This window comes from Anabrus simplex, chromosome 8 (assembly GCF_040414725.1).
Source record: "Anabrus simplex isolate iqAnaSimp1 chromosome 8, ASM4041472v1, whole genome shotgun sequence".
Taxonomy (NCBI): domain Eukaryota; kingdom Metazoa; phylum Arthropoda; class Insecta; order Orthoptera; family Tettigoniidae; genus Anabrus; species Anabrus simplex.
Genome location: NC_090272.1, coordinates 44,049,888 through 44,171,430, shown reverse-complemented (window position 1 = coordinate 44,171,430; position 121,543 = coordinate 44,049,888). Strand labels below are relative to the sequence as shown.

At 41.2% G+C, this 121,543-nt stretch overlaps 2 protein-coding genes across 4 annotated transcripts; one reads left to right on the top strand and one right to left on the bottom strand.

Moving 5' to 3' along the window:
- Positions 1-47,552: 47,552 nt before the first annotated feature.
- Positions 47,553-69,177, bottom strand: LOC137501897 (snRNA-activating protein complex subunit 4-like). The gene is made up of 3 exons (XM_068229048.1): positions 67,845-69,177; positions 66,630-66,670; positions 47,553-48,401 (listed from the first exon to the last, which is right to left on the bottom strand). The coding sequence occupies exons 1-3, from the start codon at positions 69,175-69,177 to the stop codon at positions 47,553-47,555; spliced, it is 2,223 nt and encodes a 740-aa protein (XP_068085149.1).
- A 675-nt stretch (positions 69,178-69,852) lies between these two features.
- On the top strand, positions 69,853-115,679 carry LOC136879111 (nucleoside diphosphate kinase homolog 5). 3 transcript variants are annotated; one of them, XM_067152857.2, is made up of 4 exons: positions 69,853-70,057; positions 76,377-76,610; positions 101,337-101,649; positions 115,383-115,679. In XM_067152857.2, exons 2-4 carry the CDS (start codon positions 76,383-76,385, stop codon positions 115,580-115,582), a joined length of 741 nt encoding a protein of 246 aa, XP_067008958.1. In that variant the 5' UTR covers positions 69,853-70,057; positions 76,377-76,382; the 3' UTR covers positions 115,583-115,679. The 3 variants fall into 3 exon arrangements, with proteins under 3 accessions (XP_067008958.1, XP_067008957.1, XP_067008956.1); XM_067152856.2 differs by lacking the exon at positions 69,853-70,057 and adding an exon at positions 70,094-70,242; XM_067152855.2 differs by lacking the exon at positions 69,853-70,057 and adding an exon at positions 70,292-70,534.
- Positions 115,680-121,543: the final 5,864 nt, after the last annotated feature.

Here is a 121,543-nt window from a genome sequence, read left to right as displayed (position 1 = left end):
ACGGATTCTTCTCCCCACACCAGCAGACATCGACCGGGTACTGGCCAGCGGAGTCTCGATTCACCGTCACAACCATAAGGTTGAACCTTCATGTGCACCGCCTCCTCAATCCATCAGGTGTGAGAGGTGCCTCACCTACAACCATTATCTCACCACGCACTGCACTGCCCAACGCCCATCATGTGGACACTGCAACCAACAACACGCTACGTTCCGCTGTCCCCAGTGTCATACCTGTGGAGGCACTCACCCCGTATACTCCCGCCGTTGTAGAAGCCGCCCTTCCCCTCGCCATAATCGCCCAGACCTGGTGGCCCCTATTAGAACCATAGACCCGCCCACATCGCCCAGTCACTCTCTATTCTCCCCACCCCCCGTAGAAGATCTCATCCGTTTTGTCACTCTCTCCCTACTCAACATTCACCCCTACAATCGCTTCTTAGTCCTCCATCACCTACAGGCCGCAGCCAACCAAACCTTAAACCTCCACTTCTCCACCACGCATTCCGGCTTAAATTCTCATTTCAGTTTCACTCCTCTGGAAACAATGGTTTAACCTCCCGTACTCTCCCGTATATCTTCCAGGTCTCTAAGTGTTTTACAAGAACAATGTCCCATGTTTAAATATTTTCACCGTTCGCTGTCTGTCTTCATATCTGGTATCCCAGGCGTCGGATAATGGACAATCCCTGAAGATTTGTAAAAGCTCTAAATTATGTTATTACCAAAAAAAAAAAAAAAAAGCAAACTGTCTGAAACCCTTCCACTTTCTTATGCATATATTTTTTGCTTTTATGTATGTTCTAAAAAACTAAAAAAAGCAATAATAAATGAATAAATACAGTAGTAACATCCTTAGGCATAGGCAACATTCCTCCCTCATCTCCTCCTTCTTCACATCCTTTACCCACCTCCTTCTTCCATCACATCTCCCCAACCCGCCCACATCTCTTGGCCAGAGAGAGGGCGTAACCCTCTAGGTGACCCGCCCCACCCCTTCAGGGTGGGGAATGAAAACATTCTTAGATAGATAGATAGATAGATAGATAGATAGATAGATAGATAGATAGATAGATAGATAGATAGATAGATAGATAGATAGATAGATAGATATTCGCTCGTTCTTTCCTGCGGTTCCTCCTCTCAGCTTCTAATCTTCTCCTATCTTTTTCTAGATGTTCAACTCCATTGTATACAATGCTACGCCATTTGGGCCTATCCTCGGCTGTAGTTTCCCAGTTGATCGTATCAATATGACATATTTTAAGATTATATTTAGAACATCCTTATATCGTTTAAGCTGCCCTCCATGGTTACGCTGGCCATTCTTTAGTTGAGAGTAGAAGATTTTCTTTGGGAGGCGTGTATCTGGCATGCGGACGATATGACCAGCCCAGCGTAGCTGATGCCTCACTATCTTTGCCTCTATGCTTGTAGTGTTGGCTTCCTCGAGGATGCTAATGTTCGTTCGACGATCTTGCCATTTAACTTTCAGTATTCTCCGTAAGCATCGTTGATGGTATTTTTCCAGGCATTTTAGGTTTCTCCTGTAGGTTGTCCAGGTCTCGCAACCATAGATAAGAGTAGGAATTACAACAGCATTGTAAACGTACAGTTTGCTTCTCACACTGATATCATGATTGTCAAACACTCTCCTTAGGAGACGACCGAAAGCCGCACTAGCGCATCTTAAACGGTATTGGATTTCTGCATCAATGTTTGCACATGTCGAGAGATAGCTTCCAAGGTACGGAAAATGATTTATGTTTTGCAGAGACTGGCCATTGGTTGTAATAGTCGGAGTTCTCTTATTGGAATTAGGTAATTATTGGTAAAGGATCTTAGTCTTATCAATATTAATTTCCAGTCCGATACTTTCATATGCTTGATTAAAAGCATTGAGGATTGATTGCAGATCTTCCTCTGTGTTGGCTAAGATAACATTATCATCTGCGTACTGAAGCTCTATAACTGACACTGAGGACACCTTGGTCTTAGCTCGCAGTCTGTTAATATTAAACAGATTTCCATCAGTTCTATACAGAAGTTCTACTCCTGATGGCAGTTTATCATCCACAAGGTGTAGTATAGTTCCAACAAATAGTGAGAACAATGTTGGAGCAATTACACAACCTTGCTTGACTCCAGTAGAAATACGGAAAGGGTCTCCTGGTTTTGTATTAGAAAGAACAATAGCAGACATGCCGTCGTGTAGCAGTCTGAGTATCTGTATGTATTTGTTTGGACATCCGGTCAGAGCTAGAATTCTCCATAGAGCTTCTCGATTAACAGAAACAAACGCCTTGACAAGATCGATAAAAGCCATGTACAGGGGTTGGTTTTGCTCTCTAGACTTTTCCTGCACTTGCATTGCACTGCAAATCATATCAATTGTACTTCTGTTTGACCTGAAACCACACTGAGTTTCTGGAAGGCACATTTCAGTCAATGGCAGTAGACGATTAGACAATACTCCAGCAAGAATTTTTCCTGCAACAGAGAGTAATGATATTCCTCTATAATTGTTACACAGAGTCTTATCCCCTTTCTTGAATATAGTGATGATGGCAGCATCCCGTAGATCAGCAGGGATTGTTCCCATGTTCCATATTTTCACAATCAACATGTGTGTATGCTGAATTAGCAAAGGACCACCCTCCTTGAAGAGCTCGGCTGGATTTCCATCTTGTCCGGGTGCCTTTTTATTCTTCAGCTGATGAATGGCCTTCTCAATTTCTTGAATAGAAGGAACTTTACCTAAGTGATCTTGAATTGGCTGTTGTGGAATATCAGCAAAAACATCTTCCTCGACATGTGAGTTCCTGTTTAGGAGGTCTTGAAAATGTTCTTTCCAACGGAAAGCTATCGAATCAGGGTCTTTAAGAACTTCAGTACCGTCTTTGGACTTTAGACAATTAAGACCTTTGGTAGAGAGACCATAAATTGCTTTGGTAGCACTGAAGAAGGCACTAGTGTTGGTGGAGGCGATTAAATTCTCCATTTCCTTTGATTTAGCTAACCACCATTCATTCTTGATCATCCTGCATCTCTTCTGCACTTCCGTTTTGAGTTGTTGATATCTATGTTTCTTGAGAAATGAATTTGGATCCTTTTGCCACGCGTTGTAGGCTTTCCGCTTTTCATCAATTAGGTCACATATTTCTTTGTCGTTCTCGTCAAATCAACCCTGATGTTTCCTCTTATTAACACCAACTGCTGTTATAATAACTGATTTTAATAACGACCAGTGCTGTTCAATATCTTCTGGGTATTCATTTGGACGTTTATCAGCCAATAGTTCTTGATAGGCAGATTTGATACTGTTGTTCCTAAGTTATTCAGTATTTAGTTTGTGTTTTATCGCCTTCCCCTGAATCCACCGTTTTGGAGGAACCTGTATAGCCATCACAGGTCGAACTAAGCGGTGGTCGGTCCAGCAATCATCAGCACCGGTCATAACTTTGGTTATATGAACATCGCGCTTATCTCTGACGCGGGCAATAATGTAGTCGATTAAGTGCCAGTGCAACGTTCAAAGGCACTCTCCTTTCCGCCATTACAGAATACAGAGCTGAGGGTTAAAAATGTTCACCGCAAGATGTCGCGGTGATCGCAGCCGTCCACGCCTCTTCGTTTGTTCTTCCCTGTGTCAGCACTGAGTAGGGAACGAAGGCTTGTTCACTAGCGTTGTGTCGTTACCGTGTTTACTCGATTATAGAAAATTGCGATACTATATACTGTTTATCGAGTAAACTTACTATATATAATGGTGAAAAAATCTATTGCTATATATAAAAAGGAAGTACGGGGTTGAATTAAAGAAACAAATTATATTAATTTGCGATTTCGATATTGCTACTCACAACATTATGGCAAATACCACGACATAAATATTGACGTTTCCGATGAATACTCATTGTGGCTCGATATGTTTTAAATCGTTACGCAGATGTTTCTGTGTATTAATTTTTGGGAGTTCCATCAAAGGGAACTTTTTCGGTAAGTTTTTCGAAGGGTTAGGGCGAGGTAGAGGTTTGACGGTCCAGAAATAATGTGTCACTGCTCCAACTGCTCCAGTGTCTGACAAACCGGTACAAGCACAAATGGAGCTGAGGATCATAGCATAGTAGGCTTACGATACGTAGTCAGCGGATGCACGTTTTGCTCTCTTCTTCGATTGTGTCATAAGCACGCCTGTCTTATCTGATTCGATAATGGCACACTGGTGGTAGGTTGAAAGTGTCGAAAAATATGTTTTATCTTCAATGAATAAATACACACATAATAATGTTATTTGTTTTACGTCCCAACAAGTAAATTTACGGTTTTCGGAGACGCCGAGGTGCCGGAATTTTGTTCTGCAGGAGTTCTTTAACTTGCCAGTAAATCTACTAATAATGTTATTTGCTTTACGTCCCACTAACTACTATTACGATTTTCGGAGACACCGAGATGCCGAAATTTAGTCCCGCATGAGTTCCTTTACGTGCCTCTAAATCTACCGATACGAGGCTGAAGTATTTGAGCACCTTCAAATACCACCCGACTGAGCCAGGATCGAACCTGCCAAGTTGGGGTCAGAAGGCCAGCGCTGTACCGACCAAGCTACTCCGTCCGCCACAATTTTATTTCAAGAAGTAAATTACCAGGAGACTTTCTGGAAAAATTAACGATTACAAGTAATCCGATTACTTTTACCCAGTTACTTCCCAACTAGGAAAGTGATAATGTTTTGTGTGCAATTCTTCCCTAAGATTCTGACATGTGAATGACCTATACTGTTGTTTAGAAATTGCCGATGATCATTTTGAAATATCTGACGTTTTAAAAAGTATTCAGTGTTTTGAATTTAAAATGTTCATTGATCATATTCGCCAGATTAAATGATTAGTTATACTGTAGTATTAAAAGTGACGTTTAACTATATTTTAACTAAGTTATGTTAAGAAAAACAGTCATCAATAATAATCACAATTATTATTATTATTATTATTATTATTATTATTATTATTATTATTATTATTATTATTATTATTATTATTATTATTATTATTATTATTATTATTATTTGTAGAAACGTTTTATTGCTGAAGTAGATTACTGTGGATTTCTTTCGTTCACATGAAATATTTAACACCATACCGGTATGTCTCCGTCCTGTTCTTATCACAACCTCCCTAACTGTACGGGACGACAACGGCTGTGTCACTGGACCGTTTGCGAATAGCAGTAACAACACTTCCGGTACAGCAAACTGCGAGTCGCAGCGCAAGACCGTCACTCGTCACAGTTTGATCACAGCAACAGACAGCAGTGGAACGCTAGCAGCAAACTGCGAGTCGCATCACAACACTGTCACAGTAGCAGTGGACCGGTGGCAGCAAACTGCGAGTTGCAGCGCAAACTGTCACAGTAGCAGTGGACCGGTGGCAGCAAACTGCGAGTTGCAGCGCAAACTGTCACAGTAGCAGTGGACCGGTAGCAGCAAACTGCGAGTCGCATCACAACACTGTCACAGTAGCAGTGGACCGGTGGCAGCAAACTGCGAGTTGCAGCGCAAACTGTCACAGTAGCAGTGGACCGGTAGCAGCAAACTGCGAGTCGCATCACAACACTGTCACAGTAGCAGTGGACCGGTAGAGAAGAGGATCCTGGAGCAGGTTGTCACTGCTCCATTCGGAGAATAGGTGACGCGTACCGGTACGCCAGTACCGACACACCTCTAGGGCGAGGTGAGAGTAGTTCATCGGAAGAATTAGTATCAGCGCTATTCTATCCTCTTTGATCAGAACTGCTCAGTCCCGGAAGTAATAGTTCTTTGGGAGCAGTTCCTTCTCTTCTCCCTCGGTGTCGGTAACTACGCTCACAGGAGTCTCAGGTGGCTGGGCTGCCAATAATGGCCCGTGGATATGTTGAGGTTTTGAGCGCGAACATTATTTGTGATGTATGCACTGTTGTGGAGTGTTGGGTGTTTATTTTGGAGGTACCTCGACATATTACAAATATTTCCTCCTTTCACACTATTTTTTTCAACTTGTTTTACGTCGCACCGACACAGATAGGTCTTATGGCGACGATGGGACAGGAAAGAGCTAGGAGTGGGAAGGAAGCGGCCGTGGCCTTAATTAAGGTACAGCCCCAGCATTTACCTGGTGTGAAAATGGGAAACCACGGAAAACCATCTTCAGGGCTGCCGACAGTGGGGTTCGAACCTACTACTATCTCCCGATTACTGGATACTGGCCGCACTTAAGCGACTACAGCTCTCGAGCTCGGTTCACACTAATTTCCGCTTTGCAGTATCGACATATGCCTTTATTTTCTGTATAGTTGAAATGAAGCCACACAGCACTTATTTCATTGGACATCTTCATCTGTGACAAAGAAATAAAGGTCTAAGCTTTGGAACGTATGGAAAGGTTAGGCCCCTACTTACCCTATTTATTTTTCGCGATAAACAGCGAAAAAATTGGAAATCTATTTGTAGAGTCCACTCATTCTTAATGGCCTTTTTTTTTTCCCCTAAGTGGAGGTTTGGAAAGGGATTAGGAAGGAATCAGCCATGCCTTTTGAACAAGGTACTGTTCTAGCATGTTTCTGGAGGGAAAATGGAAAACACCTTAAAGAACTGCCGATGAAGAGATTCGAACCCACAGCGCCTCCCGAGTCTGGATTACAAGCAAGCAGTGATTAACGTCACGCTACACCGGTCGGTGATAAACTATGAGTTCGGGGACTAAAAGAACTGCAGCTCTGTAGCTAGTCTCCCAACACGAAAATGTAAAAGATTATGTCGACAAGTTTTATGGTTTCCCTACTGGTGTTTCGTATTGCAGTCAATCTACAAAAGTAAATTTACATTTCACTAGAAAGTTCTCCCCACGCAATCCTGTAGAAGAGTCCCGGGCCAACCTTCTAGTTAGTCTTACTCCTAGTCCCGTCACGTTTTATTTTTTGTTTTCATTCCCCTGATGGGGAGGAGCGGGCCACTTTGAAGGTTACGCCTTCACCCTGGCCAGGAGTTTCGACAGGTTGGGAAAGGAGCAAGGGCATTACGAAAATGGGAATTTGAAGTGAGAAAAAGGGAGGTGTGTGTGGGAGATTTTTTAAAATGTTATATTATTTTTCTTCTTTTTGGTTTTTCTCTTTTTTCTTGTAATTTTATAAATACAAGGGTATAATAACACAGTACTAGGTAACGCATACGTTTTTAAAAGTGCATTCACATAATTAGGTTAATTATAATAATGACAGCAATAATAATTTGATGTATAATACATGAACATGCTGAGTAATAGTTACACATAACTTTTTTCCTTAGTTTTCCTTTTCCTTTTTATTTTTTATTTTATAAATTATTGAACAAGTACAATATTACGTACCGGTCTAAAAAGCCAAGAATAACGGCCGAGAGGATTCGTCGTGCTGACCACACGACACCTCGTAATTTGCAGGCCTTCGGGCTGAGCAGCGGTCGCTTGGTAGGCCAAGGGCCTTCAAGGGCTGTAGTGCCATGGGGTTTGGTTTTTCAATAGTACGTAATAGTATAATAACCGAAAATAAACAAGAATAGGTTAGCAATATAATTGACCTGAATGAGTTGAAAGCAGAGAGTGATGGTATGGGAGGTGAACGGGTAGGAGGGCAACGGAGACCCCCACGCTTATCACAAGTGCCGAGTGCGACCTGAAGTGTTAGTGCTATGGGTAGGGGTAGGTGGGAAACGATTCTATGGTTCCCGTCATGGTCTTTGAGTAGTCACCTAACCTTAGGGTGGGGGGAGGGAACGAAACAGGTGATAGGGTGTCTGGGTGAAGTGTGGGGAGCGAGAGAGTGGGTCACGGAGGAGCTGGTTCAGGATGGGATGATCGCGGGCTAGGGCTCGTTGGAAATTGATAAGGATGTAGGTATCTAGTTTCGGGAAGGGGAAGATGTCGTAAAGATCTGAAGTGTTGTAGGTGAATGGAGGGCGGAGGTCACGACGGTACGACGTTCGATGGATAGGAGGGGGCGGAAAAAATTGGGGTGGGAATAGGCCTCGGCTCCAGGCGGTGAGGCCGTAGATGACAGGGGGTCGAACAAAGGTCTTGTAAGTGAGGAGGAGGAGGGAGGAATTCAGACCCCACCGGGTGCCAGCCAAGCGACGCACCAGGCGAGCACGGGTGGCAGTCTTCTTTCTGAGGTGAAGGAAATGGGGGCTGAAGGTGAAGTGCTGGTCGAAATGTATGCCAAGGTATTTAAGGACGGGTTGGGTTCGGATGGGGGTGTTGCGAATGAGGAGTTGGAGTTTGTTAGGGTTGCGGGTACTACTGGATATCCCACGACGGCGACGGAAGAGAATGACTTGGGTTTGAATATTATTAATCTTGAGGTGCCATCGGTCACACCAGGATAGGAAGGAATTTAGGTAGGGTTGGACTTCGCGGTTGATTGACTGAACGGAATAGAGAGGAGCAATAATGGCAGTGTCATCGGCGAATTGAAACAGTTGAAGCGGTTGAGGCGGTTGGGGAATGTCGGCGACGGACAGTATGAAGAGGAGGGGACAGAGTGGAGAACCTTGGGGAACACCCAGGGTGAGGGGAAAGGGCGCGGAGAGTTGGTTGCTGATGGAGATCTGAGTGGTTCGGTTGAAGGGGCAGGATGAATGAGCCGGATGTTGGAAATTGGGATGACAAAGAATCGGAGTTTGAACAGGAGTGCAGGGTGCCAGATGGAGTCAAAGGCAAGGTGGAAGTCAAAAGCGATGAGTGTAGGATGGGCACGGTGAAATTATTCGACGTGATCTGGACAAGGCGTAGGAGTTGGTCAGTTGTGGATAGTCCGGGACGGAACCCGAATCGGGAGGGGGGAGAGCAAATGGTTACTTTGGAGGTGAGGGTGGAGTCAACGGACTAAGATTTTGTCTAGGATTTTGGCAAGGACAGTGATAAGGTTGATGGGGCGATTGGAGTCAAGTGCGGAAAGTGGTTAATCTGGTTTCGGAAAGAGGAGCGTGGTGGTATGTTTCCAAGAGGTGGGGTAAAAACCGGTTCTGAGGATGAAGGTGTCAAGGGTAGCTAGTATGGTTAGAAGGTGTAAGGGGGCGTGACAGGTATGAAGGTAACGGGTTTTGTCAGGTCCTTGGGCGGTGTTCCCGTATTTAGAGAGGACAGATTTGATTTCGGAAGGTGTGATGGGCATATCTAGGGGGTGGTTCGAGAGTTTATGGGAAGCGGAGGGAGTGACTGGTGGGGAGGAGGCTAGGGTAAGGTAGAGTTGTGAGTCGGAGTAGTCGAAATCAGAATCTAAATGTGTGTTGAAGCGGTCGTGAAAGTGTTCGGCAAAGATCTCCAGATTTTCCTTGGTGTTGGCTGGAGCTATGCTTGATGGAGAATCAGGTATAGGGGTGTGGATTTGTAGCCTTGGAGACTTGAGTTTTCGCCTGTATTTAGAGGGATGGGTGAGGAGAGAATTGAGGGTGGTACAGGTTTGGGTCCAGGAACGACGGTAATGGGCAGCAAGGTAGTTGCGGATGGATCGGAATTTTTGGCGGTGAATACGGAGGAAATATGGGTCACGGGATGATGTGAATTCTCGGAGATAGGACTGGGAGAGCTTCTCTGTAGGCGGACAAAGTGCAGTAGGAGTCTGGGCTGTGAGGGGATCTGATAGTGGTTGGGATACTGGAAGCAGACGCAGAGGAGATAGCGGAAAGGATGAATGTGTTGAGGTTGTCGACGGATTGCTATTCGGAGAGAGGAAGAGGAGGGTAGTCTAGGGCTTGGGGTAGATGGGAACGATAGGATGATCAGTCGGCTTTAGAAAAGTTAATGATGGGGATTGGTGGTGGAGGGGAAGGGCGGTTGTAGTTGGAAGGTATCTGGAGGAGGACGGGAGGGTGATCACTGCCGATGCTGGGTAGGAGTTGGACTTGGAGGAGGTGAACGAAGGAGTTGTAGGCTATGATGGCATCCGGTGTGGTGTTGGAGGCGGGGACGAGGGAACAGTCTCTGTCACTAAGAAGGGATTGTAATTCATTGAGTTCACGGCGGGATCGGTAGGTGAGGTTGAGGTAAGCGAGGAACAGGAAGTGGGGGGAGGCGTCAGAGAGATAGGTGAGGTAGTGGAGAGGTAGGGGAATGTGTGACTGATGGTAGATGATATCGAGGTGAAGGATTCGGGATAGGAAGTAATCTGTTAAAGCGATGAATTCGGTGAAGGAAAGGGGATGAGGAGGGCATGGTTACGAATAGGAAGGGATGAGTGGGTGGCGATAGCTGAGCCCACATGGCCTACGTCATGGGGTGATCAGCGCGGTGAAATATAAAGCCGGGGATGTGGGCAAACTGATGGGGGCGCAGCATGGTTTCATTAAGGAGGAGGACGTGTGAGGGGTATTTGGTAGTGAGAGCTTGGAGTGGAAAGATTGGATGTTTAGAAATATAATGGAGACAGGTGTAGGGGACCGGTTTCTGGAAGGGACTAGGACCATGATCAAAGTAATGTTTCGAGGGGGGTGAAGTTGAAATTGGTGTTGAGGCCGGAGTGGGATGTCTGGAAGTGCATGTTGAGGGTTTGGTTAGCGGCGGCTTGAAGTTGTGCGAGGACTAAGGGGCGGTGGTAAGGATGGACGTTAAGGAGGGAGATGATAATGAATCGGATGATGTCCTCAAGGGCTGGTGGTGGGAAGAGGAAGCGGGTTGACTGGGTGGGCGTGTCGACGGTGCGGGGAGGTGCAAACAACTCAGGACGGTTCTCAGGTGATTCGGAGCGGGACTTACATCGGTGGGAATAAGTGGGATGGGATACCCCACAGGTGTTACATTTGGTGAGGCGTTGGGCATTAGGACAGCGGGATGTCGGATGTGCCTCCGAGCAGTGACCGCATACCGGATGGCCGGCTGTGCAGTGCGCGGTGGTATGTTGGTTATAGACCAGGCATCTTTCACATCTGATTGGTTGGGGAGCTGGGGCCGCGAGAGTTCCACTCTATGGTGGTGACGGAAGATGGAGACTCCAGTGTTCAGGACCGTATCGACATCCTCAGTTGTAGGGAGGAGGATCCGTACCATGGAGGTGGGCCCACTGGCGTTCTTAATGCGGAAGACTTTCCAAACTGGACGCCCTCCGCGTTGAGTTCCTAGAGAATAGCCTCCTACGGTGTATCAGGGCCCACACCGTGAATAACACAGCTAAAAAGACTGTGACGGGGGGAGGGGGCGGTGTTTTGATGGTGGGGAGGAAGGAGGTTTGAGGGGTGAAGAAGAATCTAACTGGGTATCTCCTATTGAGTGGGTGAGCCGGTGTGCTGCATCTTCCCCGTTCACCTTGATTATTACCCCATTACCAGTAGGGCGAATGTCAGCTATTTCATGTTTGTGTAAATTAAATCAGATGAGAGTATTGAATATGTTACTGGGGATGCGGAATTCCGGGGTGGGGTTTAGCAGAAGATAGCTATGGGTGCCGGTGGGAGGTTTTTGCAGGGTACGGGAGTTGGTGATTGGGCGACGGGCTTGGGAGATGGGTGGAAAGTCGATGGGGGAACTGGTGTTCGGATGCGGAAGGCTGGTGTCCATGGTGGCTGAGTCCCGGCCGTTGGTTTCAGCTGCGGCGGTGACATCAGCGAAACTTTTCCTGGTGATGTCAGCTTCGAAGGGGTTGGAGTTCAATCATTTTAGTGGAATCCTGGATAAAGATGTGCGCTGAGGTGCTGGAGATGGTAAGACGTGGCGTGGCTGTGATGGTATCTGAAATTCCGTGGTGGGGCAAGGATACCCTGAGTGTGAGCTGGAGTAGTAATCGTGGAGTTGGGTAGCGAATGAGATGCTTTAGTGGTGGTGGTGGTTGTTGTCGTGGTGCTGGCGGCGAATGACATATCGTGCGCCTTATAAAGCATAAACGGAGATTTTTTCCCTATCTTTTCATTTCCCTCCCTGAAGGGGAGGGGCGGGTCACCTTGAATGTTACGCCTTCACCCTGGCCAGGAGTTTCGGCGGATTGGGAAAGGAGCAAGGGCATTAGGAAGATGGGAATTTGAAGTGAGGAAAAGGGAGGTGTGTGTGTGTGGTAGTTTTTAAAAAATATTTTATTTTTTGTTTTTTCCTCTTTTTTGCTTTTTCTTCTCTTTTTTCCTTGTAATTTTATAAGTGCAATGGTATAATAATACAGTACCGCACCGCATAACAAGTCAAATAAAAATAAAAGTGTATTCACATAATTAGGCTAATAATAATAATGACAACAATAATAATTTGATTTATAATACATGAACATGCTGAGTAATAGATCAGGATTGATTGATTGATTGATTGATTGTTTGATTGATTGATTGATTGATTGATTGATTGATTGATTGATTGATTGATTGATTGATTGATTGATTGATTGATTGATTGATTGATTGATTGATTGATTGATTGATTGATTGATTGATTGATTGATTGATTGATTGAACTACTGGGCCTTCATGGGAAAACAAAACAGGTTAACTTACTGGCCCAAAACCAAAGTGTATGGAGGCGTACACTTTCACTCCTTGAAAACCAAGTTTTAACACCCTACTTGAGCATGTAGCCCTATAATGCAGAGGCTAATCTCACGCTACTTAGGTGACTAATTATTGAACAAGTACAATATTATGTATTAGTATAATAACCGAAAATAAACAAGAATAGGTTAGCAATATAATTAATCTGAATGAGTTGAAAATAGAGAGTGATGGTATGGCAGGTGGACAACCGAGACCCCCCTCCCCCCTCCCCCCCAACGCTTATCACAAGTGCCGGGTGCGACCTGAAGTGTTAGTGCTATGGGTAGCGGCAGGTGGGAAACGGTTCTAGGGTTCTCGTCATGGTCTTTGAGTAGTCATCACCTTAGGGTGAAGAGAGGGAACGAAGCAGGTGATAGGGGTCTGCGTGAAGTGTGGGGAGGGAACGGAGATAAGCAAGCAAGCAAAAAGTTATTTCGACTCCTAACCCGTGAAGGTTAGGCGGGCCATCAGCCAAACGTGCGGCTCTTAGGCCGTAGAGCGTAGAGGAAATTCAGAGAATTGTCGTGTGAGGGAGTATGCATTGTGTATACTTGAAAGGAGAGGAAGGTCTAGTGTGTAACTGGCGCAGAGTTCACCGCGAATCCCCAGAGCGCGACCGCATCCCACCCTCCATAGTTTCCCCCTGAAAACACCCCGTTTATTGACAAAAAGAATAATACATCAAGTACAGGATGTACATATAACAGTAACATAAAGGAAGACGAGTGCCTCTTTTGCGGCTATGGATGGATAGTCTTTGTGGTACGTACAGTATTAGCAAAAATATAAACGGCACACTTGAAGAAATTCTCTCGTGCTGGTACTTTGGCACGTAATATAACAACTAAAGACCTAAACAATTGAGACAATAAATATCCACAGCAAATAACAGTTACACTGCGTAGATACGTGCGAAAATAAAGTGTATAGAGTCCGTTTCTTGAGGCTCATTAAGTAATGGAACAATATGATAAGTAGTAAACACGGAGAACCAGTAATGAAAATACGTGAGCTGCAAGGCAGTGCAACTGTTACTAGGGGAGCAATAGCAGTTCTAAGCCACCTCGTCAGTATTTTCTCTGCTGAGTAAGCACCCGAGGTCATTGACCCGGCCAAGGTCATTGACCCCATGGCGTCATGACAACGTGACCGTGACGTCACATTGTTTGTAAATGTTACGGCGTTTCCGTGGTTCAGAGAGAGGTGAAAGAAGGTGTGGACTGGAATGGGTCTAACTACGATATCAAAAATTTAATTTAAAACTTTAAATAAAGGTTATATTTCTTTTTTTGTCTTTGCTAGTTGCTTTACGTCGCACCGACACAGATACTTCTTATGGCGACGATGGGACAGGGAAGGGCTAGGAGTGGGAAGGAAGCGGCCGTGGCCTTAATTAAGGTACAGCCCCAGCATTTGCCTGGTGTGAAAATGGGAAACCACGGAAAACCATTTTCAGGGCTGCCGACAGTGGGGTTCGAACCTAATATCTCCCGAATACTGGATACTGGCCGCACGTAAGCGACTGCAGCTATCGAGCTCGGTGTTATATTTCTTTTCAGTACCTCAAACATAACAAGGCTTTTCACTTGGTGAAATACAAAGTTGCAGGTACAATTATTATTTGATTACTGAACTGGAAAACTCATAGATAGGTCCTTTACAAGATTTGAGTTTCGAGCTCTAAAATTAAAAGTTTACAAACGTCTGAAATTTGGTATTTAGAGAGAAAAGCTAGAAATTTCCCAAGCCACAAACTATAAGGAGCACATTGCTCCAACCATTACACTTTCCGGCTTTCCCAATGAACCAACCACAGCCGTCAGAAATAGCTTACATACTCTAAAAATTATAAAGGCGTGCGGCTCCCAATTCCTTAAAGCCTACTCAAGGTAACTTTACATAAAACTTTACAAGCTCTGGCCTCTCTAGGCACCACATACAATTAAGAATTTGTACACAGGGGTATATATTACCCAAACTACTGGGCCTTCATGGGAAAACAAAACAGGTTAACTTACTGGCCCAAAACCAAAGTGTATGGAGGCGTACACTTTCACTCCTTGAATATCAAGTTTTAAAACCCTACTTGGGCTTGTAGCCCTATGATGCAGAGGCTAATACCACGCTACTGAGGTGACTAGATTGAAGGTTAATTTAACGCATTACAGAAAACAAAAGTTACAAAATCGTAGTCACCTCGAAATAAATTGAAGAGGAACTCGAGAGGGTAACGCACTCTTTATCCCCGATTTACAATTTAAGTCTTTATGAATTTTTACATTAGCCGAAAGAAGTTTTACATTTTAGAAAACCGGAGGTTACATAGTTAGAATTTAGAAACTTCCCCTCGTGTAAGTCTGTGGAGGTAGCTACAGATAAAGTAAGACTGGTTGTCATTACATTGGCTGTTGAACTGCCTGGTGAAGAATGGGGCGCCCCGCCTCCTGTCTTAACACGCACACTCAGAAAGACGACGATCAATAAGAGAAGGAAACTTGAAAAGCCGCAGCTTATACATAGTATACCCGAGGGGATTGTTCGAGAAGGCTCTGGACTAAATCCGGACGCACCCTCTCATTTTATTGGCAGAATCAAAAGTTACACCAAGAAACCAACAAGAAGCCTGTGATAGGCTGAAAAATAATTACAGAAATATTTTGATTGGCCAGACACCAAAGCTGGCGGAAATAGAAGGAAAAGTTGCAAACCTCGAAATATAAAAACATTAATGAAAGTGAATTTACTTGAGAAAATGTATAAACACAAAATGCTTTCAATAACAAATTAATCCACCTTGCACCGGAGTGCGTGACCTCAGTTTTTTTTCGCTAGGGGCTTTACGTCGCACCGACACAGATAGGTCTTATGGCGACGATGGGATAGGAAAGGCCTAGGAGTTGGAAGGAAGCGGCCGTGGCCTTAATTAAGGTACAGCCCCAGCATTTGCCTGGTGTGAAAATGGGAAACCACGGAAAACCATTTTCAGGGCTGCTGATAGTGGGATTCGAACCTACTATCTCCCGGATGCAAGCTCACAGCCGCGCGCCTCTACGCGCACGGCCAACTCGCCCGGTACCTCGGTTTTTGTAGAGACATATATGGAGAAAAAGTTCAAACTTCTTGATGTTCATCAAAACAAAACAAAATAAATAGAATCAGTTGTGGCAGTAGTGGCATCTTCTGATTAATGTCACAACTTCATTCAGTAGTTGTTTCACGTTTTGTTTGATAAAGTTCCTTAAGGTGCTTCTTTTAAATGTGCGGATTTGAGGTGTACCTCCCGGTACAGACCCCCCCCCCCCAAAGGTCCTTCCTTGGGGTGACACAGAAGAAATTAGAAACAAGAAAATTTTCACATAGAAATTTTGTAGATGAGAAATATCTTGATGAAAATTCAGTTTTTGAAATTTAAACTGGAGGACTAGTTGAAGTCTTCTTGCTATCTTAAAAGATTTGGATATGCCGATAAAGTTTGACGGCAAGACCAGCCGCCGCTGCCGATACCCAGGCGAGGTCCATCGGACCCCCCAAGTACTCTCAGGTACACCTCTCCCGCTACTATGAGAGGGGTAGTCGTGTTGATGGTCGCCGCAGATCATATTTAGATGTGCAGTCCCCAGGTGGGGTGGCGGTGGAATTACCGCACTTCAGCCTTTGCCGGAAAGATGGGGCTCCGGCGCGCTGTTCAAAAGGAGGCCTCACTAGAGTGGAGTGGGCCCATACCCCCACTACGGTATCGCTCGCCAGATGTTGAGACGGCCGCCGACGACTGAGGCGGTACTGAAACAATAATATCTGGGCGACAGAGATTGTTTTGCTGGAGCATGCGAGTACAACTTTTATTTATAGAAGGCAGAGGGGTGGGCGGCGTTGGTAGTGAGTGTGTGTCAGCAATGAGTGGATGCAGGAGACGGGGGCTTGGTAATGGCTAACAGGAAATTTCTCGTAGAGGAAGGTTTCACAACAATACACATAATGCTAGCCGCTACACGTGATTAAGAAACTCGACAGGCTGCGGAGAAGAGTGGCTGTTTGTTGTTATTTCATTTTCGGGCTTTGACAGCGTGGTCATGTAGCCCCGTTTGCTTGGGTGTGTGTATGTAGTACAAAGCGCAACTCGTTTTGTGCAGGGTTATTTCAGGTGAAGGAGCAGTGTTACCAATGCTGGATTATTTGGGTTGGGATAGGTTAGACCAGGGCCTCTCAAACGCTCAAAATCTCACGCGTGCAAATCGACGCGCAGAGACTCCGTGCACTGTGCATCGTTCCGACTCGCCTCAACTCGGCTAGACTCGGATGGTGTAGTGCGCTGAGAGTGACGAAGCGTTCGGTGATAGACAGCTTGTTTATCAGTGAAATAGATAAGCGCAAGACAACAACAACTTAATAATGGAGCAACCTGTTTCGAAGAAAGCAAAGACTTCCGAAAGTCCATTTCAATCGGACTGGGAACTTTCGTATTTCTTTGTCAGTCGTGACGATAAAGCCAAATGCTTAATCCGTGGGACAATATTTATGTGACAAGTTAATCAAAAAGATATATTTTCCCATATAAAGGCTTTGCTCAAATTCTACGAGAATTTGTCGAAGGAAAATTTTCCTAAGCTGCATCGAGAAGCAGCTAAGATTATTTCTATGTTTGGTTCCACATGCATATGTGAAAAGAATTTTTTCCTGCTTTGACTTGTGCGAAGACTAGATTGCGTGCGAGTCGGCCTATTTCTGATTGTAATTTAAAGAAGGCTCTCAAATTGCTGGCAGCCGGTCCCTTGTACCAGGCATAACTGGTATCATTGCAAAGATAAAGGAAAAGAAGAGCTAGAGAAGATAAATTGTCTGCTCAAAACAAATTGAAAGAAGAGTGTTTTAACACCGGTAACATTGTCCCATACAACAGTGTGTCTCCGCTCACCGCACATAAACATTTCGCAGTGAGGGAAGGATTAGCGGGGAAGGTGGAGAAGACGAAAACAGGCCGAACGGGTGAGACAGGTGTAGGGGAAGTGGAGTGGGGGTATGCACTCTGGTCAACCTAGTGAAGTCATCTCCTGCACCTTGCGCCCGTGCACTGCACGGCGCATGCACCCTGAGATGCCCTGGGTTAGACATTAGGAGACAAACAGCTCGACTTAATATGTGGGATGTTCAGAGATGATCGTGGTGAGATGACAACAGCACTATTATTTATTTACTTATTTATTCTACACGGATTAATCTCCGCGGAGCACAAGCGCGACTGTAGTAGCTTGCAATCGGGAGAGCGCAGGTTCGAGGCCTGCCTCACCCAACCTGAAAGTGATTTTCATGGTGTCGCATGTTCAACACCAGGCAAATGCCGGATAGGTACCTTTGGGATAGGCCATGGCCGACATCCTTTCCAAGTCCTTCCCATTCCCATCCGTGGGAAAAGACGCTAAACTGAACGCAACACATCAATGTCAAAACAAAACAAAGCAGAACAACTGTAATTTCCCTTTCCCATTGTGTGTTTGCCAGTCACACAATAACGTTGCACACCCGGGGTATGTTACGGTACATCACATTATGTTTACAGTACATGCCTGGTATCCGTCCTCACTCTCAGGAAACTACTTGCGCGTCAATATGTCCTTGCCCGACTTCACGCCGTCAGGTGCGGCCTGCAAAACCGCGCTTGATGTTCTTATTTATATCTCAAAAAGTAATTGTCCGATTTTGAAAATACATATTTTAACTCGTACACTGTTGATCTTTTAGGCCAGGTGTACGAATTTGTGCCATTCCATTAAGAAATATAGATTAGTATCAATATCTCGGGTATTAATCACCCCATGAGACTAAGTAGCACGTTATTATACGAGATCCTGGATACAATTTAAGAAAATGAAAACAGAATGCCGATATCTTTAATGGTTTAGAATTTATTTCCGTGTAACATATTAGGTGAATAACCCTGAATATTTGCTATTTTGCTTTACGTCGGACCGACATAGAAGGTCTTATGCCGACGATGGGACAGGAAAGGCCTAGGAATGGGAAGGAAGCGGCGTGGCCTTAATTAAGGTACAACCCCAGCATTTGCCGGGTGTGAAAATGGGAAACAACGGAAAACCATCTTCAGGGCTGCCGACAGTGGGGTTCCAACCCACTATCTCCCGGATGCGAGCTCACAGTTGCGTGCCCCTGACCGAACGGCCAACTCGCCTGGTAACAGGCTATAATGAACATGTATGTATGTATGTATTAATACGTAGGTCTAAAACTTGCCACTATGGATAAATAAACCGATAATAAATAAACACCGAATAAAAACTTGCCGGCTCCGTGGTGTAGGGGCAGCGTGCCTGCCTCTTACCTGGAGGTCCCGGGTTCGATTCCTGGCCAGGCCAGGGATTTTTACCTAGACCTGAGGGCTGGTTCAAGGTCCACTCAGCCTACGTGATTAGAATTGAGGAGCTATCTGACGGTGAGAAAGCGGCCCCGGTCTAGAAAGCCAAGAATAACAGCCGAGAGGATTCGTCGTGCTGACCACACGACACCTCGTAATCTGCAGCCCTACGGGCTGAGCAGCAGTCGCTCGGTAGGCCTAGGCCCTTCAAGAGCTGTAGTACCATGGGGGGAATAAAAACTTAAAATAACGGGCGAGTTGGCCGTGCGGTTAAGGGCGAGCAGCCTTGAGCTTGCATCCGGGAGATAGTGGATTCGAGGCCCACTCTCGGCAGCCCTGAAGACTGTTTCCCCATTTCCAGGCAAATGCTGGGGCTGTACCTTAATTAAGGCCACGACCACTTTCTTCAAAATTCCCCTATGGGTGGGGGCGGTAGAATAATACCCACGGAATTCCCTGCCTGTCGTAAGAGGCGATTGAAAGGGGCCCCTTGGGGCTCTGAACTTTGGAGCGTGGTTAGGCGACCAGGAGGCCCTTAGCTGAGTCTTGGCATTGTTTCCACTTTATTGTGCCATGCTCCTTACTTTCATCTGTCCTATCCGACCTTCATTGGTCAACTCTTGTTCTTTCCCGACCCCGACACTATTAGGTTTCCGAGGGCTACGGAGTCTTTCATTTTTAACGCCATTCGTGGCCCTTGCCTTTCGTTGGCCGATACCTTCATTTTCGAAGTGTCGGATCCCTTCTATTTTTTTCTCTCTGATTAGTGTTATATAGTGTAACGGTTCAAATCCCGTTACAAGGTAATATCTGTATTTTATCATTATTATTGCATCTGTGATATTATTATTATTATTATTATTATTATTATTATTATTATTATTATTATGTCCGTATTATTATTATTTTATCTGTGAGATTACTATTTTGTTATAATTATTATTCAATTCCATTATGCAATGCTTGTCGCTTGCGTATTTGTAATTGAGTGTATGCATATATACGTAAATGTAGATTAACATTAAATACCGTACCTGTACAGTGAGAGTTTCGATGTATCAGATGTGGATGTGACGTTGTTATATTGTGCAATACTGCTGACATTTCTGCCAAGTCATCGCTACGTCATGGCTACGTCATCGTATTTAGTTAGCACTGAGCTCACTTTCTTTGAGAAACCCAGCGAGCCGGCGGCGGTTTCACAACTGTATGTAATATTTGCCCCGCGGTAGGAGTACATCATACTTATTTCTGGAGATTACGTAGATGCGTCAACCAACGTCTATATAAGGTGGCTGCATATTGTAGCGTCAGTCATTATTTAAACGGAAGCTGAACAGCGAAGAAGTCAAATGGAGAAGTGGACAGTCATTATTACACTGGAAGGAGAGGCCACAGTTGGTCGTTAAGGGAACGAGATGGAGAAGACTCAGTGAAGCATTCGTCTTTGGTCATTGAGAGAGTGAGGCCAAAGTTGGTCGGTCACCTAGTTGAAGATACGGACGCAAAGGCTTACCATGGAGTCATAGAAGGATACCACTTGCAATGAAGTAATACCATCCAGACTTACAAAGAAGTCATATGATATGGAGAAGAAGCAGTCACATGGATACATCACCAAATTAGGCGTGACACATCTACAGTAAACACCAGATTTAAGGAACACGTCGTAATTACACTCAGTGTTGAAGGTACAGTCAAGTGAAACAGTGAGGGATATATTTTGTATAAATTGTTAAATGTCCGGTCAAGAAGAATTCAAATTCATGCCTAGTTTCTTTCAGTTGCAATGTCATAATTTCATATTCTCGTCTGTTTTATCGCAACAAGACACTACTTTTTATATATTATTCAAAGAATACATTTTGTTCTATCAAATGTGAATTTATAGTATTATTTCAATGACAGTAAAATATCTTAACCTTAAAATTAATGGGGAAACCGAACGCCAATCTCCTTTTCCCAGAACTTATATGGTATGTTGTCAAAAGTAAGCTTATTACCCCACACCCTAGAGATAGTCACCGGGCGAGTTGGCCGTGCGCGTAGAGGCGCGCGGCTGTGAGCTTGCATCCGGGAGATAGTAGGTTCGAATCCCACTATCGGCAGCCCTGAAGATGGTTTTCCGTGGTTTCCCATTTTCACACCAGGCAAATGCTGGGGCTGTACCTTAATTAAGGCCACGGCCGCTTCCTTCCAACTCCTAGGCCTTTCCTATCCCATCGTCGCCATAAGACCTATCTGTGTCGGTGCGACGTAAAGCCCCTAGCAAAAAAAAAAAGAGATAGTCAAGATTCTCATTCTATTATTGCTGCACTGAGTGGTAGCTGGCTCCCTTCAAATAACGTATGTGTAAGTAAGCAGGTAAGAAGTAAGTGTGAGTCCAGGGTTCGACGATTGTGTATTTTATTTAATGAATGTTAATTTTCATAATTTCCATTTTAAATGCAGATATTGCATTATTTTCAATATAAAAGCAGTTTTATATGTTTGTAAATTTAGTAAGAGAGTTAGGAAAGTCTCAATAGAGGGTTGTATTTCCTCTTAAAACAATAAACACCACCAACCGAGGCTCTGAACTTGGGAGCGTGGGTTGGTGACCACGGGGCCCTCAGCCGACTCCTGACATTTCTTCCACTTACTTGTGGCAGACACCTCACTTTTATCTATCCTATCCGACCTCTCTTGGTCAACTGTTGTTCTTTTCCGACCCCGAAGCTATTAGGTTTCGAGGGCTACGGAGTCTTTTATTTACACGCCCTTCGTGGCCCTTACCTTTCTTTGGCCGATACCTTTATTTTCCGAAGTGTCGAATCCCTTCCATTTTTCTCTCTGATTAGTGTTATATAGAGCATGGTTGCCCAGTTGTACTTCTTCTTGAAACAGTAATCACCACCACCAGTTAGCTGAGTCCTGGCATTGCTTCCACTTACTTGTGCCAGGCTCCTCACTTTCATCTATCGTATCTCACCTCACTTGGTTAACTCTTGTTCTTTTCCGACCCCGACGGTAATAGACCACTCGAGGGCTAGGGAGTCGTTTATTTTCCAGCCCTTCGTGACCCTTGTCTTCCATTGGCCGATGCCTTCACTTTCGGAAGTGTCTGATCCCTTCCATTTTTTCTCTCTTTTTAGTGTTATATAGAGGATGGTTGCCTAGTTGTACTTCCTCTTAAAAAATAATCACCACCACTCCGAGGAAAAGCCAACCCTGGAGGGAAAACGGCTTAAAAAGGAAGAAAGACTGCAATTTTCTAGGAGTAGGCTATGTCTCAACGCGAGACATTGCCGGGGCGAAGCTCAGCAAACAATAATATTTACCTTGGCGGAGATACACATAGGATTTAAAATGTCGTGAGAAAGACCATACCCAACAACTAGTCGGTGATCTTGGTTGGCATCGACAATTTGAGTTGCATCTCTTCGAGCCGCAAAGCTACACTGTTAGGGCGTTAGACTGTGGTAAGCCTGTTCTAGAGTAGCCTATAATAGAAGTGAGCAGACCGGTGCAGTATTTCACTTTCTTTGACAGGCCGCGGCATAGAATAAAACATTCTGCTGTTAGCCTTGTCAGTAGTTTTACACTGGAGCAGCCGATAGTATTGTAACAGCAGAGTGGCGCAGTGGAAGCGTGCTGGGCCCATAACTCTGAGGTCCGTGGATCGAAACCACGCTCTGCTATGGATTTTTAGTAGCCACATGTTGTATTCCTAATCTGCAAAGTAGTTTCTCATATAGATGACAATTTTAAAATTTGTCATTATCATCAGTTAACTGCTCCGAGCTATTTCTTCAAGAATTAATGGTAACATTACAATTAAACTTAGAATAGTCACCCAAGTTTAATTGAAAACTGTTTGGTTCCTTGTTAGAGCCGAGGTTACGGTTTGTAGAGGCATTTAACTTCCACTTCTCCAATGATCCTCATGGCCTGGCAAACGTCTCTTTTCTTTTTTCTTAATCTGCTTACCCTCCAGGGTTGGTTTTTCCCTCGGACTCAGCGAGGGATCCCACCTCTACAGCCTCAAGGGCAGTGTCCTGGAGCTTCAGACTCTGGGTCGGTATACAACTGGGGAGGATGACCAGTACCTCGCCTAGGGGGATGGGAAGATTGGAAGGCATAGACAAGAAAGAGGGAAGGAAGCGGCCGTGGCCTTAAGTTAGGTACCATCCCGGCATTTGCCTGGAGGAGAAGTGGGAAACCACGGAAAACCACTTTCAGGATGGCTGAGGTGGAAATCGAACCCACCTCTAGTCAGTTGACCTCCCGAGGCTGAGTGAACCCGGTTCCAGCCTTCGTGCCACTTTTCAAATTTCGTGGCAGAGCCGGGAATCGAACCCGGGCCTCAGGGGGAGGCAGCTAATCACACTAACCACTGCACCAGACAGGCGGTCATACGTTACAAGAACAAAACAAGAAAGTGTTATGACAACCAATGATGGTAGAAGTAAGGAAGATGTAACGCTAACACAAGCAAGTTAATTAAAGGACTCGGGGTTATTAATGATTTCGTGTAAAAGAAGCGCTTTGTATTCCTTCCAAGCTTCCCACCCCCCAAAAGGCCCCTGTTCAGCATAGCAGGTAAGGCCGCCATGGCGACATACTGGTCCTCCTTCCCAGTTGTATCTACAACCAAATGGCTTATGCTCCAGGTCAGTGCCCTTGAGGCGGTAGAGTTGAGTCCGCGGGAAAACCAACCCTGGACGGTAAACCGGCCAACAAAGAAAGAAAGAAAGAAAGAAAGAAAAAGGGTTTTAGAAAGTAATTCGCAGAGTTATTAATAAAAATGTCCTTGTTCCCTGAGGTATTTCCCTCTCTGTGTGGGGCCGTTGAATAACACCCACGGTATCCCCTGCCTGTCGTAAGAGGCGACTAAAAGGGGTGCCATGGGCTCTTAACTTGGGAGCGTCGGTTGGCGACCACGGGGTTCTCAGCTGAGTCCTGGCATTGTTTCAACTTACTTGTGTCAGGCTCCTCACTTTCATCTATCCTATCCTACCTTGGTCAATTCTTGTTCTTTTCTGACCCCGGCGGTATTAGAGAACTCGAAGCCTAGGGAGTCTTTTATTTCCACGCCATTCGTTGCCCTTGTCTTTCTTGGGCCGATATGGTAGGAGTGAACTCGATTAATGAAGCTGTACGCAAAAAAAAAAAAAAACCTGCTTCGGTGTTGGGGTCATTTGAAGCGAATGGATGAGGATGAGACTCGAACATGGAAGGTTACCGAGAAGTAGAAGGAGACCAAGACGAGAATGGTTAGACTCAGAGGTATGGAACTAAACGGGGCGAAGTTTAGTCAGTTGACAGAGACTTGCAGACTTAACGCATAACAGTATATACATACAGGGTTATTCACCTAACATGTTACACGGAAATAACTTCTAAACGATTAAAGATATCGGCATTCTGTTTTCATATTCGTTAATGGTACCCAGGGTCTTGTAAAATAACGTGCTACTTAGTCTCATGGGGTGATTAATAACTGAAATATTGACATTAACTCCATATTTTTAAACGGATCGGCAAAAATTCATACAGCTGGCCTAAAAGTTCAACTACGTACAAGTTCAAATATGCAAGTATTTTCAAAATTGGACAATTACTTTCTGAGATATAAATAAGAACAGCATGCGCGGTTTTGCATGCCGCATCTGACGGCGTGAAGACGGGCAAGGACATATTGACGCGCAAGCAGTTTCCTGGCAGTGAGTTCAGCCTCAGAATGGATACCAGGCATATAAGCACTTCGTACACATGTGATGAGTTTGCAAAGTGTGTATGACAGGCGAACTCATGACAGGACAGGTAGGGTTGATGTGTTTAAAAGGAATAAAGTAAGCACTTTGCCTTCAAAGGAACATAACGAAAGCTATCCCACTGTCGGCAGCCCTGAAGATGGTTTTCCGTGGTTTCCCATTTTCACGCCAGGCAAATGCTGGGGCTGCACCTTAATAAGCCCACGGCCGCTTCCTTCCAACTCCTAAGCCTTTCCTATTCCATCGTCGCCATAAGAGCTATCTGTGTCGGCGCGATGTAAAGCAACTAGCAAAAAAATTATATATATATAGTATCGATTGCATGACAACATCCACATTTTCAAACACTAAGTTTACTCCAGAACAGTAATGCTTATACGGTCGCACTTCCAGTAATGCATCTTATTATTCGGGTTCCTCTCCAGACGTGCAATACATGATTAAGACACTCGAAGGGGTACAGAGTATAGTTGTTGTTGTTGTTGTTGTTGTTGTTATTTCATTTCCGTGGCTTGGACATCGTGGTCGTGTAGCCCCATATGCTTGGGGGCGTGTGTGTGTACTGTATGTCTGTTAGAATGTGTCTGATAACCTGTGTAATTGTGGTGTCTGTAGTACTGTACTCTATTTGTAATTCCGGTGAGGAATTGGGACGGAGTCGGCCGTTGTTGTAAGTAAGCAACCATCCCGACATTTGCCTGGAGTAACGGTGGGAAACCACGGAAACACTTCCAGAATAGCTGAGATGGGTACCGAACCCACCTTTTCCCCGTCTTGCCTCACTAGGCTGAGTGTACCCCGTTCCAGCCCTCCAACCAGAATTAAATTGCTTATCAGAGCCGAGAATTGAACCCGGACCACCGCGGCGACAGCTACGAATGCTAGCCGCTACACGTGATTAAGAAACTCGACAGGCTGCGAAGAAGAGGGGCTGTTTGTTGTTTCATTTCCGGACTTTGACAGCGTGGTCATGTAGCCCCGTTTGCTTGGGTGTGTGTGTAGTACAAAGCGCACCTCGTTTTGTGCTGGGTTATTTCAGATGAAGGGGCAGTGTTACCAATGCTGGATTATTTGGGTTGGGATAGGTTAGACATTAGGAGACAAGCAGCTCGACTTATTACGTGGGATGTTCAGAGCTGATCGTGGTGAGATGACAGCAACACTATTATTTATTTACTTATTCTACACGCATTAATCTCCGCGGAGCTCAAGCGCGACTGTAGTAGCGTGCATTCGGGAGAGCGCAGGTTCGAGTCCTGCCCCGCCCAACCTGAAAGTGATTTTCATGGTGTCCCATGTTCAACACCAGGCAAATGTCGGATAGGTACCTTTGGGATAGGCCACGGCGAACGTCCTTTCCAAATCCTTCCCAATCCCATCCGTGGGAAAAGACGTTAAACTGAGCGCAACCGACACTGATTTAGCAAATGTCATGGGATAGTCACCTAATAGCGTGTGGGGCCTCCTCTGGCCCTGCGAACTGCAGTGAGACGCCGTGGAAGTGAGTCGACAAGTCCCTGGTAGTCCTCTGGACGCAGCTGACACCAAATCGTTTGCAGAGCGGTCGCCAATGCTGGTCTGTTCGTGGGTGCAGGATCCCAGGCACGGAGCCTGTGTTGCAGGACATCCCAGATCTGCTCGATAGGGTTCATATCGGGGCTCCTGCATGGCCATGGCAGTCGTTGGACCTCCGTTGGATGTTCCTGGAACCAGGGGCGTCTTCTCCTTGCATGCAAGGCATGCATTGCATGCGATACGATAACGCAAAGAACTGTCTGAAATATGATTTTAGGTTGTTTCAAGTCAAATATTAACGATTTCATCTCTCAGAAGTTCAAAAGTTCCACGCAACTGTACTAGTTCCGTTGCTTGACTACGTGTGGTGCTGGTGTAGTCTCGCCATCTATTCCACTCTTGAAAGAAAGAGACAGCAAATGGAGGAGTTAAGGATGTAAGACATTCAATCTTAAAATTGCATTCGGTGGCAGACATAGTTCTGAAACGCTCCGAATGATGTCGCTGCAATTGAAACTTGGTCATGCTTTGTCAACCCCATACACGTACTACCCTCTGCCATCTGTTAGCAATTTGGAGACAGGCGGCATGTCCAAGTTTACTGCGAACGCGACCCACGGATTACCCACTAGCGAGAACCCAACTTGATGAAACTGGCAAATGCCACTGGGGTGACACCTCCAGTGCTTGAGTTGTGGCTGAGTAGTGAGTTCATTCTATGTGTGTTGTCCCTATGCTATTCGTCGTTTTTGGTGTTTTTATATATTCTCTGCATGTGTGGTATTAACGATGAATGAGTCTAAAACGGATATAATTGTAAATCTCTTTGAAAAGCCATTTACTGGCCGTTCGTTTGATGAAAATATTCAAACAGTTAAAGCCGAGAGATCTGTCCCTTCCCTCGCAAATTTAAATAAAAAAATTAAAAACAGAAAACAAGAATTGTGTTCGCACGTTCAATCCAGAAACTTTCAGTAAAACTGTTTGGCTCTCTGGTTCTGAATCACTAAACAAATTATTCTATTGGCCTTGCTTATTGTTTGTTGCTGAAAATTCCCCTTGGAACAGCAAGAAACGATTGTCTTAACCACGCATGGATATCCTTAAGTACCGTTGGTAAAACTAGGATAGATTTGCAGGTGGATAAGCAGGAGCAGGAAAATGTTGTAAGGCACAACGAAGCCGTTAAGAAAAACAGGAACATTCTGAAACGGCTGATTGCGGTGACATTCTTTTTGTGGAAGCAAGAGTTACCATTCCGTGGGCACAATGAGGCTAGTGAATCAAACAACAAATGGAATTGCATAGAACTAATTAAATTGTTAGCCGAGTTTGATGAAAAATTAGAGTCAATTCACAAAAGCGAGTGCATTTACAGAACTGTTTGCACTCATTCAGAACGATTTGTCCGGCTCCATGGCTAAATGGTTAGCGTGCTGGACTTTGGCCACAGCGGTCCCGGGTTCGATTTCCGGCAGGGTCGGGAATTTTAACCATAATTGGTTAATTTCGCTGGCACGGGGGCTGGGTGTATTTCATCCTCATCACGACGCGCAGGTCACCTACGGGAGTCAATTCAAAAGACCTGCACCTGGCGAGCCGAACTTGTCCTCGAACACTCCCGGCACTAAAAGCCATAAGCCATTTCATTTCAGAACGATTTAATTCAAAGCATCTGCATCGTAATGACCGCTGAAATAAAGATTCAGGTTGGGGAAGATGAATTCGTAGGAATTATGATCGATGAGACTTCTGATGTTTCGAACTTTTCGCAGTTATCTATTGTCTTCAGATACTTTCATAATGGTGATGTTGTTGAAAGATTTGTTGGTTTCTATAATGTGAGTTCTGATTGGACAGCGAATGCATTGGTGAGACTTGCGATTGAGTGTCTGGATAACTTTGACTGTCGCGAAAAATGAGTTGCGCAGACTTCCGATGGAGCGGCGGTGTTTGCAGGTCAGCTGAATGGTATGCCAGCTAAATTAAAAGTAGTTCCTGAGGCTGTATTCACCTACTGCTACGCTAACAAGCTTAATTTAGTCTTCTCTTAAGCCGTTTCATGACCAAAGAATGTCGTATATTCTTCGCAACGATGAGTGGCCTTGCGACCCTTTTTAGTAATTCTTCTAAGTACAGACCATCGCGGAATATCGTGCTCCTCTCCGAGAACTTTTCGGAAGTATTTTGGAGGAACCTGGGAACTGGAATAACAATACAATTAATGAGGCAAGCGGGTTTCTCGCGAAGTTAATAGAATTTCAGTTCAGTTTTCTTCTGAACGTTTTTAATGAAATATTTTCATTGACTGATGTTACATATATAATCCTTTAGTCTAAGACCCTAGACATTGCATATTGCACCAGAGAAGTGAATTCTTTAGAAACTAAAGTATCTGTAATGCGAAACAGTGGATTTGATAACATCTGGGATAGAACAGAAGACACATTTGATCCACTAAGGATAAAATTCCATTTTTCGGTTAAAGATGAGTGTATGAGGGTTTGTCTGGAAATACATGATATTATTCTAGCACAGTTAAAATATCGCTTCTGTTCATTAGGAGATCTGTCCTTCATTGAAATGCTTGATTGTAAGAAATTTTTATTTTTTTCCTGGCGATTTTCCTGAAGAGCAATTCAGTAAACTGATTGAAGTTTATGGAAAATATTTTGATATAGTACGACTTAAATCCGAATTGAGGGCAATGCTCGCTTCTGAACACTTCAAAGATAAGACTGTGGCTCAAATCCAGAAATTCCTACTGACCAGTGGTCTCAACAGCTGTCTTCCCGAGCTTTATAAGTTGTGCACATTGATTACTACTATTCCCGCTACATCATCTGTAGAACGCTCTTTCTCGGCCCTAAAGCGAATAAAATCTTTCGTCCGCAATTCTCAAAATCAAAGTCGTCTCTCTGCATTAGGAATGATGTCTATAGAGAAAGATCTTCTTGTTAAGATGAAAACACGTGAGGACTTATACAGTGACGTCACCGAGGAATTTCGCAAAAAGAATCGCAGGGTCGAATTCACCTACATGTAATTAGGATGAGTTGTGTTCCTAGTTGCATGCCTCAGTGGAGATTCCAGGATACGCCACTGCCTGCAACCATTCTCGGGCGCGATGTGGCGGCGCGTTATCACCTTGAAACACCGCAGAACCGTCTGGGCGTTGGAAGGCCAAAAATGGGTGGAGATGGTCTCCGAGCAGCTCAACATACCGCGTACCATTCAAAGTCTCTTCCAGAACAACTAGGGGGCCCATTCCATACCAGGAAAATGCACCCAGACCATAACAGAGACACCAGCGCCCTGAACCACACCTTCGAGGCAGGCGGGATCCATCGCTTCATGTGGTCTGCGCCATACACGGTGCCTCCCATCGGCATGGTGCAGTTGAAATCGTGATTCGTCCGACCATATCGCGTTACGCCATTGTTCCAGTGTCCATCTCTGGTGACTGGCGACAAATGCGCGTCGTTGTGATCGATGTCGTTGGGTTAACAGTGGCACCCGTGTGCGGTGTCGGCTCCCATACCCCATAGAACCCATGTTCCTACGGATTGTCCACTGGGGGACGTGTCTAGCACGGCCTGTGTTGAATTGAGCCGTGATTTGTTGCACTTTTGCCCGTCTGTCACTATAGATAATCCGTCTGAGATGTCGCCGGTCACGGTCATCGAGAGTGGCTGGACGGCCGGTCGTTCGTCTGTTGTGGACGGTGACACCCGCATTCAACCATTGACGGTTGATCGTGTGAAGCCGAATTCTCGCACCACTTCCGAAATCGCACTTCCCATCCGTCGGGCACCGACCACCATATCCCGTTCGAACGGTATCAGCTGACGACGACGTTTCATGTTACACCTGTCACATGCACAGCCACTGCTCACAAGGTCTCCTATAGCCTATACAAATGCCGCTGGCACAGGGGGCGTGTTGTGCGCAGACAAAACACCTACGCATCAGTGCTCCGCCATCCCGTGACATTTGCTCAGTCAGTGTATTACACATGGATGTCAAAACAAGAAAAGACAAAACAAAGCAGAACAACTTTAATCTCCCTTTCTCATTGTGTGTTTGCCAGTCATACAATAACTTTGCACACCCAGGGTATGTTACGGTACATCACATTATGTTTATGCCTGGTATCCGTCCTCACTCTCAGGAAACTACTTGCGCGTCAATATGTCCTTGCCCGACTTCACGCCGTCAGATGCGGCCTGCAAAACCGCGCATGCTGTTCTTATTTATATCTCAAAAAGTAATTGTCCGGTTTTGAAGATACAGTACATATTTGAACTTGTACACAGTTGAACTTTTAGGCCAGGTGTATGAATTTGTGCTATTCCATTAAAAAATATGGATTAGTATCAATATCTCGGGTATTAATCACCCCATGAGACTAAGTAGCACGTTATTTTACGAGATCCTGGATACAATTTAAGAATATGAAAACAGAATGCCGATATGTTTAATGGTTCAGAATTTATTCCCGTGTAACATGTTAGGTGAATAACCATGTATATTTGCTATTTTGCTTTACGTCGGACCGACATAGATAGGTCTTATGGCGACGATGCGACAGGAAGTGACCTTGACCATAATTAAGGTACAACCCCAGCATTTGCCTGGTGTGAAAATGGGAAACCACGGAAAACCATCTTCAGGGCTGCCGACAGTGGGGTTCCAATCCACTATCTCCCGGATGCGAGCTCACAGTTGCGCGCCCCTGACCGCATGGCCAACTCGCCCGGTAACAGGCTATAATGAACATGTATGTATTAATACGTAGGTCTAAAACTTGCCACTATGAATAAATAAACCGATAATAAATAAACACCGAATAAAAACTTGCCGGCTCCGTGGTGTAGGGGCAGCGTGCCTGCCTCTTACCTGGAGGCCCCGGATTCGATTCCTGGCCAGGCCAGGGATTTTTACCTAGACCTGATGGCTGGTTCAATAATGAATTCGATCTCAGTCAGATTTGTGATTTTCCTACTAGAAATGATAATTTTCTAGACTTAATTTTAGTCTCAAACGAATTACTTCGGAGTAGAGAGTGCGTCAAGACTGAAAATGTAATTCACTCTGATCACCAGGCCATCGAAATCTTCCTATCTATGCTAAGGACATTTCGCTTCAAAGCGCAAAACAAAGTCATATTTGCATGGAAGAAAGCTGATTTTTCTTTAATGAGGGACCTTTTATCCCTGTGCCCCTGGGATATGATTAAAGAGTCCCACTCTGTGGATGAAGCTATGAGCACTTCTTATGACTTACTATATGCGGTCATAAAAGACAGTGTGCCATTTCGGAAGATTAACATCAGAAAATATCCTTCTTGGTACGACTCAGAACTAATCCAGAAACTGAAGGAAAAAGAAAGGGCGAGAAGGAAATACAAAAGATCAGGTCAAGAGTGCGACTATGTGCAGTTTTCCACATTACGAAGTGAATGTAAAAAACTGCAGCGTGCTAAGTACAGGGACTACGTTAAATAGGTAGATGACGTCATCACACGCCCTAAGCGCTTTTGGAATTTCATTAATAATAAAAGAAAATCTTCCCGTCTGCCTCCCACTATGCTAATAAACGGAACTGAAATCCACGTAAAAGATAAAATTCTAAACACATTTGCGCAAACTTTCGCGAAGTACCATTCTCCTTCCGAGCCCTGCAATGCAACGTTTTCTCCCCCATTTTCAATGGATCCTGTGTCTATTCAAACTTCTGTGGGAGAAGTGACACGGATCCTGTCATCAGTGGATATCAACAAATCATGTGGGCCTGACGAGATACCTGGCATCGTCCTCCGTGAATGTGCTTTCCAACTGGCAATTCCACTATGTGAAATTATAAATAAATCATTTAAGTGTGGGTGTTTTCCAGCTGAGTGGAAAAAGTGTTACGTAATCCCTATCTTTAAGAAAGGTGATAAGGTGTTGTCCGATAATTATAGACCAGTAGTGCTGCTCTCACTTTTATCGAAGGTGGCGGAGAAAGTCATATATAATCGCCTGTATGACTCTTTTAGTCAGTACATACACCCATCACAGCATGGATTTGTTAAAGGCAGGTCAACTGTTACAAATCTGGCAGTTTATTTATCTTCAATTTCAGATGCATTGGGCAAAGGTAAACAGGTTGATGTGATATACACTGATTTCTCTAAAGCCTTCGATTCTTTACAACACGAAGCCTTGTTGAGAAAGTTGTCAGCGTATGGAGTGTCCGGGAGTATTTTCGAGTGGCTAAAGAGCTACTTGACAAAACGAATATGCTTTGTCAAGTCCGAAGGTTTGATCTCTAACCCCTATCAACTTTCATCTGGCGTCCCGCAGGGATCATTGTTGGGGCCTCTTCTGTTTGTTTTGTTTCTAAATGATATTAGTACAGTCGTTCAGAACAGTGAATGTCTTTTGTACGCTAATGATTTGAAACTATACAAAGTCATAGAAGAAGACAGTGATTGCGAATGTCTACAAGAGGATCTGAAGCAAATATGCGAGTGGTGTGATAAGTGGTCCCTTAAAGTGAATAAATTCAAGTGTGGTGTCATGTCATTTACTCGGAAATTAACACCTGTATTTTACAGATATAAAATCAGTGGAGAAAGTTTAAATCGTGTGGAGGAGTTTAATGATCTAGGTGTAATTTTTAGTAACAGGAATGGCTTATCCTTTGAGAAACACATCGATTGTATTATAAAGAAATCTTTCAGACTCCTGAAGTTTGTTAAAAAAAATTGTAAAGATTTCAGTAATATTGCATGTGTCAAAACACTGTTTTGTTCTCTGGTGAGACCCTGTCTCGAGTATGATTGTGAGGTGTGGCTCCCGTATCAGAAAGGCCATACACCATCTCGAGAGTACAAATAAGGTTCATGAAGTGGATTAGTTTTGGATTCCTGGGCATGCCACTCTCTTCAAGCAGGTATGAAGAATTTGTAAACATTCCTGGAATGAATACGCTGGCAACGCGCCGAAAATGTGCGAACGCAATGCTAGTGATTAAATGCTTGAAGAGTAAAGTGGACTGTCCGGCTATACTGGGGTTGATCCCCCTTCATGTTCCAAGCAGACGAACAAGGCAGATATGTACATTCCACCTGCCCAAATGTAGGACGGTTGCACATGAAAATTCTTGGTTCATGCAAGTCCTTAGGACCATAAATCAGCTGGAAGTGTCGGATCCCTTCCATTTTTTCTCTCTTTTTAGTGCTATATAGAGGATGATTGCCTAGCTGTACTTCCTCTTAAAAAAGTACGGTAATTACCACCACCCCGAGGGAAAAACCAACCCTGGAAGGAAAACGGCTTAAGAAGGATAAAAAGGAAGAAAGCAATTTTCTAGGAGTAGGTAGGCTATGTCTCAACGCGAGACATTGCCGGGGCGAAGCTCAGCAAACAATATTATTTACCTTGGCGGAGATACACATAGGATTTAAAATGTCGTGAGAAAGACCATACCCAACAACTAGTCGGTGATCTTGGTTGGCATCGACAATTTGAGTTACATCTCTTCGAGCCGCAAAGCTACATTGTTAGGGCGTTAGACTGTGGTATGCCTGTTCTAGAGTAGCCTATAATAGAAGTGAGCAGACCGGTGCAGTATTTCACTTTCTTTGACAGGCCGCGGCATAGAATAAAACATTCTGCTGTTAGCCTTGTCAGTAGTGTTACACTGGAGCAGCTGACAGTACTGTAACAGCAGAGTGGCGCAGTGGAAGCGTGCTGGGCCCATAACCCAGAGGTCCGTGGATCGAAACCACGCTCTGCTATGAATTTTTAGTAGCCACATGTTGTATTCCTAACCTGCGAAGTAGTTTCTCATCTAGATGGCAATTTTAAAATTTGTCATTATCATCAGTTAACTGCTCCGAGCTATTTCTTCAAGAATTAATGGTAACATTACAATTAAACTCAGAATAGTCAGCCAAGTTTCATTGAAATCTGTTTGGTTCCTTGTTAAAGCCAAGGTTACGGTTTGCAGAGGCATTTAACTTCCATTTCTCCAATGATCCTCATGGCCTGGCAAACATTTCTTTTCTTTTTTTCTTAATCTGCTTACCCTCCAGGGTTGGTTTTTCCCTTGGACTCAGCGAGGGATCCCACCTCTACCGCCTCAAGGGCAGTGTCCTGGAGCTTCAGACTCTGGGTCGTTATACAACTGGGGAGGATGACCAGTACCTCGCCTAGGGGGATGGGAAGATTGGAAGGCATAGACAAGAAAGAGGGAAGGAAGCGGCCGTGGCCTTAAGTTAGGTACCATCCCGGCATTTGCCTGGAGGAGAAGTGGGAAACCACGGAAAACCACTTTCAGGATGGCTGAGGTGGAAATCGAACCCACCTCTAGTCAGTTGACCTCCCGAGGCTGAGTGAACCCGGTTCCAGCCTTCGTGCCACTTTTCAAATTTCGTGGCAGAGCCGGGAATCGAACCCGGGCCTCAGGGGGAGGCAGCTAATCACACTAACCACTGCACCAGACAGGCGGTCATACGTTACAAGAACAAAACAAGAAAGTGTTATGACAACCAATGATGGTGGGAGTAAGGAAGATGTAACGCTAGCCCAAGCAAGTTAATTGAAGGCCTCGGGGTTATTATTGATTTCGTGTAAAAGGAGCGCTTTGTATTCCTTCCAAGCTCCCCATCCTCCCACAAAGCCCCTGTTTAGCATAGCAGGTAAGGCCGCCATGGCGATGTACTGGTCCTCCTTACCAGTTGTACGGTATCCAAAACCAAATGTCTCATGCTCCAGGACAGTGCCCTTGAGGCGGTAGAGTTGAGTCCGAGGGAAAACCAACCCTGGAAGGTAAACGGGCTAACAAAGAAAGAATGAAAGAACGAGAGAAAGAGAGCTTTAGAAAGTAAATCACAGAGTTATTAATGAAAATGTCCTTGTTCCCAGAGATATTTCCCTCTCTGTGTGGGGCCATTGAACACCCACGTTATCCCCTGCCTGTCGTAAGAGGCGACTAAAAGGGGCTCTTTATCTTGGGAGCGTCTGTTAGCGACCACGGGATTCTCAGCTGAGTCCTAGCATTGTTTCCACTTACTTATGCCAGGCTTCTCACTTTCATTTATCCTATCCGACCTTTGTCAACTCTTGTTCTTTTGATCCCGGCGGTATTAGAGAACTCGAGGCCTAAGGAGTCTTTCATTTTCACGCCCTTCTTTGTCCTTGTCTTTCTTGGGCCGATATGGTAGAAATGAACTCGATTAATGAAGCTGTACGAAAAAAACCCTGCTTCGGTGGTGGGGTCATGTGAAGCGAATGGAGGAGGATGAGACTCGAACATTCAAGGTTACAGAAGTAGAGGGAGATCAAGACGAGAATGGTTAGACTCAGAGGTTTGGAACTAAACGAGGCGAAATTTAGTAAATTGACAGAGGCTTGCAGACTTAACGCATAAGTCTATAGATAGTCTATATTCGCTATTTTGCTTTACGTCGCACCGACACAGATAGGTCTTATGGCGACGATGGGACAGAAAAGGCCTAGGAATGGGAAGTGACTGCGGCCTTCATTAAGGTACAACCCCAGCATTTGCCTGGTGTGAAAATGGGAAACCTCCTTCAGGGCTGCCGACAGTGGGGTTCGAACCGATTATCTCCCGGATGCGAGCTCACAGCTGCGCGCCCCTGACCGCACGGCCAACTCTCCCGGTTACAGTCTGTAATGAACATGCATGTACGTTCTGTATGTATGTGTGCATTAATACGTAGGTCTAAAACTTGCCACTATGAATAAATAAACCGATAATAAATAAACACCAAATAAAAACTTGCCGGCCCCGTGGTGTAGGGGTAACGTGCCTGCCTCTTATCCGGAGGCCCCGGGTTCGATTCCCGGCCAGGCTAGGGATTTTTACCTAGACCAAAGGGCTGGTTCAATGTCCACTCAGCCTACGTGATTAGAATGGAGGAGCTATCTGACGGTGAGATAGCGGCCCCGGTCTAGAAAGCAAAGAATAACAGCCGAGAGAATTCGTCGTGCTGACCACACGACACCTCGTAATCTGCAGGCCTACGGGCTGAGCAGCGGTCGCTTGGTAGGCCTAGGCCCTTCAAGGGCTGTAGTGCCATGAGCGGGGGGGGGGATAAAAACTTAAAATAACGGGCGAGTCGGCCGTGCAGTTAAGGGCGCGCAGCCTTGAGCTTGCATCCGGGAGATAGTGGGTTCGAGCCCCACTCTCGGTAGCCCTGAAGACGGTTTTCCGTCGTGTCCCATTTTCAGGTGAATGCTATACCTTAATTAAGGCTACGACCACTTTCTTCAAAATTCCCCTGTGCGTGGGGGCGGTAGAATAACACCCACTGCAACCTCCGCCTGTCGTAAGAGTTGACACAAAGGGGTCCCGGGGCTCTGACCCCCTCCCGTGGGTGGGGGCGTTATAATAACACCCACGGAATCCCCTGCCTGTCGTAAGAGGCGACTGAAAGAGACCCCTTCGGGCCCTGAACTTTGGAGCGTAGGTAGGCGACCATGGGGCTCTTAGCTGAGTCTTGGCATTGTTTCCACTTACTTTCATCTATCCTATCCGACCTTCCTTGGTCAACTCTTGTTCTTTTCCGACCCCGACGCTATTAGGTTTCCGAGGGCTACGGAATCTTTCATTTTCACGCGCTTCGTGGCCCTTGCCTTTCGTTGGCTGATACCTTCATTTTCGAAATGTCAGATCCCTTCTATTTTTTCTCTTTGATTATTGTTATATAGAGGGTTGTACTTCCTCTTAAAAGAATAAACACCACCAACCGAGGCTCTGAACTTGGGAGCGTGGGTTGGTGACCACGGGGCCCTCAGCCGACTCCTGGCATTTCTTCCGCTTACTTGTGGCAGACTCCTCAGTTTCACCTATTCTATCCCACCTCTCTTGGTCAGCTCTTCTTCTCTTCCGACCCCGATGCTGTTAGGTTTGCGAGGGCTAGGGAGTCTTTCATTTTCACGTCCTCCGTGGCTCTTGCCTTTCTTTGGCCGATACCTTCATTTTTTGAAGTGTCGGATCCCTTTTATTTTTATCTCCGATTAGTGTTATATAGAGGATGGTTGCCTAGTTGTACTTCCTTTTAAAACAATAATCACCACCACAATCAACGGAATGAGCAGTATGAGGGTGTTGATTCTGAAAATTAAACTGGGGCCATCGGACCAAAAGCAAGCATTCTATCCGTTTATCCACAAAGCCGGACTTTAATTTGCTAAACCTTAGACTACCATCTCCACTGATCAGGGGATGAGCACTGGCATTGTCAGAAGCCAGGGCACATGCTTGGAGGCAGTCTTGACAACACAGCAGGCTACTCCATTGGTTACTGGCTGCAGCTCAAAACGCTGAAGGCTTGACGTTCACTAAACCAACCATCGAAAAGAGGTAACTTAAGTCAAGTGTTAGCCCATGTCTTGATCTCAGCATACGACACTGAAATACATAGTAGAGTAATAAGAGAATTAAGAGAGGGTTTGAGAGAATGAAAATACACATTTTGACTATAACTAATGAAATAATATTGAATTTGTATAAAATAGCTGCAATTTAAAATTTCTTAAATGTTCGTCACCGTACAAGGCTTGCCTTTATTAAAGCGCTTCCTGGACACTAATTGTTCTTGATGTTCACTTACATTTCAGTTACTCGAGTTACCGGTATGTAAAATTCAAGAACTTGCTTTCGAATGCAAGTTCTGATTCTTAAATGTTCTCGAATCCATAATAATCGATTCTGCCTATCACTAGATACCACCTCAAGGGCAGTGTCCTGGAGTGTGAGACTTTAGGTTGGGGGTATACAACTGGGAAAGAGGACCAGTACCTCCCCCAGACGACCTCACCTGCTATGCTGAACAGGGGTCATGTGGCGGGATGGGAAGATTGGAAGGGATAGACAAGGAAATAGGAAGGAAGCGGCCGTGGCCTTAAGTTGGGTACCATCCCAGCATTTGCCTGGAGGAGAAGTGGAAAACTATGGAAAACTACTTTGAGGATGGCTGAGGTGGGGATCGAACCCCCCTCTACTCAGTTGACCTCCCAAGGCTGAGTGGACCCCGTTCCACTTTCAAATTTCGTGGCAGAGCCAGGAATCGAACCCAGGCCTCCGAGAGTGACAGTTAATAATACTAACCACAACACCACAGAGGCAGTTTATTTTGTACTTCATTTCAAAATTGCTTCGTTGAAAACATAGTTTTTTTATTTAAAATTTCTTTTTCACATAACTTGTTCGGAATGGATGATTACCTAGTTGTACTTCCTCTTAAAACAAAAATAACCACCATCACTTTTACGTGCCAGCAAATCTACCGACACGAGGCTGATGTATTTGGGCACCTTCAAATACCACTGTTCAAACCTGCCAAGTTGAGGTCTGAAGGCCAGCACCTCAACCGTCTGAACCACTCAGCCTGGGCACTTAAGTAAGAAAACTTTGGACAGTAATAACTCAAATGTTGTTATTCTTCTGTGTGAATCGCCTAACTCATATGCTTGCAATGAGAGAAATTTCTCACAAGTGAACAATTTGTCAACCAAAGAGAAAACAGATTTGTAGTAAAGACTGTCAAGTGAGTTTTGTTGTTGAAAACCTTTTTTGAGTCTTACTTAAGTTAAGTTCTTTGAAATGATCTCCTCTGACACAAAATTCTTGAAGACTTCTTCATCAATAGTTTGTTAATTAACAATAATGATCATTACAAAATGTGTGTTAAATGAGATACTTTTTCAACAGGAATTTGTATTTAACAATAAATTGATCATAACCAAATGTGCCCAAAAAAATCAGAGACTTCATCAATAGTTTTTTAATAACAATAGTGATCATTACAAAATTTGTCAAAAAATCAGAGAGACTCTTCATCAATAGTTTGTTATAAAAATAACAATCATTAGAAAAAGTGTGTTAAATGAGACTTGTTCATCAATAATTTGTTATTAACAATAATTATCATTATAAAATGCATCAAATATCAGGAAGACGTCTTTATGAACAGTTTGTTATTTACAATAGTGATTACAAAATGTGTCACAGAAATTCAGATACACTTCTTAATCAATTGTTTGTTATTAACAATAATGATCATTATAAAATATGTCACAAAATGAAAGAGAAACTTCTTCATCACTAGCTGGTTAATTAAAAATTATAATCATTACAAATTTTGACTTCATCAATACTTTGTTATTAATAAGGACCTTAGAAAGTGGTGAATAAAATGCTTAATTAGCAGTGGAAAACAACTTTAAAGGTAAGTGAAGAAGAAAAAAATAAGACAAGGAGCTGTAAAGTGGGAAATAAAGTAATTAAATAAGCTGAGATAATTTTAAATTTTAATTCAGTAAGCAAATATCATAAATAATTCTAGAAAACTCACTTTGCTATATTAAAATTAATTCTGCTCAAAAAGTAGCCTTTGTAGTGCAAGGATTGCATAGAAATAATATATAAAATGTCTAATTATATCATATACTACAAGTTATAAGGCAACTGGCCCGATTAAAAGTGGAACATTTTAATTTCTTATGTAAAATCTTAAAATATTCCATTATAATGTATTGGTTTCCAAATATTTGTTTAAATTTTACGAAAGCTAAAAGTTTAGTTATAGAACATATAGAAACATGTTTTACAACATGCATTAACTCACAATTTCCTTTACATTTTGCAATTCTTGAAACTTTTCAGTTTTTTCATCATTTTTATTTTTCCTTTCAGTTGCTTTTTGTCAACTGTAATTAAATTTATGACCAATCAAAACAAAGTTACTGTTTGTACCGTACTTCTTGAGGACACTCACTAGCCATTAAAAATTGGTGTTTTGTCCCCTAGCATCTGCGACGGCCTGTGAACAATCAGACACGCTATCCACAAGTTGTTGGATGGCTTCTACTGCGATGCAATCCCACTCCTCCATTGTGGGTTCTCAACTGTGCCAGTGTGTTGTCACATTGTTTGACATCCCTTCCAAGCATATCCCATACATGTTCAATGGGGTTTATGTCAAGATTACATGCTGGCCAGTCCAGAGTTCAAATTCCAACTTCCTGCAGATACTGCAAAACACAGCGAGCGGTATGGTGGTGAGCATTATCATGCAACAGCATGAAATTCTGGTCAATGAAATGTGCAAAAGGCATCAGGACCTCTTCTATGTACCTTTGGTAATCAATGAACACCAACTTAGTGCGAGCCACATTGTTGATGCCACCCCACACCATCACTGAACCATCTCCAAACAGAGTTGTCAAGGAGAAAGCAATGTTGCTGTACCACTCTCCAGACTTCCTCCATAATCTTTCTCCCCCATCAGGAGATCTGATATTAAAACAATGAAGAGAACATATGCCCACCATTCCCAGGTCCATCCAAGATGCTGCTTCACGACATGAACACACCCTTCTCTGTGTTGTTGTCTGAGTAGGGGTATACATACAAGTCCCCTAGATGTGCTCACTCAGTCTCACATATTCACCATTTTCCAGTCAATTTCTTGCCTAGACGGCTGTGGAATGGTGATCTGCAGGAAGTTGAGATTTAAACCCTGGACTGGCCAGCACGTAGTCCTGATATAAATGCCAGTATACATGGTATGGGATATATTGGAAAGAAAGTCAAAGTGATAACAACTCCTTGGCACAAGTGAGAACCCACAGTAGAGGAGTGGGATCAAATTCCAGTAAAGGCCATCCAACAATTTGAGAACAGTGTGCCTGAGCATTTACAGGCCGTCATTGACATTAGGGGTGGAAACATCCATTTTTAGTGATCAGTGTCCTCATGAAGTGCAGTACAAATATTAACTTGGTTTTGTTTGGCCATTTATTTCATAATAATCAACAAAAAACAACTGGAAGAAAAACTTTATAAACATTTTAAGAATGGCAAAATGTAAGAAAAATTGTGAGTTAATGCATGTTGCAAAACATGGTTTGGTATTTTCTGTAGTCAGACATCTATCTAGCTTTGTAAATTTAAATGAATATTTGAATAATTTAAGATTTTGCATAAGAAATTAAATTGTTCCACCTTTCTTTGCCAGTCAATGTACAAATACACACATGCAATAGGTAAGTAAAATGAATGAATATTTTAGAAAAAGGTTCAGATTAAGTCTGAACATCTGATCAAGTCTGAACATCTAAAATGGGTTCCTGGCACTAAAAGGTTTAAATAACAAGTGTGTAAACATAATAAAATTGCTAGATAGTGGAGGAATATCTTGAACTGCAAGTTACCACTAATCAATACAGAAATATCCAAACATATCGATTATCGATTTGTGGATAATATCCTGCTATACATCATGGTTTTCATTATGTAATATATCCAAAATCATAAAAACAATGATGAGTTACATGAAAATTTGAAAGAAATGGTGATTTACATTGAAAGGGAAACTGATGATGATAATGGTGTCAATATGCAAAACTGAGTAAAACTGACTTCTTTAACAATACTTGACAGTTGATGACAGTTAAAATGATGATGCATAAAAAATGGTCTACCCCCCCCCCCCCCCACTTTACTGAAGTGGAGAAAATTAAAATTTGTGAATGTTTCAGGAAAGAATCTATTAAAGAAAGTATTTAAAATAGTTTATGGTGGGTGTCCACCTTGTCAATACACTTTTAATGATTGAAAATGATTTATTATTGAAAATATTTATTAAGCAGACCCTACACAGTCAATAAAACTGTCAGTACCGAAAAATATTTACAGTAATACTGATTGCGTGTGGACTGGAATGATGGAATGAAGGCCAGTACTGAAGCAATCCGGATTTCCTGATCTGCGAGCGTCAGTATTGCAGAGTGGTGGGGATACTGACAGTTATACTGACCATGTGAGTGTGCTCGTCATTATTTCTGTCAGTATTAACGCAGCAGCGATGGACGACAAATGCGTTTCTCATCAAGGCCAAGTAGAGGTGCTTGTGTAACCGCCAAGTAGGCCTATCGCAAAAGTTTATCGAGCTATATGAAACGCTGCCAGAATAAATGTAACACAATACTTCACGTTTCCACAACTGCTGTACTGGTGTTAACTGGTGACATTATAGCGGAAAACTTTAGGCCTAATTAAATCTTCAAAATTTCTACCAGTTGCAAGATACCTCAATGTGACCGCTAATCTCTCTCTGCCACCGATAAACAGGTCCGCATGTTTGTATTTTGTCTTATTAGAAAAGGCTCTACCACTCCTAGTGATTTCACAAAAGTAGGCCTACCTTGCTTATTCGGAGATAGTTCTGATAATCTTCAGCTTTGATATATTGTATTTCCCTCCACAACTTCATATGAGTCCGCCTCTGTGGTGTAGTGTAATTAGCTGCTACCCCCGGAAGCCCGGGTTCAATTCCCGGCTCTGCCACCAAATTTGAAAAGTGGTACGAGGGCTGGAACGGGGTCCACTCAGCCTCGGGAGGTCAACTAAGTTGAGGTGGGTTTGATTTTCACCTCAGCCATCCTGGAAGTGGTTTTCCATGGTTTCCCACTTCTCCTCCAGGCAAATGCCAGAATGGTACCTAACTTATGGCCCTCTTCCTCGTCTATCCCTTCCAATCTTCCCATCACCCACCAAGGCCCCTATTCAGCATAGCAGGCAAGGCCGCTGTGCAAGGTACTGGTCGTACTCCCAAGTTGTATCCCCCGACCCAATGTCTCATGCTCCAGGACATTGCCCTTGAGGCGGTAGAGGTGGGATCCCTCGCTGAGTCCGAGGAAAAAACCAACCCTGGAGGGTAAACAGACTAAGAAGAACTTCATATGAGAATACTCTTCTCGATCCATTTTGATAGAATACCACAATTTCAAGTTATATTGACGGTTATTGACTTTTTATTTGTAAAGTGAGAATACTGCAATGATAAGAAAGTGCACTAGTACTGACCAAAATATTGACAGTAATAATGATCATGTAAGGTCGCTACAATATTGATGCGTACTGTCAGTATTATTGACTCAGTATTACTGATCATGATCAGTATTACTGACCGTGTTGGGTCTGCTTTAAAATTGATTGAAAATTATTTATTATTGGAAATTATTTACTATAATAGAATTTTTAATCATTAAAAGTGTGTTGACAAGGTGGACCCAACATAAAATATTTTAAACGGTTTCTTTAATAGATTTAGACAACTCAATACAGGATCAAATTAAATATCTATTATGGTTAAGTTTATCAATCAGGAAAGAATATCGGTATGATTTTTTGGTCTTCTTTTTTTTTTTTTTTTTTCACCTCTTATCCAGGGTACACATTCCAACGTTATTTATTAGAATAATTCAAAGAGATTTTAAATAAAATTTTGCTGAATCTTTAGTTATTTTATTAATTACCTTCAAGCATTATACCATCACATTCTGCATATCAGCTTCTGTTTTTCAATACAATAATGAGTAGCTGAAATAAATTCACTCCTAATACAGAATGTAACAATGAAGTAGGCTAAACGTTCAGGACGCACTCCTCACACGTAGACGAAGATAACATGTTATATGCATATGGGTCCAGAAACGCTTTATTTCCATGTTAGAACTCATTTTCTACGACTCTACATCAACCTGCATTCTATTAAATTCCGGATGCGCTAATGCAGCGGGCTTGTCACATGTATCAACACTAACAGAGGGCATTTTAAACATTTTATGTGGTCTCCTGGAACATTCTGTTCCTGTGAGTTTCCCATGATTACTGTACTACATAGAGTTGAAGTGTTTCCAGACAAATGTCCATATAGTGAAACCTCGTTAGACGTTTCTTCAGGGGACAAGGAAAAAGAACGTATTAAGCGAGAAAACGTACTTTTTTTTTTGCTAGTTATTTTACGTTGCACCGACACAGATAGGTCTTACGGCGACGATGGGACAGGAAAGGGCTAGGAGTGGGAAGGAAACGGCCGTGGCCTTAATTAAGGTACAACCCCAGCATTTGCCTGGTGTGAAAACGGGAAACCAAGGCAAACCATTTTCAGGGCTGCCGGCAGTGGGGTTCGAACCTACTATCTCCCGAATACTGGATACTGGCCGCACTTAAGCGACTGCAGCTATCGAGCTCGGTAGAAAACGTACTAATGAACAAAACTATCCAACAGGGATATGGAAACACTAGATACAATTTTTTACAACATGAGGGCATTTTACGTCGTGTATCTGCGGGTGCAGTGAAAACTACAGGCCTATTTACCATTTCCTAAGATAAGAGGAAAGTACTGAAAGGTGTCAAAAACATGAGAGAAAAAATATGAAAACCTTTTCTGCTGTGGATTATAAAATAACAAGTACAGGTGCACTGAAAGGTGTGAAAAACACCAGACAACAAATATAAAAACATGTGCACAGGGGCCAACAAAAATATCAAAGTATAATTGCAAATCACACTCTTTCTAAAACAAATGTTACTAGCAGTGGGTTATTAAACATTATTTTCTGGTCACACTCTTAGACGATGAATTGGAGGTTACACTCAATCATATGTAACTGCGAGGAACTACTTTGGCCGCCATTTTGAACCAAACAAAACTTGAGTGATCGAGTAGAAAATACGAAGGTGCGAGTTTCAACATTCGCAACCTCTGTGCGCTTATGGCAGTTCACTTTCTGATGCTTTTAATTTTGTCTTCATTATTAAGGAATTTTCCACAAGCATAACTAGGCTATCACAAGACAAATAGGAACTACACTAGTCAATTTCACATGATTATGTTCCTAATCCAGATATAGACTACCATATCACGCGACACATATTAGCTACACTTCACTGTACCGCTCAACACATTTCTACCTTCTGAACGAAATGCAAACAGGCTCACTCTGTCATTCAGCAATCTCGCTGCTAACCGGCAAGCAAAAGTGAACATTCCTGAGGCTAACAGCTTGCTCCCCAAAAGTTCAACTTATCCTTTGAAGTTCAGGAAGGCCTTTTCCCATAACTGTGGCGACAGCTCTTACCTGAGTTGGAAATCACGTTTCTTTCACAAGGGATGACAAATACAGTCACATTTTCATATCTAGGAAAAATATGATCGTACTAAGCAGTAATAGCAAAAATTTGTGTCACGATAAGCGAGATATTTTTTATATACATTTAATACAGTGAGAATCGGGACTTCAAATTTATGACGTGCTAAGCGGGAAAATGTGTTAATGAGGAACGCTCTAATGAGGTTTCACGATAACATATTTTCTTCTTCTATGAGTGAGGAATATGTTCTGGAAGTCAGGCCATAACTTACTGTTAGACCCTACACCTTTATAAGATTGTGATAATACTAGTAATATTTTATTAATTGATGAACATAAGACACTGCCTATTCCCATAAGTAGGAAAATGCATCTTAAAAGCTTCCTTTTTAGGTCTTCAAGAAGTTTCAATAATTAATACTCAGATTAACCTGTAGATGGTGAGGTGGAGGCTCTGAGTACCCCGGTCACTTAAAAACAAGGAGCCTGTGCAAGATGGATGTATGCAGGGTCTGAGGCTTCCATGTACCTCTCGCGAAGTCAGTTGTTCTGCTACTGTTTCAGTTATCACAGTGATAGTGTGTGGTTATTGATATTTTTCTTGGTTGTGGGATATTACCAATATATATGGTCTGTTATTGGACATTATAAATTTTCAAGCTAACTCATTCCTGGTTGCCAGCATTTCGCCCCAGTGTGCTAAGCTAAGCTCATCAGTTGCTAAATAGCACACCTACCAAGACGCATGGCTAGTGCATACCATGGAGGCCACTGCGTAGGCTACTTGGAGCCACCAGCAGTGCCAATGCACTATGACTCATTATCAAAAATTGATGCCTGCTTGGCCATAAGATGATATAGATGTTGATTCCCAGAGGGAACCTGAAATATTTTTCCTGAATGAGTAAATTTATAATACCAATATAAATGGTGCATTGGCACTGCCGGTGGCTCCAAGTAGCCTACACAGTAGCCTCTACGGTATGCACTGGCCATGCATCTTGGTGGGTGTGCTATTTATCAACTGTTGAGCCTAACTTAGCACACTGGGGTGAAATGCTGACAACCAGGAATGAGTTACCCGGAAAATTTATAATGTCTAATAATGGACCATTTATATTGGTAATATCCCACAACCAAGAAAAATATCAATAACCACACACTGTGATAACTGAAACAGTAGCAGAACAACTGACTTCCCGAGAGGTACATGGAAGCCTCAGACCCTGCATACATCCATCTTGCACAGGCTCCTTGTTTTTAAGTGACCGGGGTACTCAGAGCCTCAATCGGGACAAATATTTCAGGTTCCCTATGGGAATCAACATCTATATCATGTGGGATATTACGAATCCCTACCTATTTGGTTACGTAAGTATTTACCCACAACTTTCCATCCTCAACAATGAAGAAAATAATTCCACTGTTGAAGCTGATTTTTTAAATGATCAGAATAGTGCATCAGAACAGAACCTGTCTGATGATGAAGAAGGGCATGAACAACACCAAGACAAAGTGATCACCAGGCCACTGTGCTTACTGTAGGGTTTCTGTCTGTGCTTGATTCACATTCGTGAAAATTCTGCTGACCTTTCAAAGGTAGGAAAGATCATAATGTGAAAATAAAGTTGGAACTCAAGAGGACAAATTAGGGAAAATATTCATGTATAGGAAGAGAAATCAGGGAATGGAAAAACTGATCAAGGACAATGTTCGATAAATTTCCAAATTCATTGAAATCATTTAAGAAAAGACTAGGTAAACAAGTGATAGGGAATGTGTTACCTGGGCAAAGGTTCAAAATGCAGATCAATGATGACTGATTGACTGACTGACGTTAAAACTCTGGAGGTATTTACAGGGGTAGCCAAACTACAAGGAGAAATGAAACATCCTACCCTAAGCGGGTATACCCCATCATCTGAGTTGAAGCCATTGCAGATTCAGCGGGCATGCCTCATCATCATCTGAGGCAAATGAGTTAATTTTCTTTTAATGCATGTTAAAAATCAATAAAAATATTGAGTACATCATTACAAATGCAGTTTTTGTTATCTATGCTTGCCAAGATAATTTTCTATATTGCAACCTCAACAGTTAAATGACTGGAAGAATACATCAAAAGATAAGGGTTAAAAATCCCAGTTTAACATAAAGGTTGACTACAAGTATTTGGTTACTTCTTCAATGGGCTAGACCATTTTTATGTTCCACATAACTACCTTGGCAGACACGCAAGAAATTCAGATGGGTGCACTTAGTCATCAAGAGCTACCCTGATGTTAAACCAACCATTAATAGTTACATCAAGAAATGGCATCACTAATCTCAAAATTTTCAGTTTTGAAGGTTAGACAGCTTCCATGCAAGTCTTCAAATTAATGTGGTGACGACAAATCTACATATAAGTCAATGGTTTGCGATTGTTGGTACTGCCACTAACATTTATATGACACTCTCTTAAGATTACGAGGAGTTCTCCGGAGTACAGAACCCTTCTCGATACTTGTTGCTGGACATGCAAGATCTTGTACCCCAGTGTCTAATTGTGGCTCCTGGTCTTGATCTTGTGTTTCCTGTACTTGTGTGTCAACAGCTTGAGATCGTTTCTGTGGTATTGAAATATCTTCAAGGTCACATCCAGTAGCAAGTGGCTCGTCGCTGGCCGGAAACAGCTCTCCCAGTACAGTGGGTGTCGTCATCACAGTTCTGGAAGCCCACCGGAAGAGCGATGTGAAGCGTCTCTTCCAGAGGGCTAATGACCTGTGCTCATTATAAGTAACTTGGGGCTGTGAAACTCGCTCACTGTCTGCTCTTAGATTACAGTGATTCAGCAGTAATGTGCGGAACCCAAGAATTGTGGTATGATTTGGGGGATAACAGAGTATCGTTGATGTTTCGCAGTGTGGTTCCTCTTTTCTGCTTCTGAGGGACTGGAGGATATATCTATCCATTTGAGAAAGGGAATCATCTCGTTGAAGTAGTGCATCACAAGGAATTCGCAAGGATGCCGCCAGACTGTCCAACATGATGTTCATCTCTTGCACTCGATTTTCGACTTGCACCTCATCATAGCGAACTTTTTTCCTTCCTCCGCGTTGCATATAAGCACAGCGAAAGTAGTGGACAAACTTTTTGTCGAGTACTCCTTGTACCTTTTTCTGGCCAACCTTCCGCCCACGCCGCTTTCCTCCCAAACCCAGCTTCTGTTTTAGTTCCAGCAAATTCATGTCAACCTCCAGTTCATTGTGTGTTTCTTTGAATTCAATTTTCTTCTTGTGAATGACCTGCAATATTAAAGCATTTCTATTAACATCACAGTAATATTGTATAAATGTTAGAGTGAAACTGTCAGTTACAGATGATCAACTGTTGGAGGACCAGAAGAAGGTTGAACTTTTGTCCACAGTTTAATGTGGCCATACATGGACATTATCAGTGCCTACACAAAACAACTGACAAAATGAAAGGTCATACAAGATGTACAGTAATCTGTACACTGAAAAACTATAAATAAGCAAGTCCATTCAATCAAATAATTTAATTTCTGCATCATCATTACCTAAAATGTAATTTTTCTCACACTTGCTAAGCATCGAAAGAATCTCATTAGAGCTGTAAAAAAAAAAAAAAAAATCACAGAATGGAAAATTCATCCTGGACAAAAATTCTTTCTTTGGAAACCAATAAAACTTCAAAGTACAGAACATTGTTTCAATATAATTGTATGAACTCTCAATGAAAATGAATATTTTTGGCATTGTAAGATTATGCTTTACATTCATTCCTGGAAGGTGGTGATGGTGATTATTTTTTTAAGAGGAAGTACAACTGAGCAACAATCCTCTATATAGCACTAATCAGAGAGAAGAAAATGGATGGGATCTGACACTTCGAAATCCCCTCATGGGTACCACCACCACTCCCCTGCCTGTTGTAAGAGGCAACTAAAAGGGGCCCTAGGGGCTGTTAACTTGGGAGCATGGATTGGCGACCACGGGGCCCTGAGCTGAGTTCTGGCATTGCCTCAACTTACTTGTGCCAGTCTCCTCACTTTCATCTATCCTATCCGACCTCCCTTGGACAACTCTTGTTCTTTTCCAACCCCAACAGTATTGAAGCACTCGAGGCCTAGGGAGTATTTTCATTTTCATGCCCTTCGTGACCCTTGTCTTTCTTTGGTCGATACCTTCATGTTTGAAGTATCAGAACCCTTCCATTTTTTATTTCTGGTTAGTGTTCTAAAGAGGATGATTGCCCAGTTGTACTTCCTCTTAAAACAATAATCACCACCACAACACTTCGAAAAATGAAGGTATCAGCCAAACAAAGACAAGGGCCATGAAGGGCATGAAAATTAAAGACTCCCTAGGCGTCGAGTGTTCTAATATTGTCGGGGATCGGAAAAGAACAAGAGTTGACCGAAGGAGGTAAGATAGGATAGATGAAAGTGAGGAGCCTGGCACATGTAAGTGGAAGCAATGTCAGGACTCAGCTGAAGGACCCGTGGTTAGGCCTACCAACCCACGCTCCCAAGTTCAGTGCACCTGGGCCCCTTTTAGTCGCACCTTACGACAGACAGATGATACCGTGGGTGTTATTCTACTGCCCCCCCCACACACAGGGGGATCATTCCTGGAATACAATATTGACTTGTGCTGGAAATCAGTGGCGTGCAGTGGTTTTGAAAAGTGGGTATTCTGTTCAAAATAGGACGTACTAATTACCGGACATAGGAAGTACAATTGAACATACATCATTATATAAAAGAATGTATGGTCATGTTGGTGAGAGGAAAAGTGGTGAAGATATCGAGTTCATGGTGGATGGAGTTACAGAGAAAGGAATACAGATGGGGGCGGGATTATGAAATATGCAGTAGCCTTTTTGACCTAACAATTGCTAATACCAACTTCGGTCAGAGAAGAGAACAATTTGTAACTTATAAGAGTGGAGACCATAAAAGTCAGGTTACTTGTTGTACAGAACACCTAAAGGAAATAAGGAACACCAAGTTCATATACAGTGAAAGTGTAGCAGCACAACACAAACTTGTAGTGGCCGATTTTGAGATGATAGTGGAAAAAAGACATAAATATATCAAGCAAGGAGAACAAAGAATAAAGTGGTGGAAACTGAAAGAAGAGGGGCTGGGTGAAGAATAAAAGGAAAAAGTGTTAAGAGAACAGATTATCAGAGGATGTTCAGGAATGGTGGAGTACCAATAGCAGTATTATAAAGAAAACTGGAGAAGACGTGCTAGGTTTAACATCGGGAAACCGACCGCCAGAAGATAAGGAGGCATGGTGGTGGAATGAGGAGGTTCAGACAATCGATAAGACTGAAGAAGGATGCTAAGAAATAAAGAGATTTAACTGCAAGACAGAAAGACTGGGAAGCCTATAAGACTGCAAAGAAGAAGACCAAAAGAGCTGTGGGAAAAGCCAAGGCTGAGGCAGTGGAGGAGGCATACGTAGAGCTGGAAAGAAGTCAAGATGACAGGCAACTAATGATTGCTAAGGCAAGAGATAAAGCGTCCAAGGACATAACATCAATGAAGCAGATGAAGGATGAATTAGAAGTAGTAATACACGATCAAAAGCTTCCGTGGCTCAGGCGGCAGCCTCTTACCACTGGATTCCGTGGTTCAAATCCCGGTCACTATATGTGAGATTTGTGCTGAACAAAGCAGAGGCAGGACAGGTTTTTCTCTGGTTACTGTGGTTTTCCCTGTCATCTTTCATTCCAGCAACACTCTCCAATATCATTTCATTTCATCAGTCATTCATAAATCATTGCCCCAGAGGAGTGCAACAGGCTTCAGCAGTCGGCACAATTCCTATCCTCGCCGCTAAATGGGGGCTTCATTCCATACCTGACGCGGTCCTATGACTGGAAACAGGCTGTGGATTTTCAATACACGATGAGGAGAAAATACTGAAAAGATGACTAGAGTACTTTGAAAGACAATTGAATGAGGAAAATGTGAGAGAGAAGTTTAGAGCACAATTCTTAACTAAAATTCTCAATACTGAAATGTTACTGTATTTTAGAAACCAACGCACTTCAGAAACTATGGCTCCTATATATTAACATCCAATATTTATATTTATGACTCAAATTTTAATGCCAAATTGTAGTTGAATCAATTTTATTTTAACATTGCAAACAATTTTTAGCCAAATTTTCAAGTTTGTGGGTTACTGTAGTCACGTCCTAGTTCGTGAACCATGGGCAACGGCTGAGTGGCCTAGTAAGTGGTCCTGAGAGTCGGGATACCAGTTGCTATGGAATGGGAGTGGGCATCTCGGACATATTCTGAGTCGTGGCCCTCCTTGTGCTCAGGCGGCTAGGACTATACAATTCACCGGTGGTCCATAACCCGTTAGAGGAGAGATCCTCACTTGAACTATGTGCAAGTAAGGCAGCATCCTGCTTCATGAATTTACCGAGCTCAGAACACTTTAAGCAAGCCTCGGACCTATGGGAGTAATGGAGTCCCACTCCCATTTGACAGGCGAGGGACTCCTTGGAAACAACTTGGCGAACGAAATGGAATTCGATGGGGAGCTATCAATATTAATGGGGCTTATGGAAGAAAGAAGGTAGAACTGGCTGAGTCAGCAAAGAGGATGCATCTGGATGTGCTAGGAGTAAGTGATATTCGGGTAAGGGGAGATAATGAGGAAGAGATCCATGTATTCACCATGTGAGGGTGCAGATGAGGATGAAGTTGACAAGTTTTATGAAGCATTGAGTGACATCGTGGTCAGGGTCAACAGCAAGGATAGAATAGTGCTAATGGGCGATTTCAATGCGAGAGTTGGGAATAGAACTAAAGGATACGAAAAAGTGATTGGTAAATGTGGGGAAGATATGGAAGCTAATGGGAATGGGAAGCGTTTGCTGGACTTCTGTGCTAGTATGGGTTTAGCTGTTACGAATACATTCTTCAAGCGTAAGGCTATTCACCGCTACACATGGGAGGCTAGGGGTACCAGATCCATAATAGATTATATCTTAACAGACTTTGAATTCAGGAAATCTGTTAGGAATGTAAGAGTTTTTTGGGGATTTTTTGATGATACAGACCACTATCTGATCTGTAGTGAACTAAGTATCTCTAGGCCTAGGGTAGAGAAAGTGAAATCTGTCTGCAAACGAATAAGGGTAGAAAATCTCCAGGACGAGGAAATTAGACAGAAGTACATGGATATGATTAGTGAGAAGTTTCGAACAGTAGACAGTAAGCAGGTTCAGGATGTAGAAAGTGAATGGGTGGCATACAGGGATGTTGTAGTAGAAACAACAAGGGAATGCCTAGGAACAACTGTGTGTAAAAATGGGAAAAGGCGAACATCTTGGTGGAATGATGAAGTGAGAGCAGCCTGTAAACGTAAAAAGAAGGCTTATCAGAAATGGCTCCAAACAAGGGCCGAGGCAGACAGGGATTGGTATGTAGATGAAAGAAACAGAGCGAAACAAATAGTTGCTGAATCCAAAAAGAAGTCATGGGAAGGTTTTGGTAATAACCTGGAAAGGCTAGGTCAAGCAGCAGGGAAACCCTTCTGGACAGTAATAAAAAATCTTAGGAAGGGTGGGAAAAAGGAAATGAACAGTGTTTTGAGTAATTCAGGTGAACTCATAATAGACCCCAGGGAATCACTGGAGAGGTGGAGGGAATATTTTGAACATCTTCTCAATGTAAAAGGAAATCATCATGGTGGTGTTGCAAACAGCCAAGCTCATGGGGAGGAGGAAAATGATGTTGGTGAAATTATGCTTGAGGAAGTGGAAAGGATAGTAAATAAACTCCATTGTCATAAGGCAGCAGGAATAGATGAAATTAGACCTGAAATGGTGAAGTATAGTGGGAAGGCAGGGATGAAATGGCTTCATAGACTAGTAAAATTAGCGTGGAGTGTTGGTAAGGTACCTTCAGATTGGACAAAAGCAGTAATTGCACCTATCTACAAGCAAGGAAGCAGGAAGGATTGCAACAACTATCGAGGTATCTCATTGATTAATATACCAGGCAAAGTATTCACTGGCATCTTAGAAGGGAGTGTGCGATCAGTCGTTGAGAGGAAGTTGGATGAAAACCAGTGTGGTTTCAGACCAGAGAGAGGCTGTCAGGATCAGATTTTCAGTATGCGCCAGGTAATTGAAAAATGCTACGAGAGGAATAGGCAGTTGTGTTTATGTTTCGTAGATCTAGAGAGAGCATATGACAGGGTACCGAGGGAAAAGATGTTCGCCATATTGGGGGACTATGGAATTAAAGGTAAATTATTAAAATCAATCAAAGGCATTTATGTTGACAACTGAGCTTCAGTGAGAATTGATTCATACCCTGATGGTACATTAGAAGTCAATGTTCATTTAACACATAGAACAACACAAAGAAATGTATCAGGAAACATTTTTATCTCATGTAACTTATTTCTTATAGTTTGTACATGAATATGAAAGTGATCTCTTTTCTTGATGACATAATAATACCATCTAGCAAACGGGTTCCTCAACCATCCCAGAGATGGACAAATCACAACAAATTCTAGGAGCCAGTAACATTTCTTAGATGCCAGACATGAAAAATAAAAATCATTTGCTTACCTCTATAATATTCAGCAGTTTAACCTCTCACTTCATCTTAATCACTCTTAAATCATTTTTACTACTCTAGACACTTCATGTAATGGGCACAAACCAGCGAGTTGGCCATGCGGTTAGGGTCGCGTAGGTGAGAGCTTGCATTTGGGAGATCATGGGTTCGAATTCCACCATTGGCGGCCCTGAAGATGGTTTTCCATAGTTTCCTATTTTCACACTAGGCAATAAGTTGGAAATGTATCAAACATCTCTCTTGGTAAATTATTCCAATCCCTAATTCCTCTTATACAAGAAAAGATAATTTCAAAGACAAAAAAGATCCTTGTAAAATGTTTCTTTTTCTTTTTTTTTTGCAAGTTGTTTTACGTCACACCGGCACAGACAGGTCTTATGGCGACGATGGCAGAGGAAGGAGCTAGGAGTGGGAAGGAAGCGGCTGTGGCCTTAATTGGTGTGAAAATGGGAAACCACGGAAAACCATCTTTAGGGCTGCCGACAGTGGGGGTTCGAACCCACTATCTCCCGAATAGTGGATACTGGCCGCACTTAAGTGACTTAATAGTCTTTACTTGAAGTCTGTTTTTCTCTTTGGTTCACAAACTGTGGGAAAATTCCCTCGTTAAGAATATTTATTATTAAACAGAATAGCGCACAAATGTGCAAAGTTCATTCCTTGCTGTAATCTATTTATTAATGACTTTACTCCTTTTGCGCAATTGCTGAAGTGATATCGTTTGCACTGTTTACCGCACAGGACACACGTACAGTCTATAGAGGGATCATGGAAACCTTTTCACGTACATAATTTATGATGAAAACCATGAATTGCCAGTCTGTTTATTGGGCTCCTTAAGTCATCGTTTGGTCCAGTCCAACTCCTGTTGATAATGTCTTCAGTAGAGCAGAAACTTAGATCTATTTCCTCTCTTTTCCTTCTTCTCAATTGTAGGAATTCTGCCTCCTGTTTGGTAGACGGTAGCTGCAGTCTAAGTTCTTCTGTAAGAAAAGGCTCTTGTGCCAGTACATATGCCATTCTAGATGGTGCCATTTTAAAAAAAATGCCTAATGTCCATTTGAGAAATCTTGCTTTCACGTTCTCTATGCAATTTAAATCATAGGCAGACTCAGACAGAATGGTAACATTTGGATGCTCTTATTACTGTACAAAATTTCCTTATTTAAGTGTGCAAAAGTGTACAAATCTGGCCAAGTCCTGGAAAGTATAAACATTTCAAAATTATACATTAGATATTTCAGTTACTTTAGTGAGAAGTGGGACATTTTTGCCTCCTCGTTAGTCTTTGTTTGGGCACCAGGATAAAATTCCCAAAAACAGGCCTGCCCTGAGAAATAAGGGATATCTGAGCTCTACTAAAGGACTATGTAACTTATCCAATGTACAGTACATGTATTGGATGGTTTCAGATCACTTAGCTTGATAGAGAGAGATTATGAGTAACTAACAAATGATGTGGAGATAAATACAGAGCTGTGCTTTTTTTTTTTTTTTTTTCTCCAGAGAATGCAATATAACTTAGATGAAATTTCTCATTGTCTTCCAGTCCAGTCCATCCATCATAAACAGGATCTTCCTCACTCTTGTAATTCTGTAGTTTGCTTAAGCATTCTTCCATGACCAAACAATCCCTCTCACTTCAATTTCCATTGTATTTTTGCTTGTCTTCTGTGATATACATGTTTCCTTTATACTATGGGACATTATATCCCATTGAAATCTCCATTAATTCACCTCCACAACTTCCTTATCTTACAGCACAATCTCGATGGGACTGATCTTATATGATATCCAATTTCATTTTTCTGTATTGATGAATCCTCAATGCATTAAAATACAAGGAGGGGATGTTTCCACCTAATCAATACACAGTAAGTTATTTATAAAAAAAATTATGTTTTAAGTCGCAGTACTAGTTTTTGCCTTATATGTAGGCCATCTTCAGCTGAATATAGATATAATCTTAAATTCTAAAATACTATTCTTCACTTGTTAATGAATATCACTACTGTTGCCTTTAAGATGTCGACGATATACAAGGTTTAGAAGTGGCTACACCTGAACATTAACTTGAATTAATATGAGTAGAGATGGGAATTTGCCTATTTTATTCCTGTGTTCAGAAACGTAGGCTTTTGAGATATAAATCCGTTTTAGGGTCCTTTAAGCTAGATTTTGTTGGTTTTATTGTGCCTATAAATGCCTATTTCAGGGGTTTGTGCCTATTTGAAGTATAACTGGCTATTTGATGCCTTTTGAATCTATTTTAAAGAAGCCAATTTCCTTCCAGTGCTTTATATTGTAACTGATGTGCTCTTCTCATTTCTCAAGATCTGCTTACCCCACAAACAAAAATGGGAATTCTTGGAAGTCACCAGAAATAGTTCTTGGGAAATTTCCATCAGGAGAAACAAGGAACAATTTGACCTAGAAGCCTTCAACCCCTCCATCCTTTTAAGACACATGCGAGAACCAATCAACGTCGAACCCTTATACCTCCTTCTCGATGTGAACTGTTGTACGCGTACACTATCTTCAGAATGTGTTGTGATTTATTGCGAAGAAGAAATGTGTCTGTGGCAATGACCAAACAAAAATCACCGGGCGAGTTGGCTGTGCACTTAGGGGGGCGCAGCTGTGAGCTTGCATCCGGGAGATAGCGGGTTCGAGCCCCACTGTCGGCAGCCCTGAAGATGGTTGGTTTTCCGTGGTTTCCCATTTTTACACCAGGAAAATACTGGGGCTGTACCTTAATTAAGGCCATGGTCGCTTCCTACCCACTCCTAGGCCTTTCCCATCCTATCGTCCCTATAAGACCTATCTGTGTCGACGTGACATTAAAAAATTGTAATTGCAAAGAAAAATCGTCAAAGTCCTACTGCCTGATGCGGTGGATCACAGGGGATCCCAATTTCACTACGGATGGAAAGGTAGACTTCTGCCAAGCTTGCTGTAAGCGTGATGTGAGTATAATGGTGTGTCAGTGCGCATCCAGTCTACCGCAGTGACGTCACGCTGGGAGCAAAGCAGGGAAGGCGGTAACATTTCTCGCGCTGTGAAGAGAGCGCATCGTTCAAAATGTATTTACAATCGAGAGACCTCAAATATGTTACTATTGTATTGTCAATTTATGTTTATATTTGACATTTTCTTGGACGTTTTTCTACGTGAATTTAAGATAATGTTCTTCCTGTTTAATTGTTTTAAGCGAATATATGGTCTTGTGCGCGCTAAGGAATTTTCACTGCTCGCGGTAATTGCTTCATGGTTCTCTCTGTCAGTTTGTCAAACATGCAGGGTTCCCCGCAAAGGTAATTACCGTGAAGGTCATTAAATTCTTTTTCCAGTATATTTGTAACTTCCAGTAAATCGTCACTGGGACTCATTAAATTTCCTCTTGACACACATTGGAGCCAGTCTGGTTGTTTGTTTGTTGCTTCTGGCTGCTGAACAATTGTGCCTAAGTAGGATTACTTGTTGCGAAACTTGTGAGCGATATAGCCAGCAATGTATTTCAAGCCTTCCTGAGTAATTGTTCCTTTTGGTAGCATATCTTCAAAAGCTTCAAGCACATTTGCGTGTTCTGGAGTCATATTAAAATATGCCATGTCCACCTCGTTTACACTCTGATATTCGGACTGAACGAAAATATTAGCATTAATTTATTCTTTTTCGTATCTCTGTCCGTTTTCATGATCCAAGCATTTGCTTAGCTGAGCCAGCATGGTTTGTGTAAAGCAATAATCGTCGTCGTTGCCATCATCATTACGTAAATTGTCACAATCATGTAGTGGTTTAATTAAACACGATTCGTTGTTGTCCACGGTGTTCATATTCTGAGTAAACACAGCAGCAGAATGCTTACGCAGAATGTACCACCTTTATCTACGTTTGAAGTCCTAGCTAGTTGCTTTACGTCGCACCGACACAGATGGGTCTTATGGCGACGATGGGACAAGGAAGGGCTATGAGTGGGAAGGAAGCGGCCGTGGCCCTAATTAAGGTACAGCCCCAGCATTTGCCTGGTGTGAAAATGGGAAACCACGGTAAACCATTTTCAGGGCTGCCGACAGTGGGGTTCGAACCTACTATCTCCCGAATACTGGATACTGTCCGCGCTTAAGCGACTGCAGTTATCGAGCTCGGTGTTTGAAGTCCAAGGGACTTGGATGATCATGAGGACCTCCCATTCCTCTTATATATGAAAATAAATTTTCAACAACGTCCTGATTCAAGCGATATGTTAATAAATACTCCAGGCTGTATTTAGAGACCAGGTACCGATACATCTCTATCAGGGACGCATTGTTAAGTAGGATTCCTTTCTGGAAGGGTAACAAAGACTTATGCCTTCCAACAGTCATTGCTAACACTTGTTCCGTCACCTTGCTTAAAAGAGCAGTCTGGTTTGTCAAATCTGTGCCAAAAGCATTAACACCCGAATGGGCTCCAAATTTTGCCCACGAATCAAAAGATCGAACAAGTCATTGAACAGCTGTACCAGGAGAGCAACTTGTTTCCAGTTAATATCTGGCATCAAGCCGAGGCTGCCACAATATTCTATCGCTTTTGAGACTGTCCTGGACAATAACTGAGCAGCAGGCCGTACCTTTTGTCTCTGAGATCCAGACACCTCTAAATGGTACTTAGTAACTTTGTGAGCAAGTGTTATTTCACTACTTGATGCGCACAGCAATTTTTCAAAAGGTGATCTGTCTATTACTGCGCCATTCACATTGAATCCTTGATCAATAGACGATTTCGCACAAGCTTCAGTAAATGCGGCGCATCTGCATAAAAAAAGTCTTTTCAGTGACTCTTCACTAGAATGATGTATAAAACACTGCTTATTGTATGCAATGTTCAGTCCTGAATAAAGTTTTATATTCTCACCACCCATGTCAAAAGTTATGGCAAGAACAGTGAAACCGATATTGTACAATTCTACCAGTATTTTGCGCAAAATTTCTTGTGTCATCACCTGATCAAATTTGTAATAGATGGGTTATTTCCATACTTTAACTAAGCCTCTTGCTATGACAGTTTGACAAGTCTTGTGTGGTCCTACCCTTTTTTGCAGTTTCTTATCGATGCAAATTTCATTCGATATATACATTTCATCAAACACCAGAACAGTTAAACGCTCCTGACTACTTAATTCCTGGGCCTTGGTTTTCATCGCGTAGTATACCCTGTTCTACATTGAAACATGCCGCCCATGTGCGCAATGTTGAAGGAGCAGGAAATGGGTAATGATATGCTCTTAGGTAACGGTATGCCTTTGGACTAACACTTCGCAATGATATCGCTGCTGCTATATCGTCTGAAGTCCAACGAACTGTTTTACTTTTATTTTCACGGTTCATTAACACTTTTATTTGCCCTGGAGAAAAGATATGACCGAATATTGAAGCTATTCTCTCAGAAATGTAATTTGTCTTTTTTAGTTGTTGTAGTAATTCCCCTTCATTCATCAATAGCTGTTCACATTTTTTCCGTAAGTCACTACTTTCTCTTTCCAACAGTAGGATCTTGCTTCTCAAACCTTCCAGTTCGTTAGTACCACAGTAGTCTTCCTTTGTTTCACTTCCATCTTCCCTAACATAGAACGTTATTTATTCTTTCAGTTGAAAAAAAAGTGGGACTGTTACATTAAAATATGTATTTATTGTACTGTATTTCTTTACTCACCTGTTCAAATCAGCAGTCGGCGATCTTAGAAACTCAGCTACATCTTTATGTCGATGTATCTGTTTTGCCCTCTCAACCCTCCTGTCATTATTAGGAGTTAATATATTTCGTGCTAGTCATGAATTCTCAGTGCGAACTGCATCCGGTTTTAAATTACGGCTGTTTTTATTTCAATAATTTAGTTGTTGTTGTCTTAGAGGGATTTCAAAGCACGTCGTAGCAAAATGAAGCGAGCAAACTCGACCTAAAGCAATAAGACACTTTTGTATTAATTTGCTAGTTGCTTTACGTCGCACCGACATAGACAGGTCTTATGGCGACGATGGGATAGGAAAGGCCTAGGAGTTGGAAGGAAGCGGCCGTGGCCTTAATTAAGGTACAGCCCCAGCATTTGCCTGGTGTGAAAATGGGAAACCACGGAAAACCATTTTCAGGGCTGCCGATAGTGGGATTCGAACCTACTATCTCCCGGATGCAAGCTCACAGCAGCGCGCCTCTTCGCGCACGGCCAACTCGCCCGGTTTGTATTAATTTAATACAGCATATATTGAATAACGACAATAATGTATCGTATTTTATAAATACGTACCATGTTTCAAACTAACTTTGTCATTGCGCCGACATGCGTTTTACCATAGTCTGGCAAGGTCTTCATATTTCGAGAATGAAAAATACTTTATGTCTGATCCTTTGGTTTTTCTGGAGTAGCTTAAACAACCTGCTACTGCACAGCCCGGCATTCTCAAAAGTGTGATCCGTGTACATTAACGAGAATACTAACAGAGCTTCAAATTATATATGGCACGTATTTCAATAGATAACGCAGGTTTTTCACACAAAAGATACAACAGCGGCAAGTCATGTGGCCGTGGAGCCGGTTTCTCGCAGTGCTCCCCGCGTGACGTCACCTGCGCAGAAGCAACGCGTTTTCGTCTCCGTTACTGACACATAGGGATGGGCATGAGCGCAGCTCGAGCGGCTCGAGCTGATGACGTCACTACTCGATCTAGGTCGAGCAGTACTCGAGCAGGAGTATGGCCTGCCATCTATGAGTGATTACCTTGTACTAAATCAGATGAGTGGCAATCTTCTTTGCTCTTTTAATACTAATGAAATGAAACCAGTGTGTGTACAGGAACACAACTGAACAAACTATATCCTCACCCGGCAATTTCAGAAATAGCTTGTTACATTTCGTACCATGAAAATAATATTTATAATGAAAACGCCTTAACATTATTAACGGAATACATTGAATCCCTTACACAACATAGGAGTATATGGATTATATGGTTGTTATCCTAGAGAAATATTATCGCCTGAGAAATGATACGGCGTAATATGTAAGTAAGTCCGCCTCTGTGGTGTAGTGGTTAACGTGATTAGCCGCCACCCCCGGAGGTCCGGGTTCGATTCCCGGCTCTGCCACGCAATTTGAAAAGTGGTACAGGGCTGGAACGGGGTCCACTCAGCCTCTGGAGGTCAACTGAGTAGAGGTGGGTTCGATTCCCACCTCAGCCATCTTCGAAGTGGTTTTCCGTGGTTTCCCATTTTCACACCAGGCAAATGCTGGGGCTGTAGCTTAATGAAGGCTACGGCCGCTTCCTTCCCACTCCTAACACCTTTCCTATCCCATCGTCGCCATAACACCTATCTGTGTCGGTGCGACGCAAAACCAATAGCAAAAGACCCAGTTATATTATATCGGACGCAGGACTTCAGGTCTGTTCAAATTTTTTTATTATGTAGGAGAAATAGTAAATATAGCATTATAATAAAACTGAACAGAATATATTATTAAAATGATACATACAATGTTCAGAAGAACCAAAAATGGAAGTAGCGACCAAGTAACGAAATGAAAACCACACAAATACTATCACTATGCAGAGCTCATCGCCATGTGGAGCAGTCACTTCCATTTGATTAAAAAAAAGTAATTCTGGGCATATATGGATTTAATAAACTGATGCGTCCACTATGACTTACGGTACGTATGCATTTCTGTAGAATGGACACTATCGCTAATGACTCTACTTCTACTCTACGCGTAGTGCCGGAAGGTGAATATCAACGGGAATGAGTGCAGACGGAATTGTGGCTCGAGCCCTAACACACTCCTGCTTAGCGCACATGCAAGTCTACGTCACTGGGGATTCCGTGTTGCTCGATCTGGCTCGACCACGCTCGACACACCAGTTCGTGACGTCAGCACTCGAGCCTCCTCGAGCAGGCGATCGAGTGGCCCATCCCTACTGACACACCATTATACTCACATCACGGCTGTAAGGAGGTAAGTTCGTTTTTTCCTTTTATATATATATATTTACTTTTTTGTGACCAAACTACGATCGCATTTCATTGCAGCATTTATAGGCCTATTAATTTACGTATTGTGGAAAGTTGTTTTGTTGCAATGCAGTATTAGTCGTGAACTTTCAATAATTTATATTGCTAAAATGTAAATAATCATTTAATTACTGAACGAGTAGTTAGAACTCCAGTGGTCTCTTGTCACAGAGTGTATGAAAATTGAAAATTGGTATTTTGAACTCTGATTCAATTCCCATGAAAATAGAGATTTACAACTGAAATATTTTCTTTCTTTCTTAATCTGTTTACCCTCCAGGGTAGGTTTTTCCCTCGGACTCGATGAAGGATCCACCTTTTATGTTGAACAGGGGCCTTGTGAAGGCATGGGAAGATTGGAAGGGACAGGCAAAGAAGAGGGAAGGAAGTGGCCGCAAATTTAAGTTACGTACCATCCCGGCATTTACCTGGTGGAGAAGTGGGAAACCACAGAAAACCACTTTGAAGTTGGCTGAGGTGGGATTCTAACCCACCTCTACTCAGTTGACCTCCCAAGGCTGAGTGGACCCCATTCCAGCCCTCGTACCAATTTTCATATTTCGCGGCAGAGCCGGGAGTTGAACCCGGGCCTCTGTGGGTGGCGGCTAATCACGCTAACTACTACACCACAGAAGCGGACTACAACTGAAATGTAATTTTTTTAAATCATGAGTAACTTTCACCAGCACTATGTGTAGGCTCTAGTGAACTCTATTACGCTTCCGCTAAGCCTTCGCAAAAGATCGAATGTGGTGCAGCTAGGACGATGTCACAGAGGCTAGACATACAAGATGTCACGGCTTGGACGATGTTACAGCGTGTTTAACAAGGCTACAAAGACTATCTTTACAATACCAGGCCAGTGAAAAGACCGTTGGTCTGGATTGGTGAGGTCCGGTTAGTAACCGTTGTGCTGGGGGAGGCAACCAAAGAGGGTCTGGGGTGCGTAAGCTCTACCACCTCATGTAGAGTTTTGCTAAATTGTGACAGAAAGTAAGTTTATGGGCGCATGCCACGACAATTTCAAATCACGCGGTTTTCTAATTTTCAACGAGGGCGGCAGCCTTGTGGGCACACTTGATGCAGGATCTATTGCAGGCAACAGAAAATAGTCTTGATAACAGCTGACCCGGCTGACAAAAGCCGGCGAATAGCAACATATAAAATGTTCACAAATCTGAGATTTATAGTGCCTCTGTTTTACTTCTTCTATATAAGTAAGTACTAGCAGTTTCCCGCTGGCTCCGCCCGCAATGTACAATGTATGGTGTTGTTCGTTACTATCCTCATGGATGTATTTGCAAAGTTTCGAGTTAATGAAATAAAGCACATGATCTGCTGTGGTAATAGAATGCAATATTATGTCAACAAAACACGAAGAAATTGAATTAAACGTTCCTTGGAAAAACACTACGCGTTGAACTGTTAAAAAGTCCTTCAAAGATCTTCGTCATGGAGACAAATGTATTCATAACTTTTCTCAGAATCTACCTATTTAACTAGTTATAATTGCTTCAATGAGAAAAAAATGTTCAAGAAATGAGACGTCAAATTGAATGTGCACTCAAAACTTTCCTCAGAATCAACCAATTTGAATAGTTAAGAGCTGAAATGAAAGAGCTTAATCCACTGAGTGTTCTTAGGCCAAAACATACTGCATACCTCAATTAGAACCAAAGATATGATTGCTTCAAAGAGACAAAAAATTGAAAAACTCAAATAATTTGAGGAAGGCAGAAGTCAATTTATTTATAGTGCCTGATGACAAATTTGTGCATGAACACCTTTTAGTTTTAAAAAATGAAGGAAATCGACTGGATAGAATGGCCGGACTGACTGACTTTAGTTTTCATAAAAAAATTAATATATAGATACTGCTAGAGGCAGCTTGGTGAGTCTCTGGCAAGCATATAGGAACGATCTCTCCTCTACGCTACACAGGTATTGTTTCACATCATTTTTATGATTTTTTCACCCGGTGAACTCGAGAGGAAACTGACAGATTATAAGTGAACATTTTTGAGGACATATTTCGATGTAAACTATGAATTCTCTTGTTCCGACTTTAAAGTTTTGTACTTCTAGAAACATCACCTCTAATAGTCTTTCTCTTTTTTATGAAACAAGTGCATGTTTATACTGTCTGACTCGTTGGCTGAACGGTCAGCGTACTGGCCTTCGGTTCACAGGGTCTCGGGTTCGACTCCCGATCGGGTCAGAGATTTTAACCTTAATTGGTTAATTTCAGTGGCTCTGGGGCTGGGTATGCGTGGTGTTTACAGCATTAGTAATCATCCTAGGTAGATCCCTCATCTTCACAGACATGCAGGTCGCCTAATAGGCCATCTATGAGAAAGACCCACACCAGGCCTCTCCCATAGGCCATTATTATGTTTATACTAAGCATTATTAGCCCAGCTGTAGAAATATAAGTACATTGCAATTTAGGTCAATTTTATTATTTTTCAGATCAAATGTGAAAAGATACCATATAGATCAACATAGAAGTCATCGCAGCTTTTCAACCAGTCCACTGTGAACAGCGACCAACAATTTTCTATAGACCTGTGCACTGCAATGGTGGGAGCTAATATCCCCCTGCATAAACTGGAGCATCTTCAAATTTCAACAAGCTGCCGGGAGCAATCACTGAGTTGGAGACAAGTGGCTTTCCCCCAGTGGAGTCATTTAGGATTGTGGAAGAAGTCAGGAGAAATTTTGACCGAACCTCTGGGAAGGTAGCCGCAGTCAGCAAAATGTTCCATAAGAGTCCTGTAGCAGAATCCATGATGAAAAACAACGGTAAAGGTAGCCAGGGTGCTACGAGGTGAGGTAGATGAAGCAGTTGAACTAAAACCAGATGAAGTTGCTTCATCGAAGTTTTGTCCAATCACTTCCTGTGATGTTGAAAGATTTCTCTCAATACAAAACATTATGCCCGACAGAACAAGATTGTTACTGGAAAACATTGAAACGTTGCTTCAAGTAAATTTCTTTTATAGAAATTGAACGTGTTATTAAATTATAAGTACTTTTATCATGCCTATTTTGTTGCCTATTTTACACATTAGTGCCTATTTACATGCCTATTTTGGCTAATTTTAACTGTTTTTAATGCCTATAATTCTTGTCTCTAAATATGAGTGTTCCATACATCTCATGTTCGCCTGTAACCATTAGATTGACAAGCTAAACCTTCAGTTTTGGCCGGCCTGTGCACCAGAATAACAGCTGAGAGGAAGCGTCGTGCTGACCACACTACACCTCATAATCTGCAGGCCATTGGTCACTTCATAGGCCAAGGCCCTTCGGGGCTGCTGCGCCATGTATAAAAAGATGGAGAAAATATGTAATAGAACAAACATGACAGGTAGTGTATGAAGATGTACAAAATTGTCTTTGCCCTTTCATATTTCTTCATCTTCCACATTGACGTGTCATTGTGTTTGTCCTGTTGTAGGGCCTATGTCCCTTTTCTTGTTCCTATCCTACCATTCTGTATATGGCTTGATTTGAACTTTTTTCCCATTACTGAAAATGACACATAGGATTTCTTCACCTGTTATGTTTTTCCTGTGTTCCTTCATCCATAGGAAAGCAGCTTGATTTGTTCTGAGTGGTTTCCAACAAAAAAAGACTAGTGTTATAAAAATATTGGAAATTTTGGGTTGGAAGAGTGGGGAGTAAGGAGACGAGGCGCTCGACGAATAAGCTGCAGTGGAGCTTTTAACAGTAGGAAACATATGAAGATAAAATTGGAACTGAAGGGGACAAACTGGAGCAAATATATTTTATAAGAGAGGAATTAGGGATTGGAATAATTTATTAAGGGAAATGTTCAATAAATTTCCAAGTTCTTTGAAATCATTTAAGAAAAGACTAGGTAAACACATGATAGGGTATCTGTCCCCTAGGCAACAGCCCTGAATGCAGTTCAATTATTATTGATATTTTCTACGTTATGTTCTTTGTGTTTTATAAAATTTGTTTTACGTCGCACCAACACAGATAGGTCATATGGCAACGATGAGATAGGCAAGGGCTAGGACTGATAAAGAAGCAGCTATGGCCTTAATTAAGGTATAGCTCCAGCATTTGCCTGGTGTGAAAATGGGAAACCATGGAAAACCATCTTCAGAACTGCCAACAGTAGGATTCGAAGCCACTATCTCTCAGATGCAAGCTCACAGCTGTGCGCCCCTAACCGCATGGCCAATTCGCCCGGTGTGTTCTTTGTGTACTGCACTACTATGTAGTAAGCACTGCTCGGGGTTTTGTACATTTGAGCCCATTATTTAACTTATATGGCTAGTGTTTTAATGTTGCACTAACACATGAGCATGAGCCCTCTATAGACTGTACGTGTGTCCTGTGCAGTAAACAACGTGAACAATATCACTTCAGCAATTGCGCAAAAAAGAGTAAAGTCATTGATAGATTACAGCAAGGAATGAACTTTGCACATTTGTGTGCTATTCTGTTTAATAATAAATATTCTTAACGAGAGGATTTTCTCACAATTTGTGAACCAAAGAGAAAAACAAACTTCAAGTAAATACTATTAAGTCAACTTTCTTGTTGGAAACTTTTTTTTTTTTTTTTGCTAGTTGCTTTACGTCGCACCGAAACAGATAGGTCTTATGGCGACGATGGGACAGGAAAGGGCTAGGAGTGGGAAGGAAGCAGCCGAGGCCTTAATTAAGGTACATTTGCCTGGTGTGAAAATGGGCAACCATGGAAAACCAGGGCTGCTGACAATGGGGTTCGAACCTACTACCTCCCGAATACTGGATACTGGCCGCACTTAAGCAACTGCAGCTATCGAGCTCAGTGGGAAACATTTTACAAGGATCTTTTTTTGCCCAAAGTTATTTGAAATGGTCTTTTCTGATATAAAATTCTTGAAAGCTGTTCACACTTCTGCAAAATATACTAGCCCCTAAAACTACAACTGGGGAAAATACTCATTTGTAGGAAGAGGAATTAAGTGATTGGAATAATTTACCAAGAGAGATGTTTGATACATTTCCAACTTATTTGGTATCATTTATGAAAAGACTAGCTAAATAGCTGATAGAGAATCTGCCACTTGGGCAACAGCATTCGTTTTAACATGACGTTCCACTTTTTTTCAAGAGATATTCATTTTAAGGATCCTCATGAAGGTTCAAATGTTTTAATGCATATTTTTTAATTTATAAGAGACTGATTTTTCTTTACCATTAATTATCTGTCAGCTGGTGATGGCCTGAAACAAACTGAAACATGAGGGAACTGACCAACTGTAACTCATCAAGGGTAAAACAAGTATTGATTAGGTCGACCTTAAATAACAAAGTAACTAATTGTCAATATGGATAAGAATGAAATTTGTAAGGATGTCAGAAAACTTCTCCTCATATTGAAGGCCCGCTTCCCTTGAGCTATCCTTCCTGCAACATGCTTTCCATCTTAAGAACAGACAGACTTTTCCAACATTGAAAGTCAGTTAGGGAGGAATTCTACTGGAGCACTGCACTATCTCCAAATATCTGGGAGTTATTCTTGAACATGCTTTGATGCTCGGAAAGCAGTGTATGAACAACAAGCTGGAAGTAACTTCAAGAAATAACATTGTATGGAAGTTGACTAGTACAACTTGGGGTGTACATCCAGACGCAGTGAAGACATCTAGCCTTGTGTTGACCAAAACCATGGATGTGGCACTCAAAGAGACATGTCAAATTATCGCTGACTATCTAAGTCCCACACCTCACAATAGGCTATTTGGAGCATCCCTTCGATCAACATTTTCTGTGCATAAATAATATACACATTTTTTGCACTTCTGGTTGACTTGCAGACAAGAAAATGAATGACACATCAAATCAGTAATAGTATTTTAGCAGAAGTCCTATTTGCAGACCAAAGGAGCATTCACACAAGGAACTGAGGGGTAAACACTAGAAAAGGAAACTCTCAGACACTATATGAAGAGAATAAAGAAACTGTCTCACCTTAAGAACATCTTGCCACATCTTTTCAGATACTGCTGTTATATCTCCGGTGTTGCGACGTTTACTTATTGTCAGTAAGCTCCTACCGGGGTTGTTCTTGATCCATTTCTGCATTGTAGCATAGTGATGTCTGATCTGTGTCCTGTTACGATTGCTAAAAAACTGTGAGATCTTGCTCCACTTCCCCTCCCCGTACTTCTTGACAAGCTCTAACAGTAATGCATCTTCTTCTTCCGTCCACGACCCGGACGGTTTCATGTACTGCACTATCGTGTTATACCTGTCCCGTACTTGTACCGATGTCCGTCCATGAAGATACTGACTGATCTGGCTGAAATCCTTTCCATACTTTTTTATACCAGCCAAAATAAGAATGTCTTCCTCTTTGGTGAATCGACCTTTATGAATGGTGGGATTCAGAGAGTAACACCACCGATTATAGAGCTGTAACTTGGTGCGGTTCTCCATGTAGTAAGCCACTTTCTGCCAAGGAATGTAATTACCTATCTGAAATTTCTGGATACAGTGCTGCAGTGCTTTATCATCTTCTTTTGTCCACTTGCTATTCCTCATGTTTTTGTTGAGAAACCTGTGATAGCGACTTGCACACTGGAAAGCTGTTCGCTGCATCTCCAGTTCTTTCGCTATGGTGTCCCAGTCTTGAAATTTATAATTTTCTGCCAGAGTCTGTAGTTTGATGTCTTCCTCTCTCGTCCACTCACTTTTATTAATGTCAGGGTGGAGATAATTCTCCCACATGAGACGACACTCAGAATCACTCCGCATCCCCCCCAAATCAACCACCGCTATCTTGAGCCAATCATATTGATCCACCTTTGAAAATGCCAACAGCTCTTTTAGTTCCAGCCTGCTGATAATATCACAAAAATGTCTGCACTTGTCAAGTTTCTTTTGAAGATTGTCCCTCATTGTGGAGTCATTACACTGCACTAGCTGCTCAGTTATTGCCTTCTCGACTTTGTGACACTCCTTCACATGAGCTTCAATCTCTGACGACCTTATACTGCTCTCAAGCTTTATTATCTCATCTGCTTTCCATAACCTTGTTGAAGGCAAATCTACGTAACTTAAAAAACCCTTTTTCACTCTATCGACGGCATCCTTATTTGGCGGTGGAGAAGAAAAGAACTGTCCTGAAGGATCAAAACCATATTCCTTGTTCTTTGAGAGGGAAGTTGTGGTATTTTTATTTATATCTTTTATGTAAGCCTGAATGTCATGCAACTGCTGCTCGTCTTCCGCCCGTAACTCAATCAAAGTATCCTCGATATACTGGAGTTCTTTGTCACAAGCTTGATTCCACTTGAGACATGTCTCCAGCTTCTCTAATTCACTAACACTATTAAAACATACGTTTAGTTCCAGCGAGTCGGTCATTTCGAGGTCCCGCTCCCGACATGCAAGCGCATTTAATTGTGAACACTGTGAGCGTGAACTGTATCACGCACAACAATAGCGTCTGACTGATGTGCCTATTGTCAGGCTCACCTCTTTGTCGTCTGAACCACGTGCACAACTACTGCGCGCAGCGCCCGTGGTGTTACAAACTCAGTGCGATCGTAGTCTGACGGATTCCTCTTGTATACATATTTACTGAAACTCGCTAACGGGCAGGACCGGGAGGGACATTTTTCACTGTACAAATTTCATTCTGAGAATACCCGCGATCAAGCCCGGTATTTACTAACTTGGACCAAATACAGTACTCTACTGTACAAAGAGAATGTGTCGTACTGTATTTGCTTAAACATACCGTAGGGTGGGGTGTATATACCACTGCCACTACCGCTACTGACGGGATGGCGGGATGGGAGTATTCGAGATGAAAGATGTCATATAATTCGATATTTGAAAGTTCTCGATATGGGTATTCGAAATTTGATTACCGGGTCTCTACTATATTTGCCGATACTTCTGGCGCAGGTATTCGCTGTTCGCTTCATACCGGTATATTGTTTGCCATTCGGTGTTCCGTCTTTGTGTTTTCAAAAGTTGTCGAGACTTTCTTACATAAGAGTAGGGGTCTTTGATTTTACCATATTTTACTTTTAATGGAAGAAGTTCCTTGTATTTTAACCGAAATAGGAAGGGTTCTGATTTGTCATTGACTGATGTCCTTAAATTCAAGCTGAATTTTTTAGGAACATGAGTTAAGGATGCAGGAATCCAGGAATGTGCCGACAAATTTTAAGATACCTAAATTTCGTTTCCCGATGATTAGGGCATACAGTAGGCTACTGATACCTACATACTGAAGGTATTACTTACAGTCATTACATTTTCGTACCGGTACATTTTTTTTTTTTCCCCCCACAATTAGATATTTGACTTATTTGTAGGCTGACTGCGTAGCGTAGTTGGTTTTGGTTATATAACGTGGTACAATGCTAGAGAGTAGCATCTGGAGGTACGGAGGTACTTTGCGGTACATATTGGTCGCAGGTAAATAGCATTTGTCATTTATAACTCGCTCGTTGTGTTTTAATTCTAGCAACCGGGCCAACCGCAGATCGCGGCTATGGACCTAACTGTATCAAAGAGAATTGTAAGGAACTGTATTTCAACCCAAATCACGCAGCTATGTTTTCGTTAGTTGTAACCATAGCAACCGTACACAGCCTTGACCGCTGTTAGTTATTTAACGTCATGTACAAGACATGACAGTTGCGTTTTTCAAAGTAAAAATCTATAACACCGTTCGCTAGCCCTGAGACTAGATGTTTCTGTTCATGAGGTAAGTGAAAGTTTGAATTTGAACTGGTGTTCCAGCGCCTTGTAACCACATTTGTTAATGTTGTTTATACGAGTGAATAAAGTGAGGTTTGTAGGGTTCGATTCTAGGTTAAGTCATATAAGCTATCCTTTTATTTAAACTAACTTTTAGTGCCTTTAGTGGTCATTGTGAGTGTGGTTTTTCTTGGTTTTATCAACTCACTTGAGTCAATTGCTGGGTTAAGGAACTACATTATTTTAGACTTCTGGGAAACCTCATCCACTGTGTCTAGAAAGCAATTTTTTTTATTAGCACTGAATGATTTTCACAACGAATTTTATGGCAAATAAATGGCCTCAACTTTCTTCAGCTTAGGCTTATCCCTGGTATTTCCTGTTTGCTCATTTTCACCGGATGCTCTTCCTGATGCCACATGAGTTTTCAGGTGAAAATTCCAAAACTGAGATCCACCTATGTTCAAATTTCGGCGTCAGCAGCCTCAGAACGCAATGTTCTGCTGCAGAAAGTCATAAGTCGTGCTGCAGATCTCGGTTATTTGTGAGGGATAAAGAAACGAGAGTGCAGTTCATTGTAGACAGTGGAGTGGATGTCTTATTTTGGCCTGCAACAAAGCATGAAATTGTAGATAATTCATATAAACTGTTGACATTATAGGGCCCCCAGTCAGTTTCCAATTGCTGCATCCAGAGCTACAAGACCGGGCAAGTTGGCCGTGTGGTTAGGGCCGCGCAGCTGTGGAGGAAAGAGTACCAGAGTAGAGTGTTATCCAGGAATTAGGTTAAGGCAGATGTTGAGGAAAGTAGAAGAGAAGGAGGAGGGAAAGGAGAAGGTGGAAGTGTTTCACGTTGGTAGTAACAACACAAGACAAGCAGGTATAAGTACCAACATAGTTGGGAATGTGTGGGATCTGGTAAATGCAGCACGGATGAAATTTAAGAAAGCGGAGATTGTTATCAGTGGAATTCTGTGTAGGAGGGATACTGACTGGAGGGTGATTGGGGATTTAAATGGAGTGGGTATGTGGGAAACTGGGAGTTAAATTTCTAGATCCTAATGGGTGGGTAGGAGATAGGGATCTTTTCTCAGATGGCCTTCACTTAAACTGCAGTGGTACATATAAGTTAGGAAATTTATTTAGAAGGGTTATTGGGAGGTACATTCAGGGAAACAGAGTGGCCTAGGGAGCAGTGTTAAAGGAACAGGGAACTGGAAATCAAGTAGGGATGACATAAAATTGTTAGTGCTCAACTGTAGAAGTTTTGTAAAGAAATGAATAGAATTAAGTAATTTAGTAGAGATATACTTACCAGATATTGTAATAGGAGTTGAATCATGGCTGAGAAATGATATAATGGATGCAGAAATTTTCTCACGGCACTGGAGTATGTATCATAGAGATAGGATAGGAATGGTAGGAGGGGAGTATTCATTCTCGTGAAAGAAGAATTTGTAAGCTACGAAAAAGTTAAAGATGACAAGCACGAAATTCTAGGGGTAAGGCTCATTTCTAAAGATAATAGGCAACTTGATATATTTCGAGTGTACAGACCGGGAAAGGGTAGCACTGACGCGGATTCAGAATTATTTGACAAGATAATCAGCTATGTGGGAAACAATAAGGAAAGGAACGTGATTGTAGTGGGTGATCTCAATTTACCAAATGTCAATTGGGAAGGTAATGCGAACGACAGGAAGCATGACCAACAAATGGCAAACAAATTAATATGGGAAGGGCACCTGATTCAGAAAGTGATGGAACCAACCAGAGGGAAAAATATCCTGGATGTGGTGCTGGTAAAACTAGATGAGCTCTATAGAGAAACCGAAGTAATAGATGGTATTAGTGATCATGAAGCGGTTTTTGTCGTAGTTAAAAATAAATGTGAAAGAAAGGAAGAGATTAAAAAAGGACTGTTAGGCAGTACCATATGGCTGATAAAACAGGCATGAGGGAGTTTTTAATAAGTAACTATGATCGGTGGAAAACGGTAAATAAAAATGTAAACAGACTCTGGGATGGGTTTAAAGCAATTGTTGAGGAATGTGAAAATAGGTTTGTACCTTTAAAGGTGTTAAGGAATGGTAAAGACCCACTATATTATAACAGGGAAGTAAAGAGACTAAGAAGGAAGTGCAGGTTGGAAAGAAATAGAGTTAGAAATCGCTGTGGAAGTAAGGAGAAATTGAAGGAACTTACTAGGAAATTGAATCTAGCAAAGAAGTCAGCTAAGGCTAACATGATGGCAAACATAATTGGTGGCCATACTAATTTTAGTGAAAAATGGAAGAGTATGTATAGGTATTTTAAGGCAGAAACAGGTTCAAAGAAGGACATTCCAGGAATAATTAATGAACAAGGGGAGTGTGTATGCGAGGATCTTCAAAAGGCAGAAGTATTCAGTAAGCAGTATGTAAAGATTGTTGGTTACAAGGATAATGTCCAGATAGAGGAGGTTACTAATACTAAAGAAGTATTAAAATTTACCTATGACAGCAATGACATTTACAGTAAGATACAAAAGTTGAAAACTAGAAAAGCAGCTGGAATTGATAAGGTTTCGGGGGATATACTAAAGACAATGGGTTGGGATATAGTACCATATCTGAAGTATTTGTTTGATTATTGTTTGCATGAAGGAACTTTACCAAATGAATGGAGAGTTGCTATTGTAGCCCCTGTATATAAAGGCAAGGGTGATAGACATAAAGCTGAAAATTACAGGCCCTTCAGTTTGACATGCATTGTATGTAAACCGGGCGAGTTGGCCGTGCGCGTAGAGGCGCGCGGCTGTGAGCTTGCATCCGGGAGATAGTAGGTTCGAATCCCACTATCGGCAGCCCTGAAGATGGTTTTCCGTGGTTTCCCTTTTTCACACCAGGCAAATGCTGGGGCTGTACCTTAATTAAGGCCACGGCCGCTTCCTTCCAACTCCTAGGCCTTTCCTATCCCATCGTCGCCATAAGACCTATCTGTGTCGGTGCGACGTAAAGCCCCTAGCAGACATTGTATGTAAGCTTTGGGAAAGCATTCTTTCTGATTATATAAGACATGTTTGCAAAATTAATAACTGGTTTGATAGAAGGCAGTTTGGGTTTAGGAAAGGTTATTCCACTGAAGCCCAACTTGTAGGATTCCAGCAAGATATAGCAGATATCCTGGATTCAGTAGGTCAGTTGGACTGTATTGCGATTGTTCTGTCTAAGGCATTTGATAGGGTAGATCATGGGAGACTACTGGCAAAAATGAGTGCAATTGGACTTGACAAAAGAGTGACTGAATGGGTGGAACTCAGAGAATTAGAGTAGGTGAAGCTTTATCTGCCCCTGTAAAAATTGAGAGGAATTTCTTAAGGCAGTATTATTGGACCTTTATGTTTTCTTATATATATCGATATGTGTAAAGAAGTGGAATCAGAGATAAAGCTTTTCGCAGATGATGTTATTCTGTACAGAGTAATAAATAAGTTACAAGATAGTGAACAACTGCAAAATGACCTCGATAATGTTGTGAGATGGACGGTAGGCAATGGTATGATGATAAACAGGGATAAATGTCAGGCTGTGAGTTTCACAAATAGGAAAAGTCCTCTCAGTTTTAATTACTGCGTTGATGGGGTGAAAGTTCTTTTTGGGGATCATTGTAAATACCTAGGTATTAATATAAGGAAAGATCTTCATTGGGGTAATCACATAAACATGATTGTAAATAAAGGGTACAGATCTCTGCATATGGTTATGAGAGTATTTAGGGGTTGTAATAAGGATGTAAAGGAGAGAGCTTATTTGTCTCTGGTGAGACCCCAACTAGAGTATGGTTCCAGTGTATGGGACCCTTACCAGGATTACTTGATTCAGGAACTGGAAAAAAATCCAAAGAAAAGCAGCTCGATTTGTTCTGGGCGATTTCCGACAAAAGAGTAGCGTTACAAAAATGTTGCAAAGTTTGGGCTGGGAAGACTTGGGAGAAAGGAGACGAGCTGCTCGGCTAAGTGGTATGTGATCACAAAGTTATACAAGGAGTAATTTTAATACCACCTATTCAATACAAATTTATTCCACTATAGTGTGGTTAAATGCACATGGAAATTATCCGAAATTTGAAGGGTACATGTTTCCCCAACAACTCCACAGCGTCGATACTACACTAGAAGCAGGAATTTCAAACAGACTAACGCTGCAGATACATTCGGACATACATTACATCTTGAGAATAAGTTGAAAACATTGTTTACTACGGACATCCACGTCTACAGAAGACATTTTCTGTTACACGAAATTGTCGTCCAGCCTACCTTCTTTTATTTGATATTTTAGCAGCGTTTTTACGGCAAATTCTTCAATGTTTTTCACCACTTCACGACATACCACTATTTTTATTCAACTTTCCAAGACGTCATAAACTATACCGCCTTCAATTCAACTACTTATTTCCATCCTTATTTTAAATATTGGCCTCAAATATGAGCTTATACTGTATCTTTTAACCGTCCTGTTGACGCCTTATTTTTGACATCTATTTTCCTAATGTAATATGTTGCTCAAGTTTCTCATCAAGTGCATCCATTTTAGTGCCAGACATGATTATTTTTTAAAAACTATGTATGACTAGTACTTTTAGACGAACATACCAACTTTTCAAAGTAATTTTAGTATAAGTTTTATTTTAATCAATATATTTGTACTGTAAACATTTTGCATCCACAGTATTAACACTTGTAAATATTCATCAATACTTTTTAAGTAAGTTTTTTATGACTCCTTAGACCATATGTGTTTTAAGATTGTTTGTGGCTGATGATGCCCAATAAATAGTGGGCAAAACATGTACCCTTCAAATTTCTGATACTTTCCATGTGCATTTAACCACACTATAGTGGAATAAATTTGTATTGAACAGGTGGTATTAAAATTACTCCTTGTATAACTTTGTGATCAGCTATTTTTCAATACGGAATAATGACGAGAATAATGGTTTGTAAGTGGTATGTTCCGAGCTGTCAGTGGAGAGATGGCGTGTGAGGACATCAGTAGACGAATAAGTTTGGATGGTGTCTTTAAAAGTAGGAAAGATATCAATATGAAGATAAAGTTGGAATTCAAGAGGACAAATTGGGGCAAATATTCGTTTATAGGAAGGGGAGTTAGGGATTGAAATAACTTACTAAGGGAGATGTTCAATAAATTTCCAATCTTTTAAATCATTTAAGAAAAGGCTAGGAAAACAACAGTAGGAAATCTGCCACCTGGGCGACTGCCCTAAATGCAGATCAGTAGTGATTGATTGAAGCTGTGAGCTTGCATCTGGGAGATAGTGGGTTCGAACCCCACTGTTGGCAGCCCTGAAGATGGTTTTCCGTGGTTTCCCATTTTCACACCAGGCAAATGCTGGGGCTGTACCTTAATTAAGGCCACGGCCACTTCCTTCCCACTCCTAGCCCTTTCCTGTCCAATCGTCGCCATAAGACCTATCTGTGCCGGTGTGACGTAAAAGCAAAACAAAACAAACAAACAAAAAAAAAAAAAAAAAAAGCTACAGGCAGTTGCAAAACTTTATACCTGATGCAAATTGCCTTGGAATCATTACTGTTCTAAGCGTAAAATTTTGTTGAGATTCTCATTACAACTCCATAACTGTTCCTTGTACGTATGGGTATCACCATTTATGAGCATAATTTGTGAGTGAATTGGAACATACTGTCTGGATGTATTCCGTACGCTGATGGGGTATGGCAGGTCTCCTAGAGGATTGCACGCTCCCTCAGGCTAGGAGATGTTATTGCGGTGTATATACCGGTATATATTTATATGTGTGTGTGTTTAACTTCCTGCAAATCATTTACAGGTCACAATGGAGTCTGTAATTTTCAATCCGCTGAGTGAAGACCATCTTGATGATAGGGAGCTAGAGGCTCCTCCTCCATCTCTTGAGTCTGTGAAGCCTTCAGATGTTACAGACAGCGATGACTTAATTCACGAGGAATTAGAGAGGACTCTGGCACTTGTCAAGCCAGAGGCAGTTCGATATTATAACAAGATTTTGGAAAAAATAATTGAAGAAGGCTTCATGATACTGGAGGTAATGTCTACATAGACTAAATTCTTCATTGTTTCTCAACCATAATTTAATATAATTCTTCTACTCAGGTCTGGTTTCTGCATTGGTCATAGACCATAAGGGTTGCCAGATACCTGAAATCAAAATACAGGATGGATGTTTCATCAAGGAAATCAATGGGGCACGTATTCTACAAGCTGTAAACACTTCAAAATGATAAATTTATTATTACCGTATATTGACAATAATTAATGTCTTAACATTTATATACAGGGTTATTCAGCTAATTTGTCCACCTCAAATAACTCATGAATGGTTAAAGATATCGACAGTCTGTTTTCAGTTTTTGTATTGACACCAAGGGGCTCATAATCGGACTTACTATACCTTTTTAAGGGATCGATAATGTTACTAACTTTGTTTTCTTAAGTGCAACTACATTATTTTCTACACATATCCTTAAACCTACAAATATTGCAAATTTATCACAGTGATTATTTTGAAAATTGGATGAATATTTCTAAAAAGGTGATGTATTTTCAAACATGCTTCGTCACCAGCTGGGGACTGCCCTGTTTGATTCATACTACTTACGAAGCATGAGGTAGCTGTTGACATATAGAGTAGCTGCACCATTTTTTTTTTAGATAGGTATTCTCCGCACTGTACTCATAAACACACTATGATAAAATGTATGATTTAACACCTTTAGTATCACCGTAGTTATAACACTATAACATACCTGTCTTCTTTTTCTACCTTCATTACAGCCTCTGTAGGACCACATGCAGCTTTGTCATGGTTTCTTCCCCCAGTACCTCTTCATCCTCTCTTTCCTTCTTTTCCATTCTTCAGCTGATAGTTCAGTACCCTCTTCTCTTGTAACCCCCATTGGTGCTTCTCTGTCTTATTCCTGTTCCCCCTGTGGGTGGGGGCGGTAGATTAACACCCACAAAATCCTCTGCCTATCATAAGAGGTGACTAAAAGGGGCCCCAGAGGCTCTGAACTTTGGAGCGTGATTTGGCGACCACAGGGCCCCTAGCTGAGTCCTGGCATTGCTTCCACTTAGTTGTGCAAGGCTCCTCACTTTAATCTATCATATTCAACCTCTCTTAGTCAACTGTTATTCTTTTCCAACCCCGACGGTATTAGTGCACTCGAGGCCTAGGGGAGTCTTTCATTGTCACGCTCTTCGTAACCCTTGTCTTCCTTTGGCAGATATCTTCATTTTTTGAAGTGTCGGATCCCTTCTATTTTTTCCCTCTGATTAGTGTTATATAGAGGATGGTTGCTTAGTTGTACTTCCTCTTAAAACAGTAATCACCAGCTCACCACCTCTCTTATTCCTGTACGTTTCTCTGTCGTTGAACTCTGGCATATTGGGTGGTGCATATTTATTTCTCCAGTTCTCTAGTCCTTTCCACCCTGATCACCTTCCGGAATTCAACAACCCACTTAGTTCCCATCTTTCCTTTTGTACTACCCATTGTCTCCCATACTCTTCTTGTCATTCTCTGCATGTCCATCCTGATCACAGGTCTGGCAAATTGTGCTCTTTTGAGTCTTGTTTCTTCGGAGATCCTCATGTTTCGGTACAGTTCATCCCTTGATCTTTGTTCCCATGTTTTACCTGTATTTCTGGTCCCAGTATCTTCGTCAGGACTTTTCCCTCTTCTTTCTTCAGTTGCTCTGCCCCATCGGATCGTAGTGTCATTGTCTCAACCGTGTACTTGTAGTGCCTGAGCTGTTGATATGTTTCTTTTATTGTACACTTGTCTGGTCATAAGGTAGGTAGTCCTCATCTTTTTCACCCTCTCTTTTATCCCCTCGCTGCTCCTGTTCCTTCCTCCAAGGAACTTGAACATCTATTCCTTCTGCATGGTGCCTTCTGGTGCCCAGTAGTGTTCAAAGTCTTTGTCTTTTCATTGGCGATCCATAGCCCTGACCTTCTGGCTATCTTGCTCATGTTGTCGAATTGATTCTTTGCATCTTCTTCTGCCTCGCTTACTATGGCTATGTTGTCTGAAAAGGCTAGGCAGTCCACCTGTGCCTTGTTGTACTTCTTGTCTTCCATGTGTCTTTGGTATTTCCATCTTGTTGTTTGTTGTCCTCCATTGATAACTTCGTCCAGCGCTATGTTGAATGACATCGGTGACAGTCTGTATTCCTGTTTGACCCTAGTCTTGATCTCAAACTCTTCTGATAGTGCACTCCTGAATCTCACCCTTGCCTTTGTGTTTCTCAGTATCTCATTTATCAGTTCTCATGTGGTGCCATCTAGTCTCTGTTTGTCAGGATCCTCCCCAGCGTCTGTCTGTCAATGGAGTCATATGCCTTCTTGAAGTCTTCAAAGGTTACTACCATTTTCTTGTTGTTTAACAACAATTTGTTTTACGTTGCAGCGACACAGATAGGTCTTGTGGCAACAATAGGATAGGAAAGGCTACGGGTGGGAAGGAAGCGGCTGTGGCCTTAATTAAGGTACAGCCCAAGCATTTGCCTGGTGTGAAAATGGAAAACCACAGAAAACCATCTTCAGTGGTGCTGACAGCGGGGTTCGAACTCACTATCTCCTGGATGCAAGCTCACAGCTGCGGGCCCCTAACCGCATGGTCAACTCGTCCGGTTTCTTGTTCTTTAAAGTCCTATACTCTATCTTTTTTGGGAGTAAAGATCTATTCTGTGCAACCTCATCCTGTCCTAAAATCTGCTTGGTAATCTCCTACTGTACAGTCTAGCTGTTCTACTCTTTTCAGGAGTCTCGACAGCACCTTGTAGCTAAACTCTTGTTGTGATATCTCTCTGTAGTAGTTTGCATTCCGCTTGTCCCCTTTTCTTGTGTATCGGTACTATGATAGCATTCTTCCACCCTTCCAGTAATTTCTTCATCCTCCAGATCTGAGTAATGACCTGGGCCTTGTTGTCTCCCCACTTTATCATCTCCAGTCACCTTGTTATTTTTCAGGTCCCTTATGGCTTGTGCAATCTCATCCCTGGTCGGAGGTCATGGTCTCTCGTCTACATCCAGCCCAAGTTCTAGTTTGTTTCCAGGTCGTTCGTATTTCAGCAGGTCATGGAAGTATTCTGCCAGTATTTACTGTTCTCCTTCACACTTATGGCCAAGTTTCCTTTCTTGTCTCTTATGAACAGTTCTCTGCCCTTGTATTCTGTCAGCCTCTTTTTTTAACTTTCCGAAAAGTCTAGTGTTGTTCTTTCTAAAGTTGTTCTCAATCTTGTCCAATTACTGCTTCATCCTCTGCCTTCTGGTCCATGTTATTGTTCTGGCTGCCGTCTTCTTCACTTCTACAAAGACCTCCCATTTTTCTAGGTGGTTCTTTCTGTTCCAGTCTCTCCAGGCCTTTCTCCTGTTCTCTACTGCTTTTTTACAGTCCTCATTCCACCTCCAGTACTTAATCTTTTTTTTCCCCCACAGCCCAGCCTCTTTTCCCATGTTTGCCTTCATGTCTTCCCATTCGGTCTACGTTCGGATCCCCTCCTCGTACTTGTCCTTGTTGTGTCTTAGTATGTCTCAGTCAATTTTGCTCTATTCCTCTACCCCTGTTTGGTATACATCGGCACTTGACTTCTGTATGTAGTGATCCAACTTCATCCTAAAAGAGTTTTCATAATGGGAACCATAAACATACAGACTATGACTAAGACTGGCAAAATAAATACCTGTGAATAAAACAAATGCACTTTAACAAGGGATGACATGTTTAATTCCAGAAGAACATCCTCAGATTCTGACAACACTTTAAATCATGTGTGTATGTTCAGTAATTTTGTTACTTTCATTGATCTGTCTCTGTCTTATCCTTGGCTTTGACAATATGAAAGTGACTGAGGTATGAGCGATGCTAGTAATGCCATTCCTTGTGCAGCCAGTCCCTGCTATGAATGGTGTGAAAACTTTGCTCATAGGGTCGGTTGGTGCATGCATTTCAGTGGGCTTGGCAGACTGATATGTAATAGCAACTTCTGGCTCGGTGAGGAAAGCAATGGGAAACTACCGCACTCCTCATTTCCCTAGTACGCCTCTTCAGTGATGCCTAGGCCATCTATGACAGCTGATGGCAGAGCTGTTGAGGAGCCAACCAGCCTTAGGGCTGAAGACTGAACATTGTTTATCTTGCGTTAACTTGTCAGTGATTATGAATTGGTGAAGTAACTTTCTCAAAGTTACTAAGGTGACCGTGGAGAACTGCTGCAGTCATAATTTGTCTCACCCATTCATAAGTTGGAAAATTACCGGTAAACTAGCCAGCCCATTAAATGCGCATTAAACAAACCAATCTCAATGATGTCACGCCTTTAAAAATTTCCCTGTATTCACGCTACTTAATTAATTTCTGAACAACATTTCACACTCTTTTGCATTAGTTATTTATTACAAAAGGTCCCATGAGCCAAGCTCGTGCTAGGGACAGTACAGTACATACTTTTGTTTAGGCGACACAATAATTACATATACTATTGCTTTGTCGGTAAAGTGACAAGTATATTTTTGGGTAACTAAGAGATAGGTTTTTTTTAACATGTTAGCATCATTGTTTTTCAGAAGTATATTCAGATATTGCATGGCTATAAGATATTAAATATGGACAATATATTAACCCTTTATAAGGCGGTGGGAATTATTTTCCCACCTCGGTTTTTGTCATTTCTGGGCGCTGGGAGTTTATTCCCCATGTATTGAGGTGTGCTACACTCTTGGGAATATCTGTGGAATTATTCTGATTTCCTTGGAATCTTTACCTTCTTTGGAAAACATCTGAAAAGCAACATTGTGCCAGCGCAACACCTGTTGTGAACAAGATTTATGAAGTGAAAATAGGGTAAGAAATCAACATTTTATAAGTCTATATACTATTTACATGAATTTTCTTTGTTGATTGTTCATTTTTCTCATTTGTTCTGAGATTATTTACTTCCTTTTACAAATTGAAGAGTTCTGAGATATGAATTTCTTTCACATTGTATGTGGAAATATGCTTCCCATAGCCCACATAGGTATCTGAAATATTTCTGCTAAATAAAAAGTAAACTAACTGAACTGAAATTGTGTCCGTAGGTGGGCCATGAGAAATATGTTTCCACTTCTGAATGGCAGACAGCAGGCGGTGGGAAGTAAATTCCCATCTTATTACTGACCTCCTGAGCACTGGATTGTCTTTTTTTCTGTTAATTGTATTATTTAGTACTTATAGAGCCTGTAAATAAAGTTAGAAAAGAAAATGTTTTATTGAGTACTGCCTTATAAAGGGTTAATTAAAATATGTTATATAGAGGTTATATTAAGATATCTGTATATGAGTAATATACCTTCAGTTTTTTCATACTTTTGTTTTATTACAATCATTAGGTTATATTTACTCCCTAATACACAATAATAATTATTAATTTTTATTTTATTTTATTTTATTGTACATTTTATGGTCTACATTGGATCACTCTAGTCAGTTATACAAATTTTTTGGATCATTGTCAGCCCAATATTTCTTCATTCTGAGAGATGCTGCCTTCCTTTCTTCAATACTGAAAACACCCTCCCATTAGATATTTTATTGATCTTGGTCTGTAGCCTGGGGTGTGTATCTTGAAGTATCTTAATAATAATAATAATAATAAAGGCAAAAGAGAAGGATACATTTTTACGGTCATCTTCTCAGAATGAACTCTTAATAGATTAACCAAACAAATCTTCTTCCATAACTGCAAAACAACTGGTTAGAAGAAACTGAAAAGGACCTAGTAGAATTAAAATTACAGAAAATTCCCTATTCGATTGAACAGCTAAATAACTAAAGAGGAAAATATAAAGTTCCAAAAATGTACATACATACATACATACATACATACATACATACATACATACATACATTATCATTATAGATTGTTATGCCTTTCAGCGTTCAGTCTGAAAGCCTCTGTGAATTTACTAAACGTCGCCACAATCCTCTATTTGCAACTAGTGCTGTGGCCTCATTTAGTACTATACCTCCTATCTTTAAATCGTTAGAAACTGAGTCTAACCATGGTCTCCCTCTACTCCTCTTACCCTCCATAACAGAGTCCATTATTCTCCTAGGTAACCTATCCTCCTCAATTTGTCTCACATGACCCCACCACTGAAGCCGGTTTATGCCTTTACCTCCTTGTTCAGTGTACCCTCCTGCCATTGTTCCCACCTGTTTGTACCAGCAATCATTCTCGCTACTTTCATATCTGTTACTTCTAATTTATGAATAAGATATCCTGAGTCCACCCAGCTTTCACTCCCATAAAGCAAAGTTGGTCTGAAAACAGACCGATGTAAAGATAGTTTCATCCAGGAGCTGACTTCCTTCTTACAGAACACTGTTGATCGCAGCTACAAACTCACTGCATTAGTTTTACCACACATTGATTCAATCTCACTTACTATATTACCATCCTGGGAGAACACAAACCTCATCATCATCATCATCATCATTTCTTCGCTCCAGCAAGCCGGGTGCGGTTGTCTACAAGCCTCCTCCAGTTTATTCTATCCATCCAGAGATGCTGCTCATATATGCGACACCAGTTCACATCTCTAATTTCAAGGTCCTTCATTATCTGTTTTTCCCAAACATCACGAGGTCTTCCTCTTGGTCTCTTCCCAGGAACATTGTGGTCAAAGTATGTTCGAGTTGTCCTGTGAGGGTTCATTCTTTTCATGTGACCATACCATTGCAATCTTTTCACTTCTAGAGTCTCCATCAAGCTTCTTTCCAATCCAAGCTGTTGTCGGATATCTACATTCCTTATTTTATCCTTTTTTTTTTTTTTTTTTTGTAGACTTAAAATTTTCTACCTGTTCCAGCTTTGTATCACCAATCTGACATTCAAATATGTTGAATTTCTTACCTACTGACATCAATTTAGTCTTCGAGAGGCTAATTTTCGTACCATACTCATTGCCCCTATTTTCAAGTTCCAAGATATTAGACTGCAGGCTTTCGGCACAATCTGCCATTAAGACCAAGTCGTCAGCATAGGCCTGACTGCTTACTTATTTGCCACCTAACTGAATCCCTCCCTGCCACTTTATACCTTTCAGCAGATGATCCATGTAAACTACGAACAGCAAGATTACAGCCTGGTCTAACCCCTGTAAGTACCCTGAACCAAGAACTCATTCTACCATCAATTCTTACTGCAGCCCAATTATCAACATAAATGCCTTTGATTGTATTTAATAATCTACCCTTAATTCCATAGTCCCCCAGTATGGTGAACATCTTTTCCTTTGGTAACCTATCATATGCTTTCTCTAGATCTACAAAACATAAACACAACTGTCTGTTCCTTTTGTAACATTTTTTAATTACCTGGCACATACTGAAAATCTGATCCTGACAGCCCCTCTGTGGTCTGAAACCACACTGGGTTTCATCCAGCTTCCTCTCAACCACTGACCGCACCCTCCTGTCCAAGATATCAGTGAATACTTTGCCTGGTATACTAATCAATGAGATACCTCGATAATTGTTGCAATCCTTCCTATTCCCTAGTTTATAGATGGGTGCAATTGCTGCTTTTGTCCAATCTGAAGGTACCATACCAATACTCCATGCTAATCTTATTACTCTATGAAGCCATTTCATCCCTGCCTTCCCACTATACTTCACCATTTCAGGTCTAATTTCATCTATTCCTGCTACTTTATGACAATGGAGTTTATTTCCCATCCTTTCCACTTCCTCAAGCATAATTTCACCAACATTATTTTCTTCCCCCCCCATGAGCTTGGTTATTCGTGACACCACCAGGAAGATTTCCTTTTAGGTGAGAAGATTTTCAAAATATTCCCTCCATCTGTCCAGTGATTCCCTGGGATCTATTATGAGTTCACCTGAATTACTCACAACACTGTTCATTTCCTTTTTTTCTCCCTTCCTAAGATTCTTTATTACTGTCCAGAAAGATTTCCCTGCTGCTTGACCTAGCCTGTCCAGGTTATTACCAAAATCTTCCCACGACTTCTTTTTGGATTCAACAACTATTTGTTTTGCTCTGTTTCTTTCATCTACATACAATTCCCTGTCTGCATCGGCCCTTGTTTGGATCCATTTCTGATAAGCCTTCTTTTTACGTTTACAAGCTGCTCTCATTTCATCATTCCACAAAGATGTTCGCTTTTTCCTGTCTTTACACAGAGTCATTCCTAGGCATTCCCTTGTTGTTTCTACTACAGCATCCCTGTATGCCACCCATTCTCTTTCTATATCTTGAACCTGCTTACTGTCCACTGTTCAAGAGCTTACTGTCCACTGTTCAAGACTTCTCACCAATCATATCCATGTACTTCTGTCCAATTTCCTCATCCTGGAGATTTTCTACCCTTATTCGTTTGCAGACAGATTTCACTTTCTCTACTGTAGGCCTAGAGATACTTAGTTCACTATAGATCAGATAGTGGTCTGTATCATCGAAAAATCCCCGAAAAACCTGTACATTCCTAACAGATTTACTGAATTCGAAGTCGGTTAAGTTATAATCTATTATGGATCTGGTACCGCTAGCCTCCCATGTGTAGCGGTGAATAGCCTTATGCTTGAAGAATATATTTGTAACTGCGAAACCCATGCTAGCACAGAAGTCCAGCAAACGCTTCCCATTCCCATTAGCTTCTATATCTTCCCCATATTTACCAATTACCCTTTTGTATCCTTCAGTTCTATTTCCAACTCTCGCATTGATATCGCCCATTAGCACTATCACCGGGCGAGTTGGCCGTGTGCGTAGAGGCGCGCGGCTGTGAGCTTGCATCCGGGAGATAGTAGGTTCGAATCCCACTATCGGCAGCCCTGAAAATGGTTTTCCGTGGTTTCCCATTTTCACACCAGGCAAATGCTGGGGCTGTACCTTAATTAAGGCCACGGCCGCTTCCTTCCAACTCCTAAACCTTTCCTATCCCATCGTCGCCATAAAACCTATCTGTGTCGGTGCGACGTAAAGCCCCTAGCATTAGCACTATCCTATCCTTGCTGTTCACCATGACTACGATGTCACTCAATACTTCATAAAAGTTGTCACTTTCATCCTCATCTGCACCCTCACATGGTGAATACACCGAGATATTTCTCATCCTAATTCCTCCAGCTGCCAAATCTACCCACATAATTCACTCATTTGCGTGCCGAACAGAAACTATGTTGTGAGCAGCAGTATTCCTGATAAACAGTCCTACACTGTACTCTGCCCTTCCCTTTTTAACACCCAGATAGCTCCCCATTGGATTCCATTTTGTTCGCCGAGTTGTTTACAAGGAGTCCCTCGTCTGTCAAATGAGAGTGGGATTCCGTTACTCCCATAGGTCCGAGGCTTGCTTAAAATGTTCTGAGCTTGGTTAATTCATGAAACAGGATGCTACCCTACTTGCACATACAGTAGTCCAAGTGAGGATCTCTCCTCTAATGGGTTAGGGACCACCGGTGGATTGTATAGTCCTAACCACCTGAGCACAAGGAGGGACAGGACTCAGAATATGTCCGTGATGCCCACTCCCATTCCGTAGCAACTGGTATCCCGACTCGACTCTCAGGTCCATCCTCCTGTGGGTGGGGGCGGTAGAATAACACCCACGGTATCCCCTGCCTGTCGTAAGAGGCAACTAAAAGGGGCCCCAGGGAGTCTGAACTTTGGAGCGTGGGTTGGCGACCACGGGGCCCTCAGCTGAGTCCTAGCATTGCTTCCACTTACTTGTGTCAGGCTCCTCACTTTCATCTATCCTATCCGACCTCCCTTGGTCAACTCTTGTTCTTTTCCGACCCCGATGCTATTAGGTTTGCGAGGGCTTAGGAGTCTTTCACGCCCTTTGTGGCTCTTGTCTTCCTTTGGCCGATATCTTCATTTTTTGAAGTGTCGGACCCCTTCCATTTTTCCCTCTGATTAGTGTTATATAGAGGATGGTTGTCTAGTTGTACTTCCTCTTAAAACAATAATCACTACCACCACCACCTCTCAGGTCCACTTACTAGACTACTCAGCCGTTGCCCATAGTTCACGAACTAGGACGTGACTGCAATAACCCACACCATGAACCACTAAAACGGTACAGTAAAATAAAATAACATTAAAAGCCAAATCTCTTATTTTGGAAGACAAGAGGAAACAAAGATTAGAAAGAATGAAGAAATACTGGGCACTAAGAAAAGAACAACACACAGAGAAATGATCGATTCAAGGTACCCCAAAGTGAGTGAAACGAAAGAATAATAACGATGTTAACCTCTTTGTATCAGGATATCGATTACAGCAAATGTCTTAGTATTGTTGATGTATGGTTATGTGTAGGACAGAATAAACGAGTTATGTTAAAATACTATGGTCCATTAACTGATACGCTCAACATTACATGGTGTCAGATATATTATGACCTGTTTGGCCTATTCAAACAAATGGAAAATACCACTACTCGTCAAATGGAAGCTATCAGTGGTTACCAAGTCTTCCCTCCTGAGGTATTTAACTTTAAAGAGCCATCAGATTGGCCTCATTGGATTAGAAGGTTTGAACGTTTTAGAGTTTTGCCCAGATTGAAGTGCAAGGATAAGGAGGAACAAGTGAGTATGCCATTATATTGTTTAGGAGACGAGGGTGGAGATCTGCCAAAGTCCTTTGGTTTAAATGAGGCAGAGAGTGGCAAATATGACAAGGTCAAGGTGGAGTTTGATAAGTTTCTTGGATTTAAGACAAATATTATGTATTTAAGAACTAAATTTCTCAAAAGAAGACAGATGGAGGGGGGAACCTATAGAATTCTTTCAAGAATGTTTAAAGGGTAGGTGACCAATGTCAGTTTGAAAATTTGAGAGGCAGTTAGAGATCTGATCATTATATGGGTCAGCAACCATTTTGGTGCCAGTCAGATCTGAGTGACTTTAGGTTGACTTTTGGATGCTGCAGGAATAATTATAAGATCAAAATACATATGAAACAAAAATTATGGTTTTGATCTTCTTGTCATAATAGGATGTCTTTAAGAGTTGGGATCTCAGGCAATGAAGTAAATCTCTATAGTGAAATGTAAAGTATATCTAATGTCTGATGTGGAACACACATTGACATGCTGGAGGAAGCAGGTAGGTTAAGGAAACAAGCACTGACCTGTTGTCAGGCAACATTGTCTTTGTCTTATATGCATATGTTTTAGTTATCACATAATCTGTTTGATGGTTCATGGTACGGGTTACTGTAGTCACGTCCTAGTTTGTGAACCATGGGCAACGGTTGAGTGGCCTAGTAAGTGGTCCTGAGAGTCGGGATACCAGTTGCGACATCTCGGACATATTCTGGCTCTCCTTGTGCTCAGGTGGCTAGGACTATACAATTCACCAGTAGTCCATAACGCGTTAGAGGAGAGATCCTCACTTGGACTATGTGCAAGTAGGGTAGCATTCTGCTTCATGAATTTACCGAGCTCAGAACATTTTAAGCAGGCCTCGGACCTATGGGAGTAACGGAGTCCCACTCCCATTTGACAGGCGAGGGACTCCTTGGAAACAACTTGGCGAACGAAATGGAATTCGATGGGGAGCTATGAATATTGATGGGGCTTATGGAAGAAAGAAAGAAGAACTGGCTGAGTCAGCAAAGAGGATGAATCTGGATGTGCTAGGAGTAAGTGATATTCGGGTAAGGGGAGATAACGAGGAAGAGGTAGGAGATTATAAAGTGTACTTGACGGGTGTTAGAAAGGGAAGGGCAGAGTCTGGGGTAGGGCTCTTTGTTAGGAATACCATTGCACGCTACATAGTTTCTGTTAGGCATGTAAATGAGCGAATGATGTGGGTAGATTTGTCAGTTGGAGGAATTAGGACTAGAATTTTCTCTGTGTATTCACCATGTGAGGGTGCAGATGAGGATGAAGTTGACAAGTTTTATGAAGCATTGAGTGACGTCGTGGTCAGGGTCAACAGCAAGGATAGAATAGTACTAATGGGCGATGTCAATGCGAGAGTTGGGAATAGAACTGAAGGATATGAAAGGGTGATTGGTAAATGTGGGGAAAATATGGAAGCTAATGGGAATGGGAAGCATTTGCTGGACTTCTGTGCTGATATGGGTTTAGCAGTTACGAATACTTTCTTCAAGCATAAGGCTATTCATCGCTACACATGGGAGGCTAGGGGTACCAGATCCATAATAGACTATATCTTAACCGACTTCGAATTCAGTAAATCTGTTAGGAATGTACGAGTTTTCCGGGGATTTTTCGATGATACAGACCACTATCTGAACTGTAGTGAACTAAGTATCTCTAGGCCTAGGGTAGAGAAAGTGAAATCTGTCTGCAAACGAATAAGGGTAGAAAATCGCCAGGACGAGGAAATTAGACAGAAGTACATGGATATGATTAGTGAAAAGTTTCGAATAGTAGACAGTAAGCAGATTCAGGATATAGAAAGTGAATGGGTGGCATACAGGGATGCAGTAGTAGAAACAGCAAGGGAATGCCTAGGAACAACTGTGTGTAAAGATTGGAAAGGGCAGACATCTTGGTGGAATGATGAAGTGAGAGCAGCTTGTAAACGTAAAAAGAAGGCTTATCAGAAATGGCTCCAAACAAGGACCGAGGCAGACAGGGATTTGTATGTAGATGAAAGAAACAGCAAAACAAATAGTTGTTGAATCCACAAAGAAGTCATGGGAAGATTTTGGTAATAACCTGGAAAGGCTAGGTCAAGCAGCAGGGAAACCTTTCTGGACAGTAATAAAGAATCTTAGGAAGGGAGGGAAAAATGAAATGAACAGTGTTTTGAGTAATTCAGGTGAACTCATAATAGATCCCAGGGAATCACTGGAGATGTGGAGGGAATATTTTGAACATCTTCTCAATGTAAAAGGAAATCATCCTGGTGGTGTTGCGAACAGCCAAGCTCATGGGGAGGAGGAAAATGTTGATGAAATTACTCTTGAGGAAGTGGAAAGGATGGTACATAAACTCCACTGTCATAAAGCAGCAGGAATAGATGAAATTAGACCTGAAATGGTGACGTATAGTGGGAAGGCAGGGATGAAATGGCTTCATAGGGTAGTAAAATTAGCATGGAATATTGGTAAGGTACCTTCAGATTGCACAAAAGCAGTAATTGCACCTATCTATAAGCAAGGGAACAGGAAGGATTGCTACAACTATCGAGGTTTCTCATTGATTAGTTACCAGGCAAAGTGTGCACTGGCATCTTAGAAGGGAGGGTGCGATCAGTCGTTGAGAGGAAGTTGGATGAAACCCAGTGTGGTTTCAGACCACAGAGAGGCTGTCAGGATCAGATTTTCAGTATGTGCCAGGTAATTGAAAAATGCTACGAGAGGAATAGGCAGTTGTGTTTATGTTTCGTAAATCTAGAGAAAGCATATGACAGGGTACCAAGGTAAAAGATGTTCGCTATACTGGGGGACTGTGGAATTAAAGGTAGATTATTAAAATCAATCAAAGGCATTTACTTTGACAATTGGGCTTCAGTGAGAATTGATTGTAGAATGAGTTCTTGGTTCAGGGTACTTACAGGGGTTAGACAAGGCTGTTTTCTTTCACCTTTGTTGTTCGTAGTTTACATGGATCATCTGCTGAAGGGTATAAAATGGCAGGGAGGGATTCAGTTAGGTGGAAATGTAGTAAGCAGTCTGGTCTATGCTGACAACTTGGTCTTAATGGCAGATTGTGCAGAAAGCCTGCAGTCTAATATCTTGGAACTTGAAAATAGGTGCAATGAGTATGGTATGAAAATTAGCCTCTCGAAGACTAAATTGATGTCAGTAGGTAAGAAATTCAACAGAATTGGATGTCAGATTGGTGATACAAAGCTAGAACAGTTCGATAATTTCAAGTATTTAGGTTGTGTGTTCTCCCAGGATGGTAATATAGTAAGTGAGACTGAATCAAGGTGTCGTAAAGGTAATGCAGTGAGCTTGCAGTTGCGATCGACAGTATTCTGTAAGAAGGAAGTCAGCTCCCAGATGAAACTATCTTTACATCGGTCTGTTTTCAGACCAACTTTGCTTTACAGGAGCGAAAGCTGGGTGGACTCAGGATATCTTATTCATAAGTTAGAAGTAACAGACATGAAAATAGCAAGAAGGATTGCTGGTACAAACAGGTGGGAACAATGGCAGGAGGGTACTTGGAATGAGGAGATAAAGGCTAATTTAGGAATGAACTCTATGGATGAAGCTGTATGCATAAACCGGCTTTGGTGGTGGGGTCATGTGAGGCGAATGGAGGAGGATAGGTTACCTAGGAGAATAATGGGCTCTGTTATGGAGGGTAAGAGAAGTAGAAGTAGACCAAGACGACGATGGTTAGACTCTGTTTCTAATGACTTAGAGATAAGAGGTATAGAACTAAAATTGAGGATTGTGGCTTGTAGACTGAACGCTGAAAGGCATAACAGTCTATAATAATAATAATATATGTATGTGTGTATGTATGTATAATCTGTTTGATTTTATTTTTTCTGAAGATGGCCACTGAGTGGCTGAAACTAGTCCCAAAACTGATGTAATATTATTTACTTGATATATTGTATTGAAAATATACTGTCACCGGAACATCTTTGCTGTGTGGTATAGGTCTCCTTGCTGAATCCAAATTTGGATAATCCCACTTCTGTTTTATGTATTTATTGAAATCTTTTACACTCAGAACACAAAAATAACAGTCATTGTGGTGGTTTTGTTGTTCTCTCCAAACCATTGGCACTCCAATGTTTAAACGTTTCTTTGTTCCATTTGTCCACTTTCTTAGACCCTCCACACAGCTTTTACCAACCCTATGGGGAGCCCAAGACTTATCTTGTTCTCCAAGATGAATACCAAAATATGCAAAATAGGTTTTCTTCACAAAGTCGTTCTTTTCTATTTTTCAGTGGAGTGTATTCACCGTACACATACACATCAGGACAGTTCACACAACTTCATCGTGAAGAACTCATACTTTATATTTCACTGCAACAAAGAAATAAAATGTATAGTTAATGTTTAAGTTGACATAATAGAATGCTACATGACCAGAAGCAATCAATCATAAATTTAAAAAAAATTAAGATTCGCCTCCATAAGTCAGCGGATATAGGTAATGTCACAATCATCATTATTTCCCTTCATCCAGCTGTAGCCGGGTGGGGGCAAATGTGGTTCCTCTCCACTTTCTTCGGTCTCTCCACCACTCCTCCTCCAACACTGTGTCCCAGTCCAGCATACTTTCTCTAATACTGTATTGGATTGTGTCCTTCCATCTCAGTTGTGGTCGTCCGCGGCCTCTTCTTCCTTGTATTTGCATTTCCATCACTTTTTTTTTTGGCATTCTTTCATCACTCATTCGCATTATATGCCCAAACCATCTTAGTCGGCTCTTCTCAATTCTATCATTCATTTTTCCACTCCAATTTCTTCCCAGACTTTCTCATTCCTTATTTTGTTTCTTCTACTCCTCTGTATCATACTCCTCAAGTACTTCATTTTGGCTGCCTGTATTTGACTCTCATCCTCCTTTGTCACTGTCCAAGTTTCTGCTCTGTAAGTTGTTATTTATGAGTATGTAATACATCTTGTACATAGTTTCGTTTGCTTCCATTGGCACATCTTTGTCCCATAACATGATTCTTACACTATGATAGAAATAGCTTCCGCTTGAATCCTGTTATTAATTTCAGCATCCAGTTGTGCATTCTTCATTAATTCACTCCCCGGTATTTGAACGTCTCCACTACTTCCAGGGGCTTGTGTCTAATCTGACCTTTCCCTTCTTTCTCCCCTCTAGTCATTACAAGCGTTTTACTCTTTGCTACACTTGTTTTCAGTCCACATTTTTCAATCTTCCCAATCACCACATCCAACTGTTCTTGAACATTCATGTCCTTTTCACCCCAAATCACAATATCATCTGCAAATAACAGCATGTTCATTTCTCTTCCTCCATATGCTGCTACCCGCTGTGGGTGGGGGACGCATATGAAGAATACACCCACGGTATCCCCTGCCTGTTGTAAGAGGCGACCAAGGAATGATTGTATTAGAACCATGAAACTACTTGTGATTAATACCACCATGCGGGGAACACCATGGGTCACTTTTACTTGCGCGTAGTACCACTATGTTAGGAACATAATCGGTTTGTGATTAGTAGCGACAGTGTGTGCTCAGGATGCATTTTACAGTACCTGTGATTCGTACCACTATATGACGACGCCATGGTTCTGCCTTGCCTATGCTTAGTACTCACTATGTGAGGAATACCACGGGATAGTGTGAGTCCTTGTAGTTAGTCCACTTATGTGAAGGAACGCCATAGGATTGCATTCCCTGTCCAGGTTTGTGTTGCCTGTAAATAGTGACACAATGTGCGAAACACCATAGGTCTGTGTTACATGTGTGCATTACATTACCTGTGAGTAGTACTATATTGTGTGGAATACCGCGAGTCTACGCTACTTTTGATTAGTACCACAACATGACAGATACCATGGTTCTACTTTTCTAGAGATAAGTACCATTTTGAGGGGCTGATGACCTGGATTTTGAACCCGTTTAGACTACAAGCATCAGTAATACTACTGTTTAATGCTAGTTTCTGGGAATGCGGGACATTGTGGGTCGGATCCACTGTTTATTTTAACTTTATATCCATTAATTCTTCGTCCTCATGTTTTGAATTCTGGTCAGTGGAGGATTATGTATTTTTAATTGTCCTTATGTGCCGTCATTACTTCATTTTATGCCATTAGGGGCCGATGACCAAGATGTTAGGCCCCTTTAAACAACAAGCATCATCATCATCATCATCATCACCATATGATGCTTTTACTGTTCTCATGATGTCGCCCATTACTATTGTAAACAGGATTAGCGATAGAATACTTCCCTGTCTCAGTCCACTAGTGATTTTGAACTAACTTGTGTTTGCATGCAACTGCAACATTCCTTGTACATTGCCATGGTCATTTTTATTAATCCCTGTCCGATTCCTTTTTGCTCCAGACTGTTTCAAACTTTAATCCTGGGGAGTCCGACTCGTTGGCTGAACGGTCAGCGTATTGGCCTTCGGTTCAGAGGGTCCCGGGTTCGATTGCCGGCCGGGTCGGGGATTTTAACCTTAATTGGTTAATTCCAATGGCCCGGGGGCTGGGTGTATGTATTGTCTTCATCATCATTTCATCCTCATCACGACGCGCAGGTCGCCTACAGGCGTCAAATAGAAAGACCTGCACCTGGCGAGCCGAACCCGTTCTGGGATATCCCGGCACTAAAAGCCATACGACATTTCATCCTGGGGACACTGTCATATGCCTTTTCAATGTCAATGAATGTCATCACCATATCATTCCCATACTCCCATTGCTTTTCCATTAATTGTCTCAAGGTTAATTTAATGAACACCCTGTATCTTATAAACTAGAGCCAGTCTGTAAAAATCAATGACAGATTCGTATTCAGCATCACCAAAATACCCCCATATTCGTTGCAGTTTCCCTGGCACCTTGAATTTTTTTTGTTGCTATTGGCCAGTGTTATAGGTCTCTTAGATCAGGCTTTTTTGGAAAAACTACAAATGATAGACAATCTGGATCTTAATAAGGTTGTACAATTCAATTGGCAAGACAAGCTGATAGCTTGTAACAACAGAAATAGTTGTTAGAGATAAGGGAAGTTCTGCTGACATTGCTGCTATAAATCATCCCAGAACTTGAACTTCATGCCACTCCCCGTCTAACATTCCTAGGCGGAATACATGTCCTAATTGTGGATATAACAATAATCACAAGTTTTGCCCTGCTACTAGTGCTGTATATCATTATTGTGGAAAAGCAGGCCATTTTGTAAAGTGTTGTAGGCAAAAAAAGAAAAAAGTCAGTCTTTGGGATACAAGATAGCCAGCCTCAGGAGGTGGAGAATGATTATCTCGGCAAATTGACAGTATTGGAATTGAATTCTGAGTCTTGGAAGCTACCCATAAAAATTGCTGAACAGGAAGTAATGTTTAAGCTGGATACTGCACTTGGTCTTAAGTTTGTGAAAACTGGTAGGAACTTGTACGGTGTCACTAAATCACTTTTAATTGTGAAAGTGTCTTACTCAAGTATAAAGATAGGCACACCTTAGAAGATGTGTATGTAGTTCAGAATAAAGTCTGTCCTCTATTAGACAACTTAAATGTAGATGAAGTGGGACTTAACATAGAAAATTCCCTGATGTGGCACAATGAAAGGAATGTGGTATATAATCAGGCTGAGTAGTAAAGTTAAACCAGCTGCACTCCATCACGTGGCAATACCCTGAAGAGCTGCAGTTAAAGCGGAGTTAGGCTAAATGATTAAGGAGGGAATAATTGAGCCAGTAGAGGAACCTACACCTTGGTGTGCCCCAATGGTTGTGGTGCGACGCAAAGACGGTAGGGTTTGGTTAGGTGTGGACGGCACATAGCTAAACAAATATGTCCAATGGTAAACTTGGCAGCTACCCTCAGTTAATGAGTTTATTGTTATATTAGAAGGTGTTTGTTTTTTACAAGACTAGACATGTCTAATGGCTTCTGACAGATCCCTTTGGATGCCATTAGATATAAACTCACAACATTTATAACCCTGTTCAGCAGATTTTGTTTTAAGAGGGTCCCCATATTCATCAGATATTACAGGGCCTCCAAGGAGTTTAATCTCAATTGGGTTTGTGTTTTCTACATAAGATGTCCCCATTGGAATGCCATACAGTTGTATCCTTCTCTTAATTAAGCACAACATAATTCTAAAGATTTTTACGATGAACCATTTGTGTGCCTCTATATTAGTTTTATTACCACAAGCTTCAGGAAGCATAACTTTTTTAATATTTCGTTGGAACTATGATGTAAATTTGTTTTCATTTTAAATGAGCTATGCTAAATTGTTATGTGAACCTGCACACATATTCAAGAAGTGTCACTTCTAATTTCAGCAGGACTATTTACTTAATTTTAAGTTCTGACGATGCACACCAAGATTGTTAATTTTAACTTTGCACACACCTGTATGTTTATATGTCATGACTTGTCAAGTGTATATACTAATTTTTGCCTGAATATGGTCTTAAAGATTAAAACTAGTCCCGAATTGATGTAGTTCTTACGTAACAAAAAGTATTGAACAGGTGGAACAATTTTAGCTTTTTGCTCCTCTGTTTGTAATTACATTTCAATATGGATAAACATGAAACTAATCACATTTCAAGGCACTATAGTAACAGCTAGTACATAAAGTTTGGAGGGAGTGTTTGTAGCTTTAATTATCTTTTTTTCTTCATTTCTTTTTTTTCTTTCAGGAAAGTACTTATAATTTTGCGTTTAAGTACACAAAAAAATTAAAGCAGGGGGAAAGTATATGTATTTTTTTACATTCAGCTTTATGTAGCACCAACACAGATAGGTCTTATGGCGATGATGGGATAGGAAAAGCCTAGAAGTGGCAGTTAAAACATGCCTTATAATTTCATCACACCTCATCCCCAGCCCTATCTTAGGAAGCAGGACTAAGTGGTAGATGTACATAAAATACTAGCAGTTACCCACGGCTTTGCTCATGTGGATTTCGTAATTAGATCAAAGTAATTGCTGCTCAGTACTGTACTAAGACATTATCTGAAAATCCCTAAAGTATAAAAACTCACCGAGAAGTTGAGTTTCGTTTACCCCCAGAAACTCTTTGTAAACCACGTTTTTGGTATTGCCTTTTGGGGTTAAGATGTTCATGCGACATAGAACTGTACATAAGAGAAACAGTCTTCTCTCAAATAAAAAACAAACATGTTTCTTTATTTTTAGAGGAGATGCCAAATACCTATTTCCACGCCTGTAACATCTTCTATTTTTAAGATATAAGTGTCCCTACAAAAAGAATTCAACCCCTTCATCAGTCCTTCCCCCACCCCTACCTCCACCTAAGTGGATTTTCCGAAAACAAATACGTTTCTTTATTTTTAAAGGAGATTCCGATTACCAATTTTCACGTCTGTAACATCTTCAGTTTTTGAGATATAAGTATGCTCATAAAAAATTATTCAGCTCTTGTTTTTCACTTCTTCTCACCCCCGTCAAGTGCCTTCCTTGAAAACAAAAAGAAAATACATGTTCCTGTATTTTTAAAGGGCTCTCCAAATACCAAGTTTCATGTCTGCAACATGTTAAGTTTTTGACATATACTGTAGATATACCGGTAATCATTTTAAAAATTCACCCGTTTTTTCAATTTTTTTCAGCCCCTTAAGTGGATTTTCCGAAAACTAAAAGATACGTGTTTCTTTATTTTTGAAGAAGATTCAAAATGTCAACTTCCACGACTGTAACATCTTCAGTTTTTGAGATATTAGTATCCTCATAAAAAGAATTCAACTTCTTCACTTCTTTCTAACCCCCCCCCACTCTCCACTTAAGTGGACTTTTCGAAAACAAAAAATATGTATTACATTATTTGTAAAGGAGATTCGAAATACTAACTTTTACATCTGTAACATCTTCAGTTTTTGAGATATAAGTATCCTTATAAACAGAATTCTATTCCTTCTTTACTTATTCCCCCCAACCCTAAGTCAATTTTCCGAAAACAAAAAATACGTTTATTTTAAAAGGAGATTCCAAATACAAATTTTCATGTCTGTAGCATCTTTTGCTTTTATTAGATATAAGTACAGTCATACAAATAATTCAACTAATTTTTCAATTCCTTCACCCCCTCTCTCTATAAGTGGATTTTCCGGAAACAAAAAATATGTACTTCTTTATTTTTAAAGGAGACTCCAAATACCAATTTTCACATCTGTAACATCTTCAGTTTTTGGAATATCAGTATCCTAACAAAAAGAATTCAACCCCCTTTCCAGTCCTGTTTACCCCTCTAAGTGTTTTTTCCAAAAACAAAAAATACATGTTTCTTCATTTTTAAAAGATTAAAAATACCAATTTCCACTTCTGTAACATGTTAAATTGTTGAGATATACTGTATATATGCTCATTTTAAAAATTCACCCCCTTTTTTTGTTCCCCTTAAGTAGATTTAAAAAAAATTATCTATGTTTCTTTTACAGGAGATTCCAAATACCAATTTGCATGTCCGTAACATGTTATGTTTCTGAGATATACTGTACATATAGCCTTTCTAAAAATTCACCCTCTTTGTCACTCCTGTCCAGAAGTTTCTTGTCCAGTAATTTATCCTAGGTATTTAAATAGTTTCACTATTTTTTTACTTTCCTGTTATTTACTGTTTTGTGGTTTAGTACTAGATTATTTTGTTTGTTCTTTGCACATTTGACCAGTTTGCAGAAGTCCATTGTTTGGACTTTTTTTTAGCAAAACTAAGTTGGGCAGTGCTGTTCTTCTTTGATAAGACAGGTTTCTTACTTGGTTGCCGATCCACGCTCTGTGGTTTTTTTTTTTTCTGTGGAGACCTGCAACTTCTTTTTTGTTTCATTATAATTTGCCTCTACGTTACCTGTACTATTTCATTGGTATGGGTATGTGGTATGAGCACGTGATGAGAATGGGAGAAGAGAGAGTGGCAAAAAAAAAAAAATTTCAGAGAAGTTAACAGGAAAGAGACCACGAGGAAGACCCCGAAAGAGATGGACAGATTCATTGTGGGAGTGCATAGAGAAGAGGGGAGGAAAACCAGAAGATGTATTTAAAAAAGGAGAAGAGTGGTGGAGAGACAGGCAGCGATGGAGGTCCTCGATTCACAACCCGACCCAGGAAGCTGAAAATGGGAAATGAAGATGATGATGATCATCTGTACTATGTCAACAACAGTATATTGTGGATTATCTGTCTTTGTGGAGGTTTTTGTCAGTCATCCTTTCCTTCACTTATTGTGAATAGTACCCCTCTTATTAAACTGCTGCCGGGCTGTGTGGCTTAGACGGTTGAGGCGCTGGCCTTCTGACCCCAACTTGGCAGGTTTGATCCTGGCTCAGTCCAGTGGTAATTGAAGGTGCTCAAATACGTCAGCCTCATGTTGGTAGATTTACTAGCACATAAAAGAATTCCTGAGGGACAAATTCTGGCACCTCGGCATCTCAGAAAACCGTAAAAGTAGTTAGTGGAATGGAGAGTCAATAAATTATTGTTAAATGCTTTATTCCATGCACTTACAATTTGTCTAGACTGTGAATTCATGACTACATTTGCTTGAGGACAGTATTACAGCCATTTTTAAGTCTTTAGAGAATTCCTTTGCTTTCAGTATGATGTCAGCATTTGCAGCCTAATAACGTATGGTTTGATTTTGTAGCAGCATTTGAGCTTTAAATAAAACAATTATAAAAGAAAAACACTTGGAAAATTAAATAAAATTTAGATTTGTTAAAATCATATCATAAAATCAAAATTAAACAAGGTAAAATACACAGAAACTTACGGCAGGATGTGGACAGCGGAAGGAACCCTACGAGGTTGTGGATTGAAGGACTTCTGTGGCCGAAACTTCGAACAAAGAATAATTTAGTTAATATCTACTTACAGTAAATACTTATTTATTATAAAAACATCTAAAAAGGAAATAGAGAACACTACCGTTAACATAAAAAACCAAATAGGAAAACAGACACTGAAATTGTAGTAAAAAGGAAATAATGAACACTACCGTTGCTATTCTTCATGGAAATCACGTTAAATGTGAAGCGACCACCTTCACAAAAAATACAGGTCGTTGGAAAACATGTTAAAAAGAAACAGAATTACTAAGGTCAAGCTTAATGAAAAATAAAATTTAGGTTACAAAAATGTTATAAAGGCTCACCTTGTGCCAAACGTGAAAATGGATGTAAGAATTCTTTACACCATCAAAAATTTACATTTGTTTACTGGCAGAAAAATTGACAGGTAAACTCCTGTGACAAATTAAAAAAGGTGAAATAAAATAAAGTTACATTTGGAAATTTAAGATTTGCTTACTCTAAGAAAAGCCAGAGCTCCCGGACCACCCGTCCGCTCTACATGATGCCGAAGACAGAAATCAAAACCTCTGCAACGCACTTCCCAAAGGTAGCTCATGCTGGATCGTGCAACCGGAACGGCCCGCAAAATTAATGACTAATGAGTCACAGGAGTTACCTTCCGATTAATCTAAACCAATCAAATTACATTTATTTATTAGATGCTGATGGTCTTGTCCTTGAAACCTGCTAGAAGCTTGCATCTTGTGCAAGTCCCAGTAAAATTGACACGTGCGGTACAGTGCGTCCCATAAGTTTAGTCGCTAATAAAATTTCATAAAATTTTAAATGATCCAAAATTTTCTTGAAGGACAAATATATAAACTCTTGCAGCACACGTCACAGATTTGATAAAGTATCAGTTGTAGCATGCAGCTATCTTAATGTCAAAATACGTTTGTTTACAACATTTTCAGAAAGGTATTGTAAAAGACCAAATTATGTATCCAATGCGCTGCAGTGTGGGTTCTGAGTGAAGGTCAGGTAGTGTTAAATACAACTGCAATAATTGTGTTGTACCTAGAGTGTGTAGGTGAACAGGCCCTTGTTTTCAAAATATTTCTGAGCGCTATTGTGTGTAGAAAACAATTAAAGAGCTGCATGTTCATTGCACATATTTAAAATGAATAGCACTCTAATTGTGGATACCATGTTGAGATCACATGTTAGTATTCATTGTGTACAACAGTAAGGATTCAATCAAGTTCCTAGTGTGTTTATGTCTTCCTGTAAACACGTACCATAAAACCAATTTCAACATTGGTAGATATAAAGTTTTCCTAATAAGAGACAAAATAATCTATCTGTATTTGTTAACGATGCCTAGTGCTAAATATCTCCTTTCGTGCACTTAGCAGAATTTCTTACGTTCATTATTATTTATTCCAATGGAAAAACACATTTTACATATTAACCAATATTGATGTAAAGTTTTAGGTGGCACAGAAACAAGAACTGTTCTGTTGATCTAACAGGACATAGGACATTCGTCCTCTTCCTTTCTGTATGACAGCCGCATTAGGCACTGTGTTGATGTTTCAACTTCGTCAACGCAATCTTCTGTAATGCTGTTCCATATAACAAGCCAGGCCCTTGCTGTAAATGTAGCTTGACCCAGGAACAGGGTCTGATATGAGAGACAGAGGAGCTAGTCAGGAAAGCCAAGCAAGGAGTCCAATATCGGCAGACCATGGGTTTAGGTTTAGTATAATCTACTAACAATAAAATGTCACTTCCTGTTTAATATTTCCAATGTTCACATGTAATGTATTCACTGTAGCTGTCAAACCTGCATCATTGCCCTAATGTGAAAGAACAACAGTGGACCAAGTTAGTGTTAAATTTCACTTTTTATAATTGTATACCTCTCTTGGATTGGTTCTGGCCAGGGAAAAATAAAGCTTCCACCGAAGTGTCAGCCTTATTTATGGCTCTGATGGATGGAAGCTGCTCAGGAATTAGTGCTGCTGAGTACTTTCAGAGCACGACTCGCGTGTCTAGGTGTTATGAAACGTGCTACATGACGCTGCAATACCACTTTCTGGCCCAGGGACAAAATCATTGGAAATTTCCTCACTGCTCATTATGTCTTGTATGCTCCGTTATGGCACTGCCATTGGTTCTCACAGTTTTCCTGTAATCGTATAACCTTTGGTGGTTCTTTTTGATGATCCAATCAGCCTCCAGACTGAACACTTAACAGTCATACACCAATTATGTTAATGATAGATAAAGTGAATATCGTTGTTTGTTTGTTACAGACGAGAAAGGTTTTTCTGACGCCTGAACAAGTCAGCGAGCTGTATGCCGATCATTATGGACAGTTGTACTTCCCGCTCTTGGTGACCCACATGTCCAGTGGCCCCATATATGCTTTGTGCCTAGCCAAGAAGAATGCCATTGAGGACTGGAAAAGAATTATGGGGCCCAAGAGCCCAAAGGAGGCCATCATTGAATATCCCGAGTGTTTGCGAGCCAAATACGGTGATCTGCATGAAGACATTATGAACGCAGTGCATGGCAGTGATTGTGCAAGGTCAGCAGAACGAGAGATACATTTCTTCTTTCCCGAGAGTAAGTCCATGATTTCTTGTAATACAGGGTACTTCATGAATAGTTACTGCCGCTTACGGAGCTAATTTCTGAACACATTTTGAGCAAAAAATGTCAAATAAACCTGTATGCTATTCTCAGTACTTACAAGGGAAGGCTGCAGCGACTGCCCAAGGGTTTGGACCATTGGCCCTTTAAATTTAACATCCTGTGTACCTGTTGGCAGTTTGCTTGCGAGCATCTGCACCTCCCACTTGTCTAGTGGTCAGCATCCCTGGATTACACACAGGCACCTCAGCTTTTTTATTTTCTTCTTCCCTTTTCATTTATCTTTTACCTGTTTTTTCTTCATTCATACAGGCTAGGAAATCATGAACTCGTGCCGCTCATGGCTTGATAAATCTTTGCTTTCTGTTACTTTTATAGCCACTTCTGCAGTTATGATATGAGTAAGACTGTTTTTAAGTTTTTATCCAAAAAATTAGTTAAAATAGAATAGAGCATTCTTGCTAGGAATTGTTTTGAGAAAGTTTTATTTACAATGTTAATTATACAAGTTGATGCTACACCTACAGTAAAGAGATATGTACCTGAGGGTTTGTGCCATTTTATTAATCACTTTCATCTATCGTAGGTTAAATCAGTACGGGATTGTAAGATATAGCATACCTTTATCTTCAGATAAATATGTACCGGGTGGTACACCCCCACGCCGCTAATTCAAACCTTGCGCCAGTTGAAACTCCTCTACTGGAGGAAGTCTGAACTTTATCTACTGTGTTAATTTTCAAGTTTCTCAGAAGATGTCACTACTTGGAAATTTTGAAGTTTCTGAACTGGGTCGTTTTCGATGTATTTTTGTTTTGCCTGTAGTAAGAAGTGTGGACATTCTCTTCCAGATGGCACTACTGAAGAACTGCAATTGTGCACCCTAGTGCAAAGTGAAAGAACTATGTTTTTGGAGAAATTTTGAATTCATAAGTTTGTTCTTTGTTAAATTTCTTTCAGTTATTGTTTAAGTTGTCAATATTAACCCTTTCTTTCTGCCAGTTTTGAAACTGGCCAATCTTAATTTTCTGTAATTAATTTTCCACCAATAAGGTGTTTCTTCCTCATCTAGTGTAGGGGTTTTCGTCGTTAACCAATAAAAGTTTTGTGGGAGGGTGTTCTCATTCCTGAAACGCCTCGAACTTTCCACGAGGGTATATAAACTGCTGATTTTCGGGTCTCCGGGCCACTTCAGTAACATTTATCAGTGCGTAAAGTACGTAGCAGGGGGCAGGAAGCGCCTCTTTCTTCGGGCAGCAGTTCAGCCACCAGGTAATGGCCATTTAATAACTTCTTTTCTTGTCAGCTCAGCAGTTTAACTCTCGGGGCAGGTCCGAAGCCTTTCCACCATGTAACTTTTCCCTAAAATGTAAAGACACTTAGTATCTATTCTATCTTTTAAACTACATATTGGGATAGAGAGTGCTTAACCCTCTCGAGCTCCCACTCATATTGCATTGAGGTGAACTTATTTTCACAACCGTTTCTTCCTTAACGTAATGTAAATTGTTTCCTTCTAAAAGTCACCTCTTTAGTATGGGATTAGCCCTTGCAGTAACGGCCTAGTGCCAAGTAGGTTTTATATAAAGTGTATTAGGAGTGCAAGAACGCCTCCTCTCAAGTTGGTATTTTAGAGGCCATGTAATTTACCTGTTTCTTTACTTAATAGGCCTCAGTAGGTTGGGTATTTTTACCCCTGTTTTCATGTCCTTGGAGGACAACTTGAATGTGGAGTTTGGTGTGGCCTTTGATAGGCTTAAATTTTGAGAGCGAGTTGCTCTTTCTTGAAAACTGAGTTGTTGTATGCCTCGAGGAGGCTTTACCGTGTAAAGAGGAGCAAGTGCTCCTAGGCATGATTGGGGTCTTCTGCCCCTTTGTTGAATTCTGTATATCGTAAGGTTGGGCTTATAGCTCAAGAATTGTGTGTCTGGCTCTCAGAGCCCAAATCCTGTAATCACTGTAATTGTACATTTTCGAATTGTGTTTCGGCTACTGAGTACCTGTTCTATTTGTTATTTCTTAATCTTGAAAAGAAAATATAACCTTGTTAAATTTTATCTTAACTTTAATTTCGTATTTTGAGACCTGTTCACCCCCGCACCTTCTTTCACCTCTGCACATCCACTATACTCCGTAACAAAATATATTATGAATTACACATTCATTTCAATGTAGACATATTTCTGTTTTTGTAAATAGTCAAATATTATACCACATATTTTGTAGTAAAAGTAAATAGCCAACTCATCATTGAATATCAGTGTTCTTCAAGTCAATTAAAGAAAGAGGAAAAAATGAGGGACTGGCACTCCTTGAAGCCCTGACGCCTGCCTAGAAGTCAGGGACGGTGCACTCTAGACCATCAGTGCTACAAATACTTGCACCAAAAATGCAAACATATATTGCAGGCTGTTAAAATTTAAGGTCCATTTTTGGTTAAATAAGGGCCTATGGTACAAACATTCAGACACTCCCTTGTTTATTTTTGTTGTGGATCGACCTCCAAAAACTTTAATGAAATAGGCTGTCACCATTTCCTGTTAGATGGTTACAATAATTTGAAAATATTGTTTGTAAAACACATTTATCTTTAGTTTCTGTCGTTTGTATGTTAAGATAAGTGAACTCTTCACAAATAAACCTTCATTTAATTGGTTCATGTTCTGAAGCTCAACATGTGTTTTGATTTCCATCAGAAATATAAGCTTAGGGCAAAAGTCATGGCAACTATTTCTTTTTTGCACCGATGTGGGATCTACCAAACAAATGGAAATATGCAGATGGGTAAGGTGCTGTGAAATGTATGAATAATGTTGTGTAGGGTGTAAATCAAGGAAACTGTCAGTCATAAAATTCTCGTGCTACGTAATGTTTATTCTTAGAGAGTACAGTAACCTTTATAGTAAATCCTCAAAATAGCCCCCTAGATCGTCTACAGCACATTGCCAGCATTGTTGGAAATTTACAAGTAACTAATCTCATTTTGTTCCATATTGAAGATAATAATAAGTAAAATTCTTTCAAGAATAAATTTACTGTGTCCACCTATTCAATACAATTATATTCTGCAGTGATTAAATCCTACATGAATTACAAACACTAATTAGGAACATGTTTCGCCCTAGTTTTGGGCATCTTCAGCCTACTAATAAACTTAAGGTCGAGTCTTAAATCTGTTGAACATTAGAACTTAAAACTAAATACAATGGTCTTATGCTAAAAAAGTTTTTTTTACAAAAGTTGTGCTTTAAGTGATATTTGCATAGTTTACAATGTGTACAAGGAAGCAATTGATATTATCTTACAATGACTAGAAATTGTTAAAAGCGTAAACTGGAAACTTCTCCTACTGTATGGATGAAAGTTTATGCAAATGTGTTCACATTGACTAGAAATTGATCACAGCATAAATTGGAACTTCTCCAGCTGTATGGTTGAAACATTAGGCTGAAGGTTTATACAGTTGTGTTTGTTCAAAGGTAGTTATGGTCGCCTGTGTCGTAAGTATACTGTTACAAAACGGGAACTGTAGTATAATACTGATCTTGTTGGGTTTGAATATTCCTTTAGAAAGAAGCATGGTTGGATGGTAATATTTTATAGGTTAAAACATGTATGTTGGAACATATTGTTAACATCATTCATTAGTTAGGTGTTCATCTGAAAAATGTTTTCTGGAATTTTGTGCCATTCTTGTTGGTGCATTGTTCAACCTTGGGAGGATTTATGAGTATTGTCTGTAACTGAATAAGAGAAAAGGGAATTTAGAATGATGAATGTAGAGCCCATATAATAATTGTAAAGATGAAAGTGTTATACCCCATAAAAGTGGACAAACTTACTTGTCCAGTCAGATGTTAGCTGGATCCACTTGTTCCGGTTGTGTCTGAACAACTAACCTTGTTACTTCTAGTGAAGTATTGATGCGGTGTCGGAGGGGTGGAGCGTAGAGGGGAAAGGGGAGTGAGTTTTAACTTGTGCGTCTGTGTTATTGCCAGAGAGGCGTTACTCGAATTGGATTGGGCGGGCCCAGCATTAGGCGTGGCAATTGAAGCCCATGCGTGTTGTGACTGGAACATTCTGGAGACTTTATTCTGATTTACAGTCTGGATTAACCTTAGAGTTGCCTCATATAATGGATTTTTGTTGTCAATGATGTCGTTAAGATTATTGTTTTTATTATAAGTTTGTTCCAAATAAATGTACAAGTCTTCCGTCTCGCTTAATAACTTCCCCTTACCTAGGCTTCTAACGATTGTCAAATCTTTCTGTATTGAGGTGAATTTATGTCCCGTTTAACTCATATGCTGGCTCATGGTTGAATACTTGTTACGACGGCTATCCGGAAAGTAGTACCCGTTAGCGCCTCATGAAGTGCTGACGACTCGGGTAGCCGCTGGGCAAGGTCAGATTGCGTCAGTGGCTTGTCTGCCTGCTCTGTGTGAGGTTGCATGACGCTAGCATTGCCTGTGTTGTGTCTGTGATCATTTAAAATGAGAACAAATTGAGAACCCTGCCAGTTGTGAAGTGAGGGCCGTGATTAAATTTCTTAATGCACGAAACGTTCGACCTTGTGATATTCATTGCCAGTTAACGGAGGTGTATGGAGACAACGTGATGGACGAATCATCTGTTCGGCGCTGGTGTCGCAACTTCAACCTGGGGAAGGGGAATGCACACGACGAGGAGCATTCAGGGAGACCATCTGTCATTACAGACCAACTGCTGAGCGCAGTAGACGAATGCATGAGGAACGATCGGTGTGTCACAATTGATGAACTCTATGAACATTTTCCTAATGTGTCTCGAACAATTGTTATGAAATTGTCAAAGACCATCTGTATTAAAAAATCTGTGCAAGGTGCGTCCCTCGCATGCTTACAGAGGAGCACAAAACCAAGCGTATGGCTGCAGCAGTGACGTTTCTGGGACGTTATTCCGATGAAGGAGACTCTTTCCTGACTCGCATCATTACTGGGGACGAAACTTGGGTTTGTTATGCATCACCTGAGAGTAAATGACAGTCAATGGAGTGGCATCATGCTCATTCACCAACCAAACCAAAAAAATTCAAGACAGTTCTGTCCACCAGGAAACTCATGGCAACCGTTTTCTACGTTAGCCGAGGTGTACTGCTCATTGATTTTATGGCCTGTGGAGACACAATTAATGCTAATGCGTATTGTGAAACATTAAAGAAATTACGGCGGGCAATACAAAATCGATGGCGAGGTCTATTGTCTACAGGCATCATTCTCCTTCATGACATGCCAGGCCTCATGCATCTGTGATAACACAACAACTTTTGCAGCAATTCAAGTGGGAAACCTTCAACCATCCCCCGTATATCCCAGACTTGGCCCCTTCGGATTTTCATCTCTTTACGAAGCTTAAAGACTTTCTGGCGGGAAAAAGATTTGACAGCGATGAAGAACTTAAACGAGCCGTGAATACATATCTCAATACGCTGGCGGCGGAGGACTATGACGCTGGAATACAAGAACTCGTCCCACGTTATGACAAATGCCTAAATTTGCTTGGAGATTATGTGGAGAAGTAGTGTAACGTATGCTCTTTCCAATAAAAATGTGTATATTTGTTAATATTTACTCCTGTGTCTTTATTGCGCAAATGGCTACCACTTTCCGGATGGCCTTCATATGTTTGGAAAGATTGTAATGTTCCAGATACCTTGTGTAAAGGCTCCTCCCTGTTTGACCAAGATACGTGAATCCACACTGTGTGCATTTTCAACGAACAAGATCAACAAAGACTTTTCAACATGAACCCCAGTATCCCTACCGCCAGACCTTTGCCGAAGATTCATAAGAAGGACACCCCAATGCGTCCCATTATAAATTGTAGGAGTAGCCCTACCTATAAAGTATCAAAATTCATTCATAGGTTTTTAAGAAAGCATTATGTTGTCAACAATAAATCCTCCTTAAGAAATTCAATTAATTTTTGTGAAATATTGAAGAAATTTGAGCTGCAACCCAACCATATTTTATGTTCTTACGATGTCATAAACATGTTTCCAGCATTCCTACTAAAGAAACCATTAAAATTATCCATGACAACATCAATAAACACAGCGGCCTTAGTAAAATGGAAATTGAAGAATTCATGAATATATTGAATTTTGTTCTAAACAATAATTACTTCTCCTTTAATGGAATATATTATCAGCAGAAAGGCCAAGCTATGGGAGACCCTCTTTCTGGCATTCCAGCAGATATTTACATGGATTCGATAGAACATACAAAAATTATTTCACAAATAATTGGTATTTGTCGATGGCTAAGATTTGTTGACGATACTTTCGTGATCATCAATAAGGACATTACTAATAGTGATGATATATTAGTTTCACTAAACAAAATAGATTCTAATATATTTACCAAAGAGGATGAGGTCAATAATTCTTTAAATTTTTTAGATTTAACAGTTACACGCTTGAATAACACTTTTGAATTTCAAATTTTCAGGAAACCTACTCATTCACCTATAACTATTAGAGATTCATCCTTGCATTCTAAGACCCAAAAACTAGCTGCCTATCATAATCTAATATATAGGGCACTAAAAATTCCTCTTTCGCCTAAAAGTTTGGAAATAGAGCTGAATTACATTAGACAGTTAGCTCAGTTCAGTGGCTTTAAAATAAATATAATCAATTGGTTAATTAATAAGATCAAAATTAGGCTATCTTCCAACCTAGTTCCAGAGAAATCAAACAAAAATAGCTATGCCACATTTACATATAACAGCCCGGCTATTCATCAGATCACTAATGTTTAAAAAAAAACACAATGTCAACATAGTCTTCAGGACAGTAAATAACAACCAGAACATATTCCTCAACCACAATAAGGTCAATAATAATAACAACGTTTACTCAAGATCTGGTGTTTATAGGTTAAAATGCACACAGTGTCGATTAACGTATCTTGGTCAAACGGGGAGGAGCTTTTACACAAGGTATCTGGAACATTACAACGCTTCCAAATATAACAAGTATTCAGCCATGAGCCAGCATATGAGTGAAACAGGACATAAATTCACCTCAATAGAGAAAGATTTGACGATCGTTAGAAGCCTAGGTAAGGGGAAGTTATTAAGCGAGGCGAAAAACTTGTACACTTATTTGGAACAAATTTATAATAAAAACAATAATCTTAACAACGTCATTGACAACAAAAATCCATTATATGAGGCAACTCCAAGGTTAAACCAGGCTGTAAATCAGAATGAAGTCCCCAGGATGTTCCAGTCACAACACGCATGTGCTCCAATTGCCACGCCTAATGCTGGGCCCGCCCAATCAAATTCAAGTAATGCCTCTCTGGCAATAACACAGGCACACAAGTTAAAACTCACTCCCCTTTCCCCTCTACGCTCCACCCCTCCGATACCGCATCAATACTTCACTAGAAGTAATAAGGTTAGTCGTTCAGACACAACCGGAACAAGTAGATCCAGCTAACATCTGACTGGACAAGTAAGTTCGTCCACTTTTATGGGGTATAACACTTTCATCTTTACAATTATTATATGGGCTCTACATTCATCATTCTAAATTCCCTTTTCTCTTATTCAGTTACAGACAATACCCATAAATCCTCCCAAGGTTGAACAATGCACCAACAGGAACATTAATCCGATAAGAATGGCACAAAATTCCAGAAAACATTTTTCAGATGAACACCTAACTAATGAATGATGTTAACAATATGTTCCAACATACACGTTTTAATCTATAAAATATTACCATCCAATCATGCTTTTTTCTAAAGGAATATTCAAACCCAACAAGATCAGCAATATACCACGGTTCCGCTTTTGTAACAGTATACTTACGACGTAGGTGACCATAACCACCTTTGAACGAACATAACTGTATAAACCTTCAACCTAATATTTCAACCATACAGTTGGAGAAGTCCCAATTTACGCTGTGATCAATTTCTAGTCAATGTGAACACATTTGCATAAACTTTCATCCATACAGTAGGAGAAGTTTCCAGTTTACGCTTTTAACAATTTCTAGTCATTGTAAGATAATTTCAATTGCTTCCTTGTACACATTGTAAAACTATGTAAATATCACTTAAAGCACAACTTTTGTAAAAAAAAAAATTAGCATAAGACCATTGTATTTAGTTTTAAATTCTAATGTTTAATTGATTTAAGACTTGACCTTTAGATTATCATTAGGCTGAAGATCCAAAACTAGGGCGAAACATGTTCCTAATTAGTGTTTGTAATTCATGTAGGATTTAATCACTACAGGATATAATTGTATTGTATTGAAATAATTTTAGTTATTGTTGTAAATGTCAGATACCAGTCACGTCATCATGTATGAATTTTGCAAGCTCATGTTTCACAGCGTTGGCAATGTCCTCTTGTGTCCCAAACCACCTCCCTCGCAATGTTTCTTTCACTTTGGGGATGAAGTTAAAATGGCACGGTGATTGGTCTGGTGAGTATGGTAGGTGTTCAGTGTTTTCTACCCCCAGCACTGAAGTTGCCTCTGCACAGCCTCTACTGCATGCAGTCTGGCGTTGTAATAGAGAAGGATAACTGTCAAACGGTGGCCCCGGGTTTGATTCCCGACCGGGTCAGGGTTTTTTAGTTGTAATGATTAATATCCCTGTCCTGGGGACTGGGTAATATCCCTGTCCTGGGGACTGGGTGTTTGTGATGTCCTTAATCTTTCTTTCCTCACACATACAACATTCCACACTACTGCCATTCCAATTACACGCAGGTTCATAAAATATGGTGCCAGTAGGGGCAAAAGATCCACATGGGTCGACGCCCCGAACAAATAGCATTATTTTTTAAAGAGTTGCCATCTCAAACGAAGTAACATACAATCATGCCTCTGACATCGTAAGCCACAATGACCATCAGCATTCTTGCAACTGTTCAGTACAGAAGGGCATTATTCCCCACAGCTTCTGCAAGCTCTCTACAACATTCATTGGCACTGTGACCCTGGAAAATGGCCAGTTTGATGTATGCACACCGTCCTTGCTTCATCACATCCATTCTGCACAGAGCCTGACTTACTACTGCAGTCTCATTGCCATCTGCGTGGCAGCGGTGGCTTTTCAGGTGAAGTAGGTGAAGTGCCACTTCACCACTTATTTTTACCATAATGAATTACTTAAATTTATTTTTCTTATGACATTTGTTGGTTTTACGGAAAGAAAATGTTTTATTGTACGGCGTTTGGAGCACCTCATCAGCTGATGAGAACCAGGGGAACTCACGAAAGCGCCGGCTGTCGGCCACAGTACGGCGCGTGAGACTAAGTGAAGACGAGAGATTCCGCAGCTTCCTCTACCTCCCAAGTGCTCCTTCCTAGTACTTGGCCTTGGCGGTTGCCATGACAACCGTGACGTCACCCGTGTACTTTCCACATTACATAAAATCAGCTTCATGGTCCATATCGCACTTCAATAGATTCATAACTAAGTATTTATTTATTTTCCACCTAGTCGATACAATGATTGCCTAAGGCAACTTAATGGTTAAAAGTGGTACATGTTTCGTATATTATCAACATCTTCAGCCACATAACACTGTTTAGATGAAAAATACATAAATTGACAAAATAATGCTTTAGAGAAAGTGTCCTCTAAAGCATTATATACGAAACATGTACCACTTTTAACCATTAAGTTGCCTTAGGCAATCATTGTATCAACTAGGTGGAAAATAAATAAATACTTAGTTGTGAATCTACTTTCCACATAGCGGAATGTGCTAGTGAAGTTGTCGGAAGAGCGGAATGTTTCGTCTTCCCTGCGTCATCCTGTGTGCAGTACGAGTACTTGCGCATCGTGGTTCATTCGTAGTGTTGTGCTGTTTTATTTAAATATATATCCTATTTATGACATAGTGTGCATTTTATTATAAACACCATTTTCACGTTGGAGAAACGAAGATCAGAATGAAGTTCTATTTTTGATGGCCCTACTGAATCACTGCAAATTTGTGCTACAAAAGAAGTGAAACATTCCGGTAAATCTTACAATCTTAGTTTCAAACGATCGTGGTTTAAGGAATTTGCATGGTTGTGCTCCTCTCCAGCTCTACAGAAGTTGTTTTGTTGGGCCTGCTTGCCTTTTATCAATAAAAATAATGTTTGGAATAAAGAAGGATTTTCAGCCCTTTTGAACATAACACGTTCTTTACATAAGCACTCAGACTCTGCAGAACATAAAATACGGCAGCTAGATTTCAAGACATTGGAAACAAACCAAAATACGATCTCTGATGTCCTGAAGGAAAATGCCAGACTGTATGTTGTAATTGTACAGTTCAGTGAAAATGTACATTTAAATAGGCTTTTCCTTCAGTTGGTAATTGATGCAGTGCTCTATTTAAGTAAGCAAGAACTAGCTTTTCGTGGTCATGACGAAACATTAAATTTAATAAATCGTGGTCACGTGCTGGACCCTCCGCCAGTCACAGGTACGAGGTACAAGTACAAAACAACCAAAAACAATGTGTAGTTCCTAAATCTTGTCCTCCTCTGTGGTGTAGTGGTTAGTGTGATTAGCTGCCACCACGGAGGCCCAGGTTCGATTCCTGGCTCTGCCACAAAATTTGAAAAGTGGTACGAGGGCTGGAACAGGGTCCACTCAGCTTCGGGAGATCAACTGAGTAGAGGTGGGCTCGATTTCCACCTCAGCCATCCTGGAAGTGGTTTTCCGTGGTTTCCCACTTCTCCTCCAGGCAAATGCCGGGATGGTACCTAACTTAAGGCCACGGCCGCTTCCTTCCCTCTTCCTTGTCTATCCCTTCAAATCTTCCCATCCCCCACCAAGACCCCTGTTCAGCATAGCAGGTGAGGCCGCCTGGGCGAGGTACTGGTAATCCTCCCCAGTTTTATCCCCCAACCCAGAGTCTGAAGCTCCAGGACACTGTCCTTGAGGCAGTAGAGGTGGAATCCCTCGCTGAGTCCCAGGGGAAAACCAACCCTGGAGGGTAAGCAGATTAAGAAAGAAAGAAGTTCCTAAATTCCTAAATCTGTCGCTCGAAACCGAACGGGTAATAGCTCTTCACCATACTTTACAGTCACGAGCCGCCACTGCTGCGTGGTACCTGTTCAACACACTGCCATCTCATGCTGTAAAAAGTTTCAAACTGCCAATTAGTTTGAAACTTTTTACATTCTGTACTCCAATACGGTTATCATAATGAGATTAGTAACATGTAATCTCATGCTGTTTCAATGTGTTATGAGTGTCTTGTTTTCCAAAACATATGACCTTAGTACAGTAGCACCATACAAATGGGTAGTATCCTATCTGTGTGCTGTAACTGAGAATAAGATGTGGAAAAGAGAATTGGTGCCGCACATGCAGCATTTGGACAACTACCCCACCAGGTATTCATGAATAAAGACCAGATCATGAAGACGAAACTCATGGTATACCACACTGTCATCACGGCATTGCTGTATGGTTGTAAAACATGGATCCTTTACTAGCGTGACTTGAAAAAGCTTAAGCGTTTCCACCAGCAAAAATTCTATTCATCCTTAAGATCAAAAAGGAAGACCATATCACCAACATTGCTGTTCTTGAGAAAGCGCATGCCAAGAGCATAGAATCGTCCATCATTGGTCATCGGCTTAGATGGATTGGCGTTGTCCATCGGATGAGTGATACCAGATTTCCACACCAAATCCTGTACGGTGAACTTTGTTCCGGCACCAGACCTCGTGGAGCCCCCATGAGGCACTACGGGGACCAGCTTAACACAATGCTGTCCGCTCACGTATCAATACGTGTTTCCAAGCACGGTGCTCTGCAGCTGATCACGTATGAATATGTGTTTGTGGAAGTCTGTCTTCTGATGCCATCTAACGGTTATTGAGGAACTATTTGGAGATTATCGTTGATGTGCCTAAATGCTAGAAAATCTACGCTTATTTTAGTACTGGTTTTGCCCATTTTAGTGCGTCAGTGGCATTTGTTTTTGCCTTCGAATATCTTCCGTGTACCCATCAATGCTAGTAAAAAAAATGGCAGCGCCGGTAAACAAAAACAGTGGACTGACTCCTGGTGATATTATACATGAATTACACGCTGATAATTTGTCACATGTTTCCCGTGATTGTGAGGAGAGTGAAGATGAATTGTCTAATGATAATTCTAGTCCTAGTGTCATGTATTTATGTGGAAGTGATGCGTTGAATGACACGTTTATTGCACCATGTTAGCAATGACCTGATGCTTCAGATAGCAAAGATGGTCTAGATGTAAGTACTGTTGGTAATATTCTCCCTATTTCTGGCAGTGAGTGGCCTAACAGGATATTATACCGTTTTTGGAGTCTTTCTCATGGACGCCTGGCGTTAAAATTTCGCCGAGTGAACATGAAAATTGATGTTGTGATGTCAAGTTGTTTATTTGTAACGATTTGTTCGCGTATATGGTGGAGGAATCAAACAGATATCATTACTAGAATGAACCGAAAAATAAAATCTCACCAAATTCTTTAAAGTGGACAGATATAAGAACCTAAAATTATTAAATTATGATACCCTGCAATAACTCCATGTCTCTGCTAAAACCTTCTGGACCAAGCTCGATAGCTGCAGTCGCTTAAGTGCGGCCAGTATCCAGTATTCGGGAGATAGTAGGTTCGAACCCCACTGTCGGCAGCCCTGAAAATGGTTTTCCATGGTTTCCCATTTTCACACCAGGCAAATGCTGGGGCTGTACCTTAATGAGGGCCACGGCCGCTTCCTTCCCACTCCTAGATCTTTCCTGTGCCATTGTCGCCGTAAGACCTATCTGTGTCGGTGCAACGTAAAACAACTAGCAAAAAAAAAAAAAACCTTCCGGCCATAGGGGCCAGTTATACGTCAGATGGGCCGGACAGCAATGTGTTAAGAAAGCTCTTAGTCCACAAACCTGGGACACACTTGCTCAAGACCGTACAATTTGGCACCGTACGATCCCTGCTGCTGTCAATCTGTTTGAAGGGGAACGACGCAGATGTGAAGAGGCCAGGAGGGAAACACGAAAAATCTATGCAGCACAACCATGCCCTCCTCCAACAATTTTGCGCAATCTGTGTGGACGCTTATTTCATGCTAGAATTGGTCTGTTCAACCAATGAAAGTACATCCACAGACAGAAGTGAATTTATTGGAAGAAGTTAAATACTCGGAAACGAGTTTAAGGCAACGATGACAAGTGTGAGGAGAAAAAATAATTGCTATGACTTATACTCCAACTCTCATATGTACTTCTGTAGATAAGCATTTCTGTAAAAAGCAGTTTTAAAAAAATGCGAAACCATGTTGATATGGTGGTGTTGATTATAGCTTTAAGGGAGAGAAGAACTGGGCAACCATTCTCTAAGTGCTTGCTGAGCTCCAGAACTTGAGCAAGTTAAAATAAAGGATTATTTGTGGAGATTTTATTCCATTTGATTTTATCTTTCCAATGAATGGAACTCAAAATAATGTGTTTTAACGTTCAGAGCATTGTAAATCTTCAAGTACTGAGAATAGGACACAATTTCTTATGACATTTTTTGCTCAAAATGCCTTCAGAAATCAGCTCTATAAGCAGTAGTAGCTCCTTATGAATCACCCTGTATACAACTGTTAACATTTTTAATATAACCTAACATGGCCTAATCTAACGTAAGTTCTTTTTTTTTTTTTACAGTGGTCCTAGAGCCACTGCTGACTGGAGAAGCCAGCAAGGATTACTTGGCTGGAAAAGTGAATCCTACATTGCTACAGGGGTTGTCAGTCCTGTGTCAGGTGAAACCTGTGGATCCTGTCATCTGGCTAGCAGACTGGCTTCTCATGAACAACCCCAACAAGCCAAGAACTGACGAGGCAGTGGCTACAACACCCACCTAGTTTATTTCAAGTTCTGTTGCAAAGCATAAAACGAATGTTGGTAATTTCATCTTTCAAAGTTGGTAGAAAAATAAAGATATGTTGCTATGGTGGGTAAGCGTAGTTTTCCGTACAAATATTGAATAAAGTTTCTGTAAAGCTGCTGTTCAGATTTTCTGCTCTTACCGTAACTGAATGGTTTGAAAATTCACAGTTTATAATTCCTTAGGTGTACTTAGAAAGTACCTGTAGACTTATAAGGAACCCTTCCCAATCAATACCCCAGGTACCAAGATGAGCCTCGGTGCACAAGAAGTACAGTTTATTTGAATGTTCCATGCAAAATTACACCTGCACATAATGAATGGATGTGGAGCCCCAAGCTGTAGGAAGATTTGACCATAATAAGTTAAAGACTTAACAAAGTACTGTAATTTATTGTTTTATGAATCACTGCAGTCTTGCAGCTTTGTTACAGCATATATGTGAGCAGGTTAACAGTAAATGGATCTGCATGACAACATGGAATTTCTTTTATGAGTACTACTAGCTGTATTCACCTAATGTTTACATTGTTCCATGTTGGCGATTGACCTGTCTAAAGCATTTGATAGGATGGATCATGGGAGACTACTGGCAGAAATGAGTGCAATTGGACTAGACAAAAGAGTGACTAAATGGGTTATATATATCTAGAAAATAGATCTCAGAAAATTAGAGTAGGCGAAGCTTTATCTGACCCTGTAATAATTAAGTGGGGAATTCCTCAAGGCAGTATTATTGGACCTTTATGTTTTCTTATATATATAAATGATATGAGTAAAGAAGTGGAATCAGAGGTAAGGGTTTTTGCGGATGATGTTATTCTGTATAGAGTAATAAATATGTTACAAGATTGTGAGCAACTGCAACATGACCTCGATAATGTTGTGAGATGGACAGCAGACAATGGTATGATGATATAAACGGGGTTAAAATGCAGATTGTGAGTTTCACAAATAGGAAAAGTCCTCTCAGTTTTAATTGCTGCGTTGATGGGATGAAAGTTCATTTTGGGAATCATTGTAAGTATCTAGGTGTTAATATAAGGAAATATCTTCACTGGGGTAATCACATAAATGGGATTGTAGATAAAGAGTACAGATCTCTGCACATGCTTATGATGGTGTTGAGGGGTTGTAGTAAGGATGCAAAGGAGAGGGCATATAAGTCTCTGGTAAGACCCCAACTAGAGTATGGTTCCAATGTATGGGACCCTCACCAGAATTACTTGATTCAAGAACTGGAAAAAATCCAAAGAAAAGCAGCTCAATTTGTTCTGGGTGAGTTCCGACAAGAGAGTAGCTTTACAAAAATGTTGCAAAGTTTGGGCTGGGAAGAATTGGGAGAAAGAAGACGAGCTGCTCGACTATGTGGTATGTGATATAGATGTTGATTCCCATAGGGAACCTGAAATATTTGTCCCGAATGAGTAAATTTATAATACCAATATAAATGGTCCATTATTGGACATTATAAATTTTCCAGCTAACTCATTCCTGGGTTGCCAGCGTTTTGCCCCAGTGTGCTAAGTTGGGCTCATCAGCTGGTAAATAGCACACTTACCAAGAGGCATGGCTAGTGCATTCTGTGAAGGCCACTGCGTAGGCTACTTGGAGCCACTGGTAGTGTCAATGAACTATGAGAGACTTTGTCTCATTACCAAAAACTGATGCCTGCTCGGCCATCAGATGATATAGATGTTGATTCCCATAGGGAACCTGAAATATTTGTTCCGAATATGTTCCGTGCAGTTAGCGGAGAGATGGCACGGAATGACATTAATAGACGAAAAAGTTTGAGTGGCGTTTTTAAAAGTAGGAAAGATCACAATATGAAGATAAAGTTGGAATTCAAGACGACAAATTGGGGAAAATATTCATTTGGAGGAAGGGGAGTTAAGGATTGGAATAACATACCAACGGAGATGTTCAATAAATTTCCTATTTCTTTGAAATCATTTAAGAAAAGGCTGGGAAAACAACAGATAGGGAATCTGCTACACGGGCCACTACACTAAATGCAGATCAGTATTGATTGATTGATTGATTGATTGATTGATTGATTGATTGATTGATTGATTGATCATTACATTTTAAATTTGGATCAAAGATTTGCAAAGTTCCTGATTGCCTTCAACATAATAAGATAATGTCCATTCCAATCAATCACAACAGTTTTAGAGGACACTGTAATTAAGTTTTCTTCATTCATCTAGTCGATATTTTATTGGGACATTTTAGTCTAAAAAACTATTTTATGTAGACTATTTTCTAGTGAAAGTTTGTTTTTAATGTAATGAACAAATGAATTGGTCATTTGAGGAAGGTCGTGAGTCCACTAATTCCCATTTTGAGATAATTGAGGAAAACATCCTACTTTTTTTTGCTAGTTGTTTTACGTCGCACCGACACAGATGGTCTTACGGCGACGATGGGACAGGAAAGGGCTAGGCGTGGGAAGGAAACGGCCGTGGCCTTAATTAAGGTACAGCCCCAGCATTTGCCTGGTGTGAAAATGGGAAACCATGGAAAACCATTTTCAGGGCTGCCGACAGTGGGGTTCGAACCTACTATCTCCCAAATACTGGATACTGGCCGCACTTAAGCGACTGCAGCTATCGAGCTCGGTAAAACATCCTACAGGCTCATCCAAGGATTTCCTAATGGAACTGATACTTTTGTCATTGAGTATATGTGCATTTGGAACAACAGGAACAGTTAAATGAATTTAATTACTAATTTTTTTTAAATATATATTTTTTTAAATTTTTGCTAGAGGCTTTATGTCACACCGACACAGATAGGTCTTATGGCGATGATGGGATAGGAAAGGCCTAGGAGTTGGAAGGAAGCACCCGTGGCCTTCATTATGGTATCATCATCATCATCATCATCAGTTTTCCACTCCAGTTGCCCGGGTGTGGTTTACGAGCACTCTCCACTTCTGTCTGTCCATGTACCACTCTTCTCTCAAGACGACATCCCAGCTGATTCCTCTTGTTCCTATGTCCTCTTTCACTTGGTCCAGCCACCTCTTCCTAGGTCTTCCTACCGGTCGTTTTCCAGCCACGACTGTGTGTAGCCATTGTTTTGCTGTCCTTCCATCGTCCATTCGTTTGACGTGGCCAAACCATTTCAAACGGGCCCTTGTCACTTTTTCATTCAGGGATGGGTACACACCAGCTTGCTCCCTTATTCTTTCATTCCTTACCCTGTCCCTTTTTGTCTTCTGTACCATAGTTCGTAGGAACTTCATTTCTGCGGCTTGTAGTTTGCTGTCCACTTGGGTTGTTGTGCAGGTTTCTAGGCCATATGTTATTATGGGGGTGAAGTATGATTGGAATAGAATCTGCTTTGATCTTAAGGGAACTTGTTCGTTCCAGAGGAGGTTCCGAACTTGATGGTAAAACTGAGCTGATTTTTGAATGCGGTTGTTAATCTCATGCTGTATTCTGTTATCACTTGAAATGATGCACCCAAGATATTTATATTGGTCTACTGTTTCCAGTTGTGTACCTTCCAGCATTATTTTTCCTTTCTTCTTCTGCCTGTTGACAGACATAGTAACAGTTTTCGATTTATTTATTGTTAATCCGTGTGCTTTCAAATGTTCATTCCAGGTGTTCAGCCTCTCTTGGACTTCCTTCTCTGTATTTCCCCAAATTACTACATCATCTGCAAATGCAAATGCAAATGCGTTGATGTCCATATTGTTCTTCTGCTTAATTTCTTTTATGACTTCATCCATGACAGTGATAAAAAGTAATGGTGAAAGGGTACTGCCTTGTTGCACTCCTTTAGTGGTTTGGAACCAATCAGAATTACCGTTTCCTATCTGTACGCAACTGCAGCAGTCTTCGTAAAGCATTTTAACTTTCTGGATAAGCCCTTTGGGTACATTCTTCTTTCTTAAACATTCCCATATAGTCTTCCTTGGAACACTATCAAATGCTTTTTCGAGATCCAAAAACACTAGTGTTAAGTCTTTGCCCTTCTCCCAATGCTTTTCTAACAGTATTCTAAGTGCAAATATGAGATCGGTAGTTGATCGGTGTTCTCTGAATCCATATTGTTCTTCCTGTAGTTGTGGTTCTATTATTTTCCTTAGCCTTTTTTCAAGTATTTTCTCAAATATTTTCAAACCATGAGATAATAAAGTGATCCCTCTATAATTGCTACATTTCTTCCGGCTTCCTTTTTTGAAGAGAGGTATTATTATTCCCTGTTTCCAATCATCTGGGACTTTCCTATCCTTCCATATTGCATTAACCCTTTCAGTCCAGGTGTACAGTATACTGTACATCAAATTCATTAGCTTATAGCACCAAGAATTATTAGTGAATAGGGGAGTTCTCTATCTTGCTAGAGACTTCTATGCTTTGTCTTTGTTTCTCAGTTGGTTGAAGTGACATCTACCAACACATTAGTGAATTATGAAGATAAACAACAAACATGGCAGAGAAGCATGCTGTTAGTGGAGGTAAGTGGGAAAATCTTATTCTTTATTTTTAACATTTTATTCTGTTTAGGGTAAAGTTCTGTTTGGGGGTTAAAGATAAAGGTTTGAATAGAATATGCATACTAATTATAGTTAGTCTTTCATATCCCTTGACTCATAACATCCATGTATATTAGCATGTACAGTATACTGTACATGGGGTCTCAAGTGTTGCAAATAGTGTGACTGAGTTCATTATCTTTCACAAAGTTTTATTTATATACCTGGTAGTTTCTAGTAATATAGAAGAAGATTAAGTGTTGTATACTCTAGATTGTCTCTTAGAAATGTAAAAAGAAACTTTGTTTTTGTTCTCTGAGTTGCCTAAAAATATATTTTTGTTGAAATTCAGGCACATCAAGAATGAAAATGAACCCAAGCGACGTTGATATGATATTGAAGTTGTTGGAGAATGGAGATGTGTCTGATGTGGAGGGACTAGCCAGTGATGATGAGGATGAACCACAAACCAGCTACAAATACAGCGCATTGGTACGTTATCACATTCAGTATTATTACACATTATGAAACTCCAGTACTCTTATGGCAAACTGAGTTGCCCAAATTTTTAGCTAATAATTATTAAAATACAACTTTATTCTGCGATATATTTCAGGAGCTGATGTTGAGATGATATCTGTAAGCAGCCCAACCGAGGCAAGTGGCAATGGATATACTATTGGTACTTCTGGAGATGCTGAACTTTCTGTTGAAGATATTTTCCTGACACAGAGGCCTGATATTCTGCTCCCATGACAATGTGAAAACCAAACAACACTTTAATTACTTTCCTCGGGTTTGATTGGCTTGTATGTCACGTTTTTCTGAAGTGCATACATATTTGTTTTCTCTGAGTGATGGAGTACAGTCAAAATGCTAGAAATGCTGGGTTGGCACAGAAGGAGATAATGGATTTGTTAGATTTCAGGCCTAGGGTAGCTGAAGCTTTTCTGAAGGTTGATAACCAATTCAAGTGTATCAAAAGAGGAAGGCTATCTACAAGCCCTGTAACATCACCTTCAACTAATAAAAAAACAAACAACTGAGAGGAGACCATAGTGGGAAGTGCAGGATAGTGTTGATCACTTACCAGAGCATGATGGCAATAAAGAACCTACTCGATGCAAGAAAATTAATTGCACCCAGCGATCACACACTATCTGCAGAAAATGTGGAGTACATCTTTGTATAAATAGGAACAGGAACTGCTTTGCAGCATTTCATAAGCAATGAAATGAATGTGAATTGTTATGAAGCATTTCTTTGTCGGTAACATGTGAACAAAATATGAATATTTGTAAGTAATTATCTGTAAACAATGAAACTATCTCAAAAATAGATAATTTCAGTTCTATAGGAATGTATGGCTTACTATTTAGTACAGTAGAAACATTGTATACCTCCAAATCCTGTCCTAAGAAGGTTGCCATCCCAAGGTAAAAG

Excerpts from the sequence above, each read along its gene's own strand:
- LOC137501897 (XM_068229048.1), bottom strand. The coding sequence starts at position 69,177 with ATGACCGACTCGCTGGAACTAAACGTATGTTTTAATAGTGTTAGTGAA. Across the intron at positions 66,671-67,844 it reads TAGGAGCTTACTGACAATAA|AAAAGACCATTTCAAATAAC; the intron begins GTAAACGTCGCA and ends ATTTTATATCAG. Across the intron at positions 48,402-66,629 it reads TTGGGCAAAAAAAGATCCTT|GTCATTCACAAGAAGAAAAT; the intron begins GTAAAATGTTTC and ends TTAATATTGCAG.
- LOC136879111 (XM_067152857.2), top strand. The coding sequence starts at position 76,383 with ATGGAGTCTGTAATTTTCAATCCGCTGAGTGAAGACCATCTTGATGAT. Across the intron at positions 76,611-101,336 it reads AAGGCTTCATGATACTGGAG|ACGAGAAAGGTTTTTCTGAC; the intron begins GTAATGTCTACA and ends TGTTTGTTACAG. Across the intron at positions 101,650-115,382 it reads ACATTTCTTCTTTCCCGAGA|TGGTCCTAGAGCCACTGCTG; the intron begins GTAAGTCCATGA and ends TTTTTTTTACAG.